The sequence below is a fragment of the Candoia aspera genome, chromosome 1, assembly GCF_035149785.1.
Source record: "Candoia aspera isolate rCanAsp1 chromosome 1, rCanAsp1.hap2, whole genome shotgun sequence".
In the NCBI taxonomy this organism is placed as follows: Eukaryota; Metazoa; Chordata; class Lepidosauria; order Squamata; family Boidae; genus Candoia; species Candoia aspera.
In genome coordinates, this window is record NC_086153.1 from 26,587,815 (window position 1) to 26,731,993 (window position 144,179).

Sequence of the window (144,179 nt, forward strand, 5' to 3'; positions counted from 1 at the left end):
CTACATGTACCAGTTCTAAATAAAAGTTAAACAAAAGGTTTTATATTTATGTCCAAGATGAACATGACCCAGTGGCAGGATTGACACTTGTTTTCATTTAATCTCACTTTTAATACTCTTTCTACTTTTAATAGCTGCTTTGAATCCAGATGGTGCTAATGTTCATCGTCACCTTGCCTAGAAAAAAAATGCTACAGATAAAAACACTAGTAATGCTACAAGAACAGGACATGCCATCTTTTTCTGATCAGTTGGCAACTTTGCCAATCCCATTTTCCATGGATAGTGAATTCCCAGATAATCTGACTTTCCCAAGGGAAATAAAAAGTTCAGCTGGTTTTACAGATTCAGTCTCTACCATCACCAAAAGCAACAGGAGTATCAATAATGAATTTCTCCTTGAAAGACAGGAGAGTTGCAATCAACCAGAGAAAACTATATTGGGCTAGATGGACAAACTGTTTGAGTGAATATATAAGTCTATTTTTAACAGTTCCTGAGATTGATGGTGGACTGGTACTATTTTTTAGGTCACAAGTGGTGCAGACCTGGAATAGACAACAACTTACCTTTCCGAGGCAGGGAGAGTAGTAATCCATGTGTTTTAACATTTTGATTATTGTCTTTGTTCAATATTGGTGTTGAAAGAAGTTAAGTTATCCTCTGCCATGAAATCAACTACTGCAAAACACAGAGGAATTCTAAAGCTCCTGATCTAACAGAAAAAAAGCTTTGTGTGTAATCATCAGTAAAAGTTTAAAGTTCACCCTCAGAATTCTTGTGTTTTACACATGATTGCCCCTTCAGGTGTAGTTCAGAAATATTTAGAACAGTGTTTCTCAACCTTGGCAACTTTAAGCTGTGTAGACTTCAACTCCCAGAATTCCCCAGCCAGCAATAACAGCTGGCTGTGGAATTCTGCATTTTAAGCACAGCTTAAAGTCACCAAGGTTGAGAAATGCTGGTTTAGAGAAAAGCAGCAGTCAATGAATTTGGATGATTTATGCTAAATCTTCAGTAGCAATTTAAAACTGTTGGGTCATAAATGATGGGCAGAAGGTTCCTGGTTTGATCCCAAGTATCTCAAGTTTAGAAGTTATGGGCAGCCTTTGCAAAACATTTTCTCAATCTCTTTGCTACCATCTAGTGGATGTTTAGATCTTTCAGCCCTAGCCTGATTCAGATTTTGGGTATTTATTTTGGTTATTTTGTTCAGATTGCATTGCTTGTATTCCAAAACTTGTCTAAAATATCAAAGTGCAATCTCACAGGATGTTTTTATTTTAAAAAAACCTATCAGTGGTTTACTGTGAAATCTTCATATGCAAAACTGTCTTCTCTGGCACTATTCTATTCCAAATGCGCGTGCGCACACACACACACTCCACTTTTAATTCTCCTAGTTGTAGTAACAAGGATTGGGCCTTAGCAGCAGGGAGTGGAAGATACATTTCTATTACCAGTTCTGCCTCTGATTGAATAATACATTGGTATCCAATAAACATAAAATTAATTGAAAATATAATTAAAACATACAGCCCAGAAATCCTTTCCAAACAAGACTGTACAACTTGCACATGCAGTACACCTACATAAATTATTTATCACAAGCTTGTACATAGCACTGATTTTGAGAATGGAGGAGGAAGTATCAAAAATACCTCTTAAATTATACGGTTTTGTTTGTTTTCATCTTGAAATCCCTCTAGCATTAGAAATTTCAGTAAATATTTCCCAACACTTGCCATACCAGGTATAGGAGGCGAGGTTGATAATAAGGACCTCTGTGTTCTGGTTCCAGCTGACACCGGTAAGAATGAAGTTGATTGCACACACCTGAAATGTGTTCACTTCTGCTTAATAATCTGGTGTCTCTGATTTGCTCCCAAAGCATCAATAAATTGCTACAGGGTTATCTGAAGCTGATTTATTAGGGAGTAAGCTTTACTGAGCATAAAGCAACTGGCTTCTGAAGAAAAACGTATGGGATTTTGTTATTGGAGCTGAAACCTGTGGTTTGCTGCAGGGGAAGCAAATTCTATCATTGTTTGTACTGTGGTAAATCTGACAGTAATGTAAGAAGATGCTGCTCCAGTAGGTGACAGCATCTGGCTGACATCTGCACCTGGCAGTTTAGCAAGGTCAGGCAGGATTACTGCTTGAAAGGGAGACCATCAAGAAATCCCAGAGCAGTAGACTGGAGTGGGAAGTCAGCAAACATCCCGGAAGGCAAAAGACCAATTCCATAGTGTTTCCAAGAAAATTGCTTAGCATGGATTGGAAAGAGTTGACTATTATAAGACCCTTTCCCAATCATACCAAAGTCTGCTCACACAGCTAGCAACTAGTGGAAAGGGCATAAGCATGACATCAGAGCAATGGCACCTATCTATAATGGCCAACAGTCATTCACTATTTCATACCACACTCCTAGTAGATGCTTACGGCGTTCCAGATGTTGCGGAAATACAACTTCCAGCAGCCCTAGCAGGTGTTGGAAGAATGCTCAGAGCCTTAGCGCAGCAATATTTGATGCAGTGCAGGTTGCCCACCCTTGCTCTAAACCATAGCTAATTATGGTGGCTAGGTGCACACAAGGCCAGGGAGCATTTTGGCATCACTGTGGTTAGAAACAGACACCTGAGCCAGTAAGTCCAAGGTAACAAATCATAGGTTGATATGATCTCATGGCTCACTCAACATTCTAAGGCATAATGTGCTATGTCTGGTTTTATCTTATTCATTATAAGCTATGGTTTATAATTTGTATGTTGTTTGCACACAACCACTAATCCTCTATAAATCTGCCCAGTCCCTTTTTAAAGCTATCCAAAACTTCTCCTGATCCACTTTCTCCATAAAGGCTGTAAAATGCTGAAATGTTGCCCAGAAAAAGGAGACACAAAATCTCCAAGGTTCAAAATTCAGCAATTTTGATCCTTCCAAATTGATTGAGTAATTACGTGCCATCAAGTTGGTGTCAACTCTTAGCAACCACATAGATTTTTTCCATGATGATCTATCCCTAAAGCTGGTCCTTCAGGTCTTCCAATGGTGCACCCATTGCCACTGTAACTTGAATCCATCCATCTTGCTGCTGATTGTCTTCTTTCCTTCCACCTTTCCCAGCATTAAAGCCTTCTCCATAATGTGTCCAAAGTAGGATAATTTGAGCCTAGTCATTTGTGCCTCGAGTGAGAACTCTGAGTTGATTAGTTTGATGATCCAATTGTTTTGTTGGCTGTCCAGGGTAGTCTTAGGAGCCTTCTCCAACACGATCCTTCCAAAACTCTCTTACGTCTTAGTGTTTTTTTTTAAAGACAGCTTTGGCATGGGCACATTGTACACGCCCTGAAAGCTCCTCTTCATCTTAAAAAAAATACTTCCTGTGAGAAAGAAAAATCTTCACATGCTAAGATAAGTTAGCATTTAAAAAGAAAAGTTTTGTCCCATTTAAGGAAAAGATAGATTTCAAATCAGAGAGATTCAGTCGGATTTGCCAGAATTTTTGAAAACAAAGATTATCAACCAGGGAAAAGAATGCCTTATTCTCTCACTATGGCTACATTCACACAACCTGCAAAACTAACCAAAGTTAATGCTAACCAAGTTTTGCTTTTTGTGCAAATGTATCTACACCTCGCCTCTTTCAGCGAGTTGTGTGAACACAACGATGCACGATTACACTGATTACATCTATACCTCAGTTTTTCTCTCGCAGTTCAAGGCAGCGAACGAGGAACCGGGTCGCGTACGCGGGTTTCCAGGGCTCTCTCCCAGCCCCAAATAAATCACTCCTGCAGGGAGGATGGGCTGCGCAGACATCGACGAAGAGGGGCCATTCGGTTCTCTGCTGAAAAGGTCTGCCGAGGTAGTTCCTTTCAGGAAGAGAAGCGGGTGGAAGAAAGTCGGTTTGGGAAGGACGGAAGGAAGGCAGACAGCGATCAGAAGCAAGAAAGGTTTGGTGGCTCCAGGCGCCCCTACTTTAAAATAAATCTTAAATCTTATTTTATCCTTGATGGTACCAGGGCCGCAACTAGTGCGGGGGTGAGGGTGAGGGGGGGGGGGCAACCGGGGCATGTGCCCCGGGCGCCGCGCAGGTGGGGCGCCAAAATGAGCGCTGGGGGGGGGGGGGCGCCAAAATGGGTGCGGAATCCATGTGTGCCCCGGGTGACACAGACCCTAGTTGCGGCCCTGGATGGTACCATCTGCATTTCATAGTCTTCCAACTTGACGTCAGTGGGGGTCTATGTATATACGTCTTCGTTCTTCTATTACAACTTTCAGGTGCCTCTAGTTTAAGATATATATTTACATTTGTGTTGTAAGCACTCCTCTTTCGCTATAATGCTCCAAATATCTATTGAAAGTAGTCTATATTCCACAAAAGCTTATACCAAAGTAAATGTATTTTCAACCTGCTCTTGGTTGATAAAGAATCATCTTTGGTATCGGCGGCATGGAAATGAGTATAAATAATTGTCAACAAGCAACCTAAGATAGTTGTTTATTCTACAGGGTGGGACGCATTTCTGTTAAAAATGTTATGGGCAAAAGCAGATGTTTTCCCTGTTTGGAGGCGGGGCATGGTAGCATTCTTGAACACTCAGTGAGCAAAAGCATCTGTGTTGAGGCTGCCGCTGCTAAAGGTCGGCGTATTGGTCGTGCAGGCTGGGGAATTCTGGGAGTTGAAGTCCACACATCTTAAAGCTGCAAAGGTTGAGACATACTGAGATAGACTATACCTTTCAGAAGCTGTGCAAAACTCCCAAAATGCAACAGTCTTCTGTTTATTACGATCTGGTATTTTCATTTTTATCCTCTAACTGTAGCAATCTTTCCTGGCTGAATGTACTTTACTCTGTGTTAGAAAACAGAATGTGGGAGGGAGTTCCAGCACTATTGCCATTTCTGCCTCCCCGGCGTCTCACTGACGTGTCTGAAGAAATTGGCAGTTTGGCTTCTCATCTTGAAAAGTGCTTGTTCCAATTTGGAAAAAAAAATCACACAATTGTGCAGGTTGGTTCCAGGCTAATCATACTTAAAAGTTGATCAGTACAAAATAATGGGACTTATATTAGTCAAGGGAAACCCAACTGATTTTAATAGGCTTAAAATGTTTAATTTCCTGTTATTTTAGGGACTGATACTTAATTGTGAGTCCCTGTGTGTATTTAACATTCTTGTTCAGGTCACAAGCTTGGAGGCCATCTGGGAGTAGACATTCTATTGCACAGAATGGCATTTCTAATCATTTTTTCCCAACACTCTTTCAGCTTTGAGCTTGATTGCCTGGAGTCTCAGGAACTCAGCTGTCATCTCCAGTTTTTTGTGCTGCTGCAGCAATGCCAGAAGGCCCATCTGTAAAGAAGTTCCAGCTTCTGTGTTCTCCCTTTGTAGGCCAGATGGTGTCCAAAGTGGGAGGAAGCACCAGACAGATCAATCCAGATGATTTGAAGCCACTGACACTGTGGGATACCCAAGTGAGTCTTAGTGTATAATAAATATTTAACTCTTTTTTTTATAGCACACTTCATTTATTTTTTATTAATGCTGTTTTGCTAACATTATTGTTGTTAAAAGTTTATATAGCATGTGACATCATTAACATACACAAAATATTACTACTCGGCAAAGATACAAGGGGCAGCTCTTTGCTCCAGGAAAATTAGAGACTTCATTATTATCCCCACACTTCATGTATGGTTTGGCCAACATATCAGTTGACCAACTTTTGGGGACTGCAACCCCCAATTTAAAAAAAATTGACCCAAGTCTTGGCAAGATTTTAGTGTCTGTGTGCAAGACTGCATGTTGGAATATGTAAATCCCAAGAGATTTGGTGCTCTTGCAAGATGCCAGATATTTTTAAAGTATAATTTTAAAAGTGGCCAGTTGTGAGACCCTGTTTTTCAAGTTGGGTGTATGAGAGCAGTTGGGAGTGTTGCTGCTGTACCAGCCTCCCTGCTGTGTGGCAACCTCCCTGCCTGAGCTGCTGGAGGCCATCTCAGGGTTGGCAGTGGAGTTCCCCAGGCTTATGGTTCTGGGGGACTTCAACCTGCCTTCCCTGGGGCGGGCCTCTGAGGCAGCTCCGGAGTTTATGGCTACCATGGCAGCCATGGGCCTGACTCAGATTATTCGCAACCCAACTTGAGACAGTGGCCTCACCTCAGATTTAGTTTTCTTGTTGGAGCAGTGGCAATGTGACGTGAGGGGATAGTTACAGCTGGTGGCCTGGTGGCCTTGAGATTCTCTTATGCCACCCCACTTCGCAGGGAGGCAGGACCCATTCGATTGGTCCACCCCCGGCGACTGATGGACCCAGTAGGGTTTCAGAGGGAGCTGGGGGTTATACCCGGGGATCTGCTGCACGGTCCAGCAGAGGCCCTGGCCGCCACCTGGAATAGGGAGGCAGCTGGGGCCTTGGACAGGATGTAATGGTTGCCTAATCCCAAATACTCAGTCTCACAAGCTCGGGCTTAACGATAACTGATTTATTAAAGGAATAGTATGCAAATACAGAGAAAGTTGAGAATGAGCAAAAGCACGCCAAATACAAACTTAAAAGCCTTGCCTGCGAGCCAGTCCCGCCCCAATCACCCGTCAGTACGCACCCCCTCCCAGGTGCTAGAAACCGTTAAACACGCCTGGGAAAGTAACCTTGAACAGGATCGCAAACCCAAACACACATTCCAAAGCTCCAAAACAACGGAGGGCGGAGGAATGGAAAAACCCTGAACGAGCGAAGCAAGTGGACACGGAAAATGACTTGACATGTGAAACGTTACAATGTTAACAGAACATTGAAATGGGAAACATGACATATCGCCCCCCCCAAAACAATGCTACGGAGTGGGTTTGTCAGGGTAGGCAGAGTGAAAGCGTGCAACCAGACGAGGCGAGTGCACATCGGGGGCAGCCACCCATTCAGGATGAGGGAAATGTTTCCAACGAACGAGGTACTGCAAAGCGGAACATTGGCGATGAGAGTCCAGGACCTCCGATACCTCGAAGTGTTGCTGGTTATCAATCATGAGGTGGTGGAACCGGTTGGGGATGCCAGCGGTCCGACGGCAGGTAGGGCTTGAGCAAACTGCAATGGAAAACAGGATGTAAACGTTTGAGGTTGTGGGGCAAATCGAGTTAATAGTAACAGGGTTAATTTGCGCCACAATAGGAAAAGGACCCACAAACTTAGGGCCAAGCTTCTTTGAAGGTTGTGGTGACTTGATGAATTTGGTTGACAAAATAGACTTTATCCCCTACAGCGAAAGCAGGTTCAGGGGAGCGTTTTGCATCAGCATGGCGTTTGTAAGTGGTTGGGCATGGAGCAGAGCTTGCTGAATGTTTAGCCATGAGTCTTTGAGAGAGGCAGCCCAGTCAGTGAGTGAGGCTGGTAGGGGTTGTGGATGCGGGAGTTCAGGGATTGGAACGAAGTCCCGACCGAAGACAGTCTTAAAGGGAACTTGGCCAGTGCTCTGATGTACGGCATTGTTATAAGCGACTTCTGCAAAAGGGAGTAGGTCGACCCAGTTGTCCTGTTGGTAAAGGGTTTGAAGTCCCCTCTAATAAGTGCCACCAAGTCTCTAAAGCAGTTTTTACAGCAAAAGCCTCCTTTTCCCAAACATGCCACCGTCTCTCTGTTTCGGTGAATTTGCGGGAGAGGTATGCACAGGGTTTTAAGGTGCCAGAGTGGTCTGATTGAAGCAGTAGTGCTCCGACGGAGAAAGCAGAAGCATCCACTTGTACAACGAATGGTTTGGCAGGGTCTGGATGCTGTAAAATTGGTTCGGTAGTGAAGATTTGTTTGAGCGCTTCGAACGCCTGTTGACAGGTTGGAGTCCATTTAAGGAGCGCTCCTGGGTTTTTTGAACGCCGCGTATCCCCCCGCGCTTTAGTCGTAGGGCAGCTACGACGTCAGGATGCATCAGAGAACGAGAACAACCCGAGTCCAGCATGGCCCAGACTTCAACAGTTTTAGTTCTAGAGCCCAATTTCACTTTGGCAGTCATTGTAGGGAAGTTCCCACTCACCGAATCGTGGTCGCGCCCGGTTTCCTCCACCTGTCCAAGGGCGCCCTTCAGGACAGGTGGAAGGCGTTTCCCGCCGGTTTGTCGAATTGTAATTCCTCGTCCTCGTCCCCGAATGGGAGGTCTGGAGAGTCGAGCTCAGCACAGGCAGCCTTCAGCTTGCGCGGCAGAGAGGGCGATTTTCCCGGTGCTTTCCTGGGCCGCTCTTCTGGTCGGCGCCTCGGGCACGAAGTAGCGCGATGCCCCTCTTTTCCGCATCTTAAACACTGCCCTCTCGCCAATCGCCGTTCCCTCTCTTCTTCCCAGGTTTTTGGCTTAGGGCGACTCGAAAATCCAGCGGCACGAGCCCCCTTCGCGGCTCGGGTCTGTCTCATCTCCTTACTCTGGGCATACATTTGTAGGGCGCTTTCCACACTGCCTGCCAACTGTATCCAGCCATATAATGTTTTGGGATCGTCCCTGCCCAAAGCCCAATGGAAGATTTCCGTCTCCAGCCCTTGTTTGACCATCTCCACCAAAGTCGACTGGGACCAGTCTTCCACCTTCCCCGCCAGGGCTTTAAATTCTAAAGCGTAGTCTGCGACAGAGAGGGTCCCTTGGTAGAGTTTCCTCAGGGCGTTTTTCGCTCTCTCCTGGGCTAAGGGGTCTTCAAAGTGCTGCTTCAGTGCCCACAAAAACTCATCAAAGTCCTCTAACTCGGTGGCTTCAGCTTGGCACAGTGTTACGTACCAGTCAGCTGCCCTCCCCTTCAGCTTATTGGCAATGAAATTAATCTTGCCTTGTTCAGAGCGGAAATTTCGGCCTCAATCTTCCATATAATGTCTAGCATTGGTAATGAAGAAGGAAAGGGTAGTAGGGTCCCCATCAAACTTTACCCCAAAAGGTGGGAAGGTTCTTACCGGCTCCACTGGCTGTGGTGGCTCCGCGAACAACAGCGGGCGTCGAGCCGCCAGTGATGGCCGATCTTGGGACGCCCTTGGCTCTCTTCCCCCCACGGTCCGGGGAGTTCGAAGCTTGCTTCTTCCCCTGAATGACAGGGAACTCTGTCGGGGGGGGGGGTAACAGCTGAGAGGGTTCCTCTTCCCAGTCTTCCTGTAGGGACCCCGAACTCTTAGTGGCATCTTTGATGAAGGTCACTATCATTTCCATCTTGTCCTCTATGGCTTTCATGCGGGCAGGAGTGACCAGCTCTTCTAGGGGTCTGTTGGTTACCACCACCCTCGGGGATAAGGGGATTTCGGGTTCCCGGGACGGCTGTGGAGATCCCCCCCCCCTGTGCTGCTCCCGCTTCGGGCTGGGGTTGGAGTACACCCCCCGTGGCACCCTGCACCGCTGACAATAGCTCATCCAGTTGAGCATCTCGCCTCTCCCGACGTGCGGCTCTTTGCGCTCTCAAAGTTGGAGCTAGCAGAGTCTTCGTCGAGTCCGGCTCTTCTTCGCTCCCCTCACTCTCGCGAAGCGGAGGTTCGATCATCGCTAGCGCTCCTCTCTACCCAACTTTGGATGGGGCTAGCGGAAAGTAATTAAATGATTCTCAGCTTTATGTACTGGTTGCCTAATCCCAAATACTCAGTCTCACAAGCTCGGGCTTAACGATAACTGATTTATTAAAGGAATAGTATGCAAATACAGAGAAAGCTGAGAATGAGCAAAAGCGCGCCAAATACAAACTTAAAAGCCTTGCCTGCAAGCCAGTCCCGCCCCAATCACCCGTCAGTATGCACCCCCTCCCAGGTGCTAGAAACCGTTACACACGCCTGGGAAAGTAACCTTGAACAGGATCGCAAACCCAAACACACATTCCAAAGTTCCAAAACAACGGAGGGCGGAGGAATAGAAAAACCCTGAACGAGCGAAGCGAGTGGACACGGAAAATGACTTGACATGTGAAACGTTACAATGTTAACAGAACATTGAAATGGGAAACATGACACAGGATCGCACCTGTGCGACCTCTCTTGCCTCATCACACTCGATGCTCCCCGTGGTTTATGGAGGAGCTGAGGGTTTTGAAGAGGACTAAGAGATGTCTAGAGCGCCGCTGGAGGAAGACGAAGACCGAATCCGACCAAACACTGGTTAGAGCTGCTATTAAGGCCTACCTGGTGGCAATAAAAGCGGCAAAGCGTCAATATTTCTCCGCTCTTATTGCGTCTGCAGAATGCCGCCGAACGGCCCTATTTAAAATCACTCAATCCCTTTTGGGGAAGGTGGGTGCAGTGACCCACCTGCAGGGCCGTGCAGAGGAGTTCTTGGAGCATCTGCAAGACAAAATCGCTCAGATCCGCTCTACGCTAGACTCCAAGCGTGAGGCAGGGTCTGTGGAGATACCAAGGGATCGTACTTACCATGTTATCTGGGAACAGTTTGATCCTGTTGGACCCAAGGAAGTAGACAGGACCCTCCAGACAGTAAATGCCACCACTTGCCAATTAGATCCATGTCCCTCCTGGCTGGTGAAAGCAGCTCGGGAGGTGACATGTGGTTGGGTCCAGGCGATGGTTAATACATCCTTGAGGGAGGGGGTGTTTCCAGCTGCCTTTAAGGAAGCACTGGTACAACCCCTCCTCAAGAAACCATCGTTGGACCCTACTGTACTGGATAATTTTTGTCCAGTCTCCCACCTCCCCTTTTTGGGGAAAGTGGTTGAGAAAGTGGTGGCATTACAACTCCAGAGGATTCTGGAGGAAACGGATTATCTAGACTCCTTTCAGTCAGGTTTCAGGCCAGGATATGGGACAGAAATGGCATTGGTTGCACTTATGGATGATCTCTGGCGGGAGCAGGATGGGGGTAGTGCATCCATCCTGGCTCTTCTTGACCTCTCAGCGGCTTTCGATACCATCGACCATGGTATCCTTTTGGGTCGGCTCAGGGAGTTGGGGGTGGGCGGTGTAGTTTTGCGCTGGTTCACCTCCTTCCTCCAGGGCCAGTCCCAGTCGGTGGTGATAGCGGGGGAGAGATCTGACCCTCGACCTCTCCTTTGTGGGGTGCCGCAGGGCTAGGTCCTCTCTCCTCTCCTATTTAACATCTACATGAAACCGCTGGGCAAGATCATCCGTCACCACGGGATGAGGTATCATCAGTATGCCGATGATACTCAATTGTATATCTCCATCCCGGGTGAGGTAAGTGATGCTGTGACTGCCCTCTCTCGGTGCCTGGGGGCTGTAGGGGTCTGGATGGGAAACAACAGGCTTCGGCTGAACCCTGGTAAGACGGAGTGGCTGTGGGTTAAGGGTTCCTCCGTATCCTGGACTTTGTCATCTTTAGTTCTGGATGGGGTTGCACTGCCCCAGACACACCTGGTGCGTAACCTGGGGGTCCTCATGGACTCATGGCTCCTGCTGGAAGAGCAGGTGGCAGCCGTGGCCGGAAGGACCTTTGCACAGCTTCGTGTTGTGCACCAGTTGCGCCCTTTCCTGGATCGGGAAGCCCTTCGGACAGTCACTTATGCCCTTGTTATCTCCCATATAGACTACTGCAATGCGCTCTACATGGGGCTACCCTTGAAGAGTATCTGGAAGCTTCAGCTGGTCCAGAATGCAGCTGTGCAGGCTATTTTTGGCGCCTCTAGAAGGGCGCACATAACACCTTTGCTACGTGAGCTGCATTGGATACCAGTTTGCTTCTGGGTCCAATTCAAGGTGTTGGTTATCACCTTTAAAGCCCTACATGGCATGGGACTGGCTTACCTGAGGGACCGCCTCTTCCCCGTATCATCAGCCCGTCCCACCCGTTCATGCAGAGAGGGCATGCTGCGGACCCCGTCAATAAGAGAATTCCATCTGGCGGGGTCCAGGAGACGGGTCTTCTCGGCAGTAGCACCCACCCTTTGGAACATCTTGCCCCTGGAGGTAAGATTAGCCCATCACTTTTAGCCTTCTGGAGGACGTTGAAGACCTGGCTCTGCCACCAGGCTTGGGGCAGGGAGGAGAATCGACATACTTGGGGTTGGCTGGTGCCTTGAAGTGCCCCTCCTACATGATGGTTGAAGAGATCATAGCCATCTGGATTTTATGAGCTGGGGTAGTTAAGAAATTGTTTTGTTTTTTAATGGGATTTTATTGGAATTTTACTGTGTTTTTATTTGAGTTTTTATTGTATATTTATTCTGTGCTGTAAACTGCCCAGAGTCCCTCCGGTCGGAGGAGATGGGCGGTGACAAATTTGAATAAAAATAAATAATTTAAAAATAATACTTTGGGATGTCCATGACTGACATGTAGGGATGCTGTATAGTTTTTGCTGATTTGGGGTACCATGCTGCTGGCCTTTGTTTTGTTTTTTAAATCCATTCAGTCATGTCCGATTCTCCGAGACTGTCTAGACAAGTCCCTGCAGTTTTCTTGGCAGGTTTTTCAGAAGTGGTTTGCCATTGCCTCCTTCCTAGGGCTGAGAAAGAGTGACTGGCCCAAGGTCACCTATCTGGCTTTGTACTTAAGCTGGGACTAGAACTCATGGTCTCCCAAATTTTAGGCTGATGCCTTAACCACTACAGCAAACTGGGTCTTAAACCTTTGGTTTAAGATCTTAATAATAATAATAATAATAATAATAAATTTAATAATAATAAATGTAAGATTTTAAATATTAAATCTTTGGTTTAGAAAATCCTAATAAGAATTCCATTCTGGGCCTATTTTATGGGAACCCTAGTAGGTAGACTCTCCCAGTCTGAATTCCTGCTTCACACCTCAAGACTTGCCCAGACACTTCTGTCTGTTAAACGTTTCATCTGTTTTTTCTCTTTTTTTCTGTACTTTTATTAAACATTAAGGAAGATATATAAACAAACATAAAAAGAAGGCAAGAAGAAGGAATAAAAAAGGAAGAAAGGAATGCAAGAAGGAATAAAATGCAAATAAATAAATAAATGAGTCTCATATCTCTAGATTTTTAAACAACACCGAACTTGTCCCATTGTTGTTAGCTTTTTCCAGTCTAACGTGACTGGTACCAAACTTAGGTTCAGTCTTGGTATTTATTTACATCAACCATTACCCCAGCCTACCCACAACTCAATCTCCTTTAAACAAATTCTGCCAGAGTTACTAACCTAGAGAAGATGGAATAGAATGTGATATTTTTTAAATTACCTTTTTCCAGGTCCATGGGAAGAACTTGTTTTTGGCCTTTGGCACCAAGGAGGAATTAATGCCCAGCCATGACAGCATATCCTTGGATTTGTCTGAACACAGGTCTGCCAGTCAAAGGCTGGCAATGCCTGGAAGCAGTTCCTTTCTCCAGGGCCAGAAAGAAAACGAAGCTGAAATATGCAGTCCTCAATGCTATCAACAAGAAGAGTCGGCAAGTTGGTTGGCATCTGATATAGATAATAATAATGGGTCCGCTTGGAAATGGCTCCGCTTCCACTTTGGTCTGTATGGAAGCATCCGAGCCAATGAGTTTGCAAGGGCTAATAAGGCAAACAAAAGAGGCGACTGGAAAGATCCAATTCCCAGGTTAGCACTTTGGAGGTCTGCAAAGGGAGTCATATGCGACTGCTATAGCTGGACTTTTTCTTCTGGAAATTTTGTTTGTTTGTTTGTTCGTTTATCAATCAAATTTCGTCACGACCCATCACTCCAAAGAGGGAAATAGGCCAACAGGGCTCCAATTGTTGTTATAAAGCAAAAACATGCAACTATTTCTGGGCTAAGAACTACATTTTATTTTAAATGGTATGCTGCAGCCAGGAAGAAAAGTAAACTTGATTTCCTTTGTAGTTAGTCAATCGATTAATTAATCTTAAGTTAGTAAGAAATTAATTAAAGACTATCATGCATTTACTATTTTTCCTCTTCTGTCACATTAAAACCTACAATTATGTAAGGTTTGCGGGGTAATATCCCAAGCTTTCAGGGTCACATATGGCCCATGAGATTCAGGCTTTGCTCATCTGCTCTAAATTAATCAGTGTTTGTTTTCATTCTGGATATTTAGGCTGGTTCTGCATTTTGATACTGGGGGCTTTCTGGTATTTTATAATTGCCGCATTCAGCAGTGCTCTTCTCCTACCACTGAGCCAGCAACTGATATCCTGAGCCTGGAGTTTGACAGGGAACGGGCTTTGGAGGTTCTTGCGAAAGATACACCTGTATGCTACATGCTCCTGAACCAAAGTTATTTCTCAGGAATAGGTAGGTTCAAAATTGCACCTGTTAACTTCTGATTCCAAGAAAAAACTTTTGCATACATTCTTAACTTTGGGATATACAACAGGAGGAAAATATCCAGTAGGACAGCAGAGGCTATTCCATTGAAGAAAATTGAATTTTGCAAATGAATTGACTTAAAAAGGGATCCTTGATAGCCATTTAAACATCATATTGAGGGTCAATAATGGAGCAGTGGCCGTAACACATGCTGAAATGGCACCCGCATCTCTGCCATTTTAAAGAAATGACAATTACATGTTTCATTGTTTTTAAATGTTTGGCATCCAGAACAGTGAATGGATTTATTTATTAAGCTTATACCCTGCCACAGTCTGATGACTCTCGGTGGCTTACAAGCATACAGTACAACAAAGTTAAATAATCCATGGTACAATTAAAAGAAATTATAACTTCATAAAACCCCTAATGAAGACAGCAAGAATGTGTGAAATCATATCATGATGCCTACTGCCTAAAACGTTTTCTAACTACCCTGCAGCTTCCCCAAGTAGCTCACAGCAGTGTATGTTTTTATTATGTCTGTCTATCTGTCTGTCTGCAAACTTCCCCAGACTAAACAAAATGAGAACAAGGAACATACTCATGTTATCCTCTTGTGAGATAGGACAAGCTAGAGAGAACGACCAGTCCAAGGCTAACCATGAAGGTTCATGACAGTTCAGACCTGAACCTGGATTTTTCTAGTTTTAAGTTTTCACCCTGCCCTACGGCAGACTTTCTTAATTATTATGTTATTTATATATTTATTTTATATCCCACCTTTATTATTTTAATAAACAACTCAAGGTGGGGAACATACCTAGTATTCCTTCCTCCTTCTATTTTCCCCACAACAACCCTGTGAGATGAGTTGGGCTGAGAAAGAGTGACTGGCCCAAAGTCACCCACTGGCTTTCATGCCTAAGGTGGGACTAGAACTGTCCTGGTTTCTAGCCCGTTGCCTTAACCCCTAGACCAAACTGGCCCACAGCCATCCTGACAAATTGTTAGGAATGATAGGAGTTGTAATCAAAGCCACCTGTAAGGGCTCCAGATTGGAAAGGTGATCCTTAGTGTTAGGATTGCTTTTTTTTTCACTTCACTTCCTTTATAGGCTCTTTAATGTTCACTTTCTCCTGAATTCTTCTCTCCTCCAGGGAATGTCATTAAAAATGAGGCCCTGTATCTGGCAAGGATCCATCCACTTTCCCTTGGCTCCTCTTTGGAATCCTCAGACCTCAAATCTTTGCTTGATCATGCTGTTCAGTTCAGCTTGGCGTGGCTCCACAGCAAGCTGCAAAGGCAAAGATTGCAGCTACACATTTATATGAAAGATAAATGTCCCAAAGGGCATGAGGTAAGGAAGGCCACATTTGGACCACCAGATGGGTTGAAAAGGCTTACCTGGTGGTGTCCACAATGCCAGCCACAAGTGCCACCTGAAGAGATGGATATGCCTCTTTCACAAGACACCTGAGTTGCTCAGTCTCTTTGGCTGTATGACTTCAAGAGATGATATGGGAACCAAGGAACAAGTCCACAATAGCATCAGAGATCTTGCAAGCCAAGAAGTACCCTACAAGGATTTAAGATTTGCAACTACATACTTTGTACTTTGTCTTGCTCAAGTCATTAGGTTTCACTTTCCACAGTCCCAGTAGCTGCTTATGTAGTTCCTGGAGATTTGTGGTCAATGAAAGTTATTCAAGATCTGCAAATGCAGCACCCAAGATGAAGCTCACTACCAATGATGAAGCTATTTCGAGGGAGGGGGACTGGTTGCCATCCACCTACAATGACAGCAATGTCCTCTGTGCTTGGGCCATGCTTGTCTTTGATTTACACTAGGGCAGGTCTTTTTTTCCCCCAGATTTTCATTTTATTATAGGAATGCCTCATTTCAAAGATATTTGAATACAATACAATACAAAGTATTGTAATGACACAATACTTACATCATGTTTAATGCTTTGATGTAGGATTAGGGATCAAGATTATCCCAAGGAGCTTGGATCTGTAAATGAGGAATCCATTTATAGTTGGCCTGAAATATTGGTATGCCATGAAAAACAAACAAGCAAAAAAAGGAATGGGATTTGGCTGTGAGGAATGGGAAGGTAGAACCTGATTCCAGAATCTGATTGTGTTTAGTGTTAAGTGTTAAGATCAACATAAACCAAAGATCTGAAGTTACTAACAGTGACAGTATTCTGAGAGCTCCACTTTCTCAGTTATTCAGTGAGAAATGTAGATGTAGTAGGGAGAAGTTTAGAGTCCTGCTTATTTGAAAGCTGAGAGCTCCCATGTACATTGAAGCTCCTGGACTTCATTAAAGCATGGCTTGTTGGTTCGAATGAAATGTTTCTTGTGCAGATTTTTACACAATTGGGGAAGTGACAGTGCAGCAACAATTGGGTCTCCAGCAAAGCGTTTGCCACATCTCATGAAACTATAATTTTCAAAATTCTTTTGGGAAAAGTTCTGATACTTAAAATAATTTCAAACTGATACTTGTTTATACCACAGGTAAGTCGTTTTGTGTTCAGCATCACATAAGAATTGAGAAGAAAGGATGCTTATATTTTTGTCCAGGAAAATGTAATATTCTGTACATCAAAGACTTCCCAGTGTCTAGTCTAACCCAGTGACTCCCGAACCTTTCTTTTAAGGAGACTTAACATCATGAAGCATTTTATGAGCCAAAGATTGGCAAAGGATTTGAGAGTCCCCACGGCACACACATGTCCCCCGTCACACAATAGGCTCCCCAAATCTGAAATTAAAATGACCAAATTCTCATGAGATTGCAAAATCTCACCAGATTTTGATATTCTTGCTTGAAACCTTATTAAGATTGTAAATCGTAAAGCCAAAAACTGGTGAGATTTGGCAATTTTCAAAATGTAGACCAAAATTATAGTGTTTTGTTTTTATTTTGGCACCTGCAGCTAGTGCAGAGCACTGCTACTGGTCTCTGGAGCAGGGGTTGAATCAAATAGTAATTTAGAAGTCAGACCCCGTTTCAAGAAGTTTGCTGAAGAAAGATGCTGGGATGGTGAACCAAGAGGTTTTGTAAACAGATTACAGATTTCCAGAAGAGGCTGAAAAGAGTCCTGTTTCTTAATTTTTATTATGTATCCTATCCCTTCGTCTATGCCACCTTTCTCTTAGGAGCTTAGGGTAGTTATACAGCAACACAATCTATTTCTGTGATGTAGTAGCTCTCCGCACTGTTCTTGGTTTCACTCTTCAAAACCTTAGAATCAGTGTCAGGCTAAGCTATGCTCATCCTCATTGCCATTGGCCTTGAAATACAGAGAACACCGTTTATTGCTGACTTGAAACCTCTTATGGACTTTTTGCATGAAGCAGAAAAAAACGAACTTATGATCTATGGTTTTGACGATTAGATAAAATAGATTCTAGAAGAAGAGTCACAATGTAACTTTAGAGAAAGAGGTAAATCTACAACTGTACTTATAACTGCTGTAAAGGATATCAGAAGCCACTTTATATATTTTTTCTATTTTTCTTCTACTTTTTTCTTTTTTTCCTTTTTGCACTTTAGTTTTCTGTTTTATTTCTTTTTATTTTTTTCTTACATTATTTTAGTTGTATTAATTTTTACTCTTGTTTTTAAAACTTGCAATAAAATTACATTTTAAAACACAGAAATACAGAGAACACCATGAGACAATCAGAGCAGACTCCATTGACCAAGAAGGATAAAAAAACTGCATTTCTGTTTCATCTAGCATATGGTGCTTCTTAAATAATCTGAACATGCACAATAGAAAGAAATGGGATGTGCCATCCTGCCCAAACACCAGGCCTTTGTTCAATTTAAAACAACAGTGAACTGCTAGTATGAATTAACTGCATAAGGAGAGGAAGAGCCCAGGAGCCAAGAGGTGAAATTGGTTGAGTCAGTAATACAAAGTAGGTTGAGTTGTTCCATGCATGAAGGTAGGTCAGGATTTGTTTGTTGTGTTTTGAGAAGGCTACATTTATTTCATTTACTGCCTATATTAGTCTTATGCTACTGTTTTTGTGTTTTGTGACTCAAGGGCTGCTAGGCCACATGAAGAAATGTTCCCAGGCTGTAGAGGAATTTCACCCCTCAAAGCTGCCTGTTAGGGTTTCCTGACATGGTTGAACAATAAAGGTTTGCAGTAAGTAGCTACACAGGGCAATGTAATGGGCAGAGAGTAGTGAGTGCAAACTGGACTGAACGTGTAGCAATTTTCCAAACTGAATTTCATTAAATCCATGAAATAGAAGGTTTCAAGTGATGCAAAGGAGTCTTCCATGTAGTGCTCTGGCAGTATTCAAGCTTGGAAATTTATGGAAGCCTGAAGAGCGTGGTAAGACTTCACCTTTTCTGCAACTGTCTTCCTCTGTCCTCAGGTAAGATAACCCAACTAGGTTCAGTCTAGATTAACACACTACAACTATGATTTCTTTTACCTATGATTGTCACCAAACCACACTATCTTGATTCACACAACAGAAACCATGATTTACAAATTACAATGGCTGAGTTCATACATCAAGTTAAGCCCAAACCAAACAAACCATATTATGGCTTAGTGCTGTGTATGACTCCATCCATGTGACAATATGGGATTGCCTTTTAGTATGGGAAGTCACTTTCTTAACTGAAGATGAAAGAAGCAACATATTTTTTGTACTGGCTGCACTGTTCGGTTTTTCACCATGGCTTGACCCACAGAAGTTTCAACAGATGACAGCACTGGAATTACTCTGAGACTGGAAGCTGAACAGTGTTAGGTCTGGTTAGTACCTGGATGGGAAACTATCTAAGAATCACAGGTTTCTAAGCTCAACATGGAAGTTGAAAAAAAAAAAATCCAGGGAGAAAACAATGGCAAACCACTTCCTTGTTGCCAAGAAAACTACATGATGCATCTACAAAGTCACCAGGAGTCACTCACCAGAAACTTAATTTTTTTAAAGTTTTGTTGAAGGAAACTTTATCCCATCTCTTTTTGCCTGTTACACGAATGTAACAAGAGACCTGGCACCAGTCAAATACAGAAACTACTCTGTATGGGGATAGCCCTATCACTTTCCTATGTTCTACTGGTAAGGGAAATGTTACAGTTGCATACTTCTGGTCTCTTCATTTGCTGCACCACAGTATACAGAAATCTGACCACTGTGGTTTCTTTCAGCAAGGAAGTAAGCTGAGAACTTTGGGGAATGATGGAATGGGATGAATTTGGGCATAGGATTAAAAAAAACGCAGAATGTCTACACGGGAATGTAGAGCTTGTTGCTGTATTGTCTTCTCCCATTAAGAGGTCAAATGGTTGAAGAAGGGGAATTCGTTGGATGAGGCTATGAGGATGTAACTAAATCCTTAAAGGTGTTGCCTGGAGGAACAAACTAACATTAGGTGATTCAAGCATATTTTTAGGAAAGGACAACTTTTCCTCATCTGTGAAATCAAGATGTCCTTTCTAGCCTTGGGGAGAAAAGTTTTTCAGTGACTACAAAAGAACAATTACAATCTGCCCCACATGTTTCTGCCAAACACAAGAGCTTCTTAAGGAACTGGGGGCTTTTCATAAAGTTTATTTTTCTTGACTATTTTTTTTTCTGAATTTTCAGGGATAAGAGTTGGGTGTGTGAAGAGAATTCTAAATGATTATTTGGAATTGGAGAGGGGACAACATAGCCAGCTTTCAGCGGTAGAGGTAAAATGAAGGCTGCCTATAATTGGGTTCACACATTGCACTAAGCTGTGGCTTGCTTCACTATAGTTTATTGCAGCATTTCTCAACTTTGGCAACTTTAAGATAGGTGGACTTCAACTCCCAGAATTCTCCAGCCAACTGGGGAGTTCTGGGAGTTGAAGTCCACCTATCTTAAAGTTGCCAAAGTTGAGAAACACTGATTTATTGTATCAACCACAATATTCTAGTCCACAAGAAAACAAACCACATTATTATTTAGGGTAAATCCAGACTGTCCATCATAATCAGCACCCTTACACCTTACTACAAGTAATGGCCAAAAGAGATGTCCTTCCCAGCCTGTTGCAATCTGAACTGAGGAACACTTCTCTAGAGGCTCAATCTATTGAGGGCAGTTTTCTCAGCAAGATTTCCAAAGCCGTTTGCCATTGCCTCCTTCCTAGGGCTGAGAGAGAGTGATTGGCCACAAGGTCACCCAGCTGGCTTTGTACCTAAGGTGGGACTAGAAAGCGGTATCCTGGTTTTTGGTCTAGTGGTTAAGGCAACAGGCTAGAAACTGGGAGTCTCTGAGTTCTAGTCCCGCCTTAGGCATGAAAGCCAGCTGGGTGGCTTTCATGTGGAACTTCCATCTTCAACAACAGAATGTCACTGAACAACAATGGAAGTGAAAAATTTTCCTTTCCAGAGTCTTAGTGTAAATAAACTATTTAAAACTGACTTTATAACTATTTATGAAATAAGATTGGTATGTCTCTTGGCATTGTTGGAAACTTGATCCTTGTAGGTATCAGGTAAAGAATGTAGCCTAGCAGGCCTTCTGTCCCTTGTTCTACTAACTTGTAGCCAAGGTGAAAGATGATAAATCAGTGTTACTGAAAACAGTGTTAGTCTAACAAATGACACAAATCACATATATTCTGCCAACTGGATGGCTTTGGAAACAATGGGCTTTGTCATTTGGGTATGAGAACCAAACTAAAATTTTGTCCCTGTCATTGAATGGAGGTCTGTGAAATCAAGTTTTTGCTGCAATATCCAGTGACCCTATACTCACAGCTCATTTAACTGGGTCAGTGGAGAATTAGTGTGTAACCAAAACAGGGTCAGTTGACAGAGTCGGAAGGAGTTAGATTGACCTTCAAACAACTCAATCGCACAGAATTAAATGAACTATATGGCCACTCACCACTTCTGGATTATTGAACTTTCTGGTCCACTATTCCTTTTGACAGTTGTAACTGAGATGAAACCCCAGAATAGATGCTTGAATACAGGGCTTCCCTAGACAATCTATGGCTGCTTTGGCTTTCACCTTCCTGTGGTCTTAAGGGGGTGGGTGCTAAAAGGAGTAAGAAAGAGAGGTATAAAGAAGCTCAGGCCCTGAGTCTATCAGCCATAGCACTGATTCTGATTGTGCCACTGAAATTTGTTAAAAATACCAAAATGTGGGAAAAGAACCATCAAAGCTTCTTTGTAGCAGCTGAGTCATTGAAGGCATTTCAACTCTGGCCTAGTGCAGTGGCCTTGGCAACTTCAAGGTTGCACAGTCTGCACCTTGGGTCCTGTCTAGCGTGATAGATCCCTGCTTCTATGGATCTGGTGCTTAGTGTCTGTTCTTGTGCTGCTATGATCAGTGCCTCAGTGCTCTCTTTTACTCAGCCCTTTCCAGCCACTGGTAGGATTTCCCAATGTCAGCCACCTCAGCAATCTTTCAGTGGTACATCCCATGCAGGGTCTTGTCTTGACATGGCACTTCCTCTGCTTGATCTTCCTTCCATGTCTGCTGCTGCCTCAGGCATTCTCTAGAGTAGTGCTTAGAGCACCGCCTTTGGAGCGGGAGACGGGGGTTCAAATCCTGGCTGTACCTACCTTACCAGTAGGGGTCCTTGTGCAAAGACCCCTTAATGCGTCACCTGCCTAACACGAACTAAGAGAGTCATGCCGGCTTGGATGTTGCCTGGATTAACAAGGTCTGTGTCAGATGTTGGGGAACCAGGAAAATCTGACAATAAGCAGGCTACTGGAACAAACCATACATGAATGAAACAAGAGAACCTGGAACTGATGGAACTGATGCAATGGCTGAGGCTGCTTGTACATGAGGGTGAGTCCATCATTCTGGTCATGGGAAGAGTGCCAAAACAAAGCATCTGCCAAAACTGGCTCTTCCAGTTGCTTTCATTATCATCATCATCCTCAAACGCCATGCTTGCTGTAAATTATAGGCCAACTGATCTGGAGTGCACCAAGTTGGGAAATCTGTCTACATCAACTAAGCAGCTGCAGAAATCTCAACAGATCAGCAGGAAAAGACTCCAGAGCCTCCCATTAGGGCCTTTTTGAAAGAGCCCCATTTTAAGGAAGTGGCAAAAGAGCACAGATGGAGCTGGGTGGTTATCCTTGAAAAGAATGCTGCATAGCACTGGTTACTGCCATTCAAAGGGCCCTGCCTCAGGAATTCAGCCATTGAGGTGGGCCTTCTCCACAGTGGCACCCGCCCTCTGGAACATTCTGCCCCCGGAGCTGACACAGGCCCATTCGCTCCTGGACTTCCGGAAGAACCTAAAAACCGGTTCTGCTGCCTCGCATGGAGTGGGAGGGGCACCAGTTCATCTTGGGGGTGGCTATTATAGATCTCTCCCCAACAAACAAGATCTACGCTGCTGGATTTTATATTTTTTACTGTATATTTTTTTATTTTATAGAGTATTTATATTGTAATTTATGTGTTTTAATTTTGATTGTAAACTGCCCAGAGTCCCCTTTTCGGGGGAGATGGGCGGTGATGGAAATTTGAAATATAAATAAATAAATAGATTCTTAAACAACAGAATCTGATGCAAGACCTCAAATATCAAGATTACAAACAAGGGTATCGATATCTAGGTGGGTTTACTTTATGTTAAGCAATATGTGTGATGTTTGTACAACAAGCCTTGATTAAAATAAATGGCTTAGTGAGATTTTTACCATTGAGTTCAACAGAATTTATTCCCAGGAAAAGTTGTGCTTGCAAAAAAGTTTTTCATTATTTGTCCATTAACTAATTCCAGGAAGATAAAGTCTGTCGCTATTTTAATTTCTCCATCTATTTTCATTGGGTTGGCATTGCCTTTTGACACAATCTTAAGGGTTGTCTGAATATTTATTATTCACATTTAATTATCGCCCATCTCCCCCAGAAGAGGGAATATGGAGCAAGGGAGCAACAGACCAGCTTTTGCACTCCCTTCTCACACTTCCAGTATTCCCATTCCTTAAGCTTTCCCTCCATCAAAGTGTTATCAGGACATTTGAGGTGATTGATGCTTTTCCCAGTAATTTTAATTCCAATTACCATTCTTCTAGTCCAGCATTTCTCATTATATATTCCACTTATAAGGTGGCAGTAATCAATCTTTTGTCATAGCAAAAATCTATGTGGTTGCTAGGAGTCCAAAACGACTTGATGGCACATAATCAATCTTAGCATACTCCTTGCCTAATTTTGAACCATTGAGTTGCTCCAGGTTCCATTCTGTGACTTCTTCCTGGTCATTATACAAATTCTTTAGTAGACAGATGAGATGGCTTGATAGATCTATCCACAAAATAAAACAGTAAAGGAAAAAAATATTTTTGGAATGGTCTTGCCTGTTTGATTTTCCATTGGATGTTTGCGAAATGAGCTCTAGGGCCCTGCCTCTTCTAAAGGCTCCTTGTATATCTGGCAGTTCTTGTTCCATATATTGTGAAAATCTGGACTGCAAAACCTTGAGCTTTATCTTACCAGCTTCAGATATCACTCTTATCACTACAGAAGTAACCAAACTGGATCTGTAGGATGACATCCCTTGAATGCCTCCCCGCCCCTTGCAAAAAAAATAGATCCTCCTCTTTAAGAAACCCGGCGACTTCGAAATCAATCCTGCCATTTTATGCCGCCTGTGGCCGAGCGCTGACCAACCGAGACGTAGCGACGGATCGTCACACCAGCCCCGAAATGGTCTCATTGGCTGCCGTCTTCCTGGTGCGAGCACCGCGCGGCTACTAAGCTCCCTATCAGCCTACCGAGTTGGGGGCGATGTTTGCTGATTGGCTGCTGCCAGGGGACTAACGCAGGGAGAGAGGAGACGAGCTGGAACCGGTGTGGGGTGGAAGATGTCTTTGGGTTGGAGGATCTCCACGTTCGGAGAAGCGGAATAGAATTGCAGGTGGCGTGTCGGGAGGAGAGATTGTCGCGCTTTTGGAAACCCCTAGGCAGGGAAAGAGAAACAGGGTGAAAGGGGAAGCAGCTAAGTCAGGAGAGGCGGAGGAAAAAATTGAGCGAGGACGGAGACATAGGAAATTGGAAGTGGGGGCGAGAGGAGGGAATTACTGGAGAAGCAAAGGCAGGTGGGGCGGGTGGAGAAAAAAGGGGGAAGGATAAGGGGAGGCGGAAGGGGAGCGAGTGGGAAGCAGGACCTTCTGCCTGTGAAGGTCTACCTTAAACTTGCCAGGTGAGAGCAGAAGTCAATGGAGCTGCTAAAGAAATGGCTGGGTCACCCAGAGGAGATCTACAATCTGTTGAAGTTTAAAATGGGCGGCTACAAGACGGTGATGCCCAAGATGGAACAAGTGAGTGGGGCTTCTTATTCATATTTTACTCCTTTGGTTGATTTTTTCTTTTGTATTCTGCTGAGGAAGACGAGCAAGAGACTTTTTTAATGGATAAGACAGAAGGAGAAGAGGAAAAAAAATAAAGCAGAATGGTAACAGATGATCAACTGCTGGCTGAATGAGGGGGAGGCATCATTTATTTGTATAATTTCCTCTTCATTATTAAAAACAATCCCAAAGCAGGTTCCACCCCCTCCATAAACATTATCAAAAGATAATGCTGAGAAGAAAAAAAGAGACAAGGTACATGCTTTCAAATGGAGCATGAATACGCTGACTTGGAATGTTATTTTAGGTGTATTTAATGTCTGCCTTAGCCTACATAAAACTCTTTTCACGAAACAATATTAAACACTGATTCTCAAATCCCCTTACATAGTGAACACTTGCTGTCTAGGGCATAGCCTTGAAAAGGTGCATTAATATCTACTGATTATATCAATGTCTTGTTGAATGAATGTAACATGCAGGATGTAGAATGTGAAGTACAGGTAAAGTATGCAGTAATATTAATATTTTAATTTTTTAAAAATACAATTCTGTTAAGTCATAGATGCATTTGTTAGGATATATTCTATTTTTTTATCCATTCAATCAAATCTGATTCTTGGAGATTGTCTGGACAAGTCCCTGCAGTTTTCTTGGCAAGGTTTTTCAGAAGTGATTTGCCATTGCCTGCTTCCTAGGGCTGAAAGAGAGTGACTGGCCCAAGGTCACCCAGCTGGCTTTGTGCCTGAGGCAGGACTAGAACTCCCAGTCCCCTGGTTTCTAGCCTGATGTCTTAACCACTACACCAAACTTGCTCTCAACATTCTATTATAAATGGTTTCTATAATAGAAACACTGAAATGTACCTGTAACACATCATTGCCTGCAACAACTTATAGACAATGTCATCTGTTTATAAACACTTTTATAAATAAGGAAATAAAATTTGTGAAAATTCTTGTGGTAAAAAATTGATTGCATTGGTTATTTATTAGGTGATGGTACTGACCAGCCTTTTAATATTTTTGAATCATTATCAAAAGTTCATTTGAAGCATATTTTATGGGAAACAAATATTAGACAACTTTTGTTTATCCTTGGGAATATGAGCATGTGTTCCACAAGAATTACATGATATTGGAACTTTGGTTCCCAATGTAATTCTTCTTTTTGCCAAAAAAGTAGCTGAGGGGAGCAAGAGTAAAAGCCATGGAAGAATGGGATCTAATTCTTGTCCCAAACATGACTCTGATCAAGGCTGGATGATATTATCCAGACAAAGAAATAAATGTGGTTTTGAAATTGAAAGTTGGTGGGTAGCTACTGTTATTGGAATATTAAGTATTTCTCTAGTTACATCTCCAGAAATGATAACATTACAGAGAATTAGAGGATGGATCCCCATAAAGTATCAGTCAGTAGTTTTCCTTCCCAGATCATTTAAGAGCAATAACAGAAACAGATTTGCAAAGCCATTATAGCATATATTTTAGTTTCTGTGGATTACAATCCACGCCATTTATCGTTTCTTTCCCACTGAGCTCCAGGCAAAAATGCACACTGGATGCTGCAATGTATTGTAGGAAAGTTAGTGGTTTTAACTTTATGTTTTCAGATTCAGGAACGTTACTGCTTCTAGGAAGAAGTGGTCAAGGAAGTAGGAAGATCAGGGTAGGAAGTTCACTTCATGGCTGGGTTCACACAATTTTTTATTTTTATTTTAGATTTTTTTTTATCTCACCTTTATTATTTTTATAAATAACCCAAGGCAGGGAACATGCCTAATACTCCTTCCTCATTTTCCTCACAACAACAACCCTGTGAGGGTTGGGCTGAGAGAGGGTGACTAGCCCAAAGTCACCCAGCCGGCTTTCATGCCTAAGGCAGGACTAGAACAATCAGTCTCCTGGTTTCTAGCCTGGAGCCATAACCACTACACCAAACTGGCTCTAATACACTTCTTACTGTTTTATCTGGGTTAGTTTACCTAAAATTCACTAACCATGGCACAGCTAATCAAGGTTACTTGCCATGTTGTACAAATGCATCTGCTTGGTCTTGTTAAGTGTGTTATGGCAACCCAAGTGTCAGTACTATTTGGATAATGGTGCGCCGTGGGACCCAGTTGCGTCCTAGCATAAAATCAGAGTTTGTATGAGTTGGGCACTATAGATCTTTTAGTGCAACCCTCTGCTCAGTACAGGAATCTACTAAACCATCCCATTAGGTGGCTATCCAGACCCAATTTGAAAATCTCCATCAAGGGGGATGCCATCACTGTTTCAGGTAGACTGTTCCATGGCTTAACTGCCAGATGTTGTGAAAATTCCTTCCCATACACAGTGTTAATATCCTTTTAATTTCAACCCATTACATTTTGTTCTGCTTTTAGTTTTAACAGAAAACAGTTCATCCTCTTGCACATGACAGCCTTTTAGACTATGACTGTATCTTCCCTTAGTCTAACGTTTACGAACAGTTCTTCAAGGAGGATGAGCCCTGTCATAGGGCTGCTCATCAGTCCTTTCCCATTTTGGATAGCCGGGTTCACAAATTGTGCAGAGTTATGGTTTGTTTTATTCATGATTGAAAAAGCAACAATGGCTGGCTTCACACCCCACATCAAGTAGTGTAAACAAAGCATATTACGGTTTAGCATGATGTGTAACTCCGGTATTCATCATACACTACTACGGGCTCGCATTGTGGTTTGCAACCACGCTTTAGGATGAAAGCCTTGCTAATTGGGTTTATTCAATAAAGTGTTATTAAGTAAGCCTATATGTGATGTGAACTCAGCAGGCGGTAAGGCTTGTTTCCCCGACGCTGAGCCTCTTTGAATTTAGTGGGATTTGCCCCGAAATGAATGGATAAAAGCGCGCCTCGAGCCTTCTCTCCCGCCGTGCTTCTATTAGCTCTTGGCGCCTGGAAGACGGCCCGACTCCTCGCGTCGCGGCCCTTCCCCTCGCGCTGCCTGGTGTGGGCGGGCCTGTGCGCAGGGAGGGGAAAATGTTCAGAATCTGAAAGGGGGGCGGTGGGTGTGCCTCGCCCCGGGGGCGCCCCGGAACCACTTCCCTGCTCCGTAGCCCCCAGCCTCAGGGGGGCCCTGCGAGGGGCGTAGGGGGCGGCCAGCTAGCCTTGCGGCTGTTGCGGCCGCGCATGCATTTTCCATGGCCAGCTGCGGCTGCAAGGCCGCCGCGTCCCTCTTCAAGCGCACCTTGGCCTTTTCTCCGCCGCGTGCGGGTGGCGGCGGGTCGGGCTCCGGCTTGACTGGCGGTGGCCGGTTGCGGACCTGCGGCGGCACCCCCCGCCTCCCGCAACAGTCGCGGCCTCGCTTTCTGACCGCTCAGGCTGCCCCTCCGCCTGTGCTCCTTTTGCAGGACTCCCTCAGCGACAGCCTCCGGATATGTTACAAGTACTTGAACCAAACCAGTCGGAGCTTCGCCGCCGTTATCCAAGCCCTGGACGGGGAGTTGCGGTGAGTTTGGGTGGTCCCGATTTGCCTGCTGGGGAAGGGGATAACGGAATGACTTTAGCGCGTTTTGGACAGCATTCACCAACGTGATACCGCGGATCCCATCAGCTAACTCTTTAGAATTCCCGGCTGAGGAGGAAAATGGATCCCACGTGTGGGGGAGATGGGCGGTGATAAAAATTTGATAGATAGAACGAACCGTAAACCAATTGCAGTTTTGAAAACGACCTGGAAAGTTTTAATTGCAACTGGGAGGGATGCCTGGCAGCAGAAAGCAAAATCTACTTTTTACAGGATCAGATCATTCTCATTTGTACCAGCTTTGTTTTTGGCTTAGCTTCAACTGGAGATTCTAGAGCTCTTGCCTAGGATAGAAGTGAGAAATGAGCTGAATTCATCCCCTAGAGTTATCTCTGGCTATAGTTATTATCCATACTTTATGCTTTTCCACTACTGTATGCCCTAAAATAAAATTAGTTTATCCTCTCCCTCATCACCTCACACTTCTACACTTAAGAAGAAAAGCCCTTTAAATTATTGGGGCCTCCCCTGCTTCGCATTATCATCCACTGCAGCCTTTGGGTGTTCAAAAAGTGTCAGGTGCAGAGAATAGATTATAGACTAGCCCTTCCTAATTCTTTTGGGTTGTGAATGTTGGTACAGAACTGATAGAAAGCTAATTAAGGGTTATTATCATTACTGCAATGTTCACATTTTATTACAGTGCTATGTTATTTTATAGTATACACAGTATACTACCATTGCATTTTTCATAGTTTGGAATATGATCCACAGAAGTTTAAAGAAGGGCTTCCCTGTCAAGGGCCACAATCTTTGGTGTACTATATAATCTATTAGCAGTGGGACTAGCTGAAGTTAGCAGGATCAGAGCCAAATACTAGCAGGGTCATTTCCTTTGTTTTCTTTCATACACAATGGGTTGCTCTGGAAGGAACATATGCCTCTTGCTATAAATCCTTTGTAGAGGCCTGCAAAAATAAGATTTAGGTACCACAAATTGTTCTGTTGCTTCAGGTTGCATACCCAATTTATAGCTTTAAACTGAATGCAGTTGCTTTGAATTGCATGAGGAGACTAAGTGGGAGCTGATGCTCTTTGTTCAGTATAGGTATGTTGAGCTTTTTCCTGCTAACAAATGAGCCATGGAGTTTTATACTAATTAAAGTTGAACAGCACAAATTACTTTTCTCTTTCCTCTGGCATTTGAGTCACAAACAGTCCTTTTCTTTTTCTCTGTAGCCATGCAGTGTGCATCTTCTATTTGGTTCTCAGAGCTCTGGATACTGTTGAGGATGACATGACAATCAGCCTTGAAGCTAAGGTCCCCATGTTACACAATTTTCACTCCTACTTGTACCAGCCAGACTGGAAATTTATGGACAGCAAAGAGAAGGACAGACAGGTGCTGGAAGACTTTCCAACGGTGAGCAGTGCCTGTCTAAATCTCATGCATTTATGCAGTTAGGTATCCTTCCTCTAAGGCCCTTTTTCCTGACTCTCTAGCAAGTGAGAGGGATGGGATCAGTCCCTTAACTATGAATATATTAACCTGTCATCTGTCTGGAAGTGTGAAAGTTCCCTATCCTAAAGGGTACAGAGGTGCCCTTTCAGACAAATTGGAGTCAGGATTGTCCAGATGCCCACTGCATAGAGTAGGCCTTTATATGTACATTTGCACTACATGGTACTCTGTTCTCTATGCACATAGCAGTCTCTTCTGTTAGATGTGTGAGGAACTGGTACAATCCTTCCTTCATATAATTGGTAACTGAGTATATAGGTTCCAAGAGTTTTTCCTCTGAGTTCACATGCATTGAGGATGTATTTTCACATTAATGTGGAGCAGAGTTGGTAATCTGTAGTCAGTATGTGGTCTCCCAGTTTTTGATGACTAGCAGAGTCACTTAGGATTCTGCCAAGAAATTTTATGGCAAATTACCAAACATTGCTTGTGGATTTCCAGTCAAATTTTGGTAGAAAACAACAAAATGCATTGGACCTTTGGATAGGCAAAATACAACTTAAACTTCAGGACTTTCCCAAAATCTGTCCTGCATATCTGTGTGACCCTAACCCTGAAAAATCATTTGAAAAATCTGGTCCTTGGCTGCAGAAGAACTACCCATAAGAGTTTACAAGAGACAGGTATTTCATCATAAGATACAGGTGGATATCTCTACCATTGGGTGTAATATGGGTTAGCAGTTTAAAAATGAATAGGACAAATTCATGAAGAATTGGGCTAGCAGTGGTATTAGTCTTGATGGCTATTACGAGCTTCAGAATCCCAGGTAGCAAACCTTAAATAACAACTGCTAGGAGGCAACAGTTCAAGTACATGTTTGTACTTAGGAGCTTCCTGAATTTATTTATTTTTATCAATTTTTTTATCACTGCCCATCTCCCCCTGCAAAGGATGATGTGGCCAATGACCAGCCACAAAAATGAATGTTTGTGGCTGGTCACTGGGTGATGCAGATGGCTGGATTAGATGGGTTTTTAGCCTGATCCTGCCAGGATCTTACATTCACAGCAATAACTGCCAAGAATATGCTACACAGATGTTAAATTTGTAGTTATGTGTTCTATGCAAGTTAAACTCTCACACTCATTTAATCTCCAGAACAATGATTCTTTTCAAATAATTGGAGCCCTTTTAAAAGGTGATCAGGCTTTGGATGTGTTGGGCTGAGGAGGGAAAGAAGTATCAACTGTTAAGGAATAGCCATCAAAGATACCTGTGTATCCTTGTTAATGAAGGATTAATGAAGTTTGGTGACCTAATTATATGAGCAAGGAGGGTCCCATCAACATTTTGTAATTATTTCTTTTGGAAGTAGTATGATCTACTCTAAAGCTGAGTGTGCTGATTTTGGTCCTTCTGAATAGAAACAATTTTGCCAAGTATCCTTTCTAAGGATATTTCCCATATTGCTCAGAGGATATGTATACAACATTTCATTGTTGTAAATTCAAGATTAAAGGACTGCTGAAATAATAATTTTAACTTTACTTGTATGGAACCTGAAATGTGCTAGCATTCCTGGACTCATCAGTTCAGAGTTTTTGTTGTTGTTCTTGTGGGTGGGGCAGGAAGGGACACATGTATCATTTTTTTTGATCCTGTTTCTTTTATTACCTTATGTTTGTCCTTGCTTTAGATTTCCTTGGAGTTCCGGAACCTGGCAAAAGTCTATCAAGATGTGATTGCTGACATTTGTCACAAGATGGGTCTTGGTATGGCTGAGTTTTTGGAAAAGAAGGTGAATTCTAACAAGGAATGGGACAAGGTGAGTGAGTTGGAGGGAATATGAATTATCCTGGCAAATCTGCATGTTAGTTAAAACCATGAAGCTTACAATACAGAGACCATCAAAATGAGGCTTCTAATGCATAGTGTCCATCAGCACGGGGACAGAGTAGTGTTTAAGGAGGAACAATAAAAGTGAATAGCTTCTACAGGATAAGGAAAAAGTGGTACTCGGGCTGATGTTGGGGATGTTACCGTGGCCCAGAGAAGATGATCCCCGTTTTTTCTGCTGATCTTTGCTCCTTTCTCAACAAGTAACTACATAACAAGTGGGAAGGATCACTATGACCTGTTGAAAATCCTAGCAGAGTAGGGAATGAGGAACTAGTTGTGTTGCAGAGGAGGAGGAAGATGCAATGTTAATCCCTTGTTGAGGAGTCTTGGAACTGGAGCTAGTCATAGCAGGTACAGATTTAGTTCACTCATTACCCTGAGGCTGGCATGAAGAACTTCCATCACTCAAGGTCTGTTGTCGACTTTTGTGGCATGTCATGGTCTCACTCTCTTAAAATGCACAGGCCCAAAATTTGCATTGGCAAGATTCCGGGATTTTAAAGACTGAACTTTTGGCCCTCAATCCCATTCCCAAGCTTAAAAAAAATGCAAAGGGAATTTTGACTGCATGGGAGAAGAAAGTCCTCAAGGACAGGGTTTTTCAAACTGTGCAAACAAAGGAGGTAGTGAAGTTCCTTTCTTGGCATTGCTTTGGACAAAGTGTTTGCGTGTATTTCTGTTGTGGAGGGGTAAAGATCTGGAAAAACAAGTTGGCCTTCCTCTATATCAAACCCACTAGATGGACCAGACCCAGAAATCAGCTCCACAGGAAGGCTAAAACTAGTTTTACTGAGATTGACTAATAACAGAATCTCGCAAGTATATACCTCCTCCTCCTTCAGTGAATTAGGGAGGCATCTGCCTGAGCCGCTTCTGAATGTTATCTTGCTGTTCTGGACTTAGAAAATGCGTTAACCGTTTTTGCCTAGGCAACAGCTCCTGCATATCTCAGGCAAGGTCATCCTCCTTATTCTCTACACGTTGTTACCTGGGCTCATCATGCTTGCTTGAGTCCTTTAGAAAGATCAGTTTGCAGTATCTAACATGATACACTTCCTTTGTCCACTGAGAATTCAATGAACTGTAGCCTCTAGTTACTCTAATATGGGAAGGGTGGGAGGTGGATATATTTGTTTCTTAACCCCTCTGGATTTATGGCTTATTTAGATGAATTGCACTGGGCTACTGCTTCTGAATGAAGCTGGGAAGTTCATGATGGTATCACATCTAAGTATTCATGACTTGATGCTTGCAACATCTTATAAGGACTTGTGAAACATAGCTGCAACCCCATTTGTAAGTGTGGCTATGCAAATGTTCCTGACTACTTACAGTGTTTTTTTTTCCTTTCATGCTATTTGACCAAAAGTAATTCAAGAAAGGAAATTGTAAAGTTCAGTAGTTGCAGCTTTTATGGTCTGCGCTAGATTTTTAAGAACATCTTGATAATGCTTTGAATGTTCCAACCTCTAGTATTGCCACTATGTTGCTGGCCTGGTGGGAATTGGCCTCTCCCGGCTCTTCTCTGCCTCAGAATTGGAAGATCCTCTTGTCGGCCAAGACGTAGAACTGGCCAACTCCATGGGACTCTTTCTGCAGAAAACCAACATCATTAGGGACTATCTGGAGGACCAACTTGAGGGCAGAGAATTCTGGCCCAGAGAGGTAAAAGAAAAGAGTATTATGTAAGAGGAGATCTTAGCTCAAATGTGTGCTGAATGTGTAGTGCGTGCAAAAGGTGTTAGGTTCCATCCCGGTTGTCACTGTTTAATTGATGTAAAATGTGTGGGCAACTTTTTCTGCCCAAGGATCTTATGCACTGTTAGCTTGTGGATTTGAGGCTGCATATATGTACACATAGGAAGGCCTCATTCACCTTTTAGGTGCTCCAGTCATGCCCAATATTGGTGGGGTAAGATTGAATTCTGTCTCTTGCAATCAAGGCTAATGCAGCAGGGAAATGTCATCCTCTGCCTCCGTTTATACCTATTGTTACTGCTGTTTATGTTATTAAATTATGGCTGCTAATAGGCTTGTTTAGTCTGTGCTATGGGCAGCGACTATGCTGACTGCTGCTTTGACAGTCTGATAAATCATAGAGCCTTCTTTGAAGATTTAGGAACAGTCACAGGGTCAGAGCAACCTTTTTAAGTAGCTGCTTTGGCAGCCACTTGTGAAAGCTCAGTGATCAGTCATGGTCTTCTCCTAATACCTCCCAGAATGGCTGCTAATACTTTAAAGGCCAAGGTCGAGGTGAAAAAATAATGAACAGTCTGGCATTTGAGAACTATGGAAACAAGAAAGAAAGAAAGGAGGGAGAAATATGAATTGGTGTACTTATTTTAAAATATAAGGACTGCTTCCTGATTGTTTGCAGTTGGTGTGGGAAGGTAACAACTTGGAGCAGTGTTCCTCAGTCTCAGCAACTTTAAGATGTGTGGACTTCAACTCCCAAAATTCCCCAGCCAGTTGGGGAATTGAAGTCCACACATTTTAAAGTTGCTGAAATTGAGAAACATTGACTTAGACCATACAAGCTTTAGGGGGTAAACCAAAGAGTCTGTAATTTTACTCCTGGGTTCAGAGAACTTTTTCAGGCTCAGTTTAGTGGAATAGCTAATCAGATATTGCAAGGATGATTTGATGTTGCTCTAATCTAATCTTGTTATACTTTACATAATGGTGGGACGTTGTTGGAAATCTTCATTGCTTGTTGGTAGCATCAGTCGTTTGCTCAAAAGCCTTCTGGACAAAACTTGGAAAAGGGTGATCCATGCCCAACTAATATGTGAAAACCAGCAAATCTCAGCTGCTCAGTAACAGTGTCTTTGAAATTCTGCAAAAATGGCCTCAGCAACCTTGATCTCTTGGTGTTCCTAGGTTTGGAGCAAGTATGTGCAGAAGCTGTCGGATCTGGCTAAGCCAGAGAACATTGACAAAGCCGTCCAGTGTATGAATGAGCTCATTACCAATGCCCTACATCATGTTCCTGATGTCTTGACATATTTGTCCCGCTTGAAGAATCAAAGCGTGTTCAATTTCTGTGCTATTCCCCAGGTAAATTGAGCAGTTTTTTTAAATTTTTGTTTACTTATTACATTTATATCCTGCCAAATCTGCCAAGGACTCCTGGCAGTTTGCAATTAACAAAGCAGCCACAGTTCAAAAATACAGTTAAAACATCCACAGTAAATAAAATAATTAGGAGTAGGAATAATTGCAAAATTAATTACCAAATGCCTTCTGGAAGAGCTCAGTCTTAACCATTTTCTGGAGCAGTGTTTCTCAACCTTGGCAACTTTAAGCTGTGTGGACTTCAACTTCCAGAATTCTCCAGCCAGCAATGAAGTCCACGCAGCTTAAGTTGCCAAGGTTGAGAAAACACTGTTCTGGAGCATCACCTGATTTTCAAATTTGGGCTCCAATCAAGAAACGATGCCTCCTAGTATGACAGACCTAGCTTAACTTGTTTGTGTCAGTGAGGCCATAACGTTAAGCTATAATGCGGTTTGGTTTTGTTAACTTAAGTTTAAGGTATCACATGCTGTTGGCACCAAACCATTGGTTTATTCATTCCTCATATTGAGTACCTTTTTTGTGCCTAGCCCAAAACAACAGTGAAACAGGTTGGAGAAAATGCATTGTGCATACATTTTCCTGTGGCATTTGCAGATAGTCTTTTCTGCTTTTCTCTATTGCTGGGTTTACCCCACTCTAAACCGAAGTTAACTAAAAAAAAAGTTGCTGTGTACACAAAACTTTCTAAGCTCATATTTTCTTTTGGTATAACATAACAGCTTGGTTCATGTAACTTGCTAAGAAAGTGGCTAGACTCCTACAACATGCTTGGTTTAGCCTTACCTAGTATGTGGTAGCAAAACAGCCTGTAAGACTAAGACTTTTATGGGCTTCTGGTCTTTACCTTGTAAGAACATCTCAAAGGTGCCCAGGGATCTGCTGCACGGTCCAGCGGAGGGCCTGGCTGCTGCCTGGAACAGGGAAGTGGCCGGGGCCTCGGACAGGCTCGCGCCTGCGCGGCCTCTCTTGCCTCATCCAACCCGACGCTCCCCGTGGTTCATGGAGGAGCTGAGAGTTTTGAAGAGACTTAAGAGACGCCTAGAGTGCCGCTGGAGGACAAAGACCGAATCTGACCGAACACAAGCTAGGGCCGCTATTAAGGCCTACCTTGTGGCGGTAAGAGTGGCGAAATGGCGGTATTTCTCCGCTCTTATTGCATCCGCAGATTGCCGTCCAACGGTCCTGTTTAAGATCACACGTACCCTTTTGGGGAAGGTGGGCCCAGTGACCCACCTACAGGGCCGTGCGGAAGAGTTTTCTGAGCATCTGCAGGATAAAATCATTCGGATCCAGTCTAAGTTGGACTCCATGCGTGAAGCAGGGTCTGTGGAGATACCGAGGGAACGTTTTAGCCTTGTTAGCTGGGAGCAGTTTGATCTGGTTGGACCCGAGGAAGTGGCCAGGATCCTCCAGATTGTGAATGCCACCACCTGTTATTTAGATCCATGCCCCTCCTGGCTGGTGAAGGCAGCTCAGGAGGTGACGTGTGGTTGGGTCCAAGCGATGGTAAATACATCCTTGAGGGAGGGAGTGTTCCCGGTTGCCTTTAAGGAGGCACTGGTGCACCCCCTCCTCAAGCCATCTCTGGACCCAACTGTGCTGGATAATTTTCGTCCAGTCTCCCACCTCCCCTTTTTAGGAAAGGTGGTTGAGAAGGTGGCGTTACAACTCCAGAGGGTCCTGGAGGAAACGGATTATCTGGACCCCTTTCAGTCAGGTTTCAGGCCAGGATATGGGACAGAAATGGCATTGGTCGCAGTTATGGATGATCTCTGGCGGGAGCGGAATGGAGGCAGTGCATCCATCCTTGCTCTCCTTGACCTCTCAGCGGCTTTCAGTACCATCGACCATGGTATCCTGTTGGGACGGCTCAGGGAGTTGGGGGTGGGCAGCGTAGTTCTGTGCTGGTTCACCTCCTTCCTCCAGGGCCGGTCCCAGTTGGTGGTGATAGGAGAGGAGAGATCCAGCCCTCAACTCCTCCATTGTGGGGTGCCGCAGGGTTCGGTTCTCTCTCCTCTCTTGTTTAACATCTACATGAAACCACTGGGTGAGATCATCCGTCACCACAGGTTGAGGTATCATCAGTATGCTGATGATCCCCAATTATACATCTCCATCCCAGGTGAGGTAAGTGATGCACCTTTCTCGGTGCCTGGGGCCTGTGGGGGTCTGGATGGGGAACAACAGGCTTCAACTGAACCCTGGTAAGACGGAGTGGCTGTAGGTTGATAGGGCTTCATCTTCCGGGAAACTCTCATCTTTAGTTCTGGATGGGGTGGCACTGCCCCAGACAGACTCAGTGCGTAATCTGGGGGTTCTCCTGGACTCACGACTCCTGCTTGAAGAGCAGATGGCAGTTGTGGCCAGGAGGGCCTTTGCGCAACTTCGGGTTGTGCGCCAGTTACTCCCGTTCCTGGATCATGAAGCCCTCCAAACAGTCACTCACGCCATCTCCCATATAGACTACATGGGGCTACCCCTGAGGAGTATCCGGAAGCTTCAGCTGATCCAAAATGCAGCCGCGCGGGCTATTTTTGGTGCACCTAGGTGGGCACATATAACACCATTGCTGCGCGAGCTGCACTGGGTGCCAGTTTGCTTCTGGGTCCAATTCAAGGTGGATTTTATATTTCTCTTGGATTTTATTTATTTATTGGGATTTATTATAATTGTTTTATGTGATTTTAATGTTTGTTTTATGGGGAATTTTATTGTAAACCGCCCAGAGTCCCTCTTCTGGGGGAGATGGGCGGTGGCTAAATATGAGTAATAAATAAAATAAATAGAAGGTGCATTCTTCTTGAGACACATGATGATGATGATGCCATGTCCATGCAAGCCCTATGGAATCTGTCTAGGAATCCAGTGTTTGCTTCTGTAGGTGTTGAACATCTATGCCATTTATCATTCAGTTTACTGTTCTTTGGCCCTGGCTATTGTTTTTATTTATTTATCAGATTTGTATAGCTGCCCATCTCATATATGTGACTTAAATATTTTCTAGGGTATTTTGTAAAAACAGAACCTTTTAAGCAGCATATTAATCTTAATAAAAACAATACATTTTTTTGATATAGTTCTGGGTTTTTCTTTGGAGGCTGCTTGTGCACAAATACATAAATACCTGCTGCTCTTGATTATGAGTCCTTTATCTCTTCTTTCCTGCCCAGGTGATGGCTGTCGCCACCTTGGCAGCCTGCTACAACAACCAGCAGATCTTCAGAGGTGTGGTGAAGATTCGAAAGGGACAAGCAGTCACATTGATGATGGATGCTACTAACATACAGGCTGTCAAAGCCATCATGTACCAATATGTGGAAGAGGTGAGTTGAGAGCGCCTAGATACTCAGTCCCTGATGTAAATGCCTTTTAGTGGGAGCAATTTCTTAGGCTGGCACGCATTCCCATACAAAAGTATGGCAGTCACAAGCACCTTTTCCCTCTGAAGCTTTGTAAAGTGGGAGGGTGGCTTCAGACAGCGTGGTATAAAGCTTAGGAGGCTGGATTTGGCCTAAGATGACCTGGCTTTGAAATTCAGGAGGTAAGGCTGTGTTTTTATAAGATGCTAAACTGAATCTAAGATAGGGGAAGATAATGGTGTTCACACAACTTGCTCTGTCTAAACAAATAAACCATATTATGGATTGACATGATGCCTGGTTGACAGTGACTGGATTCCCTATAGCACTCCAAGCCACACAACTTCATTTTAGTCTAGTTTAGTGTATTATGCAAACTCAGCCTCAGTCTACCCTACTTGATGAGGTTGTTGTAAGAAGAAGTTTGGTTGTGGTGCCAGGCTTTTCTGTTTGTGGTTTTACTGGTCTCTGCTTGTATTGTTGTAGCGTTCGTTTTATTTTCTGGTTGTGAGCTGCCCAGAGTTCGGTTTTAAGATGAATGGCTGTACAAAAGTTTTAAATAAATAAATAAATAAAAATACAGGTAGTCCTCACTTCACAATGGTAATTGGGACAGGAATTTCTGTCGCTAAGTCATGTCATAAAGCGCAACATCATGCAAATGTGCCACTTAATAAGAAATTTTGGCACTTCCAGTTGCTGTCATTAAGCAAATTACTGCGGTTGTTAAGCGAGGACATCACATGGTAGTTGTTTGCAACCTCCTGCCGGCTTCCCCATTGACTTTGCTTGTAGGAAGCTGGCAAAGAAAGTTGCAATTGGCAATCATGTGATTGCAGGGATGCCGTGACCCACGTAAGTATGAGGAGCAGTCATAACTACCACTCATTCAGCACCATTGTAAGTTCAAATGGTCGCTGAACAAATAGTCATTAAGTGAGGGCCATCTGTAGGGCAATTCCATATATTTGCCACTGTGAACTCCTTCAAAGGAAAAAAAATGTGTAATATTGGGTGGAGAGCACATGGGATTTGGAAGAGTCACTGAGCAGAATGGACTCAGTGAATTGGTGTAATGAAGTCCTCTCTCCCATGCATCCCCTCCACGCTCTCTCCTCATTCCTTCCCTGTGCGGCTTCTTACTGTTTTCACTAGCTAATAAGGAGAGGAGGGGAAAAAAGAACAGGAATGGAAAAGGTTGCTTGTTGTTTCTCATGGTAATTGTTTGTAAGGGGGAGGGAGGGGAATGCCTGTTTTACAGGCATGTAATGGAAACATAGCAAAAAATCTGGCCTGGCAAAAAACTACGGAGGACCACAAATTCACAGCATCCTGCATACAGGCTTGCTTAACAACTGCTCCTTTCTTCCTTCACCTAGGTAGTGCAATTCCCTTGCCTGGGTTTTCCTTCTCTTTCATGAAATTACAGATGTGACAAGGTCATCCTATGGAAACCCAAAGTGGGGCTCTAATGATGATCTAAACAGCCCAAACATGACATCTAGCTACTCCTGTGTTACAGGTTGGATTGTGAGACACAAGTGTATTTGGAGTCTTACTGAACTTCTGACTTTTCTTAACTTACCTATTTTAGTCTGTTTTATCTGTGATTTCTATTATCTTTCTGCAGCTGTAGTATCTTAAAGGATTTTTTTCTCTCACTAGATCTACCAGAAGATCCCAAGCACAGACCCTTCCTGCACCAAAACTCAACAGATTGTCACCACTGTCCAATCCATGAGCTTACCCAACAGTACCCTGGTCTCCCGGACCCATTACTCACCCATCTATTTTTCCTGCATTATGATTTTAGCTGCCTTGAGCTGGCAGTATCTGAACACTGTCTCAAAAGCAGCAGAGGAATATGTGCACACTGGTGAGAACTGAGAGTGGAGCTTTCAGAAGGGGAGTATTTTGAAATGGGAGAACTTTTTGGAGTCCCAGGAATGTAAGGAGTAGGACTGAATGTTTCGTTGCAAGCTGGTTGAACTGGAAGCTTCCACTTAAAAGCATCTGCTGCTGGTTTCAAAGCCCCCAACAGTTTCCAATGGAGACTTTTGCTTTTTTTTTTTTCCAGCTACTAGTCAATTTTTGTTGAGTCTTACCTAATATTTTCTTTTCTGCAGTTTGATCTGCATTTGTTTTTGATGTTTTTTTTTAACTCTGATGTTTCAAAGTGTTTTGTGAATTTTGACAGTAAAAATGTGGTGATAAAACCACTTCTCTATTTCCTGCTGTAATTCAAGTACTGCATCTTCTGATCAAAGCCCGTACTGTGTCTTAAGTTGCACTAATTTAGGAATTAGTCCTTACATTAACTTTGGAGATAGAGATTTGTCTTATTGCATGGTTGATATTTTTCCTTTTCCATAAACTTTATTGTGGCTATTGGAAAGATTTCTGTATTGTAATATCCAGGGAATTTCGAGAACACAGAGGGAAGTTGTATAAAGCTGTGAGAGAGGGAAAAAGTATGGCTGTGTCCACAGTAAAGCTGCTCACACCTGAAGTAGGGATCAGTGCTGAGGATCAGAATACTTTTAACATCTTCTGCAGTCTTGGAGAAGTTCTAGTCTGGAAGAGCATGCAAAGTAGGGCTGTGAGAAGATTGGAAGTGTAGGCCAGGGCATCCTCCCAATACATTCAAGTAGCAGCTTCCTTTTGCAAACTCATCCCAGGTATCTGCCCGAATGTGTGGCCTGCTTCGCTGTGCAGACCTGTTTCTGCTACAGCACTAAAGCACTGTCCCAAAGAAGCTCAAAGAGGGCACTTTGCAAAGTATCCGTTCAAATGCTTTAGAATGAGATTTGTATAAGTACAAGAGGTTAAATGTCAAAAACGAAATCAATCCAGAAATAAATGGAATAAAACCATTTAACTGTAGGAATTAGCTCCTGCTGTTATTCCATTACGTTCCAGTAATGTGTGTTTGTGTGTGTGTATACACATACACACATGCTACTCCATCATGACTTGGTAGGATTTGCTAATTTAGGAGTGTTGGCAGAGAGGAAGAGTGATGTGGCCTGGTGTAGAGCTTTTACAGGTGCTGCTGAGATCTATCTCAAGTTGGTGTCACTGGGATCATGTCCATTTGCTTTCTTGGCAACAAAATCAGTTTGGTTTATTATTGCCTTCTCCTAGAATGGTTGACTCCCTAATCCAAAGCCCCAGTATTTCCAGGTGGCCTCATCCAAGTTTCAACCAAGATCAACCCTACTTAGCATTTCAGAATCAAAAAGTATTTGCTTTCTCTGCAACCTGAGGCCCCCATTCTACAAAAGGGGCTCACTGAGAAATTTCTCTACTTAGAGAAATGCAGGTTAGATTGCAGTGGCCTTCAGCAGTTGGTACACACTTAACAGCCATTTCTTGGATATAGTGAGTAACCTTCAGCAGAATAGTTTCTGGAGGCCTTGTACTATGCAATTTGACTACAAGAGGCTAAAAGTAAACCAATGGATCTGATTACTAGGATTTCTGCAAATAATACTGAGTAGGTAGCTCTTAATCAGCTTCCCACAAAGATACTGCTGGTTTAGTCTATGTATTCACTGGACATCTTAACAATGCAACATTTGTTTCTGTATTTTTATACCCTTTGAAATACAGTAGTGAACCACAGAAATGCATTTTTAAACACACCATGAAAAGCAATTCTTGTTCTGCCCTGAACTGAAGCAATACATCATGGTAGACAATCTTTGAGCCATAGAGCTTTTGGAGAGAGTGGTGCTAGGCAGCCAGGGACTACCATCACAAGAAGTGATGGAGCCCAGGATTCAAACCAAAAAGCTATAATCAAGGCTGTTATGCTTTATCTCAGCAACCCATACTATCCTCATGAGTTCATACAGAAAACCTGCAAAGAATACAGAACCTCAAGAATCAGTAAATTGTATATGTTTGTGAAACAGCCACCTGCTAGTTTGGTCAGTTAGCTGTGGCACAAGATGCATTGGGTCTACTTTCCAACCTGAAACAGGCAGTAGGGCTGAAGATACACTGTAAAATATACAGGATTAAGTAAATGTGTTACTGCCCCAAAAAACAGAAACACAATCCTTTCTGTCCACCAGGGGGAAGAATGAGAGCACCCATTCTAGAAAAGTGAGGAGAGAGACTTTACTGGAGAGGAATTACAACCACACTGATGAATTTTTGGTCACAAAATTTTTGGTCACAAAATTAGTCCTAAGTGTGTAAGATACCCTGCATTTAACAAGAGCCATGTACTTGAAGCAGTCAATTAGAGCCTATGGGCCAGATTCAATTTTAGGTTAGATTCAAACAATAACACATGGTTTGTTTTAAGTAGTTTGCTGAAACAGACTGGTCACCCACCTAGGCAAAGCAAACCATTTTATGGCTTCTCATAATAGCAAATCCAGTTCAATCGTATCTAGCTAGACCCACTGAATTCAAGTAAGACTAATGTTCGTAGTTCCTTTAATTTGAAGTTGATTTAGAACTGAGCCATTTTCACAGTCCCCTTTACATGCATGATTTTTATGTGTCTTGATCTGTTTCCTCATTTACCATTGTAAAAAAAATTAATGAAATAATTCATGCATATGTGCAAGACCAGCTAGTGCAGTTGCCCAAATAGTTTCAGGAATCAGACTTAAATGACAAAGTCACCAATAAAACGGTGTTTTTAAGGCCAGGAATCTTCTGTTTCTGCAAGTATTCAGTATTTGCAAGAGAAACTTGAAGCTTGATGGTCCTATAATCCCATATAGCCAAGTTCATCAAGGAACTGAAGTTACAAGAGACTCAGGAGTTTTGTCTATTTGACTATTTGGTCAGTAACAGAAAGACCCTTTACTTTTTTGTCTTCTCACTATTGAAGCATGTATTGAAATCAGGAATTTACGAAGAGAAGAATCAGGGCAGCTGCCAACCATGATGACATCCTCTTATCTTTGAAATTTAGGCATAGAACTCAGCACCTATGCAGCAAATAAGCTACTATTTCAGCCTTTCTATTTCCCTGAAAATGTGTGTGTGTGAGGGGAAGGGGAGGGCAGGAGAGGGAAAATCCTCTTTACCATTTTGCACAATACTGTTGTTTACTAATGATTTAACCCAAAGCAGTCCAGCACCCCTGTGACTCCATGATCCTGCAAGTCTATCTGATGAATTGCGCCATCAATGTGAAGGTTATGACATTGCAAACAGCATCCTCCTCGTCTTAACCAGAGGGTCAGGATGGCTGTTTCCAATCTTGTCCTGCTGGAGAAATGTGCTTTGATTAAACGAGAGGTACTTCATTTAATACAGCCAGTTCCATCTCAATAACTTGCTTGCCATTCTGTCTTGCCAGTCATGGAAAACTTGAGCAAAAATTAGAAAGCCTCAGGCTTCAGACACAAATATAGCCTGCTAGAGACATCTGTACTGTACATTTTAAAAAAAAGGCTTAAAAAAAGCTGAACTCTAACATGTCTTAGAGCACAGGATTGCAACCACGTCTTCTATCTTCACAAATATGATTATGTGCCACTCAACTGGCAGGATTATCCCAGCTGCTTCCAGTACTGGCTTGTGCGAGGGATTCCAGCTACAACCTCAGACTCAATTCCACAGTGATCTTGCCCACGAAGGATTCGGAACAAGCCTAGAATATATTGAGAGAAAAATATTGTGAAACATTTCCAAGACTAAATAAAATAAAACCCTGCACAATCCGCTTGCCCCCTCTTTTTGTGTACTGATATGCATGACAAAGAATGAAGATGATGGCTCAGGTCACACGTCAACTAAAAAACATCCTAGGAGCATGATGTTAGCCCTCCAGATGTTGCTGAACCACAGCTCCCAGCAGGCCTACGCAAAGGCACTGGAAGATCTTGTTCACCAATAGCTGGAGGTCCATTCTTTCGAGTATACAAACTGCAAAAGCCAGGATCACACAAAATTAAAGGCAAAACAAACAAGATGATAGCTTGGTAAGCCCAGCTACAGAATCTAAACAACAAATGAAACATCTTTTTCAAATTTCAGGACATCCCTAAGGGGTAATTGCCCCCACAAATCCAGGGAGATCACCTACCATTTTCACCCCAGTCTACGTTCCAGGAATTAGCCACCAACCAGTAAGGCGTGCCACTGTCAACACCCCAGCCAAGAATTCGGATTGCATGGCCACCAACTGCTTCACCAGACACATGCTGATAGACGCCTGCAGGGGAAAAAATGTTACTCTATTCCCAAATATAAATGCTATGATTTCCCTGCTAAGATCATTACTCAAGTAAGGGATACATTCTGCTTGGAATTTAAACTTGTGAAGAGACCAGAGATGTCATGGCTTGTGAGAGCCTCCTGCTTGGCAAACAGAAAAACTTCTGAATCCCAACTCTTACATTTCAGGCTCGTGCACCCTGTGAGATGCAGCGTGCAGAACATTTCAAACTCAAAAAATATATTTCAAGTTCAGAATGGGCTGCTTCAAACTGGAGGCAATTTAAGCTTGAAAAATTCAGGAATTGTCATACCAATCGCTTCTGAATTCAAAATAACTGGTTTTCATTTCATTTCATATCCCTAGTTTTTACACTGTCATGGGAGTATCATGAACATGAGCCAATAGGGTCATGCAGCAGCTAAGAAGGCAAATGCAATTTGGGGATGTATCGAACAGAGTATGACTCACAGGAAGTAATTGTCCTATTCTACTTTGCCTTGGTCAGCCCCATCTGGAATGCTGTGCCTAGCCTAAAATACTTATTGACAAATGGCAGTAAATTCAGCAGCTACCATAAAGATGAGGAGGCTCAAAACCATGTCCCTATGAGGAATAGTTAAACTGGCCATATTTAGTTTGCAGAAGAGAAGAGTGAGGAGGGACATGATAGCAGTCCCCAGATGCCTAAAGGACTCCCATAAAGAAGAGGGATGGATTTGTTCCTGTTGCCTTGCATGAGAGTAGGAACAGAATGAATGGGTCAAAACTACAGGGTAGTAGATTCAGATTAGGTATTTGGGGAACTTTCCTGATGACAAGTGCCATCAATGAGTAGAACAGGTTATCTCATAAACATATTGTCCCTCACTGAAGGTCTTCAAACAGAGACTGGACAATCATCTGTCCAATATTCTTAGCAATTTCTATACCAAGCCACTGGACTAGTTAATCTCCAAGATCCCTTCCAACTCTGTAATTCTATGAAAGGGAAAACATGAATTCAACACATACCTACTGGAGATAAACTTAACAACTTCAGAGGACATGATCTAAGATCATGTTAAGCAACCTTAACATAGGTAAGTTGGATTTCATTCATCAATGACAAAATGTTGCGGACACTTTCATGATACAAAAAAAGTATTTTTAATTTTTTCAGGTGTTTCCCAAATCCTGCTCTGAATGCCAACTTTGGGAATACCTGAGATCTCAAGCCTTACTCTGAAGCATTAAATCTTGCAAGTATTAAGTGAAATTCAGCAACTTTTTATGCCTGAACCCTTCCAAATATCACTGAATTTAATCAGAAGCAATGCCAGTGCTATCAAGATTAAACCAGAATCATTGTAACTGCAATTAAAGCAAAATCACACAACTGTAACTCACTTGGCTATTCAAGAGTTAAAAAACATGAACTTTGCTCTTTTTAAGAAATAGGGTTATTTTAAGAAGTTACGCAAAAACCCTTACCTGATTTGTACATGAGGAAGTCAGAATAAACAGTAAACGCTCCCTCCACTGGCCCATTTTTGTAAATCTCAGACATTATTTCTTTCTCAGTACCAGGGACACCGTATGAAGACATTCCTGGCCAGGGGAAAGGGGAAAGTGATCTCTAAGTTAGAAAGCATTCAAGTCATTTACTTTAGACTTGATGAGTTTTCACCACCTTATTCTTACTATGATCCTCTGCTGCTCATGATTGTAACTAAGAAACGTGTCAGCTGGGTTTTCTTACATGCACTCTTTAGTTTCTTTCATTACAAAGATTAGAAACATTACAAAGATCAAATCTGATGCTAATCCCCATTCAATGAACCAGAGAAGAATAGGTTTAAAATAATCATTAATTTATAACAGGAATATAATCCATCTGATTTAGCTTAGTGTGTTATGTGAAGTGACCCAAGTTCTCTGGAAACCAACTGTCGCTTACTTAAGAAACCATGGTCTACAAATCTTGGCAGTGCCATATCTGAAACCAGCCTTTACAGCATATTGTATTTTTTATGCTACTGATTTTTGTACATGTATTGATTTGTAAGTTTACTCTGCTATAACTCAGTTATAAAACTAACTAGCTATAAATAGTTACAGCCCCGAGCCAGGGCTTTATAGCTTGCAGCCTAATTACCACCCACCAAAGCCTTGAGTACATCCCTGCCCAGAGACCTTCAGGAGGTTGCAGAATTGTAACTGTTAATGTGACAGAAAAGGGAAATTACTAAGTACCTGGGGAGCAACGTACAAATAATTTTACTTTCCTAGTGTACAAATGTTATCCCGGCCTACTCATACTTCTGAAAGACCAAATGCAACACTTGGCTTGAAAAGGGTTCTACATCCTGGCTGCAGACATTGCCCTGAATATCCATATGCAAGGCCATACGCTAGGCTATGCCCAAAAGAAACAAACAATTTTGAATTTTCTCTTACAAATAATGATGATGGTGATAATAGCAATTCATACTTATCAATTTGTTTGCATTGCTATCTCTATCAATCCACATTTTAATGCTGCATCTGCTTTGGATGTCTACTGTATCTAAAACAATGTTCAATCTTTATCACTTAAACATTTTGAACTTAAAGCCTGTGGGTTTCTTATAAACCTGAATATGCAGTTCAGTTTAAGCATTACCATAATGTTTGTCTTCATGGTAGGATGGAGAGTAACCAGCTTCACATCTTCTGATACATTCAGGGGTATCACCACCTTCTCCAGTGCATGGGGGCCGAGTCCCATTGACATGATGCTCACAGGGTGGAATAGAGTATGGCCTACAGCCTATTGGATACAATAAAGAGCGAAATGCCATTTGAAAAGAATCTTTTAGGGGCAATTGGCTAAAGTCCCTACACTAAGCTCAACTCAGAGTAAATCATGTCAAATATTTCATCCTGCCATTCCCTGCAATATTCTATTGTATATTACGAACCACTAATTTACATAACAACTCATCCTAGGAGCTCCATTTATATCACCCATTTTATCTTCACAGCAACCTTCTGAGACCAAATATGTTGCAAGAACTGATGACTCGCCCAAAGTCACCTGAGAGTACCAAGGTTGATTGGGAACTTGAACCAGGATCTCTGCACTCTCAGTCCAAAAGCTGAACTAGTACACTACACTGGGATTCCCACCTTCAACCTCTGGGTTGTCTTCCTGCTACTTCCAATTCTTCTACCTGTCATCAACTGGCTCCCCTCTCTCATTATTCTAGTGAAGATCCTTTGAATAAGTCCAAGCTGTATATAGATAGCACTAATGACTGAGTCCAGGTGAGCAGCAAATTGCAAGATGGAGTCAAGAGCAATATGCCACTCAAGAGAGACTTTCACCATCCAGTGCTGGCCACAGGCATTCTGCTGTGGATGAAAACTCACCAACATGTGAGTCATAAAGGCCGCCAGACACCAGGCCCTTTTCAGTCCAGTATCTCCATGCTCCTGAAGGGTAACCTCCATTACAGCTGCAAGAAAATGATGCACAGTTATCACAAAAAGCTCTTTAGAGGAAAACATTTTAACTGGGGGTAACAGTCTGGAAGGTTGAAGAGTCTTTGGAGTGACTAATGATTATCCATGTGATGCCCAAAGAGGTACTTAATAGAGATGGGAAAGGAACATCTTCAAAATTTTGGAAACATATTCTAATGTAAAAACTACCAGAAATGACTACCATGAGGCAACACAGTAGACATGGCCATTCACAAAATACCCACTTACCAGAAAGTAAATGGTGAGACTACTCTCATCTCTAGTCCCCACCTCTTTTTGTTCTACACCAAACGAAGTATTGTACAGCAGCCACCCATTATTTTTACTTTCTATAGGGTCTAGAAACATTTGTGAAATAAAAATAATGCTAAAGGCTAACCCTAGATAGCAACCCAGCTTTATGCAATTTTTTAAATTGAAGGATTTTTTTTTAGAAAATATCCAAATAAGGAAGAAATTTGACAGGCACCAAGTAAAGTTTTCATGACCATCTTGGTGCTCATGGCTACCATGCAGCCTCAAAAAAAGTGAACTTTCCTTCAAGTTGAGCTTGACTCCTCATTACTTCAAGGACCCAGCTGTGCAGTCTTCTTGTTGTTTACTATGAAGTGCAAGACAAACTGTGTTGGGAATAGAATGGCCTGACAAATACTCAGACATTCCTCTTTAATTTCAGACCATACTGTTCCAGCCATTCTGGAGTAGTCTGAGGGCTTTCTAGAAATCAGTCTTCCAGAACAAAAAGCCTTCTGATCCCAGAATGTTTGGGTGTTCCCACTGAACTTTCCAGTGTTATTCTTGAATTTGTGAACCTCTCTAGCAGGAGAAAAAGCTGTTCCCTTAAAGACAAGTGGCAAGGCAGGAAGTGACTTACCCCATCCCACATTCAAAGCCACAGCAAGAGAGCAGATCTTCAGCAGATATTTCCACATTCACCTTGCCATTAGTATGGACACAAACCCGATCTGACATGGCTTCAACTGCACCAAATGCCTACAGAGGACAATCCAAAAATTCTGGCAAGAACATTCTGAGACATGTAGACTGTCCTCACCCCCATGTCCAACCACCACCAAGCAAATGCACTGTAGCCCCCCAGCCCCATTACATTAATCTCTTTTTCTCACTGAAAGCTCTTCTAGACTTTCTTTGGGCATAGTTATATAGATGCTTCATAATGGATAGGATGTTCCAACACAAATTGACCATTTTTAAGTCCCAGTTCTTCACAGTGTTGGAAAGGGTCATTTAGGCTGTAGCACTCTAAATTAAAGCATCCCTGATAGATGGCTCTCTAACTTTTACTGGACCCATCTAAAGAAGGGAGCCCACAAACGCTTCAGGTATTAGGTTTTGTTGCTGCACTGTTCACACTGTTTATGAAGTATTGGAGAAATGCTTAAGACAGATGATATTCCCAGTGATTTGGATTAGAGAAAATTGAAAGAACTTCACTCTGGCAGAACTGTACCCACCACGATTACTAGGCAGGTATATTGGGGCTGCTTTTTTAATGGTCCAATGGTACCTATGATATATAGTGACAAAGTACAAAAGTAGCCGTCTCCTATGTTTATCCTTGGTTCATGTACTTTTTTTTTGCGCAGCAGCCACTTTTATTGTCCATATTTTCAGAGCTGGTTATGGCAAATACATTTAAGGTTTTTCACCCAGAAATTTGAAAAGGCCTATACAATCAAAAGTTAGATAGGCCAATAGATAGTCATACTTAAAGGGTTGTATACTAACTCACATATACACTGGCTGTGTTAACACATCATACTAAGCCATGGTTTCTTTTAGCCATAATTTACTGAGTATGCCACAATAGCTGGGTTTACACATAAGCCAAAATGAACTAATCCATGCCATGCCATGCATGGATTAGTGCAGTGTGCTAATTAAGCCAACATGCATTTTCTTCAAGCATTGGATGCTTCTATTAAAGCTGGAGAACTGGATGTGAACCACCAGATCTCCTGCTGAATTCTGGCATGGGGCAAAGGTACTATGAGCATACCTCTTCCCTTCTTGCATCAATTTCTAGATTTAGGAAAGGAACTTACCCAGCAGGAACCACAAGAGCCTTGGTCTCTGATCTCACTAATGGTTGGGCAGTTTGGCCATTGTTGCCTTGAGTCGAAGCTGTCTGGCAAGACCAAATCACCAGCAAATTCAAACCTTTCAAAAAATAGGGAAGAAGTCGAGTGAAAAAGAAACAGAATCATGCTGTAATTAAGTGAAGTCTTTTCAACCAATGTCCTTGGATTTAACCTCTTATGCCAGATCCTGGTTTTTTGCTTCCAGCATGTTGACAAATTACTAGCACCCTCATGATTCAGAACCCACAGTGTATACACTGTAAATGGAATCTATTTGATACTTCAAATGTTAGTCCTCATCAACATACAAAAATATTTTGATCTGGATCTATATCTGTCCAGATTAATTCATTCCAGTACGAACCAAGACTTTCAAGTCATTGTTGTAGAATTCAAGACAGCCACCAAAAGTTTTGAAAAGTGTGTTGTATGTACAGACACACAAACACATACAAATGCAACTAGGTATTACAGGCTCCTAAACATAGTGCTTGAGATCACTGCCACATGTGTTGAAAGTCCCTCCTAAGTCAAGATATACTATTTAAATGCCAACTACTTTTTTTTTAAAGCAAGATTTCCTGTTCCTGGCTCTTTTATTAAAAAAAAAAAAGATAAAAACACAGGAAATCTGTCTAATGTCAACTCACACTGCTGGGTCTACCTAGCTCAATATTTAAATATAAAAGTAGTAACAGTTCAGAATTTCCCAGCCCAATCAAGAGAGTTAGCTATTGAACTAAGACTTTCTACATGAAAAACAGTTGTTCTATCACTGAGTTAAGCTGTTTCTTTTATCACCAGTGGCAACTTTTAATACAACTGTAACAAAAAGTCACTCCTGAGAATGGAAAGCAGGATAGTCATTATCTGGAGAGTCCAAAGTTCAAGAACACATATGTAGCAGGATTATAAACACCCCACCTTTCTGGCAGTTTGGGGCCATGCAAGAAGGTGCCACACAGTGTCTTTACATAACTCATGTCAGCACTGCGAAAGTTGTGTCCAGCCTTTAAGAAAGGAAAAACAGCAATAAAACACAATGTAATCCAGATCTTCCACCCCACCCGCAACTACCATTTACTAATCAAAAACATGACTATACAATTCTGTGTGCAAATGAACTGATGGTTCCACAGTCGACATACTCACACCATTTCTTTATGGCAGGCAGAGATAAAATATATTTGATAAAATACTGTCTTCAGGAAATACTGCCTTTACCTGAATGAAAAACTACATTCTCTCTCCCTGCCCCTGCTAATAATTGCTTTAGGAGAGGTTTGCTTTAGATGTTTGAAAATACATTAATGGAGTCTAACTTTGGGACTTGCCTTAAATTCAGGATAGTCTTTTGAGGTAAACATGGTATTTCCCAGTCAACTGGCACTTTAAAGTCTTGTTCACTGTCCTCTAATGAGAGGCTATTGGCCACAATAGAAACTGAAGCTTAAAACCAAGGCCAAGATAGAGCATCCCAAGGTAATGACAACAGAACAGCAACTCAGCAAGCAGCATCTGGATTGTACCAGCTCATCTAGGGGTCTCGCTTCTTTGACTACTAGTATGGTGAGGGGTGGGGAAGGGGAAGTTAATAAGCCTGGATAACAATAAAAAAATAAGATGCTTTATAGGCCAGAGAAGAAAATGCCATAGGTTATCCACTCCATGCCAGTTCAACAAATGGCCTTTGTAAGTGAGATCAGCGCACCAATACTAAGTTTGCTAAGCTGTGTCTCAGAAGACAGCCAGACACCAATTCCTACCAACCTACATAGCTGGTCCCTACCCCAAAATTTACTCACTTTCCATGTGGTATTGAGCTTGTTGATGTAGTTCACTAACTCAGGAGAGAGGGGAGGGAAATAGGGAACGTTACGGGCACTTGTGAGGACTACCAACAGGCCCAGAGTTACCACAGGATACCACATTTTGATAACGGATGCTTAAGATGCTACCTGGAAGAGAGAGAGAGAGAGATTAGTTATTTACACAGTTGCAATGTTACCAAATATTAGTCTCATAAAGAGATCCAAATTTGGAACATGAATAAAGCAGCAGTATCTTTTCCTGGGCTTCTGCAGCTGCCCTCTGCAACAGACAGCTGATGCTTGAAAACAGGTATCTGATTTAAGGTATTCCTGACAGATGCTACATGCACTCCAAATTCGGCTCTCTGAAAGCACTGCCAGACTTATATGGAAGTTCATTGATTCATTCATTTTCTATCCCGCTTTTATTATTTTTATAAATAACTCAAGGTGGGGAACATACCTAATACTCCTTCCTCCTCCTATTTTCCCCACAACAACAACCTCATGAGGTGAGTTGGGCTGAGAGAGTGACTGGCCCAAGGTCACCCAGCTATCCATCTATCTAGAAAATTTTATACACCACAAACAACCCAAAAGAGAGTGAGCTATGAACTCATGAAATTGTCTAATTCCACGTTGCTCTACCGTTCATAATGAAAGATCTTCCTCCCCCACCCCATTTTCAACTATCAGAGGTTCAAATAAAAGGTCCAATTCTTTAAACTTACATCCTAAAAGCTAGGTTGTGGATGCCCTCTCCCTCCTTCCCCTGGTTCAGATTCAGGAGGCATTCACAAGAGATAAAGTATAGAGATTTGGACTGCCAGAAAGCTTAGAAAAATACTGTTGGATGCAACCCAATGGGAAAAACTTAGCCAAGAGGGAAATGCAACCTGCTATATATGATCTAACCAACCAGGAAATAAAGGTTAATTAGTCATAAGAGAAAATACTCCTACATTCACTCTTGAAGTGACTCAGGATAGGGAGAAATGCAGGCCTATTCCTTTCCAGGGTGAAACCACAGCATCTGAAGCAGAATCATGCAGTATACAGCACCAATTAGATGTCCCCTCTCCCTGGAAGTCAGTGAAAATGGTTTTCACTCCAGAAAGTTAGAACATTCATGCTCTGGCAGTGCACCAAGAACTTACTGAAAGCTGCATCTCATTCAGACTGTGAAACCAAACTCACTTCTTTATGGCCTACATGTTGTAGAAACCCAGCCACTGTAGTTTGTAAACCATGACTCGTGAGTTTGCATGATGTGAGAATACAGCCATTTGTAGTCTGTTCAGTAAATAATGGTTATTTAGGTCATGGCTTTGCATGTTGCATTACCTACTGTATCCTGTTTAAAGACTATTATTCCATAAAAATGATGGAGGATTATAGTATCAGAGCATTGTAAGTATTGTTATATCAGTCTTCACTTGTACAGCATATGATCCAAGTTTTAGCTCTCTCTGAAGCAGGCAGCCTGTTTCAGATGGTACAGCAGAAGACAAATACCACCTGGCTGATCCAGAAGCTATCCTAAACAATTCTGCCCAACTCAAAACCTTACTGCTGGGAAACAAATGTTCTCAACACTTGCCTTTTGCTTCTTTTGTAGAATTTCAAATAGCTATACCAGCTGTTTGACTCAGAAACTTCTCTTGAAACCTCTACCAAATTCCTGCATTTCAAAGACACTGGTCAGCTGATGCAAAAAAACAAACAAACAACCTCCAAACCCTTCCAAAATAAAACCCTGCCAATAGTTAAGTAAACAAAAGTCATGGGTCATAGACTGGAGAATGCTACAATGCTGCTAGAATGCTTGTTTCCTTCTTTTACAGATGAAATGCCTGTTTTCACCTAGTGTTTGTTGTTGCTTGAATTCTTTCAGGATAGATCCAACAGTTCATAACTTAATATTGAAGTCTGTGTGTGTGTGTGTGGTGGGGAGGGAGCATGAAGAAACACCAGATGCCAGTGAGCCCTTCAACTAGTTTGTTAAAAACAACAGCAGAAAAGGCCCTCCCATTCCTGCAAATCATTGCACAATTACCGAAGTTCTACTTCTACAGAAGCCATCTCACCCACTCACACCCTTGAGAGTAGAGTCTCATAACTAAAACCAAACTAGTAAGACATGCCTAGATGTAACTGCATCTTCGAGAAATTCAAATCCATATTCAGTCAGTTAAGCTCACTGCATAGCCCATGCCCAGGCTAACCTATGTCATGGAGTTGTAGCTCTGTATTGAAAGAAGGACCCCCTTATCTAAAACAGTGAACTAATCTGAGAAAGGATGGGATACAGCAATACAGATGTGACATGCCGCAATTTTACATCATAAATGTAAAAAACGCCAGCCGGAGCCAGAAAACTACGCCTAACCCCTATCCCAACTCCAGCTGGTCGGTTGAAGTTTTGGGAGGGGGTGAAGGGATTAACCCCAACGTATTGTTGTGGGTTTTGGTGGATTCCCCCCTGGATAGAGCAGTGGGAAGAGGCGAGGGACTTTATTGGACTTTGATGATGCAGTGGCCTCTTACCGGATAGGGAGCGAAAGCGGCAGCAGGGCTTTTCTTCATCGAAGCCTCTGCCCCTGCCTTTTCTAGAACGTCCCCTGGATCCTTCCCCAGACCCCACCAGTTGACGTGGGGGGTGATAATACTTGTCGGCAGCAAGGTACATTGGACTTGGTGGGATGGCGAATCCCGGCGTATTAAGCCAGAGTGGGCAGCTCAGCAGACCCTGGCAGAGCAGTGAGCCCTGGCAACCGAGGGAGCCTTGCAGCAGTGGACCAGCCTTGGCAGCGACGTGGTGGGCCTGGGTGCTGAACGGGCCTTGGCTTGGGGCACAAGGTGGTGGACAGGTAACGTAGTTGTGATGACTTGGCAGGCCGGTGGTCTGACACAACACTGAATCACGACCCAAAGGAACGACCCGGGTGGGCCCTGCACTGAGGGACTGATGCAGTGCCACAACAGATTTGGATGGTGTGGTGGCCTTGGTAGGGGTCCAATAACGTGACCTCAGTGATGTGGTGGCCTGAGTGGTTGTGGCAAATTTTGGGGGACTGTTTAGGGAAAGGTGCATCTAGTGGACTTTGGAACAGTGGTATTGAGACCACAGCGGAATCTAAGCTGGCCATCTCTTCCTAACCCTCCCAGTTCTATATATAATTGGAGTTATTGGGGATCCCTCCTAGGTGAATGGTGTACTCCCTCTTGGGATGAGAGATGTAAGAGGTGTTGGTTATGACCTTTAAAGCCCTACATGGCATGGGGCCAGGCTACCTGAGGGACTATCTCATCCCCATTACATCGACCCGTCCCACCCAGGCATGTAGAGAGGGCATGTTACGGACCCCATCTGTAAGAGAATTCCATCTGGTGGGGTCATGAAAGCATGCCTTCTCTGCAGCAGCTCTTGCCCTTTGGAACATTCTCCCCCCCGGAGTTGAGACAGGCCCCATTGCTCCTGGATTTAAAAACTTAAAACCTGGCTTTGTAGTCATCCCTGGGGCAGGAAGGAAAACAGCTCCTCCTGGGGCTAGAATTGCCCTGTTTTGTGTACGGATTGAGAGAGAATCATGCCATCTGGATTCTATTACATTTTAGTATATTCATGTTGTGTTGTGTTGTGTTATGGTACAGTATTTATATTGCATTGTGGTTAATTGCTTTTTACTGTAAACTGCCCAGAGTCCCTCCTTGAGGGGAAATGGGCGGTGATAAATTTGATAGATAAATAAATAAATGTCCTCAGGTTATGGGGAGGAGGGCTTCCTTGGATATTCATCTGACAGGTCACAAAACAAAGTGCTAGCTGCTTAATCATTAATAGGACAGGGATGGGAAGACAAGACAAAAGACCAACTTAGATAAACAAAGGAAACTGGTTGTACCTATTTCCTCTTCCAATATAAAACAGTAGCTGCCAACTTGGGATTTATTATCAACAAAAGACTTTGGACATGTTTATGGTTACCCCTGATTCCTTTCAAAAACTGCTGTGCTCGTTAATCTCATCCAGCAAGAGGCAGTTGGAACTTGCCATTTATGAAAAAGTCTTATCTTCCTTGCCCACTGTATAACTTTCTAGAAACACAGGATGTCTCAACCCTTCAAAAACAGCTGCCTGGGTCAGAGGCCCCTGCAACCTGAACTTCCAAGAACAGGGTTTCCTTTTACAAGGGAAACTGTGTTCTTTAACTGAGCTGCAACTTCCAGCAGCCACACCCAACATGGCCAATTCTGGTCCTTGTATGCTAGCTGAAGATTCTGGGACCCACAATCTGGGGACAAGAAAGGTTGGTTTAAGCCAGTCCAATTAACTTGAGGTCTGCCCACTCTGTCTTTCAGGAAAGCTTTGTCATCACTGTAAACCAGTGGGGAATTCTGGGAGTTGAATTCCACATGTCATTTGAGAAACACTGTTGCAGACAAACTTTTTGATGTCTAGGGACTATAAATAACATTCTGTTGGTGGCTATGGGCTGGGTGATGTTAAGAAACTGGTGCAACCAGGATTTTTTGATTTTTAAAAACTGGGGAATTTACAGTTTTATTTGTTCTATAAATTATGTTAAATCAAGTTACAGTATATTTTATACTTTTTGTGTCTTTCCTACCTCAAAATGGGAAAAAAATATGCCACTAGTTTTTGGTCAACTGTAGTCAGACATGGCTCCAGGCGCCAGATGTAGCATGCAAGTTGTCCATAACTGTTGTACACTTTCTTACTGAAAGATCCCTGCTCTACTTTTTGAAGTCAATTCAAGTTACTTTAGAAGACTGATAATTACCTCAGAGGTCCTACAAATTGGAACTAGCCAAAATTCATAGCCACCAGGGCCTGGATCCAGCAAGAGAAGGAAAAAAAGTAAACTCTAGTCAGAGTTTAAATCTTACAGCCAGAACACACCAAAGAATTCCCCATACTGTGGAAATAATCTGAGCACAGCACAAAGGATAGAAAAGCTACTTGAAACTCACACACAGACAGATAAACCAATGGCCAAGGCCCTAACCTAAGAGACGGCTTTATACGTGGACTTCACCAGATGGACAACACTGAAATCAGATTGATTGCATCCTTTGCAGCCAAAGGTGGTGGACATCTGTACAGTCGGTAAAAACAAGACCTGGAGCTGACTGTAGTTCCGATCACAAACTTCTTCTTGCACAATTTAGGATCAGACTAAAGAGATTAGGGAAGACCCACAGATCAGCTAGATATGAGCTCACTAACATCCCTCAGGAATATGCAGTGGAGGTGAAGAATCGATTTAAGGGACTGGATTTAGTAGATAGGGTCCCGGAAGAACTCTGGACAGAGGTTCACAGCATTGTTCAGGAGGCGGCAACAAAATACATCTCAAAGAAAGAGAAAACCAAGAAGGCAAAATGGCTGTCTGCTGAGACACTAGAAGTAGCCCAAGAAAGAAGGAAAGCAAAAGGCAACAGTGATAGGGGGAGATATGCCCAATTAAATGCAAAATTCCAGAGGTTAGCCAGAAGAGATAAGGAATTATTTTTAAACAAGCAATGCGCAGAAGTGGAAAAGACAATAGAATAGGAAGGACAAGAGACCTCTTCCAGAAAAGTAGAAACATCAGAGGTAAATTCCAGGCCAAAATGGGTATGATCAAAACCAAAGATGGCAAGGACCTAACAGAAGAAGAAGAGATCAAGAAAAGGTGGCAAGAATATACAGAAGACCTGTATACGAAGGATAACAATATCGGGGATACCTTTGATGGTGTGGTCAGTGAGCCAGAGCCAGACATCCTGAAGAGTGAGGTTGAATGGGCCTTAAGAAGCATTGCTAATAACAAGGCAGCAGGAGATGACGGCATCCCAGCTGAACTGTTCAAAACCTTGCAAGATGATGCTGTCAAGGTAATGCATGCTACATGCCAGCAAATTTGGAAAACACAAGAATGGCCATCAGACTGGAAAAAATCAACTTATATCCCCATACCAAAAAAGGGGAACACTAAAGAATGTTCAAACTATCGAACAGTGGCACTCATTTCACATGCCAGTAAGGTAATGCTCAAGATCCTGCAAGGTAGACTTCAGCAGTTCATGGAGCGAGAATTGCCAGATGTACAAGCTGGGTTTAGAAAAGGCAGAGGAACTAGAGACCAAATTGCCAATATCCGCTGGATAATGGAAAAAGCCAGGGAGTTGCAGAAAAACATCTATTTCTGTTTTATTGACTATTCTAAAGCCTTTGACTGTGTGGACCATAACAAATAGTGGCAAGTTCTTAGTGGTATGGGGATACCAAGTCATCACGTATGCCCCCTGAAGAATCTGTATAACGACCAGGTAGCGACAGTAAGAACAGACCACGGAACAACGGACTGGTTTAAGATTGGGAAAGGAGTACGGCAGGGCTGTATACTCTCACCCTACCTATTCAACTTGTATGCAGAACACATCATGCGACAAGCTAGGCTTGAGGAATCCAAGGCTGGAGTTAAAATCTCTGGAAGAAACATTAACAATCTCAGATATGCAGATGATACCACTTTGATGGCTGAAAGTGAAGAGGAACTGAGGAGCCTTATGATGAAGGTGAAAGAAGAAAGTGCAAAAGCTGGCTTGCAGCTAAACCTCAAAAAAACCAAGATTATGGCAACCAGCTTGATTGATAACTGGCAAATAGAGGGAGAAAATGTAGAAGCAGTGAAAGACTTTGTATTCCTAGGTGCAAAGATTACTGGAGATGCTGACTGCAGTCAGGAAATCAGAAGACGCTTAATCCTTGGGAGAAGAGCAATGACAAATCTCGATAAAATAGTTAAGAGCAGAGACATCACACTGACAACAAAGGCCCGCATAGTTAAAGCAATGGTGTTCCCCGTAGTAACATATGGCTGCGAGAGCTGGACCATAAGGAAGGCTGAGAGAAGGAAGATCGATGCTTTTGAACTGTGGTGTTGGAGGAAAATTCTGAGAGTGCCTTGGACTGCAAGAAGATCAAACCAGTCCATCCTCCAGGAAATTAAGCCAGACTGCTCACTTGAGGGAACGATATTAAAGGCAAAACTGAAATACTTTGGCCACATCATGAGAAGACAGGACACCCTGAGAAGATGCTGATGCTAGGGAGAGTGGAAGGCAAAAGGAAGAGGGGCCGACCAAGGGCAAGGTGGATGGATGATATTCTAGAGGTGACGGACTCGTCCCTGGGGGAGCTGGGGGTGTCGACGACCGACAGGAAGCTCTGGCGTGGGCTGGTCCATGAAGTCACGAAGAGTCCGAAGCGACTAAACGAATAAACAACAAGGTCCATTAACTGGAACTTGCTGCAAAACTGCTGGGCGACTGTGCAAACCCACAAAGAGAAAAATAGGCTGTTTCTGAGAATATGATTGTGGCCAAGGTTTTGCGGGATCATAATTGATCTTATCTGCATTTCAACCAGACAGCCTAACCTCTCTGCCCCCTCTTTCGTCAGCTAGGCAGGAGCAAGATAGCTTTGCGTAATTATTCCTGTTAAGCGGAAATCAGAGAACTTCCTCTGACATTTAAAGCAAATTATCCAGAAACCGGCTGTATTCGCACAACGCAGCTACTCAGTTTTAGCTGCGACTGTCATGCAGACGAAGCCCCCGTCTTTAGCGGAGTAAATCTTGAGAATCATCATCATCGTAACAATTTTAAAAAGCCAGGGAAGCGCGACGTGCGAACCCAGCCCATTCCTTAGCCATCCCCTTGAAGATCAGCGGCGATGACGCCTGGCTATGGATAACGGGTTCTTTCCCCCAACGTATCTAGGGGACACCAGATTGGGAAAAAAGCCACCGAATCGGCCTCGCCCCTTCCTCCCGTAACGTGAGAGCCTTCTAAGCAAACCTACCTTGGACTCCGGCTTCCCCTGAAAGCAACACCCTTCCTTACCTGAGGCAGCACCGGCGGAGTCACCAAAGGCCTCAGCAACTCGCCCGCTCTGCTCGCCTTATCTACGGTCCGCCCCCACCACGAAAGCCCGTCTTGGCAACCCTGCCCTCAGTCGCTCCTCCCCCCGCTGACTCACCCCACGTGGCTGCTCCACTCCGCTCGCGCGAGCCGCAACCTCGCCGCCTGATCCTGGGGCACGTGATTCCTTCACAGCCCCCCTGAACCACCTGATCCGTTTCCCCCTGTCCCTGCAACCCTCTGCGTCGTCCTTTGCTCTTCAAGCGGGCAAATCTGCGGGAGGTTTCCTCGGAGGCAGGGGATGGTGAACTTACCCTGGACAGTCGCGTTGCTTTCCACCTTCTCTGGTTGCAGATGCGAATCTGGTTGTCTGGTTGCAAAATGCAACTCTAGAGGTAGCGCCTTGGGAGTAAACCCCACTGCGCTCGGCCGGAGGTCCCAGTATGCGCGGCTGAGATCGGGTCCCTGTTTACTCAGAAGCAAAGCTCCTCCTGCAGTTTACGGAGACTTGGTCCTAAGAAGCGAGCCTACGATTGTAGATTTCACGCCCTTTTTAAAGGAAAGATGCCTGGGTTAACTTTGTTGCTCTGCCTATTCATCCCCTGGTTTCTTTGAACTTGCGATGCTGTCAACGTTTGCATGAGAATAAACGCTGGAGCAAGATTTTTAGTGTCCTTTTTTTAACTAGAGCTGGACAATTTGCGAGATGTGTTTCCTGTATTATAAGTGTGTGTGTGGCCACCAGAGCCTCTCTGATTTCTGCCAGATGTTGGCATGCTGTCAAAAATAGTTGCCACTTAAATAGAAAACCCATTAACGCCCGAACGGTCTTGTAAGCATCTGAACACACGTTTTTCAAAAATCTCAAAATCCCTAAGAAGAATGCAAGAAAAACCCCACATATGTGATGCAGTCCCATCTGTTCCTCTTACTCCTTTGACCACTGCACTTATTGACAACCCCCTCTCCCCAAGACTGTTCCTCCTATAAATATATGGTGTTTTAAAAAATGCATGAAACTTCTTTTATGTTAAGATTAAGATTATATATTTTCCCCAGGAATAAACCCTGTTGAACTCAATTGGATTCCTGAATTTACATGCCCTTGTCAAAGTACAGTCCTAAGCAGATCAATTCAGACATGATACCAGTAATACATTCCCAGGTAAACATAAATGGGACTGCAGTTTAAGTTTCACAACAATCTTATAAAATTGGGCTGTGAGACAATGGCTTCCTAAGGTCATCCTGTTTGTTGCCCAGCTGAACAGAGGATTAGATCGCAGATCTTTCCAGTCCAAGTCCAACCATATTGGGGGGTTCCTAAATACAGTGGTCCATTACCTGATGAAGGTGTTTTTAAGTCCTTAGGCCCCTTTTGTTAGGATTAACCAACAAGTCAAAAGAAAAAAGCAAAGTTCCTAATTACTCAGAGCTTTCTTCATCAGACTTGATGTTGCCCCAAGCACAGGTTCTGTATTTACACCACTGCTAAGTGAAGCTTTCATTGCACAACTGCCTTGCCAGAAATACGAGATTTTACAGAGACCTGAATAACAACTTCATTCTGTTGCAATCATGTTTTGCAGGAAGAAAAAACAGAGCAGAACAATATTTTGATAACATAAGGAGCAGTTTTCTAGACTTTAGCCTTTTCTGCCTAATCAAAGAGAACCTGTGGTTTTGTTTAAGGCTAGAGTGGTGGTGCCCAGCCTGAGGTTCCAGGGCTTCCTGGAATTCCTAAAGATGCCATCTACTTAAAATTATGATGGTGAAAAAGGTGAAAGGTCCTCTGTGCAAGCACCGAGTCATGTCTGACCCTTTGGGGGGACGCCGACAGAGGAAATTATTAAATGCAAGGGCAATAAGCAATTTAACTATTACATTCATTTAATTTAAATTAAAATGTAATAACATTTAGTTTTTGTCCAAATCACAACCACTTTTATGTCCTGGCTCCTCCTATGGAGTGTAGTCTCTGGCTTGCTACCTAACAGATAATTGAAAAGCCCTCAGATTATTACTTTAAAAAAAAATGGAGTCAGCCATTGTTCCTTTGTCCCAAAATCTTTGGTATAACCTGATGCCTACAAAAACCATGTACAAATTCATTCAACTTGCAGTCTGCATCTCCCTACAGTTTGAGGGAACTTCAAATGATGCCTGCTCACTGGCCTGGTTCATGCATCCTGTTGGGCCATCATGAACTTTGCTTTTAGTTTAGCATGATGTGTGAACCACAAGGACACTATGGCTTTGTTCAACCAGTGACCATTGTTTGCTATACAGAAGCCTTTTTTTGGTGATACTTTGGCTGGGTCTGAGGAAAAGCATGATTGTGGATTTTGTAATATTATCCCTCCATCCATTTCCTTGGTGCCTCTTCTATTAATTATTAAGATCTAGATTCAATCAACACTGCCTTCCTTTAATTGGGAATTGCTTTATTCTTTTTTACTGTTGTGCTGTCTGGTTTCTTCTTATCTTGTTATCTTACACTTTTACAACATCAGCCACCTTGTGAGGTTGATACTCTAAAAGACAGCAGATCAGATAAAGCATAGAAGGCAAACAGCAGCATGGCTCATGATCCCTCAAACCTTGTTCGTGATTCCCCAGAAGCCAAACCATCCAGAAGTTTTGTACTGAGCTGTAATTTTTAGTGTGACTGAAGGAAAACTATATTAAACACAGGGAGTAATCATGTGAATTATATTTAATTGAATTTAAATGAAATTTAATTTAAAACACTTTTTGTCCTGGTTTTGCACACGTTTTATAGTAAGGTCACCAGCATGCTTGTCAAAGTCCAGATATAGCCAGGGGCTTGAAGAAATGCATCTTTTCAAATAAAATATGGTTTAATTTTAAATAGTTGTGTTGTTTGGGGTAATAATGGTGCAAAGCTACAATGTGGCTTTTTAGATCTAGCTTAGCAAGTCATGTCAACATTTTTTATCTTTATGATGTGGAAGCTATGAATTAAAGCTTAGCATGTTGTATGAACACAGCCAATTGTGGTTTATTTGGATGAGAGACACTGTGACTTAGCACAATATCAAAATCCAAGTTTAGTATATGGAAACTCATCTGTATGATTTCATGAGGAATGGCTGTTAACTCCTAGCATTGCCAGCTACCTCGTGAAAACAAACTGTTTTGTTTGCTTGCATGAGGAGCAAAGTCACTCCAAACTTGTTTAGAAGTATTGCATCTTTGGCCCCATATATGTATTTCAGTGGGATCATGTTCTGAGCAGGGCCTCACCTTTTATCTATTTGGTTTTGGCTTAGCATGTTGTGTAAACCCAAATCTTGGGTTATGTGACCATGGCTAAAGAAATTAAGCTCCTATCTGCACTTGTAATATATGGCATCTTGTGGCATCATTTAACCATCACATCAATAAGTCAGACTTTAAATTGCTGTAACAATGGGTGGGTAACACTTGTGGGTCTCCCTCAGTGTCTTTTCCTTCTATCCTTGAGATGAGACAGGAGGAAAGTATGTTGATATAAATAGCACTGAATCCACAGCCTACCTTTTTCTGCACCTCAGCAGTGACGATGGTCATATTGCTGCCCTCACACCATATAATGCGGAGTAGCTTCAGGGGAATAATTTGTGGCATCTTTGTCATCTACCTGTGGGAAAGCCAGTGACCAATTACTCCCTGAATGAGTGTGGGCTTGGCTTGGCTGTTCACACCGTCCTTTTGTTATTTATTTATTTTTGCCTTACTTTGCAGCTAGACTTTCATTGTAGATGTGATTTCCAGCCCCCAGAGGAAAAGAAGGCCACAAATTATTGTTGACTTCAGTTTTGCTGGAAAGGGAGGCTTACAGCCTCTGAACTGATGGGACCCATGTGTCACATGGGGAGCAGGTGACCTATCTCTCTGAGCATCTTCTCTTCCAAGGGAAAAAGCAGCTCTCTGTGTGGACTGCCCCCCATCCTCAGGCCAGCCCTGAACCAGGGGGCTGTGCTGATGGAATAGTGCCTTCTTTTCCTCTGGGGGCTGGAAATCATATCATGGTTGTTGTTTTTTTAAGTTCTAGTTTTATAAGAACATCAAACTGCTGGGTGAGATCATCTGTCGCCACGGGGTGAGGTATCATCAATATGCTGATGATACTCAATTATACATCTCCATCCCGGGTAATGTAAGTGAGGCTGTAACCACCCTTTCTCGGTGCCTGGGGGCTGTGGGGGTCTGGAGAGGGAACAACAGGCTTCAGCTGAACCCTGGTAAGACGGAGTGGCTGTGGGTTGGTGGGTCCCAGGTATCCGGGAACTTACCATCTTTGGCTCTGGATGGGGTTGCACTGCCCCAGACAGACCTGGTGCAGAACCTGGGGGTTCTCCTGGACTCACAACTCCTGCTCAAAGAGCAGGTGGCAGGGGAGATTTTGCACAAGTTCGTGTTGTGCACCAGTTATGCCCTTTCCTGGACCAGGAGTCCCTCTGAACGGTCACTCATGACCTGGTCATCTCCTGCATAGACTATTGCAACCCACTCTACATGGGGCTACCCTTGAAGAGCATCTGGAAGCTACAGCTGGTTCAGAATGCAGCCGCACGAGCGGTTTTAGGAGCCCCTAGAAGGGCACATGTAACACTGTTGCTGCACGAGTTGCATTGGGTGCCAGTCTGCTTCCGGGTCCAATTCAAGGTGTTGGTTATCACCTTTAAGGCCCTACATGGCATGGGGCCAGGTTACCTGAGGAACTGCCTCACCCCCTTTACATCGACCCATCCCACCCGGTCAGGCAGTGAGGGCATGCTATGGACCCTGTCCATGAGGGATTGCCAAGTGGCAGTGTCCGGGAGGAGGATCTTCTCTGCCATGGCACCCACCCTCTGGAACAAGCTACTCCCTGGGGTAAGACAGGCCCCCACTCTCCCGGCCTTTTGAAATGGAGTAAAACCATGGTTATGCCACCTGGCCTGGGATGGGAGGGGTGACAGCTATTCATGTGGGTGGTTGGCCCTGTGAGGGTGCCAGGATAAGATCTCATTTCCCATCTTGAATTTTATATTTTATATTCTGTATTTGTATTTGTATTCATATGCTTTTATATTTATAGTTATACGGAATTGTTTTTAGTGATTTGCCATTTTTATTTTTTGTAAGCTGCCTGGAGTCATTGTACATGAGATGGGCGGCAGAGAAATTTAATAAGTAAGTAAGTAAGTAAGTAAGTAAGTAAGTAAATAAATACTTTAAAAAGTCTATTCTGTGATTTCCAGCCCCCAGAAGAACAGAATTCTCATGGTGAAAGTAACCACTTGTGAATGATGGGGGAAGGGAAATACCACATGGGAGCCTCTGGGGGCTTCCTCAGTTGTCAAAGGCCTGGTGCCTTTGGTTGGTAGAGTTGTCTTTACCCTGCAGCAAGCCAGATGTGTGGCTGAGCCATTGATGGAGGGATCCCCAACCTTTTCCAACAGTGGCTGTATTTGGGATTTGGGGAGTTTGTTGTGGGTGCTTTTGCTATCACAGGGAGAGGGGTTGCCCATTGAGAACACATGGCCAGTCATAAAAAGAAAGTGAGGTGGGGCATAGAGGCTGAAGAGAGAAGTCCATGAGCACTTCATTGAAGAATCCAGTCTTCGTGCAATGTATGAACCAGGCCTATTTTCTTAGTTTGCTCTGGAGTCTTTTCCCCTGCAAGAGGGAAACATTCTCATACATATTTTGTTGCCAACTTTTATGAAGTGTCATGCTAGTATGCATTTCCTGTTAACCCAGCCCAACCTCTGCAGAACTTTTGAAACAGGAATAGAGATAGCATGGCATTTGTAAGCATCTGTTCCTGCCAGCTACTTCCACAGAAATGGATTAGGTATGATTGGGCTCTAGGTAAAGGATCAAGGGAAGACAGATTTCCAAGAGATCACTCAATTAGGCTATGTTTTTAATGCAGAATTTGGATTTAAAACACAGTAAAGCCATTTTGAACTTTCATGTTTTTTTAGTTAATTGTCCCAGCACTGTGCTTCTATGGGTTTTGCTTTCAAATTGCTTATGGATCATATGATTTCTTGACGAGGTGACTAATCTGGCAGGGGGGCCATGGCAGCCAAATCACATTGGTTAATGGTTTATTTCTATAAACAGTGTCAGCTGCTGATCTGTGCAGATGTTAAATAGAAATGGAGAGAGAGAGTCAATAATGTGGAGAGCCCTCACTGGTTGCTGGCTTTGCTCTGCAGCTGGAAACCTAATTTTAGACCAAGCAACTGTATTGTTGATGCTGGTTCCCCTTTCCAATATGAGAAAGAAGAACTGCATTATTAGGAGAATTCAGTTTTTATCTAGTTGTCTTCAATTTGAGTACAGAGAGTGATCCTGGTTTGCAATAGCTGGACTCTTCTTGCTGCCCTATGCAGATGGGAGCTAATTCCATCCCCTAGGATTCGTGAAATGTTATGGTTGTGAGTTGTCTCCTAGACCTAAAATACTGTAGATGATGATATTCATTAACCCAAGAATTGGATCCATTAATCCCATGGGATGCATGTGGCCCAGATTCTCTTCTTCTTGACAGTTTTCAGAACTTTTTTTTAAAAAAAAATGAGGTATAATTTTTCAATGATTTTTGGCAAAAATGGAACAAAAGGTTTTTAAGGCTCAAAAAAGGGTTAAAAACCAACTACCACAAACAAACCTAATCTTTGCAAACATCTCCCTAGAACAACCTTTCTCAAACTTTGCAACTTTAAGATGTGTGAACTTCAACTCCCAGGATTCCCCAGCCAACATTTTCAAGTTGTCAGGGTTCAGAAACACTGCCCTAGAAACTCCAACCCACCCACTGTCAGGGCCAGCCTCGCTTCGCAATAAGACACAGACTCACTTAATGGGTATTAAGGATTTCTGGTTTATTGGAATGATAGCTGACAGAACGAAAAATGGGAACGGGGTAGGTGGTGTGGGGGTGCCCCTTTTATACCCTCCTGTATTGCCCCGGGCTTCCCCACCCTGCTTTGCCCCGATCCCTCTTGATGGGACCCTTGATGGCTGCCTGGGCGTTTTCGTTCCTCTGACGTCTTTCTTTTCAGCTGCCTATGGGTCCATGGGTGTGGGTGCTTTTGGGTGCTTGTGTTAATCCCTGGTTTGATTATCTCCTTCCTCTTTTCCTTAATGATCATGATCCATGTTGTGAGGCTCTTTGTGCCTTGCAACGAGGTCATGACACCCACCTGGTTTGTGTCATTGCATCATTGCATATCCACAGTGGCCCACAACTATTTCCCCAAAGTGCTGCCTTGTTGCCCTAAATGTTATCTAGCCTAATGATAGCCTTGACTTATTCAGTCCCCACTAGGCTGTTGGTAACATAAAAAAGTTCACAGCTATTGTTACATTTTATTTATAAGCTATTAAAACTGTACCAGGTTCTACAGTTCTGAACTTCGTTCACAGTGTTTCAGAGTATTACAAGTCAAAATAAGTAACACCACACCAGTATAGAGTATTAATCTTTAGAAGTAAGACCTAGCAACTGGTTCACATATCATTTCAAGCTGTAGTGTGGTTTGTCTGAGTTTGGCTAAGCAGACTATGTGAAGCCAGCCACTACAGTTTGAAAACCAGGGTAGCCAGATGTTGAGAATTATGTCAGACACTGTGGATTTCTTACAGTTTGCCTTCTGTCCACTTCCACTCTTTGGTGGACTCACTTTTTTTCTACCTTTTTTAATCCACTAGGCTTCTGTTGCCTCTATTGCAGGGTTACTATATCTGGGACTACAAATCTCATATAGAATCAGTTGATGGCAGTAAAGAATTAGGGGCTTCTGTTTGCTGCCATCTTGTGATTGCTTGGAGTTTTGCAATCCAGATATGGTAGCCCTATTAAGGTGGTCCTGTCACTATTATCATTAACCCTTGACCACTGTGCTTTATCTGAATCAATGGGCAGCCTGTACCAGGAAGTTTTTTGGGTCAAACTCAGGAGTAGAGCATTTCATATTTGTCCATGCTCTAGCTCCAGGCCTGTCAGCCTTTCAAGTTAGGTCAGGTCAAGAAAAAGACCCCTCAGGGATGTCAGGAATGCTACTTTATTGTATGGTATAATAACAGAATCTTGAAAATCTACGTTTCTTTCTGTCTCGTCTATCTATATACTACTAAAACTCTCATGTCTGTTTGATACTTTGTAATCTTTAACTGGGTGAAACAGTGCATCATAGGGCAACAATTTTTGAACAAAGGTATCTCAGATGGGCTAACTTACAGAATGCATCCAAAATCCAGGATCCATGACTCCTGTGGAATAGAAATTTGGCAAATTTTTAAAAACATTTTATGAAATATAAATTATCACAAAACATTTTATGATATAATACAAAATGTCATAAAACATTTCCTGTGGTCAACTCCTGATGTTTGACTGTGCTATACAGTTCAATATAAATGACATGGGCTATTTTCAAGGCAGATACATCTCTGAATATCTCCCTGAATTTTTAAGAACTTTTCCAGGGAAGGCAGTACATTAGAAGCTGTGTCATTATTGAAGGCATTGAGGAATCTGGTAAGGAAATATCTCTGAAACAATGACCCAATGGGTCATAGGTTGCCTAGTCTTATACTAGAAAAAAACATCAAGGAGGGGTTATTTTGAGTTTCTCACTCTTCCTTATCTCTTATCCAAATATCTTTTTAACAGCTCTTTCATATCTTCTCCAAGGTCAGCTCTGGAATCCTTTACAAGTTCCTTCCTTTGCAGAGAGCTGCTGTAGTATTGTCTCCTTGTCAGAAAAAACAGGGGTGGGGGCTTTCCCTCTAGTTATAACTTCTGAAATAGTACCCCACTGTTCAATTGGAAAGGACTTTGTAGCAGCTTGCTTAATAATCTTGTAAGCAGGTTACTAAGTGGCTGTTTGTAGGACATATTCTAAAAAATGAAATAATAATCTTACTCACTTCATACCTTAAAACAGGGAGCAAAGGGGTAATGCCAAATGACATGTGAAGTTATGGGAAACAGCACAATGAACAGTAGGGGAATGATAATAAATTCTGTATTAGCTCCGGGAAGTACCTGCTCTATAAACTACAGAGTATCACTGCCAATTTTATAAACAAAAGAAATGGGAAGCAACACACATACTAAGAAGGTGAAAGGCTTGTGGGTATTTTGAAACATTTGTATTGGATCCAAATATAGTCTTAATTACTATAGACCCACTGAATGAATGGAACTGAAGTTAGTTGAATCCCATTGATATCAGGAAGTCTACTTGAAGTACAGCTAAAGTTTCCTGCATTCTGGGTTGGAAGGATTGGCCAACAAAAAGATAATTCACTGTTACCAGGGGGCACCACTTGGAGGTTCCTTCCTTGCCCCGCCAGGCATTAGAAGGAGTGTGGCACAAGGCGTGGAATATGGAAAGGTGTTACACGATCCGGCACACCCATTATTTGGCCAAGTACTTCCTACAAAAAGATTGAAGTCAAAAAGGAGCTTCTTAGACTGCACTGAGGAGATTGCTACTACACCTCAAACAAGATGATTAAAAAGATGGAAATCTCAAGTAAAACACCTTCATAATTGGATAGAGTGGCTTGAGGAGTTGCCTGGAGGTTCAGAGGAGGAGTGGAGATGTTTAAACAGACTGCTCACTGGTTTGGCCAGAACTAAAGATTATATGGAAAAATGGGGGTTTCTCCCTGAGGGCAAGGATATTTGCCGCGAATGCGGCAATATTCAAACAACTACCCATCTTTTACAGTGCCCTTTGGGACCGACATGCACAGAGAATGACTTACTGGTCAGAAACACCTCTGCCATCAATGTGGCCCAATTTTGGGCTAGAGCTATATAAATTTTATATTTTTATTAAATGTTTTAAACTTTTAATTAATACTTTCCCCCTTTCTATTTCCTGTATTTCTGACACGAAACAAGACAAGACAGCTAAAGTGTTTTCCAACACTGTGTTTATCCACCAAATCACAAGTTGAAGATAGGTCAAAACACAAGTTAAACATCCAACAGACAGCCAAAGTTCAGTGTTCGTGCAGCAGAGGAGGGAATTAGGGAATCCCGAAATCCCGCTAGTTGAGATAATTCAAAAGCTCCACTCTTTCTCCCCAATCCTTAATGTCTCTCAGACTGCATCCTTGTCCTTTTGATTTCTTTTAAGAGTGCTTGACTCCTTCTCCTGGTGAAGGGATGGAGATGGAAAACATTTACCTTTAATCAATATGGGCTTAGAAATTGTATTAAAAGGTGTAAGCTTTTCATGAGCTACAATTCACTTCATCAGATGCAAGTGAACTGTAGCTTAGGAAAGCTTATATCTGACTCTGTGTGCTGCAAAACTAGGGTGCCCAACAGAAAAGGTCCCCTAGCCACAACCCTGGTCACAGTGCATCTCACTGGGAACTAGTTGAAAACACTTCCAGAGGACCGAGACCCATATGATGCACTGTGACCAGGGTTGTGGCTAGGGGACCTTTTCTGTCGGGCACCCTAGTTTTGCAGCACACAGAGTCAGAAGTGTATTATGTGTTCTTAGCTCTGTTACTCTTTTCACAGCAGGTGGAACACTTTTTATCTACCTTTCAGGCCTTTTATAGGAGTCTTTGGAATAGGCAGTGTTTATTTCCATCCTCAATAAATATTAAGAGAGAATTTAGAAGGGAACTGAAAAACATGTATTTTACATATTTTCTGCTTGGTTCCTCTCCTTATTTGGACCCAGCCCTAACTGCAACTCTCTTCTCTTTCCTCTGCCTCCTCTTCTCCTTGTATAGAAAAGAACCTGAGGCAAGGCCTTGTAAGTCCCTTCCTCTCAGCCCAGGAGAGGGCTTATTCACAGGGTTGTTGTTCTGGGAATAAAATTCAGGGAATTCCCATGGGGGTAAAAGAGAGATCCCCATATAAACTCCCTTGAGCAATTAGAGAAGAGGTAAATTACAAATCAGGCCTATTGTCAGTAATCTGACTCCAGGAAAGCTGTGAGTATCAAGAAATTGCTTGAATTATGAAACTGGAGAAGGAAAAGTTTTCAGGGTTTCTTTTTTTCCAAAGAAGCACTTTGAAAAGAAAACTGGAAGGCTCCTTTGAAGTGCAACGAAGTGAAAGCGTGAAAGCATGTTGACTGTTGTCAGATCAAGAACACAGGCCAGGCAAGAAGGCAAAGCATAGTGTCTCTCAGCATGGAAAGGCCTCCTGGAGAGCTAACATGACATTCAATAGTTAGGGGCTGCACTGCAATCACACATGTTGCATTTCTGGGTGATCTTTATTGGTAGGTGAGAAGATAAATGCTGATAATCCTGCCTACTTTTTCTCTTGGTGACTAAGAAGATCTCTCTGGGAACTCTGCAGAGAGGAACTGAGAGCAGGAAATCTTGAACACAAGGCACCCTCAGCTGACAAAGGTTCAGCAGAAGACATTGCTGACTTGTTCTTTAGATCTTGCTTCATTATGAATAGTTAACCCTTGTGACATTGCTGTGCTCAGTGCTGACACAGCAGCCCTGAGAGGGTTTTTTTTATAGCTGGGCAGACATGTAAATTAGAAAAATAAATAAAATAACCAAAGTAAACATCCAATACAAACTGTGAGCAAAGCAACAAATCTTTATGACCAGTATCACAGTTGGATACAAGCATGCATTACTATGTTGATCATACTTTTCAGGCATGGACAGTATAGAGAGCAGTCAGATATGATTGATAAGAAAAGCAATAAGCCTGTTCTGTTTTATTCTGTCAGTGGAGGGGAAGAGAAAACCTAGCCCAATGTAAAGGTAATAGAATGGGGTGTATGCACACACCCACTTTTCTCATGCAGTGTGAAGTCTAGGAGCAGTGTACAGGATTTAATATATTTCTTATTTGATTGATTGATTGATTGATTGATTGAGATTAGATTTTGCCTGTTCTCCATACATAGCACCATTATTTTCCATAAGAACTGGATGATCTGCTCAAAGTCACCCAGTGATCTTTTCTGCCTGATTTGAGCCCCAGTCCAACATCTGCTGGACTGCTTGGTCCCAGTCCAACATCTTAACCCTACACCACAGCAACAAATAGCATGGATATATGTGTCTCTAGTACATATTGGGAGGGAAGACGAACCCAAGGAACCACAGTCCCATGTTAAAACATCCAGCTTTTACTCTGCATACCTCAGAGCCCAGTGTCTATGTGTCCAAAGTCTGCTCAGATTTCAGGCTTGCCCTCTTTCCTTTTACTTCCTTTCTCAAGACCCCAATCTCTGACCCTGATATGAATGACGCATGCCTAGACATTTTAAAGTCTGAGCCCAGGAATTTGAATCTGAAAACCAGATCTGGATGGAGACCACACCCTTACTAGTTTGATAGGTGTGATATTTTATTGTAGAACATTGAGATGCTTGAAAGCTGTTGATCTACTGCCCATCTCTGTTCTAGCTTTCCTCCTTCAAACTGATGGGTTGAGAAGCTGCAAAGATATTCCAGATCATCAAAGTTCTTCTGTTAAATCCCTGTTAAGGGATTAGCTGAGAGTGGGGCCAATCTTAGTGAGATACCCATTCACAAAATGTTATGACAGTCAAATGCAACATGGCTCTGTTCACAAATCTCATTCAACCAAAATATGGATTGATCAGATTTTGCTTGTGATGTGAATCCAACAATTGTGTTTAGGCTGTTGTGCAAACTACACAATTAGAGTTTGCCTAGCAAGCCATGGATTAAAATAATCCTATTTTAAAATAGGTAAATGCAGCCAATAAAGTCTCTTCAATCCAGCCTCAGTTATTTGCTGACTGTTATGATTCTGCCTGTCTGGCAGAGCTCACCGCTAGATAGGAAAGGCAAGAAGTTTTCTTCCAGGAGCTTGTTAAAATAGTGATAGACCCTTGACTGGCGAATAAGATGTATAGAGTACATTAAACAGAGCAGAGGGAGATACAAGAGAGACAAACTGTCACACTGAAGTAAAGTTCTATATGTTTAAGAATTTACTTGGAGCATTATCATTGCGTTTATTACTGTCAGCTAATAAATTTTCATCCTTACAATTTTGGAGTTACATGGCTACCTATATACCAGTGAAGAAGGCAACTTCCTGTTCTGCTTGGGGAAAAAATCAGTATGTACCTTGAAAACACAGACACAGGCACATACACAGGCATGAATGGCTTGGTGCTGCAAATGGGAGCTGAGTACCTCTTGTGGATGGTTAAACGGTCATATAATTTTCTTTCAGATTAATAAGTGGTGACATCTAGTGGTCAGTTAGACTTTGACAGTTGTGATTCATTCTCCATTACCATCACAGTTGTTGCAAATGATCACACAGTGTGCATGTGTGCTTGTGTGTAGGGCAGCCTCTCCCAAGCTAGGCACCCTTTCCTCTCCCAGAATTCCCCATCCAGAATTCTGGGAATTGGTCTTTACAGGCATTCAGTGCAGGAAATGGATTAATTATCATCAAGGTAACACATCTCGTCCCTTCATGTTCCTAATGAAATCTATGAGTTGATATGTGTGTGCCTGGAGATATATTCACATGGATTCCAAATCAATGAGGCTACAACACTGTCCAGCAAAGGGCTTGGTACAAATTGTTCAGCTGAAGTTTGCACATTTTTTTCCATCTGCAGAGCATTTTTGTGGATGCTGTGCACATGTGATCTTTAGGCTCAATAAGGGGCTAGGCCTGCAGCCATGATTGCAGTCTACTGTCTCCCATGTTGAACACCAGCATAGAATTGTGTTAGCTTAAATTGGTAGCTGCAACTCTGAATATGGTACTCCTGCGGAAGTCTGTCTATGGGGTTGCTGAGAGTTGACACCAATCTGATGGCACATAATGACTCAGTTCTTCAATCAGAATAGGGTGTCCTGCAATCATCTGCACAAAAAGCACTCATAAAAGTGAGCTCATATACTGTGACATTATGAAGTTACCACAACTATTTTATGACTATGTGTGAATAATCTTCCTGAAAGAGGCTTTAGTTATTTACATTGTCACTAGAATGACCTGGTAACCACAGTTTAACACCTTGTTTCATCCCAAGTCATGATTTACTCAGAGGTAACTTGTTTCCGGAGGGACGCGGTGGCGCTGCGGGTTGAACCGCTGAGCTGCCGATCGGAAGGTCGGCGGTTCGAAACCGCGCGGCGGGGTGAGCTCCCGTTGCTCGTCCCAGCTCCTGCTCACCTAGCAGTTCGAAAGCATGCAAATGTGAGTAGATCAATAGGTACCGCTTCGGCGGGAAGGTAACGGCGTTCCGTGTCGTCATGCTGGCCACATGACCCGGAAGTGTCTATGACAACGCCGGCTCCAAGGCTTAGAAACGGAGATGAGCACCGCCCCCTAGAGTCGGACACGACTGGACTTTACGTCGAGGGAAACCTTTACCTTTACCTTTTTAACTTGTTTCCATATTGCAAATCACCCATGAGCTTCAGAATGCACTGAGTGGGCTCAGAGAGCCAAGGCATTCATCATTATGTTGGCAAGTCTGTGGTCAAAGCAAGAGTGGATTTAAGTTCCATGAGTCAGGAAAGGCATATATCCCATCCATCCATCCATCATCCATCATCCATCATCCATCATCCATCATCCATCATCCATCATCCATCATCTATCTATCTATCTATCTATCTATCTATCTATCTATCTATCTATCTATCTATCTATCTATCTATCTATCTATCTATCATCTATCATCTATCATCTATCATCTATCATCTATCATCTATCTATTTCATCAAATTTATACACCACCCATCTCACTATGCAAGTGACTCTGGGCGGCTTACAGATAAAAGGTCATAAAAAACCATTATAAAAAGTACAACAAATACAAAGTTAAGAGAGAAAAGCTAAAAGGCAGAGAGAGCATCCTCAAACCACCAACCACCCCCAGGGCTGCTAATCACTCTTGGATTGCCAAGCGAGTTGGCAGAGCCAGATCTTGACACTGTTCTTGAAGGCCAGAAGAGTGGGGGCCAACCTCACTTCAGGGGGCAAGATGTTCCACAGGGTGGGGGCAACGGTAGAAAAGGCTCTCCTCCTGGACCCCATCAATTGGAATTCTTTAGCTGATGGGGTTCATAACATGCCTCTCCTGCTGTACCGGGTGGGATAAGTTGATGTAATTGGGATGAGATGGTTCCTCAGGTAACCTGGGCCCATGCCATGAAGGGCTTTGTTAGAATCTGAATCATGAAAGCCGTGTTAGACTGCCACCATGGCAAATGAGGTAGCCACAGATCTATTAATTTAAGCAAGACCGATTCAAGAGCAGGGAGCAATGTTATCTTCAGAAACCAGCATAAGGATTCGTATCCTTTCTGGAATCCATCATTTTCTACCCTTAACCCTGTACTCCATATCCATCTTCCAATACAATATATTTTCAAAAGGAAATAATTACTTAGCGTAAATTAGTAAAAAAAACATATGTCCTGAAGAAAATATGACCTATGGAGAAAGAAATGGAATCTATGAAGTCAAAAGATGAACAAACAGCTGAAATTAACTCCTCCAATGTTCCCCGAATTGTGTTGTTTGTTCACTGTTACTTATCTCCACATACTGTGTATGTGTATATACATATACATATACATATACATATTTGTACACTATTTGCTTTCCTGCAGGGATATTCTAGGCTTCCCAGACCTTTGACCTCATCTATTTGGCTTTCCTATTGATGTATCCCTTGGCCATAACCCATTTCCTTCAAGGCTCTGTCAGTGGCCAATGGGATGTTGATGGAGGAATCACTGGAACTTTGTCCTCAGACTGCCTGTCGGTGGCTGTATCAAGGAATTCATTCATCCCTAGAGGAAATGTGTTGGTTGGAGCCAATGAGAGCCCTTTGTGCAGCTTAAGGGTGACCATTTAGGAAGGAAAACAGGAAAGTGAAAGGAGATAAGGAAAAGTGCCTGAAAGGGATAGTTTACAGTGAAGAGAGACACCAAAATTCCTGTATTTTGCAGAGCAGACATAGTGGTGTTGGAGGAAACAGTCAAGACAACTCACAAATGAGACTCGTTGTTGGGTCAAGGGAATATACCCTCCCAACCCCACCTGTATCACCAAAATGAGATTCATGCTTGGGTACCTAAAAGGAGGACAATTTTAAAAGTGTCTTACAGTACAGTCTTAAACATGCACATGCACATGCACACACACTGCAATGCACTCTATGTGGGGCTGATCTGGGAGGAAGGCCTCCCAGAAGCTGCAGATGGCCTAGAACACAGCAGCATAGGGAGTGATGGGCATGCCTTGATATGCCCATGACAGACCTTGTTCTGGGGGCTACATTGGTTACCCATAGGCTTCCAGGTGCAATTCAGAGTGCTGGTTGTCACCTATAAAGTCTTTCATGGCATAGGTCCTGATTACTTGAGGAATTGCCTGTCTTCCAGAATTGCTGCCTGTCCTGTACAATCTGGCAGAGTTGGCATGCTCTCGGTCCTATTGATTAAACAATGCCACCTGCTGGGTTCCAGGGAGTGGCCCTTCTCTATTGTAGTGCCTGCCCTCTGGAATGACAGTCCCCCAGAGATTTGTAAGTCCCATGCTGACCTTGTTTAGATGATCCCTTAAGACCTGCCTCTTTTCCTGGGCTTTGGACCAGAGTGGTGGTGAGCCCCTTGTGAGTTGTCTGGTGGATGAGATGGTAGCTTTTCTTTCCTGGATATTCTTTTTGTACAGGGTGTGGAGACCTTGGTGCCCTCTGAGCCTTGTTTTCTTGCAGACATTTCACCTATTGGGTGTATTGTTTGATTTAAAAATTTCGTATATTATACACCACCCAGAGTTGTAATGGAGTCAGGTGGCCGATAAACGTAATAAAATAAAATAAAAATAAATTATAGAATTGCAACCTTAATAATAGCTCTGTAGGTATATTAAAGTTATTAATTCACATTACAGCAGTTGTAATTGAGACTGGTGAGTTTGTGAGTGAGATAGGAATGCGATACCTCCCTTATTGTTATCTTGTACACATTTTTGATAACTTGCCTTCCCGGTAGAGTCCTATCACCCCTATTCTAGCCTTTTTTTGTAAAAACAAAATGAAATAAATGTGTGCCACTGGAAATTATCAATTTGATGCTAAATTTGAAGGTGTGATCTTGGACAGCCAGGACAGTCACCCAAATGGTGTTGGGGGCTGTGCGCAATGTGAGTATTTATATATATGTGTGTGTATATGTATATATTTGCAACATTTCCTTTTTAGGTAAAATGCCTCCTTTATTCAGGAGAGACAAAAAAGGCTTTCTTCAAATTATCTCTGGTTTAAATGTAGAACACAGGTATTGGTTTTCTGGGTTCATTGCAGAATGGCTTTTGAACTATGTTGTGAGCTTGTCTTAAATAGTCTAGAAAGATAAGTTAGTTTTTTTAAATAACAAATTTACTGAAGCAGCATATTCAGCTAAAAAAATAGTTAAGGTTTTGATGCCTAATTTTGATGTAATTTTTGAAAGCCATAGTAAGAAAGGTGTTTGAATTAGACCTAGTAGATCAGTAATACTATGTTGTAGATAATGCTGCCCACAGACTCATTTGTCCATGTCATCTCCTGGACAACACAGTGATGCCAAAAGAGGCCGTGGGAGTTTGGCTACCCTTTCCCATTCTTATCTTCACCAAAGTGTAACTTTTCACCCATCCTGCTCAACCCAGGGACAGAAGTAGAACCAGCAGGTCAAAACTGACTCCTATCTTTGTGACCCTCCAGGATACTGGCAGGAATCCCAGTTTTCTGACGGCAGAGACCTCCCCCTCCCACTGCCCTCCTAGTCTTCCCCCTCCTTTCCCCGCTCCCCATCCAGTCCCTTAGTGTCTGGCATGGATTCAGGGGAGGCTCCACTCTTACTTACTGAAATAGCAATGCTGATAACTGAATGCCCTAGACAGGAACATGCTGATAAATTTCCATTCAGAAAATACTTCTCTACTGCCCCACTCTTCCATTATCCCATCCCCACCCATGCACCCCACTGTCAAATTTACAACATCTGCATTCCCTTCTTGGTCATGGAGTCAGGCAGGCTGCTGTAACCAGAAATGGGGTGATGGTGGTGAGGTTCAGGGGTCGGGCCACTGGAAATCAAGGCAGAATAGAAGCCTTCCAAATAAGTGGTTGACTGTGTTCAAAGCTACGTCATGTCTTAATTATTTTCCATAAAATGAACTCCATATATGCATAATGTTTTATAGTACTCAGTAGCAACAGTTTGCATGGTTTTTCATGGAATTCTATATTAAATTAAAATGCAACTTTGTGTTATAAGGCAAACTCAGGGTAAGAATCATAGGCTCTGTTTGCATGACACACTGAACCACAAGAGGACAATCATGTTTCAGCCTAGCATATTGGGCACATCCTATGTGTCAGTGTTCACTGCGTTGTGGAAATTGAGACAATGGGATTAACCCCATAAACTATAGTTCAGTTGTTGTTGTTGTTTATTTGTTTAGTTGCTTCCGACTCTTCGTGACTTCATGGACCAGCCCACGCCAGAGCTTCCTGTCGGTTGTCAACACCCCCACCTCCCCCAGGGACGAGTCCATCACCTCTAGAATATCATCCATCCACCTTGCCCTTGGTCGGCCCCTCTTCCTTTTGCCCTCCACTCTCCCTAGCATCAGCATCTTCTCAGGGTGTCCTGTCTTCTCATTATGTGGCCAAAGTATTTCAGTTTTGCCTTTAATATCATTCCCTCAAGTGAGCAGTCTGGCTTTATTCCTGGAGGATGGACTGGTTTGATCTTCTTGCAGTCCAAGGCACTCTCAGGATTTTCCTCCAACACCACAGTTCAAAAGCATCGATCTTCCTTCGCTCAGCCTTCCTTATGGTCCAGCTCTCGCAGCCATATGTTACTACAGGGAACACCATTGTTTTAACTATGCGGGCCTTTGTTGTCAGTGTGATGTCTCTGCTCTTAACTGTTTTATCGAGGTTGGTCACTGCTCTTTTCCCAAGGATTAAGCGTCTTCTGATTTCCTGACTGCAGTCAGGATCTACAGTAATCTTCGCACCTAGAAATACAAAGTCTTTCACTGCTTCTACATTTTCTCCCTCTATTTGCCAGTTATCAGTCAAGCTGGTTGCCATAATCGTGGTTTTTTTCAGGTTTAGCTGCAAGCCAGCTTTTGCACTTTCTTCTTTCACCTTCATCATAAGGCTCCTCAGTTCCTCTTCGCTTTCAGCCATCTAAGTGGTATCATCTGCATATCTGAGATTGTTAATGTTTCTTCCAGCGATTTTAACTCCAGCCTTGGATTCCTCAAGCCCAGCATGTCGCATGATGTGTTCTGCGTACAAGGTGAATAGGTAGGGTGAGAGTATACAGCCCTGCCGTACTCCCTTCCCAATCTTAAACCAGTCCGTTGTTCCGTGGTCTGTTCTTACTGTTGCTACTTGGTCGTTATACAGATTCTTCAGGAGGCATACGTGATGACTTGGTATCCCCATACCACTAAGAACTTGCCACAATTTGTTATGGTCCACACAGTCAAAGGCTTTAGAATAGTCAATAAAACAGAAATAGATGTTTTTCTGCAACTCCCTGGCTTTTTCCATTATCCATCAGATATTGGCAATTTGGTCCCTAGTTCCTCTGCCTTTTTTAAACCTAGCTTGTACATCTGGCAATTCTCGCTCCATGAATTGCTGAAGTCTACCTTGCAGGATCTTGAGCATTACCTTACTGGCATGTGAAATGAGTGCCACTGTTCGATAGTTTGAACATTCTTTAGTGTTCCCCTTTTTTGGTATGGGGATATAAGTTGATTTTTTCCAGTCTGATGGCCATTCTTGTGTTTTCCAAATTTGCTGGCATATAGCATGCATTACCTTGACAGCATCATCTTGCAAGATTTTGAACAGTTCAGCTGGGATGCCGTCATCTTCTACTGCCTTGTTATTAGCAATGTTTCTTAAGGCCCATTCAACCTCACTCTTCAGGATGTCTGGCTCTAGCTCACTGACCACACTGTCAAAGCTATCCTCGATATTGTTATGCTTCCTATACGGGTCTTCTGTATATTCTTGCCACCTTTTCTTGATCTCTTCTGCTTCTGTTAGGTCCTTGCCATCTTTGGTTTTGATCATACCCATTTTGGCCTGGAATTTACCTCTGATGTTTCTACTTTTCTGGAAGAGGTCTCTTGTCCTTCCTATTCTATTGTCTTCTTCCACTTCCGCGCATTGCTTGTTTAAAAATAATTCCTTATCTCTTTTGGCTAACCTCTGGAATTTTGCATTTAATTCGGCATATCTCCCCCTATCACTGTTGCCTTTTGCTTTCCTTCTTTTTTGGGCTACTTCTAGTGTCTCAGCAGACAGCCATTTTGCCTTCTTGGTTTTCTCTTTCTTTGAGATGTATTTGGTTGCCGCCTCCTGAACAATGTTGCGGACTTCTGTCCATAGTTCTTCCGGGACCCTATCTACTAAGTCCAGTCCCTTAAATCGATTCTTCACCTCCACTGCATATTCCTTAGGAATATTAGTGAGCTCATATCTAGCTGATCTGTAGGTCTTCCCTAATCTCTTTAGTCTGATCCTAAATTGTGCAAGAAGAAGTTCGTGATCGGAACTACAGTCAGCTCCAGGTCTTGTTTTTACCGACTGTATAGATGTCCGCCACCTTTGGCTGCAAAGGATGTAGTCAATCTGGTTTCGGTGTTGTCCATCTGGTGAAGTCCATGTATAAAGCCGTCTCTTAGGTTGTTGGAAGAGGGTGTTTGTTATGCAGAGTGAGTTGTCTTGGCAAAATTCTATCAGCCTATGTCCTGCTTTGTTTTGTTCTCCCAGGCCATGCTTACCTGTAATTCCAGGTGTCAGCTGACTGCCCACCTTAGCATTCCAGTCTCCCATGATGAAAATAACATCTCTTTTAGGTGTGTTATCCAGTAGGTGCTGCAGATCCTCATAGAACTGACCTACTTCAGCTTCTTCAGCATCTGTGGTTGGGGTGTATATTTGGGTCACTGTGATGTTAGATGGCTTGCCCTGAATTCGAATTGAGATCATTCTATCGTTTTTTGGATTGTATCCAAGCACTGCTTTAGCCACTTTACTATTAATTATGAAGGCTACTCCATTTCTTCTGTGGTCCTCTTGTCCACAGTAGTAGATCTGGTGGTCATTTGATGTGAAGTGGCCCATTCCAGTCCATTTCAGTTCACTGACCCCCAAAATGTCTATTTTTAATCTTGACATCTCACCAATAACCACATCCAATTTGCCCTGGCTCATCGATCTTACATTCCAGGTTCCAATGGTGTGTTGATCCTTAGAACATCGGATTCGCCGTTCACCACCAGCACCGTTGGCCACTAGCCGTCCTTTCGGCTTTGAGCTAGCTGCGTCATCACGTCTGGGGCTAGTGGAACTCATCCTCTGTTCCTCCCCAGTAGTATTTTGACCATCTTCCAACCTGGGGGTCTCATGTTCCGATGGTATACCGACATATCTCTGGTTGTACTGATCCATTTAGTTTTCACGGCAAGAATACTGGGGTGGGTTGCCATTACCTTCCCCAGGGATTGCATTTAGTCTGACCTCTCTGTCATGACCTTCCCGTCTTGGGTGGCCCTTCACGGTTTAGCTCATGGCATCATTGAGGTGCTCAAGCTCCAGCACCACGACAAGGTAACGATCCTTTGCTGAAGATAGTTCAATTAATCCTAGTTAATCCTAATCCCAGTTAATCCCAGTTAATTCCAGTTAATCCTAATTCCAGTTAATCCCAGTTAATCCTAATTCCAACATTACCGCTGTGTTTTCTTAATGTGTTTATCATAGTTCAGTTAATCCTAGATAAACACATTAAGAAAACACAGCCGTAATGTTGGAAGGGACTTCAGAAGCTATTTTTTGCCATTCCTTGACAATGCAAGATTTTGCTACTGAACTCCTGACAGGTGCCCATCCAAATAGATAACCTGTTATGTAGGAGAGACCACTGCCCACTGAAGCAACCACTGCCCACTGAAGCAATTGTCAAATAACTCAAATAATGAATAATAATAATTGTCAAATAACAGATAACAAATAATAATAATAATAAGTAATAAGAAAAATGCCTGATATTTCGTCAAAATATCTCATCTTGACATTTGAACCTCTGAAGTAACAGAGGACAAATCTGTTTGATCAGGTGTGCTGCAGCTCTTCAGATATCACGTTGCATCTTCAGGCTATACATAGCCACCTTCATATCATCATGAGTTCCTTCCTCTGAGTTTACAGTACGTTAAACTGTGAAGCCCATAACTGGCATATTACTTCTGAATAAAGCAGAATTCTTTCTAGTCCTGATGTTGACTTGTGATGCAAAAGCAACATCTGGTAGTGCTGAAGGTGGTGACACTGAAGGGAGGATGTGAAATGGGAATTCTACCTTTCCTAAACAAGTCAAAAACCCTTCCCAATTCCACTCTTTTCTATTTTCTCCAGCTGATTTCTGAGGCAAAGATATGCTGGTGGGGGAAAGACTTCCTGTGGGAGGAGGGGGGAATTTGTTTTCAAGAGAGAAGTACCATGACAAAAAAAAAAAATCAACATCTCTTTCTATAAACAGTCTCTCCTGAGTTCTCTTTTTGAGAATTCTTTGCAGTGGAAATGGACCTGCAGAACTTAATCATGGAAGTTATGTGTGTCTGACTGGAATGTAATATGTAGGTTGCTCCTTAGAGTCCATCCATATATATAAAGATATTTTCCTTAAAAGTCAGGCCAGTGATTTCATTCTTAGTTTTCTTTTGTTATTGCCTTTTTCCAGGGGGGTAGAACCTCACTTAACGACTGCCCTGTTTAGCAACTGTTTGAAGTTACGATGGCACTGAAAAAGTAACTTTATGACCAATCCTCTCATTTACAACCGTTGCAGCATCCTGCGGTCATGTGATCACCATTTGCATGCTTCACAACCAGCTTCTGACAAGCAGAGTCAATGGAGAAACCAGAGTAAAATTGCAAGTTGGATCATGTGATGTCTCGCTTAATCACTGAATGGGAAGTGATGTCATAAGTCTATTGCAATCACATGATGTTTTGCATAACGACTGCAACAGAGTTGCTGGTCCCAATTGTGGTTGCTAAGCAAGGACTACCTGTATTTCCTTAGATGGAGCTCTCCCATCTAAGTATTACCCAGGCCTGACCCTGTTTAGCTTCTGAGCCCAGATGAGGTTGGCCAGATACTGCCATCTCATGAGCTAGATCTACCACATCTGGGCTCAAAAATCCAGATAACCACTAGATGGCGGCACAGAATTTTCTGTATGTTATGTTGCCATCTAGTGGTTACCAAACTTTTGCAAATATGGTAGCCTTAGCTTTCCAATTTTAAAAGATTTGTTGGACTCCATTCAAAAGAAAGAAAACAAAGCGATGAAATACAAGTTCGTCATTTAGTTTTTTAAAGCATGATAGACATGATATTAAAACAGAGCAATTTAAAATTACCTTTAAAGCATATCTTTAAAAATCAATCAACATAATGCAAGAATGTTGTCCTAAAGTAGGTAAGGGTTTGGTAGATCTGAGGGTTAAGCCATGTTTTTGAATTGACATAGGGCATTATGGAGGAGGTTTTAAATGTATCCGACAATAGTTCTTGGAAGTTTCTGGTCTGTTGGGTATGGAGGTTGAAGGACTTTGGGCCTCAAGGACAGAGGCTGGAGTTATTTGGCTGTCCACTGCTTGGAGCTTAGTGAGTCAATAGGCAGGGATCAGAGTCTTTCGCCTGGAACACTGTTTATGGTGAGATTAAAATATTACAAGAAACAGGGAAATGAATAAATATGGACATTCTAACAGCTTACATGCCTGATATGAACACTGAATAAGAAATTGGTGTAGGTAAAATACTTGGTAGGTGTCAATCCTAGAAAAGAACAAACAACATGCCAGGCTTCTGTGACTGTGATCACTACCACAATATCTCAGCAAGGAAGATCAATTGCTTGTCTGTGACAATACAAATGACCTGTGTATGGTGCCCTTCAACCATGGAGAGACAAATCTTCTCAGAAGAAGGGTCAGTACAGGCCTTTGCTGTTTTCTGTAGGTTTTCAGGCAAGATACCAGAACAGCATTTATTAATCAAACCCACCATTAATCACTTAGCTGAGGGTGTCGCCCTATAGCCTTCCAGCTGTCATATAGCAATCCCATGTAACCCAGTAAGAATAGCCATTTTTATCTGAAAAAAGCCCTCAAAAATGACCTGCTTTAATCCCCACATGTTCAGAGGGAAGAGATACCTACAGCTATGTTGGCAGCCAACATAATATGTAAAAGATGTCTTACACAATGTGATATACACTTATAATTGGCATTTTTTCCTGGCTCATCTACCAGTTTGCAAAGAGGAGAAACTAATTTGTAACTGTCCTCCTCAGGGGAGATAATCTATTAAGATTCAGGCAAGTGGTGACATTTCAGCTCTTGTCTCTATTTGAAGAGGGATTACTTTTTGTCATTTTCTCCAAATTTATCCCCCCTAAAAAAAAAGCCAATCAGCAACCCTAACATAAATTTAATGTACAATTTCACTGTAGCATTAACACCTTTATAAACAAAAATTCCTTAAAGAATAGGTTGCTAGGAATAAACAAATCCTGCACCATTCAAAGAAACAACTCAAAAAGTCAAAACACCAAGCCCAGCAGTATGCATCAATTACTTCTCAGTAGAATGTTTAACCTTGCTGGAGAATACAAGGCTTGCATGCAGGGCCAGATGAAAGGTTCAGCAAACAAAGCATTCATTTCTGATGGTGGCCACGGATGCCCTTTCAAAAATTTCAAAGACAAGCAGCTGGGAGACTGCCAACTCATCTTATCCTTGCTTGAAAGAATTGATCTCCATGAAGACATCATGTTCTTCTAAAAAGTCGAGACAAGTGGACTTCCAAGTCATCAAGAGTGGCCAATGAGCCATACAGCAAATCCATGAGGTAACCCAATTTTCATTTTACCATTGGCAAGAGCATGGACACCCCAAGAAGATCAGCTGCCTTTGGCAGTAGTGCCAGTACTTCACAGCAGAACACATGGAGAGCAACTCAGGAAAGCCCTCAAGGTAAAGTATTGGGACAACCAACCATTTTGGAAGGTAGGTTGGGAAGGCAGTGAATGGCCCTGGCCCTTATCCACATCCTGAACAGATTGCTCAGTCTGCCTAATGGTAGGCTGATTGATGGGAGATGGGAAAACAGGAATATTTTGGGAGAAATGTAATTGGTTTGTGTAAGACTACTAGTGAGTTCATGGCTGAGAAAGATTTGAACTCATTCGGAAACAACTATAACATACCAGATAATACGGCTGTTGTTTACATTTATACCCAGTTCTTTATTTTCTAAGGATGTCACATTAATAGTTTGCCCTCACTTTTTACTGTCCCTTTAACTCTGAGAGGTACATTTTACTGAGGTTGAACCTCCCAAAGTCACCCAGAATAATTTATGGCTGAGCAAGGAATTTGAACGTAGGCCTCATTGGTTAAAGATAATCTATCTCACAGTGGTGAAAGCTTGTTATCATAAAGCTATGATGGCTATTTCTGCTGGATCCTGGTAGTCAGTGAGTGATACACAGTCATGTGTGAACCAGCCTCAGATATTCTTTTAGGGTAGCAAGAAAAACTCCCGCCATTCTTCCTTTCAGGCCAAGCCTCAGGAATCTCTTCTCATATCATGCCGAGATGTTAACATTCATTCCTGCTGCCTCCAGCTTATTGACAACTATGCTTGCCACCACCTTTCCATGATCTAGCAGTGTGGCACTGTGTGAAATGGAGGGTGCTTTAGGCAGATGTCCCTCAAACCTGGCCAGCAATTCCTCTGTTAGCATTTGGCTTCATATTTTGTAAATAGTGGCATCTAGTGGAAAATACAGGTGGTTGCATCACTGACCAATCTATTTTTGACAACAGAGTTCTTTGACTTTAGTGGTTGATTTCTTTTGAACTGGTGGGTAGTCAGGCACTACAATTGCTCTACAGTTAGTAGAAAAAGGTACCTCGCAGTCTGGTCTTAGATAGAGGAATCTTATTGGGAATATTAGATTTTCTATTTTCAGCTCGAGTAAAAAGTGGGAGCTTTGGGTAGCCTAAAGGGGAACTATGTTCAAATCCATTCTGAGCTACTACAAGTCCAGTAGCTGGAAGCATTGGACAAAGCCTAATTTGTCAGCCTAACCTGCCTCCCAGGTATATTGAGGTTGAACCATAACTCTGACTTCCTGGAATAAGAGATCCAAGCAAGGAGATGATATGAAAACACAGAGCATGATTTCTCAACTAAGATGTGGAAAAATCTTGATATCCCTTCCTGCCCTCTGATTCTGGTTAATCTTAAACCAAGGATATGGAACAGCCCCTTTTAGAAAGTGTGGGGTCATTTTTTTCAGGGTTTTTTTTTGCATTTGTTTTTAGCTTTGGGGTTAAGGGGCAACTTTACTTCTTAAAATCCTCCAAACTTCCCACAAAATGGGCCTGGCCTCATCAACTTTTGTGGTGTGACTGTTGACATGCCACAAAACAACAACAACAACAAAAAACAAACAACAACAAACAACAAACAACAAAACCACCACTGTAACTTACAGTAGTCCTCAAGCCAAAGGAACTGCAAGCTCCTATCTTAAAGGAATGGACTGTTTAAAAGTTAAAATAGTTTGGCCAATCCTGTCCTGAACTGGAGGACTCCATATCTCCAGATATCTCCTTTGATAAAGAGCTGATTACAATAGATGACCCACAAGAGTTTGCAAGTGGCCAAAGATTCTTCTAAAAAATGAGTCATTTGGGAGAAGAGAGATGTTTTCTCCCCTCACCTCTTCTTTACCACTTCATCTCTCAAGATGTAAAGCCATTAACTTTGTGTGCATGCTAAAGCATAGATAGCAATGATTTAGTGAGAAAAAGGTCCAAGGTCTGTTTTTTTAGGAGCCCTTGAGAGTATTTGAGGATGTGGAAACAATGAATTTCAGGACCTTTGTCAGAGTGGTTAATGATGTACCTCTACCTAGGCTCAGCCTGCCCGTATGTTTATTAATCTAAATGCTACAAAATGCTGTATGTCTGTAGCCCCATTGTAGAGGAAACAAAAATTAGGCACATGCTATACCTCTAGGAATTATTGCTACTTAAATAGTTGGAATGTGTAAAAGGGGATCATCTTCCTTTGCCCTTCAGAGCCATCATGGGAATTTGGCTGAAGCTCAAACTTTAGTTCTGCAGGGTTATGCTTGGTCAATCCTGGATTCTGAACTGGAAATGGGACAGTCAACCCAGAGGGCGATTCTTCAACCTGCCACAGTGCTTGTGGGATTATGGGAAAGAGGCTACAAAATGAGGTAGATTGACTTTAATCACCTCTACTGGAGTGAAGAAGCCCATGAAATCCCCAGCCATGTCTGACATTTCATTGAATCCTCCTGTAATAGACAATTCCTTCCTCCTTCTCCCCCCACCCCCCAATGCCAATATAGGTTTGTTTCCATTCATATGAGCTGGGTATTTCTATGCAGATTTCTTTTTGTGTGGAGTAGGACATTTTGCAGGGTGGATGTCCCTGCCAGTGACTGCCTTCCCCATCTATGAATAGTGAGTGAGTGGGAAAATGTTGTCACAAGTGATCTCATTTCCTTTATTTGTGAGCCATTGATAAGAAAAGGCAGATCTGGACAGTGACAAATCTCCAGTTTTCATATCAGCCTCTGGAGAGATGAAGATGGGGACAAATGTGAAGGAAAATAAAGAAGAATCTTGATTCCTTGAGATTCTCTACTGCTAAACATTTAATATCAGAGACAGGACTGTTGTCACTGATAACTGATATCAAGTGTCAGAATCCATTGCACAATTCTGCACGATTGATAATATCATTGGTCTTGTAACCTCATATCCATTTCAGTGTACTGGTACAGGGAAATTGTCAATGGAGCTTATCCCAGGATTGTTCACATTGCTGCTGGCAGAAACTACGAACTGAGCCCGGACACTTCAGCATGTGAAGTATGGCCTCTCCAAGTGAAGACCTTCTTCCCATGTTTCATAATGGATATGAGTGCAGCAAAAATCAACAATTTTCTGTGTTTGTTGCACAAAATGTGGTCCACTGGTGGGTTGCAACTTCCCTAAAACAATGTTGACCTTCCCTTATGACATCTCAATTGTCTCACCTTCTGTCCAAAATTCTGTATCACAAATAATCCATCCCCTCTTCACCCAGAACCTCCTGGATTTCCTGGGCTACAAGGAGCCCAAAGTGCCATCATCCACAGTGAGCATAATCACTAAGCAGAAATGTTGGGAACTCACATCAAAAAAACATTCAGAGAGCTACAGTAGTGTCCATATGCACACAGAAACAGGAGACGGTTACATTCAACAGTTTAGAGATCAACATTGCAAACTCATTTTTGCTCCATTTTATGGATGAATTTATCTTGTTATAATACCATTTAGTATTACTGGAAAATTTATCCTGTTCCTGTTTAATGCCAGTAATATACTTCAGGTCTGCTTCCCTCAGAATCTGCTCCCTGCCATGTGTTTCTCTATCAGGTCTCATACATTCACATATTCCCAACTTTGCTGTGGTTCTGAGCATTCCTTGGGCTCTTCCAGACAGCTGAGTCAAAATGCTACCAAGCAGTTCTAGAGCTGGCAGAAGAATCTGCAGGCATAAATTGTGCTATTCCCACTTCTGACCCCTGTTCTACAACAGTAACACAACAGGCAAATAATGCCATCCTTATGTTCCTATTGTGGACTATGTCGATGAAGATTCTGTTATCCAGGTGGAATTGTCTGTAGGTTGAGTCATGGCAACTGGATTTCTTCCTTTTTGGTTGAAATGTTTCGCTGCTTGGACAAGCGAAACATTTCAACCAAAAAGAAAGAAATCCAGTTGCCATGACTCAACCTACAGACTATTGTGGACGACATTAAGTGGTAGTCTTTCAGAAGAGCACCAAACTTCTGTTTATAAGGAGTGGGCATCAGGCCTGCTAAGCACTTCGGAGAATGCTGGTCAGGCATTACATGAGCAGATGCTCTGCAGAAATGTGGCCTCTTTCCTGCAGCCCAAGTAAAATGACCGTGAAAGGATGGGGGAGTACCCACGGCAACCTAACGTGATCAGTAAGAGTCTGACACATCTCAACCCCAACCATATCATCAGGGAAGCATGCCTATTTAGATTCATTGCAAATATTGAGTCAGGGATGGAGAGAAAATGTAACTTTAAAACTGGAGGAGCTAATGATGATTTAAGCTGTCTAACTATGGGCTAGAGATGAGATGAAGGCAAGGTCATGAGGGCATAACAGAAAAAGCAGGCTATCAGGGCTTGTTTGTATCAAAGGTTGGGGGAAGTGAGAAATAGCCCTTTGTCTCTTCCCCATTCCCATTTTGCTTGCTGACCAATTTGAATTAATTAGGGCTTTAGTGATAAGGCTTAGAAGAGTCTGCACAAGAATAAACCTTGTATTTGCTCCTGATGCAAAGCTAGTGTCTAATCTTTCCCTTGTCCCCCCACCTCTCATTTGATGGAGGCACTTTTCGTTTGCAACACTGAAATCCCATGACATCACGTGTGTGCCCTCCTCCATGGCAAAAGTTGATATTGCCTGTACATGTAGAGTTGTGATCCTAAGGGAGAGTTAGCACAGCAAAGCTGGAAGAAACAAGCTGGAGATTTGGTTACTTTGGCAAGAACATCCTGTTCTGCAGAACATCACCGGCCCAGACTTCAAGATGGTAAATCTCAAAGTTGCTTTTTCAGCAGTTCCTTGTTTTCCAGCAGGAGGCTTATCTCTACCGCTGACCTTGGTGCGATCCCAGCATGTCGTAATGGTGGCTGGCTCTGTGGCTAGCATCATTCATTTGCTCTCTCTTGCTCTGCCAAACTCCTGAGGGAGAGTGCTGGCCAATGAAAAGGAAAGGCCAGAATGTCGTATGTGTGAAGAAAACTCTCGGCCTCTTTGATGAGGCTTCAGCTGAATGCTGGCAAAGAGGGCCACGAAATGATTCCAAACTTAGCTTAGCAGAAAGTTGTCAGTTTGCCATGCTACTGATCTCATGTCCTGCTTGGGGGCTTCCAAAAGACATCTGCTTTAACAGTGTGGGAACAGAAGGTAGACTAAGAGGCCTTTTGGTCTGGTCTAGCAGGGCTGTTATCTTCTGGTTGAACAAAGCAAGCAGGCTGGTTTGTTCAGGTGTCTCCTAACATACACTTGATACTACAGATGCTCTCCTGGAGGCTTGTATCTCATAGTCATAGGAGCAACTTCTAGGGGTGAGAAGAAGAGCATTATTCTCTCAACATCTTCCAGTGTCCTTTGTTTCCTCCTCAAGATAATGATTCTTAGAATGCATATAAATGCTTTGGGTGTATCTGTATCCGTACAACTTCTCTAAGACAAGGCAACACAGTCAATGCCATATTGCAGATGGGAAGAAAGGCTGAAACGGACATACAGTTATCTACATTAGGGAAAGGACTTGGACCATGTGGCCAGATTTGTAGCTCAGTATGTGAGCCACGACACAACTAGTGATATTTATGCTGCAGAAGTAGGAAAGCAGTCACTAATGCAATTGGGAAAACTCTGCCTTAGGTGAGTCATAGTCCTTGAGGCCATATTTGCAATGTGTGTTGACTGTTTCTGCTACAATAGTGTTGATACTTCAACACCAAGATAATCCTCTTTTAAATTGCTCCTTGGCACCAAGTTAGCTGTTTCTGTTGGGATGTTTGAAAGAGGCATTGGACTCTTCCTCGTGGCTAGGACGTTAACTGCTACCCACTCATCCTCCAGGCAGAAAATTGTATCAGCATAACATTTACTGCCTCCATTGGCAATCGCTGTTCTGCCACAGTGCTGTCCTTATTTGCAGTGCACCAGGTGTGTTAAGGATAGGTATTGAATTCTCCAGCTTTGTTTCTCTCCTCACCCACAAAATACCACCAGCTGATGAGAAAATATTCACCAGTCAGTATCCTTAACATGGAATGAGGATGTGAGCAGGAAGGAGGCAAGTATTGACAGATGTCATCAGGTAAAGACATTCGTCAAAATTCACTTTACTGTTAGTTTGATGCATGTGCTTTGTAAGTTTGTTCAAAGGGACATGACTATCAGTTGATATCCTATTCTTTTGGTGGGGATTAGTGCTGTCTGATCAACACTTGATTGGGAGTTGAACCATGAAAGGGTAGAGAGAGCTGGCTTTCTTTTGCTTTAATCTGCAGCACAACCCCTCCCTCCACTGGGTCAGTGATCATCCATATCTGCTGCTGGATACAATCTCATACTCATACAGCACTGGTTATAAAGCAACGCTGAGATGTACAGAATTGGATTCTGGTCTCCACCTAGAGCATCCATTTCTTCTCTGTATCCCTATCCCAGAAGTTAGCCACCTGTCTGACCTCTCCTCTTATTCTTTGTTCTCCAATTGTAGGAGTAGCTGACTACCGTGTCTCCTGCTCCATTTGCTAAGTGAGAAAATAAGCTGTTTTGTTTCTTGGACATATATGGAAACTACCAGTAGTAGTGAGGACATACTAGGGGAAAGCAGTTGGGCTTTGGAACATTTTGGGAATACTTTGAAGATGGGATGAATGGCAGAGCTCCAAGAAGGAATCACAGTCCTCCATTACTTACTGCAAATAGCTATGAGATAGGAATTCAGCTCCTGGCTGGTTGGAATCTTGAACCTTAGTTCACCATAGAGCAACATTTTGTTACAGACCTTGCTCTTAAGCAATGTGCTGTATGGTGGGACCTTGCTTCTCAGTAAACAGGAACCGCCTAGATTTTTTTTGTAATTTGGCAGCGTATAAACATTGGGAAATAAACTAAAATCAATAAATAGCCCCAGAACCAAACTACACTACTTGTGTTTACCTGCAGAGATTGTAGTACAAACTTGGAGTGTTCGATTTCCGCTCAGCTTTGAAGTCCAACCCTTGTGGTTCTTACTAGTCCTACCTCAATATGGGAGTGAGAGATAAGGAGAACAGCCACTTACTTCCCATCAAAGGGGTGGGGCGAATAATGCATTTCTAAAAAGTCCCTTTCAGTCACCTGGGGACTTCATAGTTAGGCCCATGTAATTATGCTGCCAACAGTACAGAAGTGGGTTTGCCATTGTCTTCTTCCAGGGCAATTTTCCTTTTTAAACTTCCCAGCTTTGGTATCCCCAGGAGGACTAACCAGGGCCAATTCGATTTAGTTTCGAAGCCCAGAAAAGATTAGCCAGTTTTTTGTCACCTGCACAACAATCCATTTGGATTGCTAAAGTAGTTTATTTCTTGAAAAAACTACTGCTGTTTAAAATGGTATAGTTGAAAGATATTGTTGAAGGATATTGCAGTAGGAATAATTGTTGCCATGAGAAAGCATCTCTTCTCCCACTCCCCCAAAACAGACAATTTAAAATAGAAAAACTAGAGTACACAATTTGGAATAGGAAGGTTGGGGAAAAGACAGTGGAGAGAACACGTAGACCAGGGCTGTCGGAGGGGAGGCATCATACAAATAAAGACAGTGGTATAACTATGTCATTGATGCTCCACACTTTTTTAGGTGGGTGGCTTGTGTGACACAAAGTGCATGTAGAAAAACAGCAGAGTGTCAATCAAACTCAAAGGCGCACACACACCCCTTACTGTTTTACAACATTGTTCATTCTGGTTAATGCTTTCGATTTTTCTTGATTTTTCTTGATTTTTTAAAATTGATTTTTATTGTTTTCAAAAAAACAATTTGAACTGAAACAGAAGCTTAATGTTGCATTAAAAAAAATGACTTGGAACAGTTTTTAAAACTTCAGGTGGCTAAAATAAACGGGGTGAATGCTGCCACCTGCTGGTTCCAAATTCTGCCTGAAAATAACTTGATGGAAAATCAGGGAGGCACTAACCCTTCCCAACATACTCCTTACAAATATAAACGAGAACAAACATTGAGAAGCAATGTCTAGTTTTCCAAAAATTCACGAACAGTTCACTCAATGGTAGCAAATCATCCTGATTTTCCTGTTCCATTGGGTGTACAAAGTGTAAGAAAGTCATGTTTCAGTGGCAATACCAGCTTCTTAAATATTCCTGCTGCTTTTGTTCATAATGCCATCTGCTTCTTTGTAATTCCACAGCCTCAGAGAGTTCCTTTCATTTGCAGCAGCGTTGCCGGCCATTGGTGCAGGTGCCGATCACCCGTTCGTGGTGGAAACAAAGTCTCCGGCAATGTCCGTGATTGTTGTTGCATACCAGGCTGTCATAAAGGTCCCCTTTTGCTATTCAGAGAAAGCAGTTTTTAATTAATTTGGAAAGGAGACTTGCAGGAGAACTGGGAAAATTATTGTTCCTAGATTGCTGCTAGCACTGGTGCAGAACCTGGATTTAATACCTCCCTATATAAAATAAACTCAATTGCTAATGGTATTCCCTCTGACACTCTATGGAAGCAAAAGTTGGACTTTAAAGCTGCAGGATAGGAAGAGTATTGACACCATTGAACTATGGTGTTGGAGAAGACACCTGAGAATACCATCAACAGCCAAGGAAACAAACTGATGGATATTGAACGAATCAACTCAGAGTTCTCACTTGAGGCACAATGACAGGGCTCAAATTATCCTACTTTGGACACATTATGCAAAGACCTAGCGCTCTGGAAAAGGCTCTAATGCTGGGAAAGGTGAAAGGAAAGAGAAGAAGAGGATGGCCAGCAGCAAGGTGGATGGACTCAGTTACACTGGTGATGAGTGCACCATTGGGAGACCTGAAAGAACAGGTTAGGGATAGATCTTCATGGAGAAAATCTGTTTATGTGGTCACTAGGAGTCAGAAATGACTTGATGGCACATAATCAATCAAATAGCAAACTAAGATAACAGGTCTGAGCTCTTTTCTTTGGCATGTTAGTAATTTTACTTTCAAGGAGTGTTTTTTTTAAAAAAACAAGGAAATATTAAAAAAATACAAGCAGAGTTGGTTTAGATGCCTTCAGCCAGAAAAATTTAAAAATCTTTAGTTTGCTGATTGGTAAATAATTTCTGATTAACCCTTCACAGACAAATTTGCTTCCAAAGTCCAACGTCTTCTGAAATAAATATTTGCTGTGTAAGCAAAAACAAGCAAACATGGTTGGATTGGAATGATGTTTGTGGAGGAAAATATACCCAGGTAAATGCTTGTGTTATGAGCCCAAAGAAAGTAAGATATGAAGTAATGTAAACATCATCATCAGCATTTCATATACGACTCAGACCTATGCATGTTCATTTTTTGGAGAAGGGTTGTAACTGTTTATATAAACAGGGGTTGCTATTAGATAGGGCATCGTTTCTCAATCTTGGCAACTTTAAGATGTCTGGATTTCGACTCCCAGAATTCCCCAGCCAGGATGCTGGCTGGAGAATTCTGCGAGTTGAAGCCCAGACATTTAAAAAATGCCGAGGTTGAGAAGCACTGAGATAGGGGGCAGTGAAGTTTGCTTCTATAAAGGGAATTTTAGTGGTTTAAGTTGCTGAATGTTTTTATTTTTGGGAGTTACCTTAATTATGTTAATGGTTTTAATTGCATCTTAGGTATATATTCCAGGATTTCAGCAAAGGCAGATGATGTATTCTAAGGTCTGTGGGTGGAGGGATGACCACTGAACTGAAAAAAAGAGGTCATGGGGAGTGAGCAAGGGCTTAAACTCACTTCTCTATGAGCACAGTGTTTCAGGTTCAAAAACTGGCTTTTTAAATTTAAGCTGTCAGGGTGGATAATTATGGATTCAGTGGATATAGTCTGACTCAGTGAAAGGCAGCTTCCCTAAATAGTTAAGTCTGCTAGCTATGAAGGAATAGATGGGAGGCACGCACAGATCAGTTACCTCCTGAAAAAGCCAAATGTGCTGGAATGGAAGGTGTTTGCTATGTGCTTCAACCCCAACCACAAGTTCCCTCTTTTGCTTTCCCCAATTTTTCCCCCTGGGTTTTAACTCTCTTGATGAAGAGTTCTTGGAAGTCAGAAAGCATCTGTTGACTGAATTAAGACATAACCTTATAGATTAAATTCCCTCTCATGCAAAACAAAAACACATCAGCTTTTGCTTTTCTTGGGTTTGGTGGTAATCATTCCCCAAACAGGTGCTGCATGGATGGTAAGTTTGCATCCTTTTCTAAATTTCCGGCACATTGCCCTGAGTTGAAAACAAAGGAACAAGAGCTCCATAATGGTGGGTTGACATACATAGTGTATTTTTAGTCTATGGTAGGAAACCCATCGGGGAGGTCTGCTGGGGGGAGAGTCAAAAAAGCCAAGATGGCAGCCACAACTGCACAATTGAAGCCTGGCCCTTAAATAAGAGTCACACAATCACACAGTCACAGTCACCATCTTTACTGTTTTGACCCTCTCCCCCAAGGATACCCCTGAATGCAACAAGAGAGATGGGTATGAAGGATTCTTCCTTCATGGCAACTGATAGATTTGTTCCATTTAGTCTTTCTTTCTCTCAATTTCTTTTAGCATCAGCTTCCCCACATAGCAAAAGCAGAGAGTGGGAAAGCAAGGACAAATCCAGTGGGCTTTCTCTTCCTTTCAGTTTATCATTATATGCCCTTTGTGACTTTAAGGAGCAGTTGACTGAATGTCCTTATTCTCACCTTCACCAATTTCCTTTTTCACAAGTGAAACCCAATGCAACTAACTCAGCTTCTGACCTAACACCTCCTGTAGTATGCAGTGGAACTAATAAAATAAGAAAGTCCACAATCATCATTAGTAATGAATGGAAGTTTAGTTTCCATACATTTAACTCTGCTATGCCTACCTATTGTTTGTCATTCCAGGTTAGGCATACCATCTCCAGGCTGCAAAAATCTAGACAGCCAGTGGATGGCAATGAAGAGTTGAGAATTTGCTGTATTTTCTGCAGCCCAGATACAGAATACTTACTTTATATGGCATCTGATTAAGCTGTGGGAATAAATTAGAACAAATGTTTCTCATGCTTATTTTGTTTCTGGAGGTCAGGAGAAACTAGACTAAAATTCGGACCTGTTTGCCCCATCCCGGTTGAACTTCGGTTTCTCACCTGGAACAGACTGGCAGAGAAAGAGGAGGAAGGCCCAAACCATATAAATGATCCTCATGATGTTTTGGATGAATAAGCTCAGATGGTCTTAGCAGGAAGAGTCATGTAGAATGTAACCGCTGAGAGCCACAGGGATCAAGCTGAGCCTCTGCATTTATAGAAGATGTTGTTTGGGAAGATTTTCCAATGATAAATGAGGAAGGCAGCCAATATGCTAATCATTTCAACTTGGATTCCTGCAAACATAACCTTTTGTGGGATGGTTTCATCTAAGGTCATGAAAAGTTGGTTGGAGAAATAAGGAGGTCTGTTATGGCAAAGTTTACAATCTTAGCATGGATCCATGCCAAAAGTCTGATGGATTCATGCCAGAACTCTTTCCCCACTTCTGGCTCTATTTTGATCCCTGTAAAACTCTAAATTCAGCAGCTGAGGGACGAGGCAATGGAAATATTTATGAGGGTTACTGAAGCCTCCTTTATACTATATGGGTTGTTTTCCTTTGTTCCCATCTGATTTTGTCATCCTGCTGTCTTTACCCTATGTTCCTGTTAATAAATACCCAAATCACATTTGCCTTTTTAGCAGCTGCATCACACCGTTGGCTGATATTCAGCTTGTGATCTACAAGAACACCCAGTTTGTTTTCATATATACTACTACCAAGTGAGTAGTATACTTGTGCCTTTCCAGTTTTGACTGCAGATACAGGGCTTTATATTTCTCCATTAATGTTCATCTTGTTCAGTTTGGTTCACTGCTCTATCTTATATATATCTTTCTGAATCTTTTCTCTTCTGAAGTGTTAGCCACTTCTAGTTTTGGGTCATCAGCAGGTGGCATTTGGACAATTCTTAGGCTTTGGGATAAAGCTTGAATTAACCCCAAATCACCTGCATTTGCTGAATATTCTGCAGAAAAGGGCTGCTGCTGCTGCTGCTGCTGGACAGCCCAGGATTAAGCCTGATGACACTCCACTTGATACAAGTCCTCAATCTAATATGGAACTATTTATGTGTATTCTCTGGATGTGGTCATTTAGCCAGTTATGAACCCATCCAAGAGCTGTACCACCCAATTGTTTTACCATTCTACCATTTTATTAATAGGATATTATGAGAAACATCAAATGCTTTGGTGAGGTCAAGATGTGCTATGTCCATTGCATTTCATGGATCTATTAAACTAGTAACTCTGTTAAAAAAGACAACCATGTTAGTCTGGCAGGACTTGTTTGTGACAAACCCATGCTGATTCTTGTTAGTTGCTGCATTCCCATCCAAGTGCTTACAAATGTCCTGCTTAATAATCTGCTCCAGAAACTTGTCCCATATGGACAACAAGTTGACAGGTCTGTAATTTTCCAGGTTCTCCTTCCCTTTTTTAAAGACCCAGCATTTGCTCTCTTCCACTCTTCTGGGACCTCATGGGTTCTCCAGGAGTTCTCAAAGACAACAATTATCAATTCTGTGATCACCTCTGCTAGTTTCTTTAGATGCTATATCATCAGGTTGATTTTGGTGTCGTCCATCTGGTGATATAAGTAAACAGCGTTTCAAAGGTTGTTTTTCGAATAATCTAACAGCACTGCAGACTGGGAAATCTGTTACTGAGCTTGGAGTTCATATCGCAGGAGATGGGAAGAAGTGAGAGTTCCTGAATGGGAAAATGGCCTTTCCAAATGCTTCAGACCTCCAGGGTTACAAATCTATCATATCCAATCAGTTCATTTACCTGGGTACAAATATTAGAGTGGTGCCAAAGCCCCATATTCTGTGTGTTTCTCATCTTTGTGCTCCCCAGATGTGTTGGATCAAAACTCCTATCATCTCCAGTAAGCACAGAATTTCTATCACCCCTCCAAAGGTGAAAGGGATTAAACAAACTAATCTCTAGTCTTTTTAGGTAAGGCATGACCCGTATACAGTTTAACACAGGAAAGTAGTAAGAATAAGCTACCTCTCCTATAGAATTATTTATTTATATATTTATTTATATATAGGCAGGCAGGCACTGGGCAATCAACCAGACATCGTGGTAGTAGATAAGGACCAGAAGACAGCGGTGGTGATAGATGTAGCGGTGCCAAGTGACAGCAACATCAGGAAGAAGGAATATGAGAAGTTGGAGAAGTACCAGGGCCTGAAGGAGGAACTAGAGAGGATGTGGAGAGTGAAGGCCAAAGTGGTCCCAGCGGTGGTAGGAGCACCCATGAATCAGCTGGAGGAGTGGCTCCAACAGATCCCAGGAGCAACATTAGAGCTCTCTGTCCAGAAGAGTGCAGTGCTAGGAACAGCTAAGAAACTGCGCAGAACCCTCAAACTCCCAGGCCTTTGGTAGAGGACCTGAGGTTGAGGAAGCCACATACCACCCTTAGGGGTGAGAAGGGAAATATATATACTATAATGTGTGTGTCTGTGTGTGTATACTGTATATTGTGTGTGTCTGTGTGTGTGTGTATATATACTGTGTGTGTGTGTATAGGGTGTGTGTGTGTCTTTGTAGAAGTGTTCAGGTCAATGCCATGAACAGAATGAACAACTGACAAAAAGTACAATTCTTCATACCAGGCACATGTTGTCCATGTTTCCCTCATGACTCAGCTGAGATTAGATAAGAACACAAGACGAACCAAAGGTCCTTCAACTCCAAGGCCTTTTGGGCTAGTGACCAAAATTCATGCGCAGGACAGGAGGGTAAGATTGGGATAGTGTTCAACTAGGCAAAGGTAGTACCTTTTATAGAGCCCTTGCCAGCTTTTCCTGCCGAATGGGGATTAGCTGCCTGGAGAAAAGCATTAGGAAATTAATAAAAATAATAAGATTGTCAGCATTATGATTCCTACCTAAAAAGAGTATTGCAGAACTGAAAGAGCTACAAAATCCCCAAACAATAACTGAAGATGTAATAGAGAAATGAAAATAAAGAAGCAGTCTCTAGGACTAACTCCTCTGTGAGGAGAGAAAACAATATTTTGAGATTTTTAATTTAGGAAAACCCCATTAGGGGATGACAGAGATGTCTAAACCTGTCTAAATGATGGCGAGAAAGTGGGGAGGCTGTTTTTGTCCCTTTTATAATACTGGAACCTGGGCTCATGAAATGAAAGTGAAGTGTGGGAAACAGAGGACAGCCAAAAGGATGTCTTTCTTCATGTAACATCTAGTTAACAGGGCATTTGTTACTATAAGAGTTAGTGAGAAGTAAGTTTCAAAATGTGTGGGAACACACAAATAAAGCACTTCTTTTCCAATCATTAAAGCAGCCACATATGCATGCACAACCACTACACACACACACACCAAAGCAGAGAGAGCAGGAAGCAGCTTCTGAAGCAGCTGCCTAATCTTTACAAGAAAGAGATGTGACTCCTTTAATGATTTGAAAAATCACGTTTCCTTCACACTCCTGCACAGGGATGTCTTCAGGGAGAGGGGTCAAAGAAGTCAAGATGGTGACCAAGCAATCAAAACTCTGTGCTTTTTTTGACCACCCCCTTGCAGACCCCCATGCTCCCACACAGAGTGAAGCAACTTTTGCACAGCCTTCTTGATGATACCTTTCTTTCATTATTGTAGGGAGTATGGCTTTCGGAACTAATTCCAAGGGAACATGACTGAGAGGAAGAAGCTACTCTACGTGGGAAATCTTGCATGTGGGCTTCCTGTCATATCTGGCTGACTATGCATTTGCTAACCCTTGGCCTGGTCTAGCACAGATTTTATTTTCTTGTGCTCATATTCTAGACGGGTCTGCTTGTCCTCAGCAGGTGATTTTTTGAGACGTACTCTTAAATACAAGGCTTTATTGAACTAGCATGGCTGGAAGGGAGCTGATTATCTTTACCACTGAAATAAATGTTACTGTGTAAGAAGGAGGATGCCTGTATTGAATCACTGATGATATTATCAGTGAATAAGGCTGAAATGGTAATATTAATAATAATATAATTTACAGTATAAAGGGGAGCAGTAACAAATGAAGGAGCCTTTAACAATGGTTGCCTTAACTGCTTTAAATTTTATTTATATCAGTTTGTTTTGTTGTTTAACTTGTGAGCCACTCGTCACATATGTGAGATGGATGGCTATATACATTGAATGAAAATAAAACAAAACAAAACAAAAGATAAGGAAGATACAAAGGGCAAAGCAGCTGGTAAATATTGGTGGATAAGAAGGGAAATGAGAAGCAGAGAAGCTGAACCTTTTCCCAGTGGATTCCTTTTTCTCTTGAGAGATCTGGCATCATGCTGGGCAAAATCCTTGATATAAAATCTAAGTACTCATTCCTTAGATAGACTAGGGTACATCAGAGGGTTCAGATCAGTAGCAGCCATCATAATTATTTTTCACTGGGGAGTCCTCCAAAGAAGGGGTCTGCCAGTGAGGTTTTAAATTCTCCCATAGTCAGCAGAACTGACAGAAGCCTGGAGTTACACAAAACATCTGGGTCAATGGACTAGAAGTCATGGGAAGAACAAAACCAGAGGGTGGGGAGGATGGATTGTGTGCTGTCTGGAAGGAGATAAAGTAATAATTAAGAGGTATGTTAAGAGAGTCAGTATAGTGAAGTAGGTAAGTATGGAGCTTCAGAAGGGAGATTGAGGTTCAAGTCTCCACTTGCCCAGGGAGCTCACTAGATATCTCTGCACCAATAACTCTTTCTCCTCCTACCCAAGCTATTGGAAAGGATTGCTGTGGGCATAAAATTAGGGAAGACCCTTATGGAAAACAATGTGAGTTTTCAGACAGAAGACGGAATATCAATGCAATGTATGCATTAATGAACAAATTAAAGGGATGTTCAAATCCTTTCTCAGGAAGGAATTATATTGGGCACCAGATGTTCTGAAAAAATGAAGAGTCCAATGCCACCTTAAAAATTTACACATATATTATGATACCAGTTTCATAGACTATATCCTCATTATCTTACAACTGCTGAACTAGTCTCCAATTCAGCAAAGTTGATGCCATAGTCAATTTCTTTTTTATTATGGTGTGCTGAAGCTTTCAGCGTGTGTGCGGGGGGGCAGGGGGCAGCACAGGTTGAGGGCTCCCCTACAAGGCTGTGTTAATTACTTTTCTCTGGTCCCTGAGGCAGCCCCAAAGTATGTCAGCATACATCGTGCTGCCACTGGTGCTGTCCTAGCAGATTTAATGGGATAACTTAAATTTAATGTGGTTCTCATAGAGTCATCTGCTGGGGGCAAAACAACCATCCATCACTCTCCTTAAGGGAGGGGGCAAGTTTTGACAGCTACACCCTCTATCAAGATGTGTTCCTGAGCAAGCTGATCCATTGAGTTGTATGTGTGATTCTGCCTGGTAAAACAGGCAATGCTATCCTGCTTTATCAGGCAGGATCCATCCACTCAACCTCTGCAGATCAGTGCTGTTTTACTGGGCTGAAACCACCATTTTTGTACATTAGGCACTGTAGCACCAGAGCCATGAGTGGTGATGGTGTTTTTTCCCAGTAAAACAGGCAATATGCTTTTGTGTTATGTCCCCCCACCTGACACTGCTTTGTCAAGCAGAACCTACCCTCCCCCCCTGCAAATTAAGCACTGCACTAGCGGATCCAAGTGAGATGGGGTTTGCCTGATGAAGTAGTGCAGGATCAGCAGGGAGGGTAGGTGATACCAACCCATCCTGAGATCAGCCTGAAGACTGTGATGAAATGTGTCAAAGATGCTTCCATTCCTAGGATGGCAAGAAAAGTGGGGAGGGAGGGGGAACCACCAGTTTTCTGAGCCTAAAGAGCTAATAGGTTGGATGAAAGAATTGGTAGCCAAAGAAATGCTTCCCCCTCCACATCACTTGTCACCTCTTCAAACCCTGGCCACGTGGGGATCTGCTGCCAGATCTAGTAGAGGAAATGGGAAGAGATGGCTTTTGGGTTATCTCCTCCTGTTTTCCCCACACCAACAATCCTGTGAGGTGGGTTGGGCTGATAGAGAATGAGTGGCCCCAAAACACCCAGCTGGTTAGCATGTCTAAGGGAGGAGCAGAACACACAGTCTCCCAGTTTCTAGTAAAGCACCTTAACCACCACATCACAATGGGAAACAATGATCAATGACCAGAGGGGAGCGGGTGGGTCCACAGCAGCCTCATGGAACCCATAGGAGATGGGTAGTACCCAGCCCCTGACTGCATTATCACCAGCTTCATGTTGAGGTATCAAGATCTTTCATAAGGGAAGACTTGTGCCAGGAAAAGAAGAAAATGTTAATGCTCAATTGGGATAGCTAAATTCAAATGTAGGATACTTCTGCAGCCAGAGCAGGACAAGACAAAGTTTATGTTTGAGAAATGACCTACAGAAATCTTCATGCCATGGTTAGCAGATCTTATGTGGTTTTTTTTACATTGATGGGAGGAAGAATAAAGTTGGGGGAACCAATCATCTGCTTTCATTAACGTGTCCTGCATGACTTCTTTAAGGATAGCACTACTCTCTGGGGTCATTATTCTGGTGGAATAGGTCACAACAGTAGAGAAACACATTTTATGCCAGTATATTTTTTTGGTTGGCTCAAGGATTTGTTGGTAGAAAAATACTGTGGCCATCTGGTTTTGTCCTTAGCTTGCAGTTTATCTGTTGGAAGTCCTGGCAAATCCAGCATGCCTCATTGGCATGTAAATTGAGTTTGTTCCCAAGATGCAACTCTTCATGCCTGTTAGAGGAAGCTGTTTGTTGCCACTCCCACTTCCCCCCTCTCTCTCTTTTCCTCCTTCCACCAAAGGAGAAACAGCATGCTTTGGCTGCTCCTCCCTCCATCTTGGGCCATGTGGTTAAGAAAAGAAGGATTCTGCCCCTTTCTTCCACACAGCTCTTGAGGGCTGTAGGGCTGAGAGTTTAGGGCAAATTAAGTTTAGAAAGAACAGAAGATACGAGGAACTTCATTTTTCACCGAAGAGGGATGTAACAGAACCAACAATAAAATCAGTAAGACTCCTTTTACTTCTTAACCTACTCTGTCTAAGCGTGTGATTCTTTATGCTTGGGAGGGCTGAGTGTGTAAGATCAATAACCTGTGTTTCTCTGAGTGCTCATTAAAGCTATTTTAAGATAATATTCTTTTTCTGTGTACAGCTTCTCTGCTGTGTTAAGCTCTGCTCCATTTCAGTAGCAGGCCACTAAATGGCTTCATCATCCACATTTTTCTAGGAGTTGATTTCTTTTAAAACAGAGGGAATTAACTTTACATAAACAAAAACTGGCTTGCACTGTTTAGTCCACAGCTAAGAAATGTGTTAGAGCAAGAGGGTAGGAGGAGAACTGAAACACATTAGGGCTGCTGTATCTGGCTATAAAAATCCCGAGGGTAGCAAAGTGGTGCAAAAACTCCTTTCGCTGCCATCTATCAGTTATCTGGATTTTTGCAACCTGAATGTGGTTGCTCCAGAAATATCTTAAGGAGGAAGAGTCAAATATTACATCTTCAAACTTTTTAAAGAAAATGGTGCGTGCAAGAAACATAAAACTGTACCAAGACATACTAGCGAAGTCATCACTTATCTATCTGTCCATGGATCTAGTACTAATTTCTCCAGGATAATGTTCCCTGGGATGCAGAGTAGCCTTTTATTTTGGTTTCTTACAACATAATTTTTCAGTGTAGGAGCAATTCCCAATCTGTATTTCATTTTCCTTGCAGATGTCAGTTTCACAAGTCCCACCTCGGAAAAAGCAGCCCAGTGTGACAAAATCTCCTTTGCCTGTATGGAGAGACAACACAAATATTATCTATGTCAGATACGTTCCCAGCAGCCACCAATGTTCTCCTCCCAGAATGTCCCTGGACAGATGCCTCCTCAAATGGTACCCTTGAGTCTGTTGTCTGTTGTGATTCCAATTCCTAGTATTTCCAGGGCTTCTTGATTCATCAGTGTTGGCTGGTAATTCTTGAAGTTTTAGCCCCAGTACATTTGGAAGGAGCTCAGTTGGGAATAGCTATGCTACTTCATGATCCCAGGTTTCTTGGGAAAACTATGGTTGTGCTGAATTGGATATGAGAAGCCTCCTTGTCCTCTAACTGAAAGGTAGTAGACTGAAATATTAGGAGTTTCTCAAAAAGATTAGTGAATCAATATTGATATCATCCCTTGGTTTGCAGATGCATGATTGGGTTCTTTTCTCACCTGAACTGGCCAGGAAGGACAAAATGACACTGGCCAAGAGAATGCCAACCATCTCCATGGCTCTCAGCCTCTCAGCCTGATTAGAGTTTTGGAATCTAAAAGTTGCAAAGTAAAACACACTTTTACAACATGAACTTGGATGATCCAAAGCCAAAATGTTACTGTTCATTTCTAGGGCTTCTAAGTAATCTTTTCTTATTGGTGTTGATTACTATAAAATGTTAAGTCGCCTTTGAAAAAATTGACTTGGACTAGTAAAGCCTGTTCAGAAATACTGTATATATGTACATTTTATGTGTCACTGAGAAAAGTGCCTTTTAATGCAAATGTCATGCAAATTATGGAGTGATTTAGCAGTGAAAACAAAATAGATAAAGCCAATGGAAAAAGGACAGCCAAGAAGCTGTTTCAATTGGGGAATACTGCATACTTTAAAGAGTATATTTGTTTACTGCAAACAGCTTGAGATGTAATTGTCTTTTGCAAATAATGTCCATTCATGAGTAAATACCATTGCCACATATTCATGTGTGGATGGATTTATTCTGTTAGGGATTTTATTAGTTCAGAATTGCACTATGTAGACCAATATATCTACAGTAGGCACCTGAACAATATTTTTAAAATACTTTATTTCCAAAAAAAATCTATTAATAAGTATAGGGGTGGAGAAGAGGTATATTTCAGTTTTAGTTCTTATTTATTCTTCAGGTAAAACAGAAAACACATAGCAGACATCTGTTAAGTATAGTGACTATTAACTTGGCATTAGTGTCCAAGAAAATTGGAAAGTTTTGTTAAGTCATTATATTGAACATAGTAGCATCAGGGCAGGGGTTGTATCTCTAGACAAAGAATAAGTGTCTTTAGGAGCTTCCAGTCTAAAAATTTGACAATAGAAAGATAGAGAAATGTGGAACTGCATGAATTTAAGCTGTCTCATGTCACTTTGACTGAGATCTGAGGGTTTAAATCAAAAGCCTTGTTTCAGGATTTTGCTGCAAGGGCAGGCAAAAGAGATGTTCAAGGAGGGAGTTCTATGCATCAAGGCATCAACAAAGAATGGACAGAGTTAAAAGGCATACTTCAGGGGGAACAAGGGAATCAAATCCTCTCCAGGGCTCAGTGATATTGGAGGCTGTAGGAAGGATTCAACACTTCATCCAGGCCTATGGGTTCAGTTCTAAGTTCTACTATGTCATAATAGGTAAATCAAGAAAAATTCTAGGCAGAAGGTCTAAACCAGTGTTTCTCAAACTTGGCAACTTTAAGATGTGTGGACTTCAACTCCCAGAATTCCCTAGCCAACCATGCTGGCTGGGGAATTCTGGGAGTTGAAGTCCACATAACTTAAAGTTGCCAAGTTTGAGAAACTCTGGTCTAAACTTAACCTTACTACTCAAAGTAAATGCTAGAAATCAGTTACAGAAGCTGGGAATTAATTAAATATTTTCCATGCTGCATTTTGGAGGATACTTTCCAGCTCTGCCTGGAGCAAGAGAAATTGCACCTACTCCAGCCTGCCTCCTTTCACATTTCTTGCTCTGCCACCCAGCCTTTGATACCTCTGAGCTTGCCAAAATGGGCTGGATGACAGAAGCAGGCCATGGGAGCCTGGCTAGAACTGAAAACAGTGGCATAATGCTAATAAACTAATAAAAAATTTCTTTTACGTTGTAATCTGTTATTACTTTGGGTGTCATACAGTATATATTTATTTATCTATCACATTAATTTAGCTGCCCATCTCTCAAACGTGGCTCTGGGCAGTGTACAATAATCTTCCAATGGTAAGATTATCACATAAAACCCAAATCAAACCCAACCATTTCTTTCTTTTGATTAGTCCCCTTTCTTGTTGCTGCTACTTATTCATCACACATACTGTACCTTTTGACTGCTTCAATAAAATCTGTTCTTAACAATGAGAAACATTACGTTTGCTGTTCTTCACCATAACTGGGTTCCTACCTATGGGCTAAGATGCACAAGGGGTAGCAGGTCTCAGCAGGGTGTCAACTTCCCCTAGTGAAGCACAGATGTTGGGAGTTACATATATAAGTGTGAGGTCCTCCTCAAACAGATGTATTGAACACACACATGCATACACACCACTTGCAGAGGATGCCAAGGAAGGTGCACTTTTAAGAATTTACTGTCATTGCTGTTGCTAGTGAAGTGATATCTACAGGGCAGGAGGTATGTCTCAAGTGTCAGAAAGAGGATATTTCTTGCATATGGTAGAACATCTCTGTCTTCTTTTGTTGGATCTATCCCGTAAGGACTTGAATGAATCCTGGGGCACAGGAGCAAAACAAGTTTGTGCACTGCACTTCGTATGGGACAGTGCCCAAACCATGGCCATGACATGTTGGCAAGTATCAAAACATGCACATACATGTACTCATATTCAGGCAGAATGCTAGAGATAGTAGCTGTGGCCTGCATTCCAAGTTCCAGGAATGCAAATTGATTCTTGGTGACTATTTTGAAGATGCCTTTAGCTATTAAGCAGTGCCAAGACCTACCCAGAGATCCTTGTTTTCCATAACCTGTAATCATCGATCTTCATTCCATGATGCTTAAGGACTATGCTTCAGTGAAAAGGCTAGACAACACAGATAAAATTAGGTTTTCATAAGACACAAACATAACAGCTTAATATTGCGCTGAGTGAACCTTTAGCTGAAATCTGTTTTCCTTCTTTCTCAGAGCTGAATTTGCCCATTTCTCCCTCCCGTCTGTTTCTTTTCCCCATAGCCCACTGCTCAAACTGCCAACTGGCACTCTAGTTATCTCAGAACTGTCCTCCTGCCTTCATGACCAAAGAGCAAAGGTTAACCTTTCTTGGCTGTCAGTCATTACCCTCCTATTTAACAGGAGATTAAGGTAAAATAGACTTCTGTCCTTATGTTGAAATGGGTTGGCTTTTGCAAATGCAAGCTTTACAATGTAAGTAGAATTTAACAATTTGGAATTACCTCCATACCCAGTTTTCCAACAACATTAGCTTCAAAGGGACCTCTTGATAATCACACATCTGCAATAGTGCTTGTTTTTCCAGAATGAGTACCACATTGGAATCATAATTCTGTCATTCTAGACTCCACTGTACACATTTCTCTTATGTTGGGACTCTTGTAATCACCAGAGTATTATGCATTCTGTTTGCAATTCAAACTAACTTTATTCTAGATCAGTGTTTTTCAACCTCAGCCACTTTAAGATGTCTGGACTTCAACTCCCAGAATTCCCCAGCCAGCATACTGTTAAATAGGAGGGTAATGACTGACAGCCAAGAAAGGTTAACCATTGCTCTTTGGTCATGAAGGCAGGAGACAGTTCTGAGATAACTAGAGTGCCAGTTGGCAGTTTGAGCAGTGGGGTATGGGAAAAAGAAACAGACGGGAGGGAGAAATGAGCAAATTCAGCTCTGAGAAAGAAGGAAAACAGATTTCAGCAGAAGGTTCACTCTGGGCAATATTACAGTAAGTGTGGAATTCTGAGCATTGAAGTCCAGACATCTTAAAGTTCCTAAGGTTGAAAAACCCTGTTCTAGATTGTAGTGTGGTTTATCCAAGGCAATGACTGATACATGCACTCCTCAGGCACAGGCCAATAAATTCTTTTACTATCAATTTCTTGCTTAAGAAGATAACTGGATGAGGTCCTGCGTCTGGACCCAACTGCATTAGCCTTGGCCCAGTTCCCACTGAAAAGTACCCATATTCTGTAATCCATCAATCCTTTTAAGTTGATTGGTGTTCAGTCTTTCACTTAGAGGACTAGGTAAAAGTTATTTAGTAAGGTCAGTGATTGGTATGGCTATCTTACTGTAACATGGTTCAAATTCCTGACAATATATTGCTTAACCTAAAAAAAGAAAATACGTTTCCTTTTAGGCTTAGTTCATAATTATACTTAACTTAGCTTCTAAAGTTCATAATTATACTGTACCTACCTTAGCTTCTAACCTATTTTATGCCTTAGATAAGTGATCTGATCCACTTTCGTGTTTTCTTTTGTAGTTTATTTATTTATTTATTAAATATATAGCCACCCATCTCAATACATGACTCTGGGCTGCTCACAACATTGAAACAAATAACAATATATACAGATACATATATAGAATAAACAAGAAATAAAGCACATAACGGATGGAGAATTATAGATCTAAAACTCAACACAGGAAACAGTCTCTGTCACATACCCAGGGCCCAGGCTCAAGCACAGAACCAGGTCTTCAAGGCTCCATGAAAGGCCAGCAGGGTTCGGGTCAACCTACTCTCTGGATGGATGATGTTCCAGAGAGTGGGTGTCACTCCAGTGGGTCCCCACCAGCTGACACTCCTTGGCTGATGATACCTGCAGCATGCCCCTCCTGCTGGATTGGATAGGATGGGTAGAGGCAACTGGGAAGAAATGGTTCCTTGAGCAACATGGCCTCAAGCCATGTAGGACTTTAAAGGTGATAACTAGTACCTTGAATTGTACCTGGAAGCAAACTGGCACCCAATACAGCTCATGGAGCAGTGGTGTCACATGTGCCAAATAACCTGGCACCATTAACTGCCCATGCCCACCACATTTTGCACCAGCTGAAGCTTCTGAACACTCTTCAGTGGCAGCCCCATGAGGACTGTGTTGCAGTAATCCAGTTGGGAGGTCACAAGACTGCCAGTTTGGTGTAGTGGTTAAGGTGCTGCCTTAGAAATCAGGAGACTGTGACTTCTAGGCCTCCCTTAGGCATGAAAGCCGGCTGGGTGACTTTGGGCCAGTCACTCTTTCTCAGCCCAATCCACTTTACAGGGTTGTGGTTGTGGGGAAAATAGGTGGTAGGAGTATTAGGTATGTTCACGGCCTTGAGTTATATATAAAGAAAGGTGGGATAAAATGATGATGGTGGTGGTGATGATGATGATGATGATAATGCACCTTGGGTGCAAGTCCAAAACATCTGGAGCACCACTTGAACACCATTGGCTTGACAAAATCACCATCAGTCAATTGCAAAAGGAGCTTTACTTGGAACAACTTAAATCCTGCAACAATACCTTTAACACCATCAAACAGCAACATCTGCCTATCCCAGGTCCTTGGGAAGGACTCCATAGTTGTATAAAAATGCCAAATCTCCCACCCCCACATCTGGTGACCAAAATTACAAGGAACATCCATTTAACGTGCACAGCCAAATCTCCTCAATCTTTTCTTCAATTACTTAATGTTACTAAATGGAGATACAGAACCAACAGACTGTTTACTATCCCCCATTTCTTTGGAAGGGTAGCTGATGTGTAGGACCTGGCTGGTATCAACTGATTTGGATACTGTTTGCTAACCAATGATAAAGATATTCATCCCACTCAACATTATTCTCTTGATGTTTTTCATGAAGGCAATTTACATTGCAGGAGTTTTGGGCAGAACACTTAAAATAATTACTTAGCTACAGTCTTAAACACTACTCAATTTTTAGATTTTAGATCATGTATAATGTAAGATGGGAGTTTTACAGAAAAAATAAATTCTTTTAATATACTAACAAATTTAATCAATAAAACTTTAAAATCCTCCATCTTGACTGGGGAATTCTGGGAGAATTCTAGGAGTTGGCTGGCTGGGGAATTCTGGGAGTTGAAGTCCACACATCTTAAAGTAGTCAAGGTTGAGAAACACTGCTCTAACCAATCTCATCCTTCTGCTGATTAGACAGGCTAGATAGAGTGGGGATCTGCTTTTCAATCTTACATTCTTTAGATGCGTTGGACTCCAAGCATTTGCAGAAAGTACAGCTGTTGCTGGATAGGATGAGTTATAAGAGGTGTGTGCAGCTCTTCACCCAGGAGTACATTCCCACCTCTTCCTATTAGTCCCTTGGCACCCCACTCTTTATTCCCAGCCAATCAATCAAGTATCCAATAGTCATTTGTCTGAACAACAGTCCCTTCTTAAGGCAGTTGAACAGTCTACTTAAGAAGGTTGACACCAGCTTTTTTAGGATGTGTAGGAATTCCGCTTCTATGGAGTTAAATAGGCCACCTCTTTCATTTTTAGCATTTAATATCAGGATTGAGTTCTGTGGGTAAGGTGTGGGCCTGCCCTCTGTTTTGAAGAGTTCTCCTTCAGGGAGGAGGTTAGACATTGTAAATAAAATCCTGTCAGCATATCACAAGACAAAAATAAGAGCAATATTATGGTTTAAGTTCTAACCCAACCAGTGCCTTGCCTGTCTCCTCTAAAAGTTACTACTTTGCTCTGAGCACATTTTACCAAGTGTGCTGACAGAGGAACCATGTGTTTCTTTCCACCAAGTTGTAGGAGAAAATGTTCCTGTTGCAGCTAACACAGAAATCAAGCTGACTGAAAAAGAGAAGTGGAGCCGTTATTCTCTCTTCCGCCAACTTACTCTACTCGCTTGTGCTCGTAGATTCCAGGATACCTAGGGCAACCAAGCCAGTTGTTAAATACAGTGCTGTGCTAATATGATTCTGTATGAACTTGCCTTGAGTTCCAGGTTTGCCTTGCAGTTCTTTCTCTACTAGAGATTAAAGAGCCTTGCAGTTCTTTCTGTACGAGAGATACATGCTTGATTTGCACATCATGGTAAGCCATATTAGGAAGTTGGCAAACTGGTTGGGTAAACTCACCCACTGTGATTTAAAAACCATGTTTATGGCTTAGCATATTGAATAAAGCCAGCTAATTATGGTTCATTTGGTAAAACAAAGCAAGGTTTAATATGAGATTTAAGCATGAAGCACAGCACATCAGGTAGTAGCACCAAAACTGAAGAGGTTTATCAAGTTTGTTGCCTTCCTGCATTAAGAACCCAGTTCTATCCTGATTTTTTGGAAGACCTGTTGTAGATATTGGGGCTTACTGATTTTCCAGGCATATTTGGGGTTGAAGGCTGTGAAAACTTGAAAAGCAACTTCTAATGATGTGTCTTCTTCTCAGACCATTCCATTAACATTTGCTGTGCACTTGTTATCCTTTCTTGAATTCCATGTTTTACAAAATCTGGTTCAATGGTTAGTGAATTGCTGCTTGTATATATTAGTTACTGATACATCCTTGTAAGCCATGTTGAATATTGAATACAATAGCAAAGCAGGTTTCAGGTGGATCAGATAAATACATGGCGGTGTAAACTTCATTGTGTGTGCATAAACTTGGCAAACTATAGAATTATTGGAACAAAATGCCAGGAGTTAGTGTTGGGGTAGGCATAATACTGACATCTGCTAATGTCAGTTTAAACTGGAAAATTGCACTCAGGAAGAATACATGTAAGTTCAAGAGCAAAAAATAGCTTTTATTAGGAAGGAAGTGTAATTTTTAGCCAGGGGAAAAGGGGACAGAAGAATCCTCCCTTATTCATTGGTCTTTTCATCTTGCCAGTTTGCCTCTCTTAATTATATCACTTCATCCCGGCAACAGATCATAGTGTGGTGGTAACAGGTCCCGATCTGTTCTTCACCCTCACTACAGTCATCATACCGGCAAATCCCACCTCTCCGGAGGCAGTGGCTCACAAATCGAACCATTCGTTCACCATTTCCTGCAGAAAAGAGAAGGCCTCGCCAATTACTTTTTAACCTTCTCCCCAAAGCATGGGTATTTGAAAGCAGCTAATACATCATGGCCTTTCTTGTTTCTTTTATCCCCAGCATTTGACATCCAGAGGTAGATTGTCCTTGTCTATGGAAATTCCAGATTATTTTTCATGGCTATTTTTTAAAATTTCTTGGCTAGATTTCTTGTTCCTGAATTTGCCTATTTCTGTTTAGTAGAAAACTGTCAGAAAAATTGACAGTCACTGGCTTGATGAATTCCATCGGCTACTTTTATATGTTGTGTGGAGTAGTACTTCTTTTTAAAGCACTCACCACTATAAAGAGACAAGTCTGCAGCTTCCAGCATGTAAACGGTATTAATGACCTCATAAAGGAAACAATACTCACATTATTGTGCATATTGGGACACCCCCCCTCCAAATCCCTCTCTTTCATTTCTTTTTTAGTGAAGTGCCAAATGCTTTGCCAAGATTTAAACCAGGAGTCTGGAAAGGTATAACAAGTGGACTGCTCAGTAAACAAAGAAATGTCATGGTCTCTAGAACAGCTAAATCCTTAAGTCTGTGTAGTCTCTGCAGTGTTGTTTTAGTGGAAAACTACTGATCACTTTTACAAATTCTGCTGGATTCTCCATCAAGGCTACCAAAACAAAGTCCAGGCTGACGTGCTATTTTATGAAAGAATTGTCTTTACCATGGATTTATATACCATATTATCATTACGTCCCACTTTCCATTTTCCTTGTAGCTTGATGGTAAATCCCTGCCATAGGGCAACAAAAGTGACCTCTGATCAGAAGCCAGGGGTTACATTTTGCTAGAATCTAAGCGTTTCAAAGCTGGGAAATTGATCTGGGGCTGGTTTCCTGCGGTGATAATATTTGACTTCTGTGACATACCATGTGGCTTTGTGAATGCATCTTACCTGGGGTCACTAAAAGCATTGCAAAGAAAAGGGCAATTGCAAGGCGGCAGATCCTCATGGCTGGGTCAGACTCAGTCTTCAAGTTAACTGGGAGGGTCAAAGAAGGAAGATAATCATTGTAAACTCTTCATATGTTGACAAATGCTATTAAGTGGATAATTGTGATTTCAGAAATGTAGAATAAGTTTGGGGGTTGGCAATAGAACAGGATAAATTGCTTCAGATGATCCTGATTACAACTGCCGTAATCCCCAGTCATCATGGCTTGATAGCAGTTGTGGTATATATGAGGAAGGCATCAGATTGATAAAGGCTAAAATCTATAAATAATTCTTTCTTCCTCTCTCCCTACAAGATTGTCTGCTTCTTTTGTTTTTTCTACTCATAACGAATCTTTGTGGACGAAAAAGCTTTTCCTAAAATCTTTCTGAATTATAGAGATATATATTAATATGGAAATAAGATGCAGCTTTAAATCCCTTGTAAAAACACCATGTGGCTTATCTTATTATGATGTATTTTGTATCCTTTTTTTTACAGTAACCCACACAGAGTTGCTTAAGTAGGCAGCATATAAATGTTGATTATTAATGAATGAATAAGTACTTTTTATTACTGTTTATTTCTTATATTGCTTGCCCACAAGTGTGTTTTACTGTAAGGGGTAATCATTCTACCAAGCCATTATTTTACCCACTTTAAAAATGCTAATGCATTCAAATTACCAAACTATTTAAATCAAGCTGTATCTTATTTTGTACTATTGTGGTAATAGATGATAAATTTAATTTGCTGTGATCTGTGATATGAAAAATAAACTGCTAATAGATGTTTTCACAACATTTTATATAACTAGAGAGATATTAATATAAATCTAAAAAAATAGAAATTTGTGATATTTAGCTAGAAGATAAAAGGCTTACAATGATAGGAAGATGTTCTTTAATTTTGTTTTTATATATATAAAAAGGGACAATCAGATCCAGAAAGGTGCCTTCCAAAATCACAAGTCCCTGAATCTTTTGGAGTTGTCTGGAAGAGAATTACTGATCCCAGTTTCTGATATTTATTTTACCAGATAAATACATATAGGTGAACCTATTGACTAAATTTAGCCCTGAGTCGTTGTATATGAGTTGGGCGGTTGAGAAGTTAAATAAATAAATAAATAAATACATACATACATACATACATACATACATACATACATACATACATACATTAATTCGGACCTATCACTTAACCTAAATCAGACTTTCCAACATGACATCCTTTGAATTTGTCTACAGTTTCCATCATCCCTGACCAGCATGACCAAGGTGGCTGATGTGGATGGAGATTGTAGTTAAATGCATCCACAGAACAGCAGATTGGGAAATCCTATTCAATATTAGTGGATCTACTCCAATAACTTTGGCTCTGTGGAATTATTTTGGGGTGAATTGGAGTAGAGGTGGGTAAAACTCTAAGCATTAAAATCTCATAGAATAATTCAACATTTCTACCATATTGTAGCGTAATGACTATTACGACCCAACAGAACTCACCTCTTTCTCTCTTTAGTACTGCTGTCACTGTGATTCTAACTAACTTATGCTTGGAACTCCTAGTATGACATAAGATAATGAAAACCTCTTTTGCTATAGGTTGAATAAAGTCTCAGTTGCAGAGCAACATGAGCCAATCGGAGCACATATGTAAATAACTCCTTTTCAGTTATTGGCAGAGAAGGAGCTTTGTCTTTTCTAATCCAGATTTGCTCTGGATTTTGCAGTTGGTTTAACACCGGTAACTGAAAAATTGTGCAGTTTATTAGGATGCTTAACATGGGGCTTCGGCCATGAGTTTGAACCACTGCAGGTTAAATATCAGCACTTGCCTTACTTTAAATATTTCTATGGTAGCTGGAGTTAGAGAATAAATGGGGAGAAATGGATAATCAAAACTGCTCAGTGGGACTAAAACAAGTACTAAGTGACAGCAGCATGCTGGCCTTGACTGACTGATTATGTATCATCAAGCCATTGTCGACTCTTAGGGATCACATAGATATATTTCCTCCAGTAGGATCTGTCCCCAGTCTGATCCTTCAGGTCTTCCAATGGTGCACCCATCACCATTGTAACTGAGTCCATCCACCCTTTTCTTCTCTTTCCTTCTACCTTTCCCAGCATTATAGACTTCTCTAGACTTAGGTCTTTACATAATGTCTCTGAAGTATAATATTTGAGCTTGATCATTTGTGCCTTGAATAAGAACTCTGTGTTGATTTGTTCAATGATCCATTTGTTTTCCTGGCTATCCATGCTACTCTTGGAAGTCTTCTCCAGCAACACAGTTCAAACACATCAATATTCTTTCTATCTTGCTTCTTCAAAGTCCAACTTTTGCTTCCATAGAATGTCAAGGGAAAACTTGCTTGCACAGTTCTGATCTTTATAGGTCATACATACAACCTGGCATCTGAGTATCTTTTCCAATGCCTTCATTGCTACTCAACCAAATGGTAGTCTTGGCAATCTTTTGACTGCTGTTTCCTTGGCTGACTTCAAATATCTAAGTAGGGTCAGACATAGTTGGTTCTTGGATGGGAGACTATCATGGAATCAAAGGTTGTTGACTAGACGGAGAAGCTAAACAAATAAATAAGACACTCATATATTGTTTCCAAGAAAGTACAAAGAACTATCCATGAACTCACTAGGAAATGAGTTCAACTCTAAAAAGACATTACATTGTAGCATAGGGAAAAGATGAGCAGATAGGTTATGACAGAGGTGATGAATTATTCAAGGTAGGGAAACATGTATCAATCTCCCATCAGAACCCAGAATCATGTAAAAAGTTGAATAATGACAAATCCAAGGCCACTAAAAGAAAGCCCTTCTTCACACAAGCAAAAATGTAGTCTAGGACACTGATCTTCATGGGACTACATCAATTTACTTTGGATACACATGAAACCACAATCATAAACAGAACACATCTATCTTCACAAAATGAAGCATGACAATTACAGGCAAATGCTCCATATTAAAAAAATCCTATTGCATCAAGAACAGTGAATTTTTGATTTAATGGACCAATGTGTATGTGTGTGTGGGGGGGCATTCATTACCACCAAAAGCCTTTTACACAGAAGTTATTTCATTTGCAATGATTTATCTAACTTGTGTAATTGTTGCAACTGAAGTAAATTAAGCAAATGTTTTCAATTGCCATAAATGACATTTGTGTAAAATAACATAGAATTATGTCCATTAAATCAAGGTTTCACTGTGTACCATCACTTCTCCTGTGGCTACTTGTTTGGAGTTTTAAATGCATAATATAATTAAATAATTCTCTGAGGCAAAAAGTGCCATTTTACTAGAAATATTTGTTGTTTATTCGTTTGGTCGCTTCCGACTCTTCATGACTTCATGGACCAGCCCACACCAGAGCTTCCTGTCGGTCGTCAACGCCCCCAGCTCCCCCAGGGACGAGTCCGTCACCTCTAGAATATCATCCACCCACCTTGCCCTTGGTCGGCCCCTCTTCCATTTGCCTTCCACTCTCCCTAGCATCAGCATCTTCTCCAGGGTGTCCTGTCTTCTCATGATGTGGCCAAAGTACTTCAGTTTTGCCTTTAATATCATTCCCTCAAGTGAGCAGTCTGGCTTTATTTCCTGGAGGATGGACTGGTTTGATCTTCTTGCAGTCCAAGGCACTCTCAGAATTTTCCTCCAACACCACAGTTCCAAAGCATCAATCTTCCATCTCTCAGCCTTCCTTATGGTCCAGCTCTCGCAGCCATATGTTACTACGGGGAACACCATTGCTTTAACTATGCGGACCTTTGTTGTCAGTGTGACTAGAAATATAGTACATAGTAAAACAGGCTAAAACAGTACCAAAAGATTACAGACTTGGTTTATTATAAGGCAGTGTTCATACGATCAAATCACCAATGCATTTTAAACTCTTGGGCTTGTAATATATTTGTTTAACAGGTCTATCTGAACTACATCAAATCACATTCATCTACACAGAATAGCTATCATTATCATAGATGTAAAGTGTTTGGGTGTTGCCATTCCACAAAAAGGTGGAATTGAGGCTGGCTCCTCATGACATCATGTGGATCCACAGGAAACCACTGTCAAATCCCGGATCACAGTTGTCTACAGTGCAGAGTTTGAAGCATAACAGTCACACACCTGACAAATGTTGGTATCACCTATATCGGGGCATGCCCCCATCCATGTTAAGAACATTTTTTTAATACAGTTTTGTTAAACTGTATTAAAGCTCCCAATGTATCAAGGAAGGATATGCCAATGCAGTGAATGGTTTTATGGTGGCTGGGGAATTCTGGGAGTTGAAGTCCACACCTAAGCCTAGGCTATCAGGTACAGAGCTATTGCCCAGCTCATCATTCAGAGATGTGGGGGAGTAGTAAATTATGGGAAATCTTCAAACAAATTTCAATATTAAATTTATTAAATTGAATATCTTATTTCATTTTTTAAAGTGTCTACAATTTGGGACAAAGCTGAAGATAATCCCATTATGAGACCCTATAGTTGATTTTTAATTCAAATGACAATTTATAAGAGTGTGCACAAGTAGACATCCCTAAATCCACTCAATTTGTCCAGATGACATAAATTCACATGTAACAACTATGATGACATTTATATCAAGCCTTACTCTGAAGGGACTCAATGGTCTGTCTATACTTCTATCATATTCCGTTTCATCTTAACAACAACCTTGGGAGGAAGATGGGATAAAGACAATGACTGCTCCCTGGTGCTGATTTAAAGTGCAGGATTTAAACTTGATTTTCCACAACCCTATTCAATGCTCTGAGCCTTCCCCTGCTAGGTGCTCTCTAAATGTATTGGATTTGAATCATCCCCAATGGCCATGCTGAGTGGGAACAATGGGAGGGTAATTCAAAGCAGCGGGAGTGAATCAGATTGGGGAAGGCCCGTTTGACTATTACACAACACTCTTTTATTTTCAGCACCAATATCTAGAATGCTACCTCTGCTTTAAAAATGAAAGATGCCCTAGAATGGATCATGGCTCCTGGTGATGACACGGCCACACCTGCATGGTTTCCATGGCAGTACAGAAGTGGCATGATTCTCTTCACTGAAGCAAAGAGGCTTAGCATTGCTGTTGCTTTTTATCTCTTAATACTTGCAAAAGCCAAAAGCCTCTTCTGGTATTTGCATGTGCTAGAGGATACAGAAGAGCTGTAAAGCAGAGCATGTGAAATAACTTCACGGAGTCTCTTTGCTCTTAGATGCAAGGGGGCAGTGTTGCACCGTAATGCAGCTTGAACCTTCCTTGAAGCAAAGCATGCCTTTGAAGATTTGCACACTTCTAATTATACACAGCAATCACAACCAAGGATGTATCTTATTTATTTGTTAAACCACCCAAAACACCTAATAGCAACTTGCATAGTTTAAATTACATGCTTTATTTATTTCTCTTTATTAGGGCTGAATTTTTTCACTCTGGTTCCTTGGATATCCCTGAATAATAACAATACATACAACAGTGAAAAAAAAAACATTCTCCCTCTATGCTTTATTTACATTACTAATAATTTTATATACACTTTTTATCCTATTTCTTGCTGTTTTTTCTTCTAAGCTAAAAGCCTCCTTTCCCCATAATATACCCATTCCAGCTCATTTAGGTCACCCTTTTCTACATTTCTCACATCTACAAGATCCTTTTTTATGCAGTGTCCAGAACTATCAACAGTATTTTAAGAGTTGCTCAGCTCTGGTATTAAGGTAGTTTGGCCATCATTTTGCATTCAGCTCTTTTCCTAAGGACACCTTATTCAGGCTGAAGTCAATCAAATTTCTGAGGGTTATAAAGGAAATAGTAGCTAGGGTACATGAGCTGGTTCACCACCAACCCAACCTCCAACTTTTTCATGTTCAGATGAATGCCTGAATTTGCTTTTTCCATGCAATAATTCAACAATATTCACATTTTAAATGATTAAATGCAGAGTTACATAAATCATTTAGTATCTAAAAAAGTAATCTTTGCCATGGCCAGAACATGGACTTTTCCAGTAGAAGTTCAAAGACAGAAAAACAACAATGGAGCATTCCAGAGTTGTCACATGACTTGCTTTGGCCAATAGAGGGACAGCATGTTTACTGTTGGTTAAGGTGAGTTTGTGGGTTTATTCTGATGGGAGACTAACACATTCTTTCTCCATATCATTACAGATAAATCAGATTAGGAGCAGAACTGGCATTATCTGACCCATTTTTCGCCCTTACTGGCTAGCCACTGAAAAACTTTATTTCACATTCATTTTCTGTTATTGTTGTTTGTTTCAGTTAATTGACAATTACAGGTGATGACCCCTGAGCCATGAGTTCCTGTAAGCTGTTCGTTGTTGCGCTTTTTGCTGCCTTCCTTCTCTCTTTAGGTAAGATGTGTACAAGAGTTGCTGCTCTACAGGATACCGTTCAAGGGTTGTCCCGAAAAAAAAAGATGAGTTGCACAATGCATATTGCATAAGTGAAAGAGATGCCTATAGTGTAATGTCGAGCTCAATATCTCCACTATAATTTGCTTTTCTTTTTTTTCTCTTGGTGCCTTTGAGTCAGTGTTGACTCCTGGTGACTGCCTGGGCAAGACCCTGCAGTTTTCTTGGCAAGATTTCAGAAATGGTTTGCCATTGCCTCTTTCCTAGGGCTGAGAGAGAGTGACTGGCCCAAAATAAGCCAGCTGGCTTTGTGCTTAAGGTGGGGCTAGAATTCATGATCTCCCAGTTTCTAGCCTGATGCCTTAGCCACCACATCAAACTGGCTGTCACCAGTATGATTTGTAGCTTCCATTTATTTTAGTCATGCTGCTCATAAGGGACCATATGGATACTCAGTGCTTGGAGGGACAGATCAGTTATATCTATCAGTGCTTCCTCCCTGTCTCAGCCCCTGTTCTGTGCTGGATCAGACCACAAAAACATCCTGTTTTCCTCAAAGGCCCTCCATTGTTCCCAGTCACTAAAACTGAAGTGGGCTGCCTTTAATTCTGGATGTGGTACATAAGTAGCTATAGATAGTCTTATTTTCTTCAAGCATTTTTCTAATCCCATTTTAAAGCCCTCACGTTAGTGACCATCAACCTATCTTAGGTTTCAGAAGAAAATGTTCCATTTCACAGTTCCTGAATCTGATATTACTTTATACTGAGGGCTTTTCTTAGCTGCTTTTCTGCCATGCATAAGCCAACTGGAAATAAAGCTGATTTAACAAATCCCGTTTTGGATTTCAGCTCCTTCTTTTGTTCTGGCCATTGTGATGGCTTGATGTTTGCCTGGACTGTGTCTACTATGGCTTCTGATTGGTAGATTCCCCTGCTTTAGTCCCCCTGGATAGGAAGGAAGGAAGGAAGGAAGGAAGGAAGGAAGGAAGGAAGGAAGGAAGGAAGGAAGGAAGGAAAACAGTTTTACCATTGTTTGTGTCACTTGGGCTAGATGGCGAAAGTGGCAGAATTCTTGTCAATTTTATTTCACCTGGTTAAAACAAACAAACACAACAACAACAGGTAGTTCCATCACTGAACTTGTTGAAAAAAATTATCAATGAACTCTCAATGAACTTGTAGAAAACAAAACCCCACTCCTTACCTTTTCACTGTTCCCCTGGTGAAATAGTCATGGAGGATAAAAGGGAGAGGTGTTCCTGCCACAGGCTAAAATAGCCAAATGGAATGGAGGGTGCTGTTTATAAGGAGTTTCACAAAGCAGAGAGCATGGGTTGATCCGGTGGAAGTTGAGAAACATCATTTCCAACACAGAGCCAGAAAACACAGTCCGAGTTGTGTTTGCTGCTGGCTGGGAGTGGGTTAAGGAGTGATGTTATGTGCATTTGTGCTCCAGAAATGGTGGCTGGCTCAGGCTTGCACTGAGGAAGCTGGAATGCATATCTGCCTTCAAGTCATCAACCAACTAGTCCACCACTGTCTTCTATAATTCCCAGTTGCAACAATTGTCGGTCCTCTGGCAAGGTTTTTTTTTTTAAGCTCCAATACCTGCAGTCTTTTACATGAAGATGTCTGGGGTTGAACTGAAAATTTATTGCATGCAGAGCAGGTGTTTGACCACTGAGCTACAGCTCCTCTTGACCATAAATGGTTTTCATCCTATTTCTTATTCATTTTGCATGGGTGTCAAGTGATTTTGATTGTAATTTTTCTTTTGTTAAGGATCCAGTCTGAACTTATCCGCCAGACTCTGTTGGCAAAGGGGAGGAAGATGCCGCCAGAACAGTCAGTGTTACTACAATGAAATTGAGATTGGAACGTGTTACCATTCCCGGCTGAAATGTTGTCGAGATAAGAGCTAAGAAGAAACACCAGGATAAATGTTGCAAAATTATAACTAGAATATCTGAAGCAGTGCAATATTTCCATCTTCATTTAATGCTTCTTAATGCTCAGCAGTTCGGTCTCATGAAACAGGATTGTAATATGGATGGTATACTAATCATTTACTCCAACACTGGTAGAAAATTACCCTTGCTCCTTACTTTAAAAAAAATTGTACAGTCTTTCCAATCTGTGGAGCCGTTATTGAACCCTGGTATGGGTATAGAGCATGTTGAGACACAAAGGTCACTTTAGCATTTAAAACTTGTACTGTAATTTAGTCTAATGTTATTAATATACAAAGTTTCCTTATATTGAATTGGACCATTGCTCTAGTTGGCCCTGTGCTGGCTGATCAAAGGTAGAGACTTCTTGCAAGCTTGTAGCAAAACCCTTCCTAATGGTGAGGTCATTGGCTGAACATGGGATCTCTTACATCCAAAGCATGTGCTCTGCCATTGAGCTATGGCACTGCTGAGCATCACAAAGCGGTCTCTATGGGTACCTAGTGCTTCTAATGAGTGTGGGCTTTTCATTCCCCTCAGTCCTGGTGGACAGGTAGATCTGTGGACTTTTCCTTGCTAAGGTGAAATACCTGCACTGAACAACAACAACAACAACAACCCTACCACAACCAGAATTCAACCTTCCATATCAGACCTTTCTAATATTGACAAAAGGCTCCAGCATTCAGAGAGAAGGGTAACTTACCTGAATTCATTGCAATTTTTGAGCACATCTCAAAGCAGTATTTTTCAGACAATGCTGGACCCAGACTGCTCCCAATGGCTCTGCTGGATGGAATTGACGAAAGTTATCCAATTCATTCCATGTAGCGCTATGAAATCCAGCAGAAGTTTCTTTTTCCCCAAAATGTTGAAGACAGTTTGGAAGAGACATGGCTGCTTACAGCATGCACAGAGCTTCCCGGTCTGCCTTTGAGCAACTTTTTCAGTGTTTCTTCAACTTGGCTAACCCATTTGCCAAAAGACAAATGTGTTCCTATGTAGACACGAGGGAAGTTAATACGTCTACCAAATTCCATTTCAGTAAAAGTGGTTGTGTGAGTTTCAGGGCCATTTTTGTTTTTTGTTTTTAAATCAGGTTTCTAGCCTTTGTGTCTACAAAGATATGCATAGGACAAATCACAGAATAAAATGATAATAGTTTATTTTATCATAGATGTTTTTGCTCATCCTTTCTAGTCGTCCATAATGTCATTCCAGCTTATCTTTGTCTTCCTTCAGGGAAAGTGGACACATTTTCAAAACTAGCAAAAGGTGGGCTCATTCTAATTTTTTGAGAATGGCTATGAATTCTCTGTTGAATGGAGGGATATTTTGAGCAATAAAACTGATGCTTAAGGCTGATGCTTTGTTTTGAGCTTCCCATTTCAATTCCTTCAATTAAAGAATTTAAAATGTCAAATACAGTGAGGCACAGCACCTGGTAACACCGATATTGGTGTTCAGATATATATACACCTGCTATAACAAAAGACAGATGGGTGTACACACCATGATATTTATTTATTCATAACACATTTGAGCCACTTTCCAATTAAAAGCATTAATACATGGAAGAGAGACAATCAGTTAAAACAGTTTAGAAGAAACAACAAAAGAAAATGTTTAGGTTTCATTCATAATTATGGCACCCTAGGATTTTCAAACCGTCATTGGTTAAACAAGCCATTATGGTTGGGCCTAGACTTAATGCTAAACCATAAGACCAGCAAACCACATTATGGTCTAGCATAAGATAATCCCTGTAATCCAATCAGGGCAAGAAATAGGGGCATGATGTATTCAATGCACTGTGTATAACTCACTGGAGCATGTATGTGTGTGTGTGTCTCCAACCCTAGCCTAGAGTGTCTCCCAGATCCTCAAGGGATAGCTCCATCACAGCAAGATGTTAGTAATTAGTAGCCCCCGCCCTTTGGAACATCTTGCCCCCAGAGGTGAGGCTAGCGCCGTCACTCCTGGCCTTTTGGAGAAACTTGAAGACCTGGCTCTGCCAGCTGGCCTGGGGCGGGGAGGAGAGGAGTCATGCCTGGGGTTGGCTAGTGCCTTGAAGTACCCCTTCCACGTGAAGACTGAATGAGATATAGCCATCTGGACTTTATTTTTATTTATATTATTAATAATATGTAATTTTATAATGTATTTTATATAGTTATTGTTTTATTGAGGATTTCGTTGTAAACCACCCAGAGTCCCTCCAGTGGGAGGAGATGGGCGATGCCACATTTGATAAATAAATAAATAAGGGAGTAGACACTTTTGGAGTACTCCTACCCTAAACCCAAGTTAAGAAATACAGTCAAGCAATGAATGAGGGCAAACTGCTGACTGTTTACTAAAATTGTCATTCGTTTGTTGTTTATTCATTTAGTCGCTTCCGACTCTTCGTGACTTCATGGACCAGCCCACCCCAGAGCTTCCTGTTGGTCGTCAACACCCCCAGCTCCCCCAGGGACGAGTCCGTCACCTCTAGAATGTCATCCATCCACCTTGCCCTTGGTCGGCCCCTCTTCCTTTTGCCTTCCACTCTCCCTAGCATCAGCATCTTCTCCAGGGTGCCCTGTCTTCTCATTATGTGGCCAAAGTATTTCAGTTTTGCCTTTAATATCGTTCCCTCCAGTGAGCAGTCTGGCTTTATTTCCTGGAAAATTGTTGTTTACCACAAGTGAAAAAAAATATGTTGCCAGTTAAAAAAAGAACCTGGAAATGTTCACCCAAAACTATATAAGATAGATAATATAAAGTATAGGAGATTGCCGGTGGGAGTTCCTGTCTCTTGTGTGGTGTCCCATAAAATAAGGAAGCTACATACAAAGTAGCTTGTTAGGGAAAACTCATTTTCCCCCAAACACTACATGCTAATATACAAAGATATTTTATAGAATAGTTTCATATTACTTTTTTAGTTCTTTATTGTTTTGTAAATAACTCTGCAATTTTTTATGAATGGCATGCACATTCTGTAAACTAAATAGTAATGATAACAAAACTTTCTTAACCACCAGGCTCTCCATCTGTTGAATGAAGTAGTATAATCTGTACTAGGGTTTGCCAGTGCCATCACAGAGAAAAATAGAGCCTATCCTGCAAGAAGATATGGTTAAATTGATATTAGGTATGTTTGCTGCCTTGAGTGATATCTAAAAAGCGGGATAAAAATAATGATGGCACATAATCAATCAATCAATCAATCAATCAATCGGTAAATGAAACATTTGTTTCATTAAAACCCTTGATAATTATACTGACTACAAAGTCATGAGAATGTATGACATTTAATTGGAGATGAAACATTAGGAGGAGTTTGGTAGCACTTTTCAAACACATTTTATTAAAAGTCATAAGCCTCTGCGAGCTGTAATGTTATGCTTTTAAATAAAACGTGTTTATCTGAAAAGGTGCTACCAGACTCCTTGTGATATTTGGCTACTGTAGACTTAACATGGTTTTCCTTCTATAATGTCTATAGTGAAAAAACAGTGCATGTGAAGAAATATGTGTGTGATAGATGCACAAACTTGCACAGCAAATGTCTGTGGTTGCAAGAGTTGTGTCTCTATGTGTAATGAAGTGCTGCTCTGACTGGCAGATGTGAAGGGCAGTGGGTGAAGAACTGACTTCCATTGGTCACTTGAGGAAGGTGCTGTATTTCATCTCTTGGTAAATCTGGTCTTGTCCTTTAGGACTTTAAAGATGTAGATATTTTGATTTAATTAATGTATTAGTAAAATTTGTAAACTGTCTCACTCCAAAAGCTCCAAATGAAGTCACAGTATAATGCAGAAATAACAATACTGTACTATAAGAAGGCTGAGCGAAGGAAGATCGATGCTTTTGAACTGTGGTGTTGGAGGAAAATTCTGAGAGTGCCTTGGACTGCAAGAAGATCAAACCAGTCCATCCTCCAGGAAATAAAGCCAGACTGCTCACTTGAGGGAATGATATTAAAGGCAAAACTGAAGTACTTTGGCCACATCATGAGAAGACAGGACACCCTGGAGAAGATGCTGATGCTAGGGAGAGTGGAAGGCAAAAGGAAGAGGGGCCGACCAAGGGCAAGGTGGATGGATGATATTCTAGAGGTGATGGACTCGTCCCTTGGGGAGCTGGGGGTGTTGACAACCGACAGGAAGCTCTGGGGTGGGCTGATCCATGAAGTCACGAAGAGTCGGAAGCGACTGAATGAATAAACAACAACTATAAGATACCAAAAAAAAAAAGTCACAAAATATTACTTTAGTCCAACCCAAGCTGGTGCCCTCCAGGTATATTGGACCAACTCAAAGAATTCCAATTACTATAAGCTTGGATTCCCAGACTTTAAATCCACCTCATTTGGAGGACCCCATGCTGAAGAAGCCTCTATTTGTCATTGCAAGGATATACCTAACAATAAGGTAATAAATAGTAAGGCACATTCTGAGTTTCAGCTTCCTACTAGGACCTTGTTGACCACTATTAAACAAAAAAGCTGGATGAATTAAATTAGAACTATTATGTAGATCAACGAGACCATTCATGCATTTGTCAAATACAATTCAGCATAAGAGTAAAATGGAATATCTGTAAATGGAAATAATATATATCAGAATGCCAGGTTTGTGGAAAAAAAGATTAGAGGATGGCCTTCACCATCTTACTTGTGCTTCAGAGGCCCAGGGATGACTGAATGTTTTTAGAATAATATTTTATTAGAAGTTCCTTGATGGCAGCTCATATGTCTTGGGGCAGGTATCACATGCTTATCAGGTGATTTAAGAACATTAGTAGGGCATGAGCCTTCAGCAAAGGATTGTTACCTTGTCATGGTGCTGGAGCTTGAGCACCTCAGTGATGCCATGAGCTAAACCATGAAGGGCCACCCAAGACAGGAAGGTCATGACAGAGAGGTCAGACTAAATGCGATCCCTGGGGAAGGTAATGGCAACCCACCCCAGTATTCTTGCCGTGAAAACTAAATGGATCAGTACAACCAGAGATATGTCGGTAGACCATCGGAAGATGAGACCCCCAGGTCGGAAGATGGTCAAAATGCTACTGGGGAGGAACAGAGGATGAGTTCTGTTGGCAGAGTGCTGGGAAAGCCTTTGGCCCAGGAGAGATCAGAAAAGTCACACACCAGGCATTTCTATAAAAATAATTTATTTACAGAAAGCAAAACGAAAGCAAAACATATTTAAAGGACTTGGTTCTCAATGAGAGCAGCCTGGCTTACTACATGCCTGCACAAAAGGAAAGAGGAACTAACAAGAAGTCCGGGCAGGTTCCTCCCCTCCAGGCGATGCAGCCATCAAGCATGTGAAAAGGAGACAATCAAATTCAACCTCTTCACCCAGCCAAAATGATTAGTTACTATAGCAACCTTAATCTGCAGTAGGAAACATTAACAAGTTCAACTAGCCCCAGACGTGATGATGCAGCTAGCTCAAAGCCGAAAGGACGGCTAGCGGCTGACGGTGCTGGTGGTGAACGGCGAATCCAATGTTCTAAGGATCAACACACCATTGGAACCTGGAATGTAAGATCGATGAGCCAGGGCAAATTAGATGTGGTTATTGGTGAGATGTCAAGATTAAAGATAGACATTTTGGGGGTCAGTGAACTGAAATGGACTGGAATGGGCCACTTCACATCAAATGACCACCAGATCTACTACTGTGGACAAGAGGACCACAGAAGAAATGGAGTAGCCTTCATAATTAATAGGAAAGTGGCTAAAGCAGTGCTTGGATACAATCCAAAAAACGATAGAATGATCTCAGTTCGAATTCAGGGGAAGCCATCTAACATCACAGTGATCCAAATATACGCCCCAACCACAGATGCTGAAGAAGCTGAAGTAGAGTAGTTCTATGAGGATCTGCAGCACCTACTGGACAACACGCCTAAAAGAGATGTTATTTTCATCACAGGAGACTGAAATGCTAAGGTGGGCAGTCAAATGACGCCTGGAATTACAGGTAAGCATGGCCTGGGAGAACAAAACAAAGCAGGACATAGGCTGATAGAATTTTGCCAAGACAACTCACTCTGCATAACAAACACTCTCTTCCAACAACCTAAGAGACGGCTTTATACATGGACTTCACCAGATGGACAATACCGAAATCAGATTGACTACATCCTTTGCAGCCAAAGGTGGCGGACATCTGTACAGTCGGTAAAAACAAGACCTGGAGCTGACTGTAGTTCAGATCACGAACTTCTTCTTGCACAATTTAGGATCAGACTAAAGAGATTAGGGAAGACCCACAGATCAGCTAGATATGAGCTCTAAGGAATATGCAGTGGAGGTGAAGAATCGATTTAAGGGACTGGACTTAGTAGATAGGGTCCCGGAAGAACTCTGGACAGACGTTCGCAACATTGTTCAGGAGGAGGCGACAAAATACATCCCAAATAAAGAGAAAACCAAGAAGGCAAAATGGCTGTCTGCTGAGACACTAGAAGTAGCCCAAGAAAGAAGGAAAGCAAGAGGCAACAGTGATAGGGGGAGATATGCCCAATTAAATGCAAAATTCCAGAGGTTAGCCAGAAGAGATAAGGAATTATTTTTAAACAAGCAATGCGTGGAAGTGGAAGAAGACAATAGAATAGTAAGGACAAGAGACCTCTTCCAGAAAATTAGAAACATTGGAGGTAAATTCCAGGCCAAAATGGGTATGATCAAAACCAAAGATGGCAAGGACCTAACAGAAGAAGAAGAGATCAAGAAAAGGTGGCAAGAATATACAGAAGACCTGTATAGGAAGGATAACAATATCGGGGATCGCTTTGACAGTGTGGTCAGTGAGCTAGAGCCAGACATCCTGAAGAGTGAGGTTGAATGGGCCTTAAGAAGCATTGCTAATAACAAGGCAGCAGGAGACAACTGCATCCCAGCTGAACTGTTCAAAATCTTGCAAGATGATGCTGTCAAGGTAATGCATGCTATATGCCAGCAAATTTGGAAAACACAAGAATGGCCATCAGACTGGAAAAAATCAAAAACTTATATCCCCATACCAAAAAAGGGGAACACTAAAGAATGTTCAAACTATTGAACAGTGGCACTCATTTCACATGCCAGTAAGGTAATGCTCAAGATCCTGCAAGGTAGACTTCAGCAATTCATGGAGCGAGAATTGCCAGATGCACAAGCTGGGTTTAGAAAAGGCAGAGGAACTAGGGACCAAATTGCCAATATCCGCTGGATAATGGAAAAAGCCAGGGAGTTTCAGAAAAACATCTATTTCTGTTTTATTGACTATTCTAAAGCCTTTGACTGTGTGGACCATAACAAATTGTGGCAAGTTCTTAGTGGTATGGGGATACCAAGTCATCTTGTCTGCCTCCTGAGAAATCTGTGTAATGACCAAGTAGCAACAGTAAGAACAGACCACGGAACAACAGACTGGTTTAAGATTGGGAAAGGCGTACAGCAGGGCTGTATCCTCTCATCGTCTACTACCACTATTCAACTTCATACTCACACAGACATGAAGCCTAGTTTTGAGTAGTTTACTGAAGGATGCTGGATTATTAAGAGGCAACACTGATTGATTGATTGATTGATTGATGAACAAAGCCTAAAATATCAAGATCTGTAACAGAAGTGAAAAAGTTCAGAAAGCTGGTAAAATTCACAAACAAACTGACAGCTTTTTACAGATAGATTTTGAGCTTGTGAGAAAAGCAAACATGTCTGGCAACTGTGGTTAGGGGAATTTTTTCTTATCTTTCTTCCTATGCAAAGTTTAGAGAGAGAGGGAGAGAGAGAGAGAAAACAGTATGAGGAAGAACAGCAAGAGGCTGAGGTTCCAGTAAATAATGAAAACTTCTCAGAAACACAACACAATTTTCTTTTTCAGATGGACAATCCTAGGAAATGAAGGCAGTCTGGAGACTTTGTATTGTTTTCCTAATGCTCACTTTTCACTATCTGAAGGAAGCCCATCAAGTTCCAACTAAAAATAAAATAGAGAAGACCCATGTTTTCTTTCATATGCTTATTCATTTGAAACTTAATTCTATATCACCTTCACATAAAAGTATATTTTAAAAACTCACATGAAAAATACTTTCAATATGTATTTCAACGTGTATATTAATGCATTTCCCAGAAACTATGTATTTCTAGACTTATTGTTTAGCTAATATAAATTTCGTGTATATGGCTGAAATCCTACCAGTGGCTGGAAAGGACTGGACTAAAAGGCAGCACTGTGGCACTGATCATAGCAGCACAAGAACAGGCACTAAGCTCCAGATCCATAGAAGCAGGACCCCTATGGGTGGTATGCGTCTTCCTCAATCTTGGGTCCTCTACCAGAGGCCTGGGAGATTGAGGGTTCTGCGCAGTATCTTAGCTGTTCCTAGCACTGCACTCTTCTGGACAGAGAGCTCTGATGTTCATCCTGAGATCTGTTGGAGCCACTCTCCCAGCTGAGGAGTCACAGCCCCAAGTGGTCCTGCCATGACTAGGACCACTTTGGCCTTCACTCTCCACATCCTCTCTAGTTCCTCCTTCAGGCCCTGGTACTTCTCCAACTTCTCATACTGCTTCTTCCTGATGTTGCTGTCACTTGGCACAGGTACATCTATCACCACCACTGTCTTCTGGTCCTTGTCTACTACCACTATTACTACTACTACCACTACTTCTGGTCCTTATCTACTACCACTACTATATACTAACACACAAACACACACAACACACACACACACACTTAATATCAAAACTGATATGTAGGAACATTTTTTAGCCAAGAACTCTATACTGAAACTTATAACCATCAAGAGCCATATTTGCAAATTAAGTCAGCTAGGGTGCTCAACACCTGAGCATTCCTGATGTTCATCCAGCCTACTGCCTGCTGACATCAGTCTAGCAACAACGTCTTTTACAAGCATGAAAAGATTTAGTGTGGATCTCTCCAGATAGAGTGTTTCCATGTGTACAGTTCTAGCTGCATTGGTTTTTTCCTTGTAGACATTTATACGAAACTGGTGTGTGTCTATGTGTTGGAACAATATTTTACTGGATGACTTTTCAGTTTTTAAATAGGGACTTAAAATCTACTGCTTTAAGGAACAGAGGTACTCCTCTGACTAGGGAATTGTGACTTCTGGACTGATCCCAGTAACAGGGTTGCTTAGGTTTTGTGTTGAGAATTGCTTCATTTTAATTCATTTTAATTGGTTAATTAGTTATAAATTGCTAGTAAATTTGATAGGGTCTGTTTGTTTATTCTTTCTACTGTAAAATAGTAATCTGATCAGTATTCCACTGTTCCCTTACAGTTAGAGTTGCTTAGGTTCTTACTGTGTCTACTTTGTATTTTTGAATACTGTAATTTAACTGAGACTTCTTTATCACAGTTCCATGCTTAGCTTTTAAGTATCAATATCAGAAATAACTAATTTTACTTTAAGAAATTTTTGTTTTTCCTTGTTTCCTTCTCTCTGTTTCTTATCTGGATCAAACTGCAAGTTGTTTTATTAATAATCTGATGCTGTTGTAGATGTCCTGAATCTACTGTTCTACATTTTCCTCGGAATCACTGTTGGGCTCTCACATTTAATTGTAAGAGATACAGACCAACCTTCTACAACATAATGGCATCCAGATATGGTGAACCTCAGCTCCCATAATCCCAGCCAACATGCTCAGAAGACATGCTGGGTGAAAATTGTGAAATTACCATATCTGGGGGACTCATATGGGGAAAACAGTAGCTCAGATTGCTTACCAGCCTCCTTTAGATAATCAGTCTGCTTAGACAGAAGGTGTTAAGACATAGGGACAAAGAATGCATTTGTAGCGATAGATCTTATCACAATCTACATTGATCAAAGACAAGTCCAGGTCCAAGGTTGAGCACACCAGGAACAATTTGCCACATGCTGGGTTCCTACTTGCATTCAAGGGGAAGTAGGAGCCCTCAGGGTGAGGCGTAAGAGGCCAAAATGGGAAGAATGGGAGCAACAGAAGCAACGGCACTTCCAACATTGCTTGCCTGGTTTTAAGGTTTCTACAACGCACTGGGAGGTTGTGGCAAACTGTCAAGTCAAATATTGGTTAAGTCCTTTCTCTGATACAAAGCTACATTCTGCATGCACGTATGCATGCATAAAGAAACCAAGATAGTGGAGTCCTGGGAATTATTCCAGAACGTTGATCAGGTGCTGATTCAGTAGAACGTATAAATAAATTATCTGTTTTTCTCAGAGTTCCTAGTCATATATCTATCATTCAAGTGTATAGAATTTGTAAGTGCTTAGCCAATCTTATCATTCAACGGAATGTATATAATCAGGGTGAGGCTTATTCCTTATCACATGCACATTTATTCTGCAAATAAAGCGACTAAATGAATAAACAACAAGGATCAGGTCTAATGACACTGAGTTACAAAAGACAGAGTTTGGGTAAACATTAAGAAAAATATATTGAGTTGACTCTCATGAGGGATGGTTATTTTATTTTGCAAGAGCAGAGAAGTAGTGGCTCTCCCTTAATGGCAGTCTCCAGGAAAGTGCTGCCAATTGTCTCTTAGGAATGCTATAGCTGTGGGTTCTCTACATCAAACAGGGAGCAAACTAGGCATTCTAAAAACCTGGTTCAATTCCATGACCACAAACAGGTAACTTAACATACATAAACAAAATGAAATAACCATCCCTTGTGAGAACGAACTGGGGCTAATTCAGAATCTGACGAATTTGTAGTTTTTCGTTCAGTCGCTTCCGACTCTTCGTGACTTCATGGACTGGCCCACGCCAGAGCTTCCTGTCGGTCGTCAACAGCCCCAGCTACCCCAAGGATGAGTCCATCACCTCTAGAATATCATCTAAAATATCATTTGCCCTCCACTCTCCCTAGCATCAGCATCTTCTCCAGGGTGTCCTGTCTTCTCATTATGTGGCCAAAGTATTTCAGTTTTGCCTTTAATATCATTCCCTCAAGTGAGCAGTCTGGCTTTATTTCCTGGAGGATGGACTGGTTTGATCTTCTTGCAGTCCAAGGCACTCTCAGAATTTTCCTCCAACACCACAGTTCAAAAGCATCGATCTTCCTTCTCTCAGCCTTCCTTATGGTCCAGCTCTCGCAGCCATATGTTACTACGGGGAACACCATTGCTTTAACTATGCGGACCTTTGTTGTCAGTATGATGTCTCTGCTCTTAACTATTTTATCGAGATTTGTCATTGCTCTTCTCCCAAGGATTAAATGTCTTCTGATTTCCTGGCTGCAGTCAGCATCTGCAGTAATCTTTGCGCCTAGAAATACAAAGTCTTTCACGGCCTCTACATTTTCTCCCTCCATTTGCCAGTTATCAGTCAAGCTGGTTGCCATAATCTTGGTTTTTTTGAGGTTTAGCTGTAAGCCAGCTTTTGCACTTTGCTGAAGAATCTGACGAACACGTTAGATTTACTTTGATCTCTTAATTTTCATTTGTATATATTTATTAAATATTTGCAATCTGCTTTTCAGCCAAAATCTTTCAAGACAGCTAACAATAATGATGAAAGCTTGTGGAAAACACAATGTTTTAAAACACAACCTAGGGTGGAGCAAAACAACCCATCAGAATGGCAGAACTAGAAAAGGGAGCTCATCTGAACCACCCTGAAGCATTCCATTCCCCCAACAAATCCTGCCCGTGATTCGAAAACAAACAAACAAATGAATGAGGAAGGAGTGAATGAAACAAGTGAAAAGCTGGACTATATGTTACCTTTCTTTTAAAGCCTGTTTTTCAAGCTTGCCACTTTCACTACAGAACCACCAAGTTTTCGCCTACACAATTCACTTGTTCTTTGCCTTCTTTTTTCTTTTCATTCTAATTGTTTTATTTCCCATGGTAACACACATATACACACATACACAGACCTTTATATAACATTTTCTGCCATGGAAGATGGGTGTAAAACTGGATTTAGTTTGTTCATATTCAGGACATGGAAACAGAGTTCAAGTGATCTTTCTATGATCTTTTGGTAAACAAAGAGAACATGTGGAGTATTGATATTCCCAAATTTATTTTAGTTTGCTTTGGGGAGGAGGGATCTCAGCTGTATTTACAGCTAGTCATTTCAATTTGGCATATATAGGCACCTAGAAGCTGCTGAGTTAAATCCTGACATCTGCAGGCACCACTAGAAAAAACCCCCCAAACTGTGTTTTTTCCCCCAGTGTTTTTCAGAGCTGCCCTGAAATTATGACTGATGGCAATTGGGACCAGAATTGCTGTCGCTAAGCGACAAAGTCATAAAGTGCGATGTCACATGACTGTGTCGCTTAGCGATGGCAATTCCGGCACTCCTGGTTGCCATCGTTAAGTATATCAATGCGGGTCGTTAAGTGAGGATGCCTTTTGGTTGCCATTTGTGACCTCTTGCCAGCTTCCCCATTGACTTTGCTTGCTGGAAGCCAGCAAAGAAGGTCGCAAATGGTGACCACGTGACTGCAGGGATGCTGCGATGGCCAGAACTCCGAGGACCAGTCTTAAGCTGAGAATGATGAAAGCGCACCAAATTCAAACTAAAAACCCTCGGTGCAAATGAAATCCCTCCCCCCGTAGAGTCTTCTCAAGTTCACAATCCCAGGTGCTCCTAAGGGTTTCTGATGGTCTGCGGGAAAAGGCCTTGAACAGAGAAAATAACCCAAACACATTCCATTGTACTGATTTCACATACAGAGCTTGGTACAAGGTCTCACAGCAGCTCCCTCCCAAACAGAAACGCGCGTCAGCACCATGGCATGTGAAACGTTACGATGTATAAACTACATTGAATCAGTGAACATGACACTTGCCCCTTCTTTCTCCCAGTTTCCCTTCCTGTTCTCTTTCATGCTGCCCTTCTTCAATTCCCTTAATTCCATGGCATTAGGGTGGCCAGTATCCAGGAGATCTAATAGATCTGGTCTATAAAAATAAGCATGACCACTAGATGGAGGCCAAGAGTCATAGTTTCCTGTATTTCCTGGCAGCCATCTAAGAAGACTTGAGGAACTTTGCAGTCCCGTTCTGTTAATTCTGTTATTTAGAGATTTGAGATGAAATATCACCATATCTGAGTATCTGACACCCTCACTAGCCATAGAAGATTTTTACTGCTAGCATAACTTGCTCTGCCATGTTAAAATAAAATAATCGGAAACTATCCTTTGCCATCTTACAGAAACTAAACCTCCTACCTCCAGATACCAGGTGAAAGGTAAAAGGTGAAGGGTGACCTGTGCAAGCACCGAGTCATGTCTGACCCTTTGGGGAGATGCCGCTTTCACAATGTTTTCTTGGCAGACTATAGCGGGGTGGTTTGCCATTGCCTTCCCCAGTCACCGTCCCCAGCAAGCTGGGTGCTAATTTTACCGACCTCGGAAGGATGGAAGGCTGAGTCGACCTGAGCTGGCTACCGGAGAATCCAGCTTCCTTTGGGATTGAACTCGGGTTGTGGGGAGAGTTTTGGTTGCAATTCTGCCGCCTACCTCTCTGCGGCACACAATGCTCAAGTTCTCCTCTTTCTGGATAAATAGCTTTAATCACACTAGATGGCAGCAAAGATAGAATTGTCAGTATTTTTGCTTCCATCTCCTGGTCGTAACAAATTCTGCAGCCCAGTTATGGTAGGTCTCTCTAATACGGTTAAGAGTGGTCCAGCAGGATAGCTCCTCTTTTTCCCTCCAAGTTTAGAAATCAGATCCACAACAATGTTCAGTACTGTTAAATAGCATTAGAGAAGCTCTGGACATGAATGTGCCTTTAAGAGAAATGAGACATTAATGTAAGATCATAATGTTTTCAGAAAATGTGCTTGCACTCACTTTGGCCTTTTTAGAACTCTAGGTGGATGTTGTTGGGATGGCATGATGTAAGAGGTGAGCTTATAATAAAGCACAGCTAATTAAAGCTAATTATCAGCCTTTTCTGAGGCTGATGCAGGATTTCAGCATGATCTTCAGCAGTATCAGAACTCTGTTTCTCATATATTAGCAATTATGCAATGAAAATAGGCAATATGTTGACCAGATTCTCAGTCCAATTAGAAGCTCCATTTCTGCCTCTCTGTATCTGTGGCCATCTTGTTCTGCAGAACCACATTTCATCAGTGATCAAATGTTCTATTTCTTTTGTACAGTAAGAGTCATAACGATGGACATATGACCAGATTAAGAGGCTACCACCACGTTCCACTCTGAAATCTTGTGTCTGTGGTGATACTGACTCACTAATTTCATTACTGATTAAAATCCTTGCAGTCTCTTTGATCAACTGGAGCAGTACAACCTCAGGGCCATTCAGCAACTCACTAAACATGAAGTAAACATCTACATTTGACACGGTGTTTTGAAAATGCCTGCTGCAAATAATGATCTGGGTTTGAAGAAACTGGAAAGAGATTCAGTTTGGTGTACTGGTTAGGATAACTAGGCTAGAAACTAGGAAACTGTGAGTTCTAATCCTGCCTTCGGTACAAAGCCAACTGGGGCACCTTGGGCCAGTCACTTTCTCTCATTCCCATGAAGTAAGCAATGGCAAACCACTTCTGAAATCTTGCCAAGAAAGCTGCAGAATCTTGTCCAGGCAGTTGCCAGGAGTCAACAATGACTGAAGGCAAAGGCAAGGCAAGGCAAGGCAAGGCAAGGCAAGGCAAGGCAAGGCAAGGCAAGGCAAGGCAAGGCAAGGCAAGGCAAGGCAAGGCAAGGCAAGGCAAGGCAAGGCAAGGCAAGGCAAGGCAAGGCAAGGAAAGGAAAGGAAAGGAAAGGAAAGGAAGGAAAGGAAAAGGAAAAGGAAAAGGAAAAGGAAAGGAAAGGAAAGGAAAGGAAAGGAAAAGAAAAAAAGAAAGGAAAGGAAGGAAAGGGAAAGGAAAGGGAAAGGAAAGGGAAAGGAAAGGGAAAGGAAAGGAAGGCAAGGAAGGCAAGGAAGGCAAGGCAAGGCAAAGCAAGGCAAGGCAGGCAAGGCAAGGCAAGGCAAGGCAAGGCAAGGCAAGGCAAGGCAAGGCAAGGCAAGGCAAGGCAAGGCAAGGCAAGGCAGGAAAGGAAAAGGAAAAGGAAAAGGAAAAGGAAAAGGAAAAGGAAAGGAAAGGAAAAGAAAAAAGAAAGGAAAGGAAGGAAAGGGAAAGGAAAGGGAAAGGGAAAGGGAAAGGGAAAGGGAAAGGGAAAGGGAAAGGGAAAGGGAAAGGGAAAGGGAAAGGGAAGGAATGGAAAGGAAGGAAAGGAAGGCAAGGCAAGGCAAGGCAAGGAAGGCAAGGCAAGGCAAGGCAAGGCAAGGCAAGGCAAGGCAAGGCAAGGCAAGGCAAGGCAAGGCAAGGCAGGAAAGGAAGGAAAGGAAAAGGAAAGGAAAGGAAAGGAAAGGAAAGGAAAAGAAAAAAAGAAAGGAAAGGAAGGAAAGGGAAAGGAAAGGAATGGAAAGGAAGGAAAGGAAGGCAAGGCAAGGCAAGGAAAGGAAGGCAAGGAAAGGAAGGCAAGGAAAGGAAAGGAAAGGAAAGGAAGGAAAGGAAAGGAAAGAAAAGAAAAGAAAAGAAAAGAAAAGGAAAGGAAGGAAAGGAAAGGAAAAGGAAAGGAAAGGAAGGAAAGGGAAAGGAAAGGAAGGAAAGCAAAGGAAAGGAAAGGAAAGGAAAGGAAAGGAAAGGAAAGGAAAGGAGCATTCTCATTCATGTCAGCTAGTGACCATTTGTAGCCATAAACCTTCATCTTTCTTTGGTCACAACTAGAGAGGAACATGAACATGCTGTCAACCAGTCCTTGAGATGGCAGAAAAGTATACTTGTATAAAATTTGATCTCCCAATTGCTGATCCCTCTTCTGCTCTAAGACTGATGAATGGTGCTGTCATTTTAAAATGGGGCTAAATAAGGAAAGAAATTGGTGGTTTCCCTTGACTTTGTTTCCCCACCCATCACACATTGCTTGCCAGCAAGAAAACAACCATCAATCACTAAGTCAGGTTTTCTTTGAAATGAGCCTGGGAAAAAGAAAAAAAAACATGACAGAAATTATTGTCCAGGTTGACAGCAGTGTCTGTATCTAAAGAGAGTTGACTGATTCTTCCCAGGAACATATTGGTACATCTCCCTTGCCCCTTCTTTCTCCCAGTTTCCCTTCCCTTCCTGTTCTCTTTCATGCTGCCCTTCTTCAATTCCCTTAATTCCAGGACATTAGGGTGGCCAGTTGGTGCAGGTCCCGCTTGGTGTTCTCCATTTTCAGTGTTTGGAAGATTTCAGTGTCTAATTATTTATTAGACTCTCCTACTGCTGCAATTGTTCCAGGCTCCCTTTCCATTGCTCAACAGCCAATCTCACCCGTTCATCAGGAAACCGGAGATTCTGCACCTCAAGTGTTTGCAGAAAACTCAGGGTCAGTATTCCATTTCTCACAAGAAGTGGAGCCTCCCAAACAAAGTGGAAGCAAGCCTTCACCCTCCACTACTGCTCACTCTTGCACTGTGCAGATTTTTACTTTGGTTTGCCAAAGTCTATGTTGCTCCTCTAGCCACTTCAGGACCATATTCTAGGAGCAGGCATTGTGGTGTCCGCAATATGAAGATGCCCCAGACAACCCCTTGTGGCTCCTTAATCTGCCTGAAGTTTTCCTGAAAGTAAAACATTGATTCAGAAGACAACATGCCTCCAAGCAGAGTTTCATCCTTTATCCTAAGATTTTGTGGCAGCAATGACTTTTCATCCCACAGATGTTTCACTTGGATGGTACATTGGAACTCTAGTTCACTTAGAAAATTGGTTTTATGAGGCTGGTTCAGCCAATGATGTCTGCAGGAATGGGCCAGATGGGCCAGACTGATGAAAGCAGCATCCCCGTTCTATATGCATTACCCCTTTGGAAAATGCATTTGGAGCTTGCTTCACATCAGGGTGATGCTGCTTTCAGTCCTGCAGATGCCTCTGGGATCTTTCTACTGATCTATTACAGGATTACATAAAGGGGTGCAACTGTATAATGCCATCAAGTGTTTGGAATACTTGCAAGAGCTAAACAGCTATGAAACACAGGCTAAATGTAGTCAGTCAAATCAGGCTTTCTGCTCTATTTCCATCTATTTATCTATGAAAGTCATGACCATTGCACTTTGATGAAAACTGTTCACTCAAATGATAACATTTTCCTTCATATAAGAGTTTAATGTATTTATCTGAGAATAGATATAGGCTTTCTTTAAATTGCAAAGGAGACCATGCGGGTGTTTTAAAAACACGAAGACAGATTGTATCTCCAGTGTGGTCAATATGTCTCTACCTCATAAACATAACAAGCTAACATATTTATTTGAGGACCCACATATACACAGCAAATATACCCTGGGATTGTAGGGAAGGAGCTTAGAAATTTTCCAGGAAATACAAAGATGTTATTCTCTGTGGTTTCCCAGGAGTTTTCTACAATTTGTCCTCTTCCACAAAGGTGACTGCATAAATGACTTTGCATACAGTACTGGAGAGTCACAAGACAGCTAAGAGTTACTTATGTTCCCATGTTTGTTATCGCCCCAAACATACTTAGTGAATCTGCAAACATTGCACAAGTTTGAATGCTAATATTAGCTCCCTAATAATGCTAATATTATTATAATCACTTATGTCATGTCATGCCTTGTCAACTGAAAGAATGGTTTCACACATTTCATTGCAAAGTTGCAAGCAGCATTTGAAGATTCATCAATTTGCAATTGATGAAAACCACAGACTTTAACCTCTTACAAGAAGTATCCAGTGAACTCAGTGGGTTTGAATGAGTTTTGATAAGAAGGATTGTGGGGTGCGGAGGTGGAGTTTTAAAAGGAGAGTAATAGGACATCACATGTTTGCAAGATTTGCCACATCATTGATCTACCCTACCTTTCACATTCTTGTGACATCATGACTTGTTATAAATGGACAGACCTGCTGGGCTTCCTGTGGAGTCCTTCTAATTCTTCTTCAGTCTGGCTTCCTTGAACTAGCTGAAGAGATTTCCGAGGCACCTTCAGTCATGAGGCTTCTTTTCCTAGCCTTTGCATTGCTGCTTCTCTTCCATGCTTCTTCAGGTACGAGGGGACTGAGTAAACCTAGGGAAACAGAAGCAGAAGGGGAAAAAGGGAAGGCATGACAGACATTAGTTTTTTTTAAAAAGCATTCCCACTTTTGAGGGATGTCTGTGACTTGAATCCCACACGGCTGGTTTCTCAGCATCCAGAGGTGCTTCCGAAGAACTTATGGACAGCCCTGGAATTCAGATAAGTGCTTTAATCAGACCAGCTGTCCTTCTCCATCAGTCTATTCGGTAATGGCCCCCTCAGGTTCCAGGCTCAAGATTGTAGTGATTGTCAGGTGATGAAGGATTTAACAGAAGAGTAGATTTATTATGTGGAACTGGGCTTGTGCAACACATTAGACCATGCTAAAATGGGATACAGTATTTTGTGGAAATCCAGTTCTTAGTGTATTGTATGAATCTGACCTTATTTACTTACTTATTTACTTATTTATTGTGCCTTCAAGTCAGTGTTAAATCCTGGTGACTGCCTGGACAAGTTCCTGCAGTTTTCTTGGCAAGATTCAGAAATAGTTTGCCTTTGCTTGTTTCCTAGGGCTGCATAATGGTATGTGGGAATGACCTTGGGAGATGAGGGAAGAGATGCTACCTAGGGAATGATCAGATAAGAGGAGTGGGAGCCCATAGCTACATAATGGGAAGAGAAATAAACTCAGAAAGGAACCTCCCTAACTTATCAGGGTGTAAAAAGAGATGGTGGGAGATGTCTACTTTCAGACTTGCAAGATTCTGTTAATGTAGCCTTACAATAAAATATAATTAATTCATCTGGTTGTGTTTCCTGTCTGGTCTACTTGGGAAGTCTGATATCAATCTGGCAAGTCTGAAAGTACAAAACTTTTTACAGCCTGATAAATTAGGGAGGTTCCTTTATAGGTTGAGAGAGAGGGACTGGCCCAAGGTCACCCAGCTGGCTTTGTGCCTAAGGTGGGACTAGGACTCATGGTCTCCTGGTTTCTAGCCTGGTGCCTTAACCACTACACCAAACTGGCTTTCATTGACCTTCTGTACTGGCCTTATTTATCCAAGTCCAAACGGTAACAACAGCCAAAGCTCTGTCCCCTTTTTATGGGTGTTGTGCATGCCACAAAGCTTCCCCCCATCCCTCAAAGATGTTTGTTATCCTGGGCTTAGAGTGAAGTAAAGGTAAAGGTTCCCCTTGACATTAAGTCCAGTCGTGTCCGACTCTAGGGGGAGGTGCTCATCTCCATTTCAAAGCTGAAGAGCCGGCGTTTGTCCGTAGACACTTCGAGGTCATGTGGCCGGCATGACTACACGGAATGCCGTTACCTGCCCGCCGAAGCGGTACCTATTAATCTACTCACATTGGCATGTTTTCGAACTGCTAGGTTTATATAAAACAAGTCTACGTGCTGCTTGAGGGCAGCTGATTTTCTTGTTGCAGGTTGACAGCAGTGTCTGTGTCTAAAGAGAGTTGACTGATTCTTCCCAGGAATATACTGGTGCCCTTTCTTTCTCCCAGTTTCTCTTCCCTCCCAGTTCTCTCTCATGCTGCCCTTTATCATTTTCCTTAAATCCACAGCATTAGGGCTGGCCAGTGGTTGCAGGTCCTTCTTGGTGTTCTACTCCATTTTCAGTGTCTGAAAACTTAGATTTTCCTACTGCTGCAATTGTTCCAGGCTCGCTCTCCATTGCTCAGCAGCCAATCTTCCCTGTTTCCATCAAGTGTTTGCAGCAAACTCAGGGTCAGCTGATTTTCTTGTTACAGGCTGACAGCAGTGTCACTTGAAAGAGCTAGACAGCTGTGAAAAATGCTGGCTAAATGTGGTAAATCAAATCAGTCTTTCCTCTCCATTTTCATCAATGCGAAATCTGTAACTATTGTGTTTTGATGACAACTATTGACTCAAATAATATTTCTTTTCGTATATACAGGGCAACTTATAGATTGTCGGAAGGATGGTGGTTTCTGTCAGACAGGCCTCCACAAACTTTGCGAGCATGGAAGTCTTCCATACAACTGTGGCATTAATGCCAAGTGCTGCAAGCGTAACCCGGTGAGATCCATTTCTTTCTCAGTTAGGAGATGAGAAATACTTGGGCATAGCATGTTCCTGCTGCAAAACTCTGCATAAGCACTAGATGTCTGCAGAGTAGTAAGAGTTTCTTTAATCTATCTGCTACCACCTACTGGTCATCTGGATGTTTACAGTCTGGACCTGGTAGCCCTAGCTGAGAGGTGCCATCTGCAGCTTAAGAAAAAGGAATCTGACTTCTTTATTACGAGCCTCCATTTTCTTATTTCATATATGCTTACCTGAACCATGAGAACTTTTTCAGATGATCCAGATATGATGACAAATGAAGCAAGGCCGATGTCCAGTACAATAAAGGCCCTTTCATTCCTTAATGTTTCCCTATTGTGGAATACCTATTCTGGACAGGTTTAGTATTAAAACACTCACACTGGAAGTGGGGATTATAGATATTCCCACTTTTATCAACCCAGCTCTGCTGATTTCAGTGCAAGCAAACATCTACATACATCTATGGTCATACTTGTATATACTTTATGTGAGCTGATCCCATAAAGTAATCCTCCATTTCCTTAATTTTTGCTTGTTTATGCTCCACAATTGCATTGTATTAGCTATCAGGAAACTGATGCCTCAGCTTTAACAGATATACTTCCTAGTAGTCCTCAAGGATCAGACTGTATCAGTAGGTGATACAGCACATAAAAACAGCTGCATTAAGAAATGAGTAACTTTCTCCACATTTACCACATGGTAAGCTGAGTAGCTACATTTATCCATGAACTGAATTTCATCTGAGCAAGGCATCATCAAAATTCAAACATGAATTATTGGTGTTGAGACCTACTGCTTGCAGGTCTCCCATGGCCACTGCTACTGGGCACCCCATTGTTGATTTTATGGTGCCAGCTGCAAACGAGTGCTAGTATCCTGCAAGTCTTAAAAAAAAATCCTACTGTTTTGCAATCTTGGGAAACCAGCTTTTTCCCCCTTTCCTAAACCTCTGAATCAAATGGAATCCAGATTCTGGGGAGTTTCTCCTCTGCTTTGTTTCTTCATTGGAGAGAAAGAGTCCTACTTGTACTCCTTTTCTTAGATCACATTTCACATTTGCTCAACTGGCAGTACCAAGCTCCTGAAACTGCTTCGGATCTGGGTTTGTGAGAACAAATGGTTTGGTTTAGAATGTGCTGGGAGTGGCTTGTTAACTAGAGAATAATGCGTGGCTGGGGTCCATATTATAAATGCTATGAGATAAAAGGGACATCTCCTGCATTCCTGGAACTCCACAGTGTTCCTACAAGGTGTGTTTTCTTGCCTGTAGGCTTCTCTGAGAGCTCTTGTTGGATACTGGATGCTGAGCTAGTTGAACCCCTTTTTCTCTGACCAAGGCAGATTAAAGCAGAACTTCAGTGTGACCTTCAGAAGAACCAGTCATAGCTTGTCACATTATAGCAATTAATTGACTACATTCACCATTAAATCTGAAATTGTGCTTTCCCCCCCAACCTGTCTATACTTGTAGCCATTGTTTTGGGCAAGACAAAGTCACTTCAGTAATAAAGTGTCCTGTTTCTTTTCTGCAGTGAAAGTACCAAGGACAAGCGCTTGTGAAACACTGGGAGGCTGTTGCCATGTTCCATAAGAAGAACCTTGCCCCTCTCGGGTGGCATTAATGGAAGATGCTGCAAACCATTGTGTAACAGCAGTGAAATAACAGTGTAATTAAACGTTTTAATGAATTTGCATCGAACATTTGTATCTGAGGCTGTATTTTGAAAGGGCCTGCTGCAAATGATGATCTGAACCTGATTGCTGCGTTTGAAATTCTGGGAGGCCTTTTGGCCACGTGGCTATTCTTATTAAGTAATTAGCAATTGCACCCCATAAACGTTCCTCTGTCTCTGTGCCCGTGAGATTGCCTTCATCTCAACTCCAACTCATACCTGAGGGAGCTTAAAGTTGTCCTTAGCTAGTCTGGTGTTTGCCCCATTGAGCAGGCAACAAGCCACTGGAGTTTTGCTATGGGTATAATCTTGGCCAGTTTCACAGACCATTCAGATGGTATCACAGTCAGTTGATTGTTGGGGGGGATCAGCCCAGTACCGATTGACCACTTTAGGATGGGACTTCCCTCCCTTTCTCTCCGGTCCTTGAACACTACCTTCAATATCTGCCATGAAGAAAAGAGGTGGGGTTTTGGTCATGGATGCCATCTTGGTTTCCCCCCCCCCCCACTCAGGAGTGCCAGTTAGAGGGCAGCAGATTTTATGCTGATATAGTTTTCTGTGGGCCAGCGACTGGAGGGTTACACTTTAACGTGACCATAAGTTAGGGCCATATGATATGCTCCAGTTGTGCCATGAGAGACAGAATTGTTCCTGTGACTGCCAATCTCAGTGTATATCTGACGTTTTAACCCAGAAGCCATCGTGAGTTCAAGAAGCTGACTTCTGTAAGCTCTCCCAAGCAGAAGCTCTTTAGCTCTCTTGTGTAATGGTTGCCTATTCTAACAGACTCAGTCCCACAAGCAGGTGCTTAGGAATAACTGATTTATTGGAAGAATAGAGTGCAAATACAAAGAAAGCTGAGAATGAGCAAAAGCACGCCAAATACAAACTAAAAACCCTCGCTTCAAATCCAGTCCCACCCTTGCTCCCTCTTAGCAACCACCCCCTCCCAGGTGTTAGCAACCGTTACCCACATCGGCCTGAGAAAGTAACCTTGAACAGAGTCAATAACCCACACATACATTCCACAGTTGCAGTAAGAAGATTACAGCCCGGCACGGCTGGAAATTTCCACCCAGCAAACACAGATCAGGAAATTGACATGCGAAACGTTACGATGTATTCAGAACATTGAAACGATGAACATGACATATCACCCCCCCTAAAAAAATGCAAAACTACGGAGCAGGCTTATCAGGGTAGGCAGCATGAAAATGAGTAACTAAAATAGGTGAGCGAACATGGTGAGCAGCAACCCACTCAGGATGTGGGAAATGCTTCCATCGGACCAGGTATTGCAATGTGGAACGAAGGCGCCGAGAATCTAGGATTTCTTGGACTTCAAAGTGTTGCTGGCCATCAATCATGATAGGAGCAGGTGGTGAGGGGTGCGGATGCCAGCGGTCCGATTGGTGATAGGGTTTGAGCAAACTGCAATGAAAAACAGGATGCAAACGTTTAAGATTATGAGGCAAGTCCAACTTAAAAGTAACAGGATTAATCTGTGCAACAATCGGAAAGGGGCCCACAAACTTTGGTGCCAGCTTCTTAGAGGGTTGGGGTGATTTAATAAATTTCGTGGAGAGGTAGACTCTATCTCCAACTTGGAAAGGTGGCTGAGGCGCTTGTTTGGTGTCAGCATAGCGTTTATAAGCGGCTTGGGCATCAGCGAGAGTTTGTTTTATTTTTGGCCAGGAGTCTCCCAGATGTGCTGCCCAGTCTGCAGGGGATGAAGGAGGAGACATTGGTTGAGGCAGCTGAGGAATGGGTACGAAATCACGACCAAAGAAAATGAAAGAAATGGCACCTGACCAGTGCTCTGATGCACTGCATTATTG

At 42.1% G+C, this 144,179-nt stretch overlaps 3 protein-coding genes and 1 long non-coding RNA gene across 6 annotated transcripts; 3 read left to right on the plus strand and 1 right to left on the minus strand.

Moving 5' to 3' along the window:
* Positions 1–3,586: 3,586 nt before the first annotated feature.
* Positions 3,587–16,690, plus strand: NEIL2 (nei like DNA glycosylase 2). Of its 2 annotated transcripts, none has more exons than XM_063300984.1 (5): positions 3,587–3,959; positions 5,277–5,483; positions 13,140–13,495; positions 13,977–14,173; positions 15,349–16,690. In XM_063300984.1, exons 2-5 carry the CDS (start codon positions 5,346–5,348, stop codon positions 15,666–15,668), a joined length of 1,011 nt encoding a protein of 336 aa, XP_063157054.1. In that variant the 5' UTR covers positions 3,587–3,959; positions 5,277–5,345; the 3' UTR covers positions 15,669–16,690. The 2 variants fall into 2 exon arrangements, with proteins under 2 accessions (XP_063157054.1, XP_063157061.1); XM_063300991.1 differs by lacking the exon at positions 3,587–3,959 and adding an exon at positions 4,206–4,287.
* A 7,312-nt stretch (positions 16,691–24,002) lies between these two features.
* FDFT1 (farnesyl-diphosphate farnesyltransferase 1) lies at positions 24,003–40,229 on the plus strand. Of its 2 annotated transcripts, XM_063301011.1 has the most exons (9): positions 24,003–24,104; positions 24,390–24,507; positions 27,918–28,015; positions 29,273–29,456; positions 31,195–31,323; positions 32,871–33,062; positions 34,278–34,454; positions 37,646–37,798; positions 39,500–40,229. In XM_063301011.1, exons 2-9 carry the CDS (start codon positions 24,406–24,408, stop codon positions 39,719–39,721), a joined length of 1,257 nt encoding a protein of 418 aa, XP_063157081.1. In that variant the 5' UTR covers positions 24,003–24,104; positions 24,390–24,405; the 3' UTR covers positions 39,722–40,229. The 2 variants fall into 2 exon arrangements, with proteins under 2 accessions (XP_063157081.1, XP_063157073.1); XM_063301003.1 differs by lacking the exons at positions 24,003–24,104; positions 24,390–24,507 and having other exon boundaries at positions 27,606–28,015.
* A 2,277-nt stretch (positions 40,230–42,506) lies between these two features.
* Positions 42,507–59,463, minus strand: CTSB (cathepsin B). The gene is made up of 10 exons (XM_063301017.1): positions 59,356–59,463; positions 51,436–51,588; positions 50,555–50,640; positions 49,595–49,709; positions 48,403–48,521; positions 47,415–47,500; positions 46,666–46,812; positions 45,495–45,611; positions 43,890–44,018; positions 42,507–43,454 (listed from the first exon to the last, which is right to left on the minus strand). The coding sequence occupies exons 2-10, from the start codon at positions 51,559–51,561 to the stop codon at positions 43,354–43,356; spliced, it is 1,026 nt and encodes a 341-aa protein (XP_063157087.1). The 5' UTR covers positions 51,562–51,588; positions 59,356–59,463; the 3' UTR covers positions 42,507–43,353.
* Positions 59,464–138,491: 79,028 nt separating this feature from the next.
* LOC134507542 (uncharacterized) lies at positions 138,492–142,284 on the plus strand. The gene is made up of 3 exons (XR_010068924.1): positions 138,492–138,606; positions 140,511–140,632; positions 142,198–142,284. It is a non-coding gene; the product is annotated as an uncharacterized LOC134507542 (long non-coding RNA).
* Positions 142,285–144,179: the final 1,895 nt, after the last annotated feature.

Bases quoted from the DNA above. Each gene is read 5' to 3' on its own strand.
- NEIL2 (XM_063300984.1), top strand. From the start codon at position 5,346: ATGCCAGAAGGCCCATCTGTAAAGAAGTTCCAGCTTCTGTGTTCTCCC. The intron at 5,484-13,139 runs GTGAGTCTTAGT...ACCTTTTTCCAG, and splicing joins TGACACTGTGGGATACCCAA to GTCCATGGGAAGAACTTGTT. The intron at 13,496-13,976 runs GTTAGCACTTTG...CTGGATATTTAG, and splicing joins TGGAAAGATCCAATTCCCAG to GCTGGTTCTGCATTTTGATA.
- FDFT1 (XM_063301003.1), top strand. From the start codon at position 27,708: ATGGCCAGCTGCGGCTGCAAGGCCGCCGCGTCCCTCTTCAAGCGCACC. The intron at 34,455-37,645 runs GTAAATTGAGCA...TTTCCTGCCCAG, and splicing joins ATTTCTGTGCTATTCCCCAG to GTGATGGCTGTCGCCACCTT. The intron at 37,799-39,499 runs GTGAGTTGAGAG...TTCTCTCACTAG, and splicing joins TGTACCAATATGTGGAAGAG to ATCTACCAGAAGATCCCAAG.
- CTSB (XM_063301017.1), bottom strand. From the start codon at position 51,561: ATGTGGTATCCTGTGGTAACTCTGGGCCTGTTGGTAGTCCTCACAAGT. The intron at 45,612-46,665 runs GTAATGCTTAAA...TCCCCTGGCCAG, and splicing joins CCATGAAGACAAACATTATG to GAATGTCTTCATACGGTGTC. The intron at 43,455-43,889 runs GTAGGTGATCTC...AATATATTCTAG, and splicing joins CGTAGACTGGGGTGAAAATG to GCTTGTTCCGAATCCTTCGT.